General features: G+C 44.1%; 4 long non-coding RNA genes and 1 pseudogene across 6 annotated transcripts; 2 read left to right on the forward strand and 3 right to left on the reverse strand.

The window, feature by feature from the left end:
- Positions 1-2387: 2387 nt before the first annotated feature.
- LOC131396387 (uncharacterized) lies at positions 2388-3108 on the reverse strand. Its single transcript, XR_009216477.1, has 2 exons — positions 3032-3108; positions 2388-2693 (listed from the first exon to the last, which is right to left on the reverse strand). It is a non-coding gene; the product is annotated as an uncharacterized LOC131396387 (long non-coding RNA).
- A 221-nt stretch (positions 3109-3329) lies between these two features.
- On the reverse strand, positions 3330-18082 carry LOC131396334 (uncharacterized). Of its 2 annotated transcripts, none has more exons than XR_009216465.1 (10): positions 16985-18082; positions 15883-16004; positions 8518-8832; positions 8288-8347; positions 7065-7756; positions 6496-6564; positions 4924-6370; positions 4443-4517; positions 3811-3843; positions 3330-3452 (listed from the first exon to the last, which is right to left on the reverse strand). It is a non-coding gene; the product is annotated as an uncharacterized LOC131396334 (long non-coding RNA). The 2 variants fall into 2 exon arrangements; XR_009216464.1 differs by lacking the exon at positions 16985-18082 and adding an exon at positions 16254-16511.
- Positions 18083-31057: 12975 nt separating this feature from the next.
- On the reverse strand, positions 31058-35011 carry LOC131396346 (peroxynitrite isomerase THAP4-like; annotated as a pseudogene).
- Positions 35012-35299: 288 nt separating this feature from the next.
- LOC131396336 (uncharacterized) lies at positions 35300-57221 on the forward strand. Its single transcript, XR_009216468.1, has 3 exons — positions 35300-35332; positions 41421-41567; positions 57160-57221. It is a non-coding gene; the product is annotated as an uncharacterized LOC131396336 (long non-coding RNA).
- On the forward strand, positions 57220-102654 carry LOC131396335 (uncharacterized). Of its 2 annotated transcripts, XR_009216467.1 has the most exons (9): positions 57220-57309; positions 58119-58459; positions 59492-59582; positions 74459-74580; positions 79348-79491; positions 81825-82030; positions 93346-93445; positions 100832-100946; positions 102244-102654. It is a non-coding gene; the product is annotated as an uncharacterized LOC131396335 (long non-coding RNA). The 2 variants fall into 2 exon arrangements; XR_009216466.1 differs by lacking the exon at positions 58119-58459.
- The last annotated feature ends 29225 nt before the right edge of the window (positions 102655-131879 follow it).

Genomic DNA, 131879 nt, shown 5'->3' on the forward strand with positions numbered 1-131879 from the left:
AACAGTAGATTTAAATGAAACACTTAATCAGATGCACTTAAAAGATATATACAGAGCAGTCCATCCAAAAACAGCAGAATACACATTCTTCTCAAGTGCACACGGATCATTCCCAAAGATAGACCATATGTTGGGAAACAAGGGAAACCTCAATAAATTTAAGAAGACTGAAATCATCCCAAGCATCTTTTCTGACCACAGTGCTATGAAACTAGAAATCAACTACAAGAAAAAAAAAAAGCTGGGAAAGTCAGAAATATATGGAGACTAAACATGCTGTTCTCTCATTTTCCTTTACTATATACGTTATTTATTGTACTTTGAAGTCAGCAGAGAGTTATCAACATCACGGGATGATTCAGGTTTTGCCCTCACAGTCACAGTAAAACCTACTTAAAGTAGATTATTCTTTTTATGTAATGTTCCAATAGATTCCAAAATATTATTTCAAAAGTGCTTTTATGTCTGTGTTCTCAAATAAGATATTTACTTCTAGGTCTCCGTTTTTCTGTTCTTCATTGCATGCTAATTCAGAGTTGCATCCAAGGAAATACCAGATTTCCCTCAGTTTTTTAGATCCATATGTGTTGGAAATTTGATTTATGAAGATGGACATGGCAGTTGGGGAATGGTGCTATTATCAAAAGAGACCTTGTCAGCATCAGTAATCTGACAAGAACCTACTGCTTATTGGGATTTAATTGTCTATTTGAGGGATCAAGCTTTCGCTATTGGCACTTCTCTTTCTCTATAGAGGGAAAGTACGGCCTTCCCAGTCTTTCTGTTACCAAATCACTTTCCTGGATGGCTGTGACATGTCAGGAAGGGCCTGGGATGCTGGGAACCAGAATTCATCCTCAGCTTCTGGCTGTCCTGAGAAGGCTTCCCTGGCAGAGTCCAGCCTGTGTGTCTGGGTGACACTTGCAGCCATCAGAAAGGAGGGGATAACTCACAAGTGCAAAGTGATTCATCTAGCCCTTGTCTTAGAGGGTGTTCCCAAGGGGTGAGGTTCAAAATGCCACGTGGTAACGCTTTGAGCGCTCCCAGTCATGGGGTGGGTTCTCGGGGTGAGCTCAGAGCAGTGTCTGTTCACCACCAGATGGGAAGCATTTCAGTATTTTAATTGGTAGGGCTGTGTTCACGCATGTCCATGGATCATCAGTTCTGTGGCATTCCCTGCTGGACCCCCCCCAAACCCCTCTCATGCCTCATCTTTCAAAGCTCCCAACAGGAAAAGTTCACACCCCCAGAGGTGGTTGTGATGTAACCACAGCACGTGACTGGGGAAAAGAACACAGCCACCCAGAGGCGACACACTTTAAGGGCTGAGGCCCAAGTGCCCCATTTGGACGAGCTGGTAACACCAACACTGAGTGTGTAAACTGGAGGATTGTCCAAGACCATGGACCTCAGAATGACATGGGCTCAGAAGTCACCTTGGAAGGCAAGGGACACTCACTGGCCAGGATTATGGTCCCTTATCCTGGCAAAGTAGAGCTCACCCCTGACCTACCAGACCAAGCGAGGGAGGAGGTGCCAGAATGAACCTGAGAGAGAGGCTGGGAGCCTTCTAGGGAATTTCTGCCCTAAAGGGAATTGCATAAGGAAGGCAGGGGTGCTGAGAATCCTAGTTCACAGGGAGCAGTCATGTTTATGGAACGAGGTCCAGCAGTAGCCTTAAAGCTGCATCACAAATCTTTCCCCCCGGATACAAAACAAGCAAGAAAAGGAATTCAGAGTCCTGGATAAGGATCCTAGCAGGATTCTAACCTAGGTCAGGGGTGAACATGGAGCCCAGAAAGGGGTCTCAGGAGGGACAGTCCTGCCTGCCTTTAGTCCATTTGCAAATGAGCTTCCTTGGGCCTTGTCCTCTCCACGTGCACCTTTTGATCTTTTTACATTGTTTTCCCCACTTAGAGCTGATGCAATTCCAGAGATTCAACTAGAAAACTACAAGTTCCTAATATTTGGTCAAAAGAAACCTCAACAAGAGAAGCAGAAAACATTCCCTGTGCCTCCAGAATGTAGAAAGGCAGCACCTGCCTGTGGTATGACATGGTCCTGGGTAGTGCTATTTTAAAGACACCCACATTTCAGTGGTTGTTGATCTGCCTGTGAAAGTATCTTCAACCTTTAAGTCCCAAGAGAAGGGGCGGGGGGCCATGTCTGCTCCTGGAGGAGCTGAATGATACTGAAATGAACTGGTCCTCTGAGTTAGGGGGACTTGGGAGTGTCCCCAATAGCCAGGGAAGGGGCTGGCCCTTCTCCCTTCTCCCACATACAATAAGCTGATGACCTGGAAGAGTTCTTGATTCAGGGAGAAATGTGAGATCCTGTGTCTCTCTTACATGCCTACAGAAAGCGACAGAACCACACCACAACTCCCAGGCTGTAAAAGGAATAGGACTTTAATATAATATTCAAATATGGCATTTACTATTTACAACAAATAACCACTGTCCCTCCCCAATGGGTGACTAGGTGCTGGGGCAAATAAGTCAGGGATCTGGGGTGGGGTCGTCCCCTCTCTCTTGGGCTTCAGGGGGCCCCAGGAATCAGCTTACAATGTTCCCCTTCCCGTCAGGTGGGAGGAGCTGGCCCTGTGCATCGCAAGCCTCCCAGCTGTGCCCTCGCTGCTGAGGATGGGGCTGTGATCGGCCACTGGTACGGGGCTTGGGGTTGGGACCTGGGGGCTGAGTAGAAGAGTTGGGTTACCTTGGGGGGCCTCCCTCAGAATCATGGCCCCCCACCCTGTCACCACTGCACTGGGTGCTCCAGACCCTGTGCTCAGTGCTGTCAGCCATCAGCACCCCATTTGTCCCTGCCAGGAGAGCGATCATTTAGTATCACCTATTTCACAGAGGGGGAAACGGAGTCTCAGGAAGCTGAAGAGAGTCACCCCAGTCACGGGACTGTTCAGTAGTGGAGCTGGGATCCAAGTGCCAGCTATCCGACTCCCCAAGGCCACACTTAGCCTGAAGCCTTACTGAACCCCTAGCAGTCAGTCGCCCCGGCCCAGACACTCACTCACCCCTGACCTTGATGATGGCCGGTTCTTCTTGGCCTTGAGTATTCTGCTGGCCAACTAGGTCTGGGGCTCCAGCTGGCAGGACAAGCTGTAGCTACAGGGCAGAGAGGACTCTGTGAGCCTAGCAGGAGCTACACCTCAGGTGTCCCCCCACTGCCTTCCCAGCAGCTGGAGTCTGGGTGTCCCAGAGGTCGCCATGTAATAAGGCCTGGGGCTGACCGGGGGGCCACGGAGACGGCTCTCTGGGCTGGCCATCAGGGAGAGTCCACCCCTGCCCTCACCCAACTCCTGCCCGGCCTCACCCCTCATTCTCGTTGAGCAGCTCCATGTCCTGGAACCAGGACCCAAATCGCTCCTCAGGCTCTAGGTTGTAATTCTTTGCAGCCACCTGGAGCAGCAGGATCTTACTCATGACTCGGTATTCCTGGGACCAGAGGGAAGGAGAGGATGCAGACAGGGCCTGGGTGGGGGATGCTGCAGGGGCCTTGTTGGAGGTGAGGAGTGGGGCAGGGGACCAGTGCTGGAAACCCTCCTTCACTCCAGTTCCATCCAGGCTCTACCTGTTCTCAGAATGGGAATAATCAGCCCCCCCTCCAGGAAGATTTCCTTGACGCCATCCTCCCCTCAACCCACCCGCCAATTGGATGGGTCTCCCTCTTCTGTTATCAAACTCTTCCACTCAATGTAAGATACAATGGGTGGAGCCAGGGACTGTTTTGCCCAGAGGGTCTCTGATTTCCACCTCCTTCCCCTCCCCTGCAGGGAGTGCCACAGCTGCTCACCTCAGTCCTTTTCTCAAGGTTGATTTCATTCCCCTGGAAGGCAGACAGCCAGAGTCCATCAGACAGAGCCCCCTAGCCTGACTAGCCCCCTAGGCCCACCCCTTCTCATGTTGCACCACTGCCAGGTCTCCAGAGGGGGCCGGGCATGCAGAGAAAACAGGACTTGGACCTAGGCCAGGCTCTGGGCTCCAGAGAAGGAGGACATGGGGGGAGACTGAGGGACCTGGCAGCACAACCCTCTCTGATGACAGACTTGGAGGCTGAGGCCTCAGGCAGAGGGGACTGCTCAGCCACTTATGTGCTGCCTGACTTGGAGGAGCCCGAATTCTCTCTCCCCCATGGGCAGCATGGGACGGAGAGGCTGAGTCCAGCTCAGATAAAACCTCAGGCAGCTGTGCCGTCAGGCAGCTCTGAGCTTCCCCAGCCTGGGGAACAGGAAAGGGCGTCTCAGGCGGAACCTCTGTTCACTCATCCCTAAGATGGGCCTGATGCCCCAGCTCCCAGGGGCGGCTGCGAGGCTCTCAGGAGAGGAGATGTGTCAAGTGCTGAGAACTCAGAGCTCAGATCGGGGGCTCCTGCATCCCCAGGCTCAGGATCCTGGTCCTCCGTGCCTGGTCCTCAGGTTCACCCACCTCGAGATTATCACCCATCACCAGGTGCAGCATCAGCAGGTCACCGAGGAAAGTGCCAAGATTGGGGATGACACCCTGTGACATCGGGATCAGGTGGGATGAGCCCTTGCTCTCAAGTCGACCCCCTGCAGACCCTCCCCTGAAAAGTCCTCACCCTCAGCCTCCTGGCCCACCCCAAGGTTCCCACGAGGAGCAGCCTAGGACCCTCAGCAGCCTCCCCTCAATTCCTCCTCCCTTCACACCCCAAGAACACCACACTCCTCCTCCTCACCTCCCAGGGCTGGCTTCTGGCAAATCACAGGGTATGCGGTCCCTGGCCCTCCCCACAACAACCCACCCTGCACCAGATCTTCCAGGCCCCCCTCCTGGTCACTTCTACTGGGGGATTCAGGCACTGTGGCACCAGGAGGAAGGGCCCTCCTCTCTTGATTTGAGGCCTCCAGCTGGGAGGGCAGAGCCCCTCCCCCACAGGCACACTCACCTGCTGCTGCTGCTGCTTCTCCTGCACTCTCTGGGGGATGATCTCCGGGGGGCAAACGTGGAGGGCCCCTCCTGCCAGGGTCGAGGACCGTGTCAGCGAGGCCATACTCCCCTCACCCCATTTCTCTCCAGCACCACTGGTCTCTGACCCTGGACATCTGACTCGAGGCAACTGGTACCAATGCCACTCCATCCTCTAAGATGTTGTGATTCTAGAACAAGCCCAGCTCCAACTCTCACTCTGGGTGTGAGCTTGGACCTGTGGCCTGGCCTCCCCGAGCCTGTTTCCTCATCTGGAAAGTGTGAGAACTCCAGCTACCTCACAGGTTCTCCTGAGGACTCAGTGTCACATGACTGTCATCATTGTTCTGGCCCTCACCCCTCCAGGTGGAGCAGGCAGAAAGCTCCCACATTCCTTTCCTCCCTCTTACCTCAACTCCACCCTGTGAGGCCTGCACCACAGAATCACCATCCCTCCGTTTCCCTGATGAGGAGACAGAGGCCCAAACAGCGGCAGTGAGTTGCTCAGGGGCCACAGAGAAGAAGCCACTTGCCCCTCCCAGCCAGAGGCCCTGTTTCACCGTCCTCACCTAACCCCCAGCCCCACCACTGACAACAGTTCTGTCCCCTGAGCTCTCAAAGCGTGGTCCTGGGCCGAGCCATGGATGGAGAGGACGGGGTGTCTTGGGAGTCCAGTTGAGTGGCTCTTGCCTACTCCAGTCCCATGGAGTGTCTGGCCCCCAGGCTGGGACAGACAAGCAACTCCTCAGGACATTCCCCTGCATTGAACTCTTTCTGTATCCACTCAGGAACTGGACCCCCAAGGTGCCACCTCTGATCCACAGGGAAGGTGGTGACAGGATGCTTTGCTTCCTCGTTTGCATGAAACTCCTAACGTCCTTTCAGCAGGATCACTAAGAATCCATCAGTTGCTTAGATGCTTCTCATAAGCCACCGGGGGCATATGCCATTGCCAACCAGGCACTCAGGTGAGACTCCTGTGGTTGACTCGAGTGACTGCTCTAGGGGTCCAGTGGGGAGTCCCAGAATGCACACACATCTGTCTCTGGTGCAGCCGTTCAAACCCAAGGATGAGCAGCCTGTTTGTCCACCTGGGCCATGGGAATCCCCTGCCGTGCCCATCCCTGGGGCAGGCAGGGTGCCCCCCTTGAAGACGTGGTGAAGACAGAAGGAACAACAGGGGCCTGGCTTCCTGAGGACAGGTTTAGGCTGAGGGCTAAACCCACCCCAACCACTCAACAGCCTGGAAAAAGCTACATCCAGCAGGATGGACGTGCATGGAAGCCAAAGACCTGCTGATGGCACCAGCTCGGCAACTCGTCCTGGAACAGCCCAGCCAACACCACTGTGTCCCATGACTAGGGCCTCCTGCCCAAAAATGGCACCCCACCTGCCCATGGGCCTAACAGATCCCTCTGCTTGTTAACCTGGACAAGACAGACAGGAATGTTTCAGAGAAAGTTCAAGTGAGAAACTATCAAAACCACAGCCTGCCCAGTCCCCCTCCCCCCCGGCCCCTCCTCTCTTTCCAGACCCCCAGCCTCCACTCTACCTTGGTCATCAGTTCGCTGCTCAAGGACTCGTCTTGGCTATAGAGCTCCTTAAGTTTTCAGAGCTCTCCCTGAGGGGAGGGGAAAGAGGGAAGGATAAATTTAGGAATAATGTGAGGGGTCTGAGTGCAAATCCCTTTTCTTTGCAAACCCGAGAGATTCAACCTGCCTGGAGGAGTGTTCTCACTGGGCTCCTCTGAACACTATGGTCTAGTGGGACCGGGAGGGGGCTCTCCTGTTGGTCACTGGGGTCTCCACTCCCCAGCCCTACAGAGCAGCTCTGTTTTGACCACTTTGAGTTTCATCTGGGCGTAGAGTTCTGTTGCTATAAACATTTGAAAATCTCTAATTTGGCTCAACTCAGTACCTGACACTTAGGGATAACCTAGTCCTGAAGCAGAAGTAGTACACTAAGGAAACCAGGAGGCTTAGAGAGTCCCCGCTGAGGCCCAGGCCCTGTCCCCAGCATTTGCTGCCTCCCAGGAGTTCCCAGGTGACTGAGGGGACAATGGCAGACATATGGGAGATCCCCCACCCACCCTGGTCCTCCTATGGAGAGGGGCCTACCCACCAGGAAACTTCCCCCATGTGTTCTTCAGGTGGCTTGTGGAGGTTTTCCGCAGAGCAGAGATGACAGTGCGGGGCGAGGAGAAGTTCTTCAGGATCTCGCACTCCTGGGGAAGGGAAGAGAATGAGCTGTGAGGTGGGGCGCTGGAGCCCTGCTTGCTCTAGCTTCGGTCCCCTTCTATTTAAATCTCCCCTCCTGGATGAGACAGATGATCAGGGAGCCCCAGAAGGGCTCATTTAGGACCCAGAGAATAACACTCACAGGGAGGAGAATTTTAGCTCAACCCAGGGAAGGAGCCAGATAGGAAGTGAGCATCCTCCCACTGGACCTGGAGTCAAGGTCAGCGGGCCCCTGGCAGGAAGGGCCTAGGGACTGTGCAGGGGCTTAGACCACACACTTCAATCCTGGGAGCTAATAAAGGTGGAGAAGCAGTTCCCAAGGCTCCAGAGAGGGGCTCCACTGGGCCTCCTGCAGCATACCTGGGCCACCTGGACCCAGCGCTCCACAACCCTCGCCCTGTCCTGGGCCACCATGCTCGGGTCCCCGAGGCAGGTGGTGACAACGAGGCTGGCCACCCTTCTGAAGTGGTTGATGGTGGCCTGAACGGTGTGTGCCAGGTGCTCATTGCCGGGCTTGTTCCTCGTGCCCCAGGTGGAGCCCAGGCACTGAGAGGGCACCACCTACTGGAAGAGCTCCTGGGGAACAGAGGGAGTGTCACCCAGCCATGCCACACCCCAGCTCTGTGTCCACAGCCCCCGAAGTCCCACAAGGGGTCACAGTTTAGAGCTGGAGCTCAGGAAGCTCAGGATGTGGCCTGAGCCTTGTGAGAGTCCCTGGGTTTTCTTCTCTGTCCACTGAGGGCACCTAGCACAGGATGACCCAGGACCCAATACGGGCAGGGAAGGGAGAGGGGCATTGCACCAGCCCTGGCTAACTCCAAGCTCCAGACGGTGGCTCAACTCTGCTCATGCCAAGGGGGCATCTTCCACCACCCTGATGCCCGCTCTGGTCTCACTCCCCATTCTGATGCACATTCCCCTGTGGCAGCTACAACCACGGGCCTTGTCTGTCTCCCTTGTAGTTAAGTACACATCAGGTGTCTAATAAGTCCTGAGGCTGTTGAGTCTCCTGAGCAGATGGTTGGGCCACCAGGGACCTGGCTGTACACAGTGAGGTCCCCTCCGCCACGATGGGCCAGGCCTCGCCCAGCTTTCCATCTCTTCTACCTCATGGAGCCGGCACAGCCACTTTGTGCAGCAGGTCCTGTTAGTGTCCACCTCTACGGTCTGCAGGTGGACAGCAAAAGATCAGGTGTTCAGAAAGTTGCCCAGGTCGTACGGTTGGTAAGGGGTGGAGCCGGGATTTGGGCCCAGATCATAGGAGTGCAGATCAGGCCTGGGGCAACGATGGCGGATGGAAGGCCTGCCCCACCCCACCTGAGAGCCCAGCTGCTCACCGCATCCATCACGGTCAACTGCTCCACCACCAGCTTAGGAGGGAAGGCCATGAGGTTAGGCTTCTTCACACTCCTTAACGGCCACAGGTGGAGATGGGCTTCCCACTAGAAATGATGGTCCAGGTGACTCCAGCTCAGCAGCTCCCACTCCTGCTGGAGTCGATGTCGGCCCTTGCTCCAGCTCCAACACTGCTGATGGAGGGAATGCTGGCTCCAGTGCTAGAAGGGGTGATGTCAACAGAGCTGGAGCCAGCTCTACCTCCACCACTGCTCATTGCTCTGCTTCTGCCGCTGGCTGGAGCTCTGCAGCTGGCGCTGGAGCGGGATAAAGAGAAAGGTTCACCCACATAGCTGACTTTCCATGTGTCCTTCTAAACACAGGAAAGATCCCACTCCCTTCCAGGAATAGCCAGCCTGCAGTCCCCTTTACCCTCTGGCTCTGCCTCAGTGGCCTCCAGAAGCTCACACCAGGCAAGGGTAAGAGGGTCACGGCAGCTCAGCTCTGAACCAGGTAAGGAGACCTGCATGTACATCCCCTTTAGCTTGAAAAAGGGACAGCCCCTGTCTGGTCCCGCCCTAGTTCTGGTCCAACCCTGTACTCTCAAGGTCTTGAGTTGGAGACCCTCTGCTCCTGCTCTCATCTCAGAGCAGCACTGGATGGAGTTGGTGGCCTCGTGCACCCGCCCCTTGCCTAGTGAGTTGGTGGAGGTGAAACCATCGGGCAGCTCCTCGAAAACCTCCTGAGTGGAGTTCTGCACAGGCTGCCCGGGAGCTGGGCCAGAAGGAATCAGGGGCTGGCTGCACACTGCCACTGGGGCCAACCCCCAAGAGAAAGTCTGCTCCTCAGTTCAGGCACAGAGGGGCATCCCTGCAAAGAACTGTGGTCAGGGAGGGAAGGAGATGAAACCTCTAGGGCTCGGTAACATACGAGTAGAGGAGCTCACCTTCGTACGCTGCCAGCCATGACCTGGGGTATGAACATGACAGATGCACTAGGCTTCCGACACCTAACAACCAGCTCCTGGCCAGGAATGACCCGCCCCTCATGCCTTGCCTTTCCCCCTCCATGTAGACATATGCACACACACACAAAGAGCGGCAAGGGGTGTGGGGCTGATGAGGTGGGATCACAGTTGTGCCCGGCCTGCACTAGCCTTTCCTGGGCTGCCTCATGTTTCCTTTCGCTGCCTCCTGCCGGACACCCAGAGGCGTTGGGGATGAGGGCTGAGACAACGTCTGGAACGACCAAAAAGATTCTCTTTCTGGGCTTTTTGGAGCCCAGATCCTCCAAAAGTTGGGAAACAACAAAAACACATCTTTGCCTGTTGACTGTCTCCAATCAAGTGAGCTGGATGGGGGGCTGTGGGTGCCTGGTTACCAGAGTTCTAAGATCTGTTGAGGTCTATGACCAAAGCAGTGAGGTCATTTTTCAAGATTACCTGGGCCCCTTCTCTCAATCAGACTTGCCCAGAGCTGCCCCCTGCCCCCAGGCTGCTCACCCTCCTCCCCCATGTCATCTCCTGAACTGTACACAAGGAGCCCACACAGCCCTAGCCACAGCTCCCTGGAAACCTCACTAGGATCCTAGCTTTGAGGAGACAGAGATGAATGCAGACCTCCTTTTTCTTACCAGTTCTGCATCCTGGGAAAGTCCCTGTGCCTCTCAGGTCCTCCCCAGTCTCCAAACCAGCACCATGGGGATCAGGCTAAAATCTACTTCCTACGGGTGTCCCCTGGTGTATATGAGATAATATCTATTACCCTTGGGGGCTGGTGTCACATGTACCTAAGGCAGAAACTTAGAGATAGAAGAATAACAAGGAGGGGTGGGATGTAGCCCAGAACACCACTCAAAACAGGCTTGGGTTCCAGGAATGTGATATTGGAACAGTCACTTCCAACTTGGCCTCATTTTCAGGTCAGCATCATGAGGAGGTTGAAACTAATGGAAATTCAGATATTGCCATCCTGTGGCATAAAATCATTCAATTGTTTGCTGCTTTATGTAGTATGAGACCCAAGTGCCTCATCTTGGCTCATGAGGTGGGCAGCCTCCACAGTGGTACCCAGTAAGCCCCACCCATGGTATAGCCATCCCAGTGGAACTACTAAGTGGTTAGTAACTGGCTTCTGAACATAATAACAGCCAAACTGATGGGATGTCTTCTCTAAATTTTAACTAAAAAAGTCTCTCACTTTCTCTTACTCCCTCTCTCATGTTCCCTCTCTCTCTCTCTCACTCTGTTGAATCCCTGGATCTGAGGAATCAAATACCAGTGTTTTGGAGCCGCCCAATGTGGAGGCCCATCGAGGAGAGAAGCATGGGAGTGCCCAGGCCAACAGACAGAAAGAAACTCAGGCTCTCAGTCCAAACTGAACCCTGAAGGCTGAGAGTGAACTTGGGGGCCAGTCTTCCCCCCGTTGAACCTCAGCTGAGGCCACAGCCCCAACCTGTTAAACTCATTGAGGCAGAGGCACCCAGCTAAAACGTGCCTGATTGCTGATCCACACAAATTGTGAGACAGTCAACATTTGTAGTTTTGAAATGCAAGGTTGGGGCAATGAAGTCAGAGAGGGAAAGGTAGCTGACACAGCCTACCAGGCCCTGGTCCTACCTTCCACTCCAGCTCCTGTTCTCTCCTCCCAGCCTCCCTCCAGCTGCACTGCCCACCGTTCTAACCTCCTCTGGCCAAACTCACTTCTGCCTGTGAGACTCAGGACCAGTGGTGCCATACCCCTGACTCACTGCTCCCAGAGTCGTGCAGGTCTGCCTCCCTCTTGTCATTCTGGTCCCAGCAAATGTCACCCTAGTGAGGCCTTTCAGACCCTCCTATCCAGTGACGCCCAGTCCTCCCTCACAGCCCCCTGCTGTGTTCTCTACAGCACTTGCTCTTTTCTTTCTCATGTCTTTGCTTTTGTCCATTTCCACTCTAGACTGTGAGCTCCTGGAAGTCAGGGACCACTTGGCCATTTTCATCCTGCACTTTGGCCCACCAGGGCACCTGGCACAGGATGAGGGCTCATTGCACAGCTGCTGAATGAGTATATGGGAAGATGTTGCACCCCTCCCCCTGCTTCTGACCAACTTTGATTGTGGAGATGAGCACTAGTAATAGGAGGTACAAGTTGTTTCTGAGGCAGGGGCACAGCCAGAAAGACCTCTGCTTGACTCTTCACTACTCCAGGACATCAAGCACAATTCAGTGGACACCATGTAAATTCTAGGTTCACAGCAGAATGACTTGATATATATATATTATGTAATGGTTACCAAAATAAGTTTAGTTAACATCCATCACCAAACAGAAATAAAAGGATTTTTTCCTGGGGATGAGAAGTTTTAGGATCTACTCTCTTAGCAACTTTCAAATATACCACACAGCCATGTTAACTTGCATAGTGCTGTATTATCAGTTATATCTCAATACAACTGAAAAAAATAAAAACAAAAACACACTGGCCACCACTGACACAAGAGGCTGCCCGCCCCCTGGTGGCCAGCACTAGTGCTGCAGCCCTCGCCAAAACTCCACCAAACAGAAAGGAAACTTTCTTAGGGTGTCCTCAAGGCAGAGGCTCTCCAAGGTCCCAGGAGTAAAGGAGCAGGACCTGCCGGCTTCGAGGGAGTGGGAGGAATCTCGGGAGCCTACCTTTCCCTCCATCTTGCTGTCCTCCACCAGGTGTCCTCTTCAGTCCTGAGGCATCCAACCTCAACCAGGACAATGACTACCCCGCCTCCAGATGAGGACCCCGAGGGTCCCACAAGGATTAGTCTTCTCCCTGGACTCTGGACTTGCTGTCCAGTGCTCTGGAATCTTCTTCCTTATCCTCAGTTCTCATCTACCCAAGTCCCCTAGCCTCCTCAGTTCTAAAGGATCTCCAGGGGCTGGAAAGCATTTTCTCAGCATTTCAGAGCACAGTAGGTCATCAACAGAGAACCTAATCCAACAGACACGTTGTGAGCACATGAAACCTTTGGAATCACCCGCTGGATGCACTCCACTTTATACAGGAGGACCCTCACTGAGGTCTTCTGTCCTGTTCCCAATGCCTACACAAGGGGAGGATGGGCTCATCACAGTTCTGGGTGCCCACAGAGGTGGACTGCAGGACCCCAGTCCTGTGCTCCCCAGGCTGGGCCACGGATGGGTCTGGAACAGGTAGAAACCTAGAAACCTTAGGGATTCCTCTGCCCATCTCTGGGCCCCTGGGCATGTATCTAGGAGAACAGATGCTACTCCCCGTGGGAGAGCTGTCTCTAACCTCTCTCACTCCTGCCTCTTGTCACTTCCTCGGTGTCGGCTCTTTCTCGACTGCACCTCTCTGGTCCCCACATGAGAAGTCAGTGAGAGTGGGGGTGCCTGTGCACATGCGATGATGAGGAGAGGAAAATGACCCCATATGGAAAGGGGTGGGCAGCAATCCTCTAGGATCTTAATGCCTCTCATTGCCAAAGGAAACCTGAGGGAAGGGGCGTAGCCTTGGCCAAGGAAGCTGGCGCTCTCTCTAGTCTTCGAGACACTGACCACCTCCTAGGGTCTGGGATAGTACTTGCCTCTTTCTGGGCCAGTTTCCCAACTGTACAGTGAGGGGTAAGATGTGCAACAGCACAAGCATGTGCTCGGCCAGGACAAGTCATCAGCCCCATCGATACATTAAGTATGCTTTAAGTGTATTGAAGACATTAATATGGCTATGCAATCATCACCACGATCCATCTTCAGAACTCTTCTCATCCCTCAAAACTGAAACTCTATACCCATTCATGAATAACCCCCCATTCCTCCTCCCCCCAGCCTCTGGCAAATACCATTCTACTTTCTGTCTCTCTGAATCTAGCGATTTCAGGAACCTCACAGAAGGGAAATCACACAAGGTTGTATTTTTGTGACTGGCTTATTTCATTTAGAGTAATATCCTGAAGGTTCATTCATGGTGTGCCATATCTTAGAATTTCCTTCCTTTGTTAACAATGAATAATATGCCATTGCATGTATATTCCACACTTTGCTCATCCAAACATCCCTGGACAGATACCATAGCTGGGCCCAAAACCAAGCCCAAAATAAAATGCTGCCCCAGCCAGATTTTTATCAACAGTCCCGTGGAGACTACTTTCTTAAGCTAAGTGATATTTACTAAGGATGTAATCTTAGGCCGTGAGTTGTTTTTCAGAAACTCCGTTTTTCCTCCTTGAGCAAGTTTCAACCGCTTTGAGCCAGTGAGACTACAAGATGGTTGGCAAGACTCAAACCACGAGTGCACAAGTGACTGGAGAATGACCTGGGGGACCAAGAACTCCCCTGCCGATCGTGTTAAGAACACCGTCCTTTGAACATGGGATGTATGACAGAACATGAAAATCTTCTGCACTTGCACAAAATACGTAGGACTGCCCCCAACCTTCCTGCACCTGCTCCTTTGCCCTTAAAAAGCCTTTTTCAACAGCCCACTGGGGAGAACAATTTAACCTTTGTCTCCTGTCTCCTTGCTGGTCAACCTCGTAATAAAGCTTTTTCTCTTCTACAAGAGTGGGTATCCCATGGTTGGCTTAAGAGGTGTTTTGGCAGCGAGCCCTTCCTCGGTTACAATACTTGGGTGGCTTCCATGTTTTAGCTATTATGAATAATGATGCTGTGAATATGGGTGTTGAAATAAGTCTTTGAAAACATGCTTTCTACTCTTTGGTGGGGTATATACCCAGAAGTGGAATTGCTGGGTCGTATATAATTATATTTTTAATTTTTTTTAGGAATTGTTATACAGATTTCTACAGCAACTATATATTATATATTCCCACCACAGTGCACAAGGGTTCCTACTTTTCCACATCTTGGCCAACACTGGTTCTAGTCTTTTTCTTCTTTTTTTTTTTTTGATAGATGCCATCCTAATGAATGTGAGGTGGTCTCTCACTATGTTTCCGATTTACATTTCCCTAATGATTACTGATGTTGAGCATCTTTTTATATGCTTATTGGTCATTTGCAGATCTTCTTTGAGGAAATGTCTATTCACGTACTTGTTCAATTTTGATTTGGGTTGTTTGTTTTTTGTTGTTGAGTTTAGGAGTCCTCTATCTATTCCGGATATTAAACCCTTGTCAGATACATGGTTTGCACATATGATCTCCCATCTTGTGGGCTGTGCTTTTACTCTGTTGATAATGACTTTTGAAGCACAAAACTTTTTAATATTCATGAAGTCCAGCGTGTGTATTTTCTTATATTATTGCCTGCTCCTTGGGTGTCATATCCATGAAATCATTACCAAATCCTATTTTGTCAAGTTTTGTCTTATGTTTTCTTCTAAGAGTATTATAGTGTTAGCTCTTACCTTTAGGTCTTTGATTCACTGGGAATCAAGTTTTGTATACAGTGTTAGGTAAGTGTCCAAGATTATTCTTTTGCATGTAGATATCCACTTTTTCCAGCACAACTTGTTGAAAAGACTTTTCCCCATTGAATAATCTTGGCACCCTTGTCAAACATCATTTGATCACATGGGTGAGGGTTAATTTCTGGGCTCTCAATTCTGTTTCCATTGGTCAATATGTCTGTCTTTATGCCATGACAATGCTGTTTTGATACGGTAGATTTGTAGTAAGTTTTCGATCAGGAAGAATGAGTCCTCTGACTTACTACCTCCTTTCAAGATTGTTTTCTGTATCTGGGCTTCCTTGAGATTCCATAAGAATCTTATGGTGGGTTTCGTTGTTTTTTCAGCACAAAACGTCCTTGGGATTTTGATAAGGACTGCACTGCATTTGTTGATCTCTTTGGATAATGTTGACACTGTCACAATAAGGAGTCTTCCAATCCACGGTGAGGGGATGTCTTTCATTTCTAGTAGTGCCGGGTGGCTGTTCAGGTTGAGGGGGCGGCACTCCTCAAGATAGTTGTGCAGAAACCCACAACTGCTCTTCACTGTGCCTTCACTATTTCCTTAGAACCCATCGACAGTCAACAGAGGGCAAAAGGCATGTAAAATGCACATGGGAAGTTTTCAAGGACTGGGTGTGCATGGAGCACACATTTCTTCCACTCTTCTCCGTTAGCAAGAACCATGGACTGAAGCAGCAGACACTAACACGTGGGGACTGCAGACTCAACCAGCAGACCCCAACAAACGGGGACTGTGGACTAACCAAGGGCCAGGGACTCGGGTTCCTGGTAGAACTATCTGCCAGCTCAAGCTGACCCACCAAGCCTGTGCCTGGCACTGCGGACTAGCCAAGGGCTAAGACTGATGCTCTCTTAGAGCATCCTGTCAGTCTAGACTGACCCACTGACCCTGGACTGGAAAGCCAGTTAGATTGGGAACTCAACGCAAAGAGAGTGGATCTCAGATCCGAGAGGAACTTACCCACGGCCCTCAGAAACGGCAAAAAAGATGGGGAACTCAAAGGTTTTGCGGGTACCAATGCCTGTGTTTCTCATCCCCGAAGCCATCAGATGTCTCCTTTGGATCCCACTGCCGCCACCAAACTGGTACAAAACAAAATAAAACTGAGTAAATTTTAAACATTTTATTGGCTTTATTCAACAATTCATGAAGCAGGCAGCATCCAGTCTAGCAGAGAGAAAAGAGCTCCAAGGAGTTGTACAAAATGAAGGACTTTTATAGGCAGAAGGGAGCAGGAACAAGGAAGTTATACTAGACAAAAAAGCCACTTGGTTACTGCAAGGCTACCTTCCTTTAGGGGATGGCAGGTCTCTATCAGGAAGATGACCTACCTGCTGCTCATCAGGTGATTCTCGATTGACTGGTTTAAGATTCCATTCCTGGCGGGGCCAAAAGTCTAATTAAGTCTTGGCTTGTTGACGTGGGGCTTAGCCTAAGTGGCTCAGCCTAAGTGGCTCCATTTGGGCTTGGTGTCTTGTTTTAAACACATGACTTCTGCTGGTCCCTGCTTTCTCCAGTTACACCCTGGCTGTTCCTTTACTGACCATTGTTGGTCACATACCCACTGCACCTGCCTCCAGTCCTTCCCCCTCAACACCACAATCTCACACACAGCTCCTCCCGACACTATCATGACATCTCCCACCACACGTCCCCTATACTTTCCACACTGCCATCAAGATGATTCACAAACACCACCACCATTTATGTCCAATGGGCTGAGAAGTCTGCCCGTGCACTGGGAATCAAGAGTTGCAGGGTCTGTCACTTGGCCTCCCATCACCTATTGTACCCCAGCTCAAGGATTTACCCTATGGAGACACTCAGTTGTAGCCAACTCCATCGAACAACATCATCTTTGCCCCAGGCTTCCTTCAAAATGCTCCACCCACTTTCTGCCCCAACTGCTCCTTGAGGGGTCATTTTGGCGTAGCCTTCGAGGCCACCTTGGGGATTTTGTGCCCAGGCCCAAACAGCTCTTGGCCCACAAACACTTTAACCATAACCCCTGAAATCATATAGCACAGGTAACCAGTGAATGGATGCAAATTACTGGTCTTACCTCCAAGAGCCCTAACGAATATTTCACACCAGGAGCATCCACTTTCGGCTTTTAGTGTGGCCTGATATCACAAGGCTCACAACCAATGAGCTTCTCTCTCCCCTCTGAGCAGCTTTCTCCAGACTATATTCTGCAATGAATCATTGTCTCTCTCTCAGCCTGCTTCCCTCAGGTCACAGGTCCCCTGAGTTTCCTGCCCTGACTGGCTACCACCAACCCACAGAGACACTGTCAGTGCTATAGCACTGGGTGTTCAGTTCCACTAGGACTGACTGACTGGACTGGGCACAGGCACGGTGGCCCTACCCACACAAAATCAGGTAACTGAGGCAACCAAGAAGTACCAAAAACCTTAACCCAACATGGACAACAACTCCCTAAGACCCCATCCTAGCCCTTGTGCAACAGCCTCATGAGTCTCTTGCCTAAATGGTTTTAGAAAATAGCCTGGCCCTAGACTGTCTATACCGGCCAAGGAAGGAGGGGTTTGTGCCTTTCCTAGAACCACTTGCTGAATGTACATCAACTCACAAGTTCAAACCTACTTCCACCAGATGGCCCAAGAGGTTAAAATATTGCATAATATTACCCAAATCTTTGAACAGATACCCAAGGCCCCCAAGATCACTGACCTACTTTCATGGCTGGTCTCTCCAAGTTGGGGACAATGGAAACGGACTGGATTTTAGACTGTTGCTTGTATAATTATAGGATTTGTTACTATAGCCCTCATCAGGTGTTTACTCTCTTGGCTACAACCTGCCCTACCCCTAATAAATTCATTAATTACCCTTATTAAACATCCCAACTTAAAATTAACTAAATTAAAATTAATCTATACCCTGATTAATTTAAAAAATTCAAAGTTTTTATGGAGGAAAATTTGCTTAACACAAAATACACCATTGTAAGCATTTTAAAGTATACAGTTCAGTGGCTTTTAGTACAATGATTATGTCACCACTATCTAATTCCAGAACATTTTCAACACCCTCAAACAAACCCACACTCATTCACACTCTATTTTCTCCTAAACCAAGCCCATGGAAACAACTCATCTGTTTTCTCCCCCTATGGATTTGTCGATTCTGGACAGTTCATTCAAACAGCATCATGCTATCTGTGGCCTTTGTGGACAGCTCAGTGAGCACACATGTTTCAAGGTTCATCGAAGGCCGAGCATGTAGCCGTAGCTTATTCCTTTTTATGGCTCTATAATGTCCTATATTATGAATAGGGCACATTTGGTTTATGCAGTCATAACTGGATAGAAATTTGGGTTTGTTCCACTTTTGGACCATTGTGAAAAATGTTGCTTTGAATGTCCATGGACAAGTTTTTCTTTGAACATATGTTTCCAGTGCTCTTTTGGACATACCTACCATGTGACTCTCCAGGACAATGGTAATTCTAGGTTTAAGATTTTAAAAAATGCCAAGCTGTTTTCTGCAGTGACTGCATCATTTTACTCTCCCACCAGTAATGTATGTACGTTTCCCTTTCTCCACATCTTTACCAACACTTGTTATTTTCCATTATGTTGAGTATAGCCTTCATTTTGAGCATGAAATAGCATCACACTGTGCTTTGAATTTGTATTTTCTTAATAATTTAAGATACTGAGTATCTGCCTAGTGCTTATTGGCCATCTGTGTTTCTCCTGGAGACATGTCTATTCCAGTTGGTTATCCATTTTCATTGACTTTGTTTTTTATAATTGAGTTCCAAGAGATATTTATATACTCTCAATATTAGAGTCTTCTCAGTTATATAACTTGCCAATAGTAGGAGACTTCTATACCCCACTTTTAACAATGGATAGAGTATCCAGACAGAAAATCAGGAACCAGCAGACATGAAAACATTAATGGACCTATCACACATACACAGAACATTTTACCGAACAGCAACAAAATGCACTCTCTTCTCAAGGGCACATGGACTATTTTCCAGAACAGATCACGTGTTAGGTCACAAAACAAGTCTTAACGAGAAAGATTAAGAAAACTGAAATAATACCAAGTATCTTTTCCAAACAGAATGGCATGAAACAAGAAGTCAATAACAGAAAGAAAACAAGAACATTCATAATACGTGGAAGTTCAACAAAAAACTCTTAAACTTAAAAGTAGATCAAAGAAGAAATCAAAAGGAAAATTAGAAAATAGCTCAAAACATACAAAAAGAAACAATAAACACACCAAAACTTATAGGAGGCAGCAAAAGTAGTACTAAGAGGAAAGTTTATAGTGATAAATTTGTACATTATAAGACAATAAAGATGTCAAAGAAACAACCTGACTTACAATACACAGCATTAGAAAAAGAAAAAATGAAACCCAAAGTTAGCAGAAGGATGGAAGTCACCAAGACGAGAGTGGGAAAAAATGAAAGACGTTATGAAAGATCAATAAAAGAGTTGATTTTTTGAAAAAATAAAATTGACAAACTCTTAGATAGAAAATCGAGGAAAAAAGAGAGAAGACTCAAAGAAAGTAAATCAGAAATGAAAGAGGAGGCATTACAACCGATGCTTCAGAAAGATAAAGATCAGAAGAGACTATTCTGAACTACTGTACACTCACAAATTGGGTAACCTAGACAAAATAGATAAATTCCTAGAAACAACCTATAAAGGCTAAATCAGGAAGAAACAGCAATCTTGAACAGACCAGTAACAAAAAAGCAGACTGAATCAGTAATCAAACACCTCCCAACGAGAGGAGAGTAAAGTGAATGCCCAACTTGAACAAAGGACCCTGAGCCAGCCTGCCCCAGCGCCAGGCTGACTCCCGTGGACCTAGCTGGCTCCCTGCAGGCTTCTGCAAATCCAGGCCCCTGGCTCACCCTGGAGCATGCCAGCTCTGGTGGCCCCAAGCAGCACCCTTGACACCTGGCTCCCGGGAACCCAGCACCCCATCTCAGCCTAGGGGCTGCCATCTTCAACAGCCCAAGGTGGCTCCTGTGACCCCAAGTGGTGTCCTTGGATCCAGGTTCCTGGTGGGCTCTGGTGAATCCAGACCCTGGCTCACCCAAGTTCCTGCCTACTCCAGGCAGCCACAGGCAACACCCACAGCTACAGGCAGCTTCTGTAACAGGGCACCCAGTGGGCTCCCATAAACCCAGGACCCCAGGTCACTTCAGCACTTACCAGCTCCTGCAACCTCAGGCAGATTCCATGGTACCAGGCTCCCTGGGGGCTACTGGGAACTCAGGCCCATGGCTCACCACACCACTTGCCAGTTCCAGCAGCTGTAGACAGCTCTCATGGAACCAGGCTCCTGGCAGGCTCCCAGAAAACCAGGCCCCCTGCTCACCCAGGTGCTTGCTGACTCAGGCGGCCCCAGGCAGCTCCCATGGCACCAGGTACCAGCATGCTCCCATGAACCCAGGCTTCCATCTTGACCCAGTGCCTGCTGGCTCCTGCAGCCTCAGGCAGCTCCTGTGGCCCCAGGCTCCCAGCAGGTTCCCAGGAATCCAGACTCTGGCCTACCCCAGCACAAGCAGCTCTCATGGCACCAGCCTCCTGGCAGGCTCCTGTAAGCCAAGACTCTCAGCTCATCCCAGCGCTGGCCAACTCCCATGGCCCTGGATGACTCCTGTGGTCGCAGGCTCTCAATCAGGACCTGCCAAACCAGGATCCAGTGGAGCTACTCATGAACTCAGGGTCCCAGCTGTGCCCAGGGCCAGACACAATACCATGGACCCAAGCTTTCCACTTACACCAGTACCAGGCTGTCCAAGGACTAGGCTGTCCATCTAGGGCTGTCCAAGCCTTAGATGGGCTGACTGTGAAGGCTTTGGTTTGCTAAAGCCAGTCTGTAAAGAGTGGAAAAGGTGCCTACTTCCTCAAATTTGCAGATACCAATGGAAGGCCACAAGGATCATGAATAATCAAAGACCCATGACACCACCAAAGAAAAAGAATAAAACTCCAATGACTGACCAAGAAATGGAGATTTAGGAACTACGTGACAAAGACTTCAGAACAACGCTCTTAAGAAATTCATAAAACTATGAGGAAACACAGATAGACTAGTAAATGAAATAAGGAAAACTCTGCATGAACAAGTGAGAAGTTCAACATAGAAACAGAAATCATTAAGGAAAAACAAACAGAAATCCTAGAGCTGAAGAACACAATGACTGAACTGAAGAATTCAATAGAGAGCTTTGAAATCAGATTCAACCATGTACAAGAAATAATTAGTGAACTAGAAGATGTGTCATTTGAAATCATCCGGTCAAAGGAGCAAAAAGAAAAAAGAAATGTATAGGAATGGGGAAAGGCAGTGTGAATTATGGGATACCATGAAAAGAAATAGATAAGCATTATTAAAGTACCAGAGGAGAAGACAGCAAGAAAGGAAAAGAAAGTTGACTTAAAAAAAATAGCAGTTAACACTTTCCCAAGTCTGAGGAGAGATTTAGACATCCAGGGTCCTGAAGCCGATCTGTCACCCTAAAATTTCAAACTAAAACTTTCTTCTCCAAGACACATTATAAAAAAACTATCTAAACTCAAAAAAAGGATCAAACAACATGATCAAGTTCAACATGATGCAAATCAATGAATGTGATACACTGCATTAATAGAATGAAAGATAAAAATCATAAAATAATCTCAATCGATGTAGAAAAAGCAGTTTGACAAAATTCAATACCCCTTCATGATAAAAACTGTCAATCAAGGGTTACAGAACATATCTGAACATAATAAAAGGTTTACATGACAAACCCCCGGCTAACATCATATTGAACAGTGAAAGGTTGAAAGCTTTCTTGCTAAGACAAAGAACAAGACAAGGGTGCCCAGTCTCAACACCACTCTTCAACATAGTCCTGCGAGTGTTAACCAGAGACTTTTGGCCAGGGAAAGAAATATAATGCATCCCAAGTGGAAATGAAGAAACAAAGTGGTCTCTGTTTTCAGATGATATGATTTTATATAGAGAAATACCTAAAGACTCCTCCCCAAACTGTTAGGACTAACAAACGAATTCACTCAAGCTGCAGGAGACAAAATCAACATATAGAAATCTGTTGCCTTTCTGTACACTAACAATGAACTATCTAAAAAAGATATATAAAAAAAATCTTATTCACAATAGCATCAAAAACAGTAAAATACTCATGAATAAATTTAACCAAGAAGGTGAAAGATCTAGACACTGACAACTACAAGACGTTGATGAAAGAAATCAAAGACACAAAGAAATGAAAAGATATCTTATGTTCATGGATCAGAAGAATATTGTTAAAATGTCCATGCTACCCAATGCCATCTCAAGATTCAATGCAATTCCTATTAAAATTGCCATGACATTTTTCACAGAAATAGGACAAACAATCCTAATATTCATATGGATCCACAAAAGACCTCCAATAACCAAAGCAACCTTGAGAAAGAAAAAGCTGAAGGCATCACAATTCCTGATTTCAAACTTTATTACAAATCTATAGTAATAAAAATGGTATGATACAGTTATAAAAAGAGACGCCACACCTAGACCAATAGAACAGAACCAAGGGCCCAGAAATAAAACCACACACATACAGTTTGCTAACAGTTGACGAGTCAGCTAAGACGACTCCATGGGGAAAGGATAGCCTCTACAATAAAGGGGGCTGGGAAAACTGGATAACCACATGTAGAAAAACGAAATTGGGCCCCTATTTTACACCACTCTAAAAATGATACCAAACTGAATTAAAGACTTAAATGTAAGACTCCTAATATGTAGAAAGAAAATGTAGAGCAAAAATCCCCATGAAACTGGTCTTGACAATGATTTTTTTTGGATATAACATCAAAAGTGCAAGCAACAAATGCAAAACTTAACAAGTGAGATGGCATCAATCTAAAAAGCCTCTGCACAACAAATGAAACAATCGGAAAACTAAAGGGGTTCATATCCACAATATATACAACTCAACAGCAAAGAAACCAACAAAACAATATGAAAATGGTCAAAGGACCTGAATAGATGCTTTTCCAAAGAAGACATAAAAATGGTCAACAGATACATGAGAAGATGCTCGTAATCACTCATTAGGGAAATGAAATCAAAACTACAATGAGATATCACCTCACACCTGCTAGAATGGTTATTCTCAAAGAGACAACAGACAACAAGTGTTGGCGATGCTGTGTAGAAAAGAGAACCCTGTGCACTGCTGGTAGGAATGTAAATTGGTACAGTCACTATGAAAAAAATATGCAATTTTCTCAAAAAAATAAAAATAGAAATACTACATGAATGAACAATTCCACTTCTGGGTGTATATTCAAAGGAATTGAAATCCCTATTCTGAAGCGATATCTGCATCCCCATGTTCATTTCAGCATTATTCACAAACTGAGGACATGGAAACAATCCATGTGTCCATCAATGGATAAACAGATAAAGAAAATGTGAGATATATGTATACATGAAATATATAATGGAATATTATTTAGCCATGCAAGAGAATGAAATCTTGCATTTTGTAACAACATGGATGGACCTTGAGGCATTACGCTAAGTGATATAAGTCAGACAGAGAAGGACAAATACTATATATTCTCACTCATGTGTGAAATCTAAAAAAGCCCAACTCAAAGGAATAGAGACCAGAATGGTGTTTGCCAGGGTCTCGAGGGTGGTGGAAATGGGGAGATGTGAGTCAAAGTGCACAAATTTCTAGCTGTAAAATGAATAAGTTCTGAGGATCTAATGCACAGCATGCTGACTATAATTAACAATACTATATTATATACTTGAAAGTTGTTATGAGGGTAAATCTTAAAAGTGATCACTAGAAAAAACAAGTTAATTATGTGAGGGAATGGAGGTGCTAACTCACTGTATTGTAGTAATCCTTTCACAAATCATCAACTTGAACACCTAAAACTTACATATGTTATATGTCACTAACATGTCAAGAAATTTAAAAAAAAATCTCTCAACAAAGTAAAACCCAGGACCAGATCACTGTACTGGTGAATTCTACCAAACATATAAAGAAGTATTAAAAACAAGCCTTCTTACACTCTGTCAAATATTGAAAAAGAGGGAACACTTCAAAGCTCATTTTACAAGGCCAGCATTACCCTGATACCAACACTAGATGAGGACACTTTTAGTGTCCTTTATTTTCTTTTAGAAAATAAAATTACAGATCACTACCCCTGATGAACACAGATGCAAAAATCCTCAACAAAATACTAGCAAACTGAATTCAACAGCATATTAAAACAATTATACACTACGACCAAGTGAAATTTATTCCTGGTATACAAGGGGAGTTCAACATTCAAAAATCGATCTACGTAATATGCCACATCAGTAAAATGAAGGGGAAAAAAAATGACCATCTCAATTGATGCAGAAAAACCATTTGATAAAATTCAACACCCTTTCATGATAAAACACTCAACAAACTAGGAATAGAAGGAAAGTGCCTGAACATAACAAAAGCCATATATGAAAAACACACAGCAAACATAATACTCAGTGATGGAAGACTGAAAGCTTTTCCTCTAAGATCAGGAACAAGGCAAGGATGCCCACTTTCACCACTTCTATTCAACACAGTACTGAAGTTCAAGCCAGAACCATGAGGCAATAAAAATAAATAAATAAAGGCATCCAAATTGGAAAGAAAGCAGTAAAATGGTCTCCATTTGAAGATGATATCATCGCATATGTAGAAAATCCAAATGACTCCACAAAAAAGCCGTTTGATCCAACAAATGAATTCAGAAAAGTAGCAGGATACAAAGTCAACACACAAAAATCAGCTGCATTTCTATACACGAACCATGAGCTCTCTGGAAAAGAAATTACAAAAATAATTCATTTATAATAGTATCAGAAAGAATAACATGCTTAGGAATTAACTTAACCAGGGAGGTGAAAGGCACCATAAAAACTACAAAACATTTCAGAAAGAAATTAAAGAAGACATTCATAAATGGACACACATCCCATGTTCATGGATTGGAAGGCTTCCTATTGTTAAAGTGTCAATATTACCCAAAGCAATCTACAGATTTAATGTATTCCCTATCCAAATCCTAATGATGTTTTTCGCAGAAATGGAAAAACCTGTCCTAAAATTCACATGGAATCTCAAGGGACTCAGAATAGCCAAAACAATCCTGAAAGAGAAGAACATAACTGGAGGACTCACACTTCCTGATTTGAAAACTTACTACAAAGCTACAGTAATCAATAGTATGGTATTGTCATAAAGACAGACATAGAGACCAATGGCATAGAATAGCGAGCCCAGAAACAAACCCTCACATATATGGTCAAGTGATTTTTGACAAGGGTGCCAAGACCATGCAATGGAGAAAGGTTTCTTTCCAACAAATGGTGCTGGGAAAACTGGATATCTGCATGCAAAAGCTTGAAGCTGGACCCTCATCCAATACCATATACAAAAATTAACTCAAAATGGGTCAACAATATAAATGTAAGCCCTAAAACAAGAAAACTCTTAGAAAAAAACAGGACAAAATCTTCACGACACCGGGCTTGGCAATGATTTCTTGGATATGACACCAAGGGCACAGGTAACAAAAGAAAAACAATGGACAAATTGGACTCCACGAAAATTTTTTTTTTTTTGGTGAGGAAGATCAGCCCTGAGCTAACATCCATGCTAATCCTCCTCTTTTTGCTGAGGAAGACTGGCTCTGAGCTACTATCTATTGCCAATCCTCCTCCTTTTTTCCCCCCAAAGCTCCAGTAGATAGTTGTATGTTATAGCTGCACATCCTTCTAGTTGCTGTATGTGGGACGCAGCCTCAGCATGGCCTGAGAAGCGGTGCGTTGGTGCGCGCCTGGGATCCGAACCCAGGCTGCCAGCAGCGGAGCGCATGCACTTAACCGCTAAGCCACGGGGCCAGCCCCCTACGAAAATTTTATAAGTTGGTACATCAAGAGGCACTGTACACAGAGTAAAAAGGCAACCCACAGAGTGGGAGAAAATATTTGCAACTCGTATTTCTGACAAGAGACTGATATCCAGAATATACAGAGAAGTCCTAAAACTAAACAACTAAAAAACAAGCCAATTCAAATATGGGCAAAGGACTTGAAGAGACAGTTCTCCAAAGAAGACTTACAAATGGCATATAAGCACATGAAAAGACACTCAACACCACTAATCATTAGCGAAATGCAAATCAAAACCACAATGAGACACCACCTCACACCCACTAAGATGAGTGCTACGGAAAAGACAGAAAACAGCAAGTGTTGGCCAGGATGCGGTGAAATGGGAACCCTTGTACACTGTTGACAGGAACGTAAAATGGTGCAGCTGCTATGAAAAACAGTTATGGATGTTCCTAAAAAAAATGAACATAGAATTATCACGTGATCCAGCAATTCCACTTCTGGATATACACCCAAGAGATCTGAAAGCAGAGCCTTGAAGAGATATTTGCACACCCATGTTCATAGCAGTATTAGTCACAGTAGATAAAACGTGGAAGCAACCCCAGTGTCCATTGACGCATGAATGGATACACAAAATGTAGTATATCCATACAATGGAATATTATTCAGCCTTAAAAAGGAAGCAAATTCTCCAATATGCTACACATGGATGAACCTTGGGGACATTATGCTAACTGAAATAAGCCAGTCACAAGAAGACAAATACTGTATGAACTGAGAGCAGTCATAGAGACGGTAAGTAGAATAGTGGCTGCCAAGGGCTGGGGGGAGGGGAGAAGGGAGAGTTATTGTTTAATAGGTATAGAGTTTCAGATTTACAAGAGTTATGGGGATGAATAGTGGTGATGACTGTACAACAGTGTAAATATATTACCGCCATTGAAGTGTACACTTAAAAATGGTTAAGATGGCACGCTTTTTGTTAGGTATATTTTAACTCAATATACAAAAACGAAACAAAAAAAAAAGAAATGAGCTATCAAGCCACAAAAAGACACAGTGGACCCTTAAATACATATTGCTAAGTGAAAGAAGCCAACAGGAAAAGGCTATATATTCTGTTCCACAGTTTTAATATATTTCAATTACACGACATTCTAGAAAAGGCAAAACTATAGAAACAGTATAAAGATCAGTGTTGCCAGGAGTTGGGGGGCAAGGGATGAAAAGGTAGAGCACAGGGGCTTTTACGGCAATCCAACTCTTCTGTAGGATACTGTTGTGGTGGATACATGAGATTATGCATTTATCAAAATCCAAGTACATGACAGCAAGACAGTGAACCTTGACATAAACTACAGACTTGGTTACGAACACTGTAGCAGCATCAGCTCCTCACTTGTAAGGAAGGAACCGCACTAACACAGGTGGCCATGCAAGATGTTAACAGTAGGGGAAACTGTGGGGGAGGAGGGAGAAATGCTCTGCACTCTCTGTTGAATTTCTCTGTCCAACTAAAACTTTCCTAAAAAACCATGTATTAATTAAAAAATAATCAATGGAAGGTAGGGAGTGGGTAGAAATATGGAGGAAACAAGAACATGAGAATCTTGATAAATGTTGAAGCTGGGTAATAGGGACATGGGGGGCTGTCACACTTTTCTGTTTAATTTGTGTATGTTCAAGGTTTTCCACAATAAAACATTTTTAAAGCTCCAGATTAAATCTAGATTATATGTACAAAGAATCAAAGAATGTGAAGAAAACAGATATTTTTGAAGCAAGTACTGAAGGGGCACACTGAGGGAACATGCAATCACACTGGATAGAGAGTGAACGTCCTGGTTCCATCAGGAAGGTTCGGAGCTCAGTGAGCAAGGCAGGCAACAGCACAGTCAGGGAAGTGACAGAAAATGATCACAGAAAAGTGTTCACCCTCACTGGTTACAGAAATGCCAACGATGGGCCCTGACAGAACTGCCCCAGGATTTACAATGTCTTGACACCCACAGTTAGAGCGGGCTCAGGGACAGAGCACCACGTCCTGTGAGAACGCCAATCAGCACTGGCTTTCTAGAGGCCAAACCTCCCGAACCCTAGAACCTGCAGGCCACTGGCCTGGCTGTTCTGTTGTACGGAATCTGTCCAAAAACAAAGGGATTGGGTACAGATGATGGACTGAATAAACACATGTAGAGCCCCTTTGACATAAAATCCCTAAAAAATGACCCAAAGATTCCTTCATTGATGAACAAATTCATAATAACCCTGGGAACCATCAAGATAGCCAACATTTTGAGGAAGACATCAAAGACAGACAGCAGCTGGTGACCGGGGATCCCAGCGGGGAGTTCCGTGTGGGCCATGGAGACCAAGCCGGGGCACCCTCTCTCTCTCCCCCTCCTCCCCCGCCACTGACCTAACACCTCCTGCATCGCCCCTCCACTTCCAGCTACTGCCCACCTCACGCTCCAGGAGTACAGGAGCAGAGGCGCAGGGCGCCCTTTCCACCAGCACATCTGTCCTCTTGCTCTCTGCAACTCCCAGGCAGCGGGGGCCAGCCCTGCACCTCCTCAGGGCCCAGCACGCTCCTCCTGGGCCCTCAGCCTCCTCCTCTCCATCTGGTCCTACCTGCAGCAACTGTTAGCTCATCTCCACCTTACAAACAAAACTCTCCCTTGGACCCATGCTCCCTTTTGGCTACTGTCCACTTTCCCGACTCCCCTTCATGGCTAAACCTCTTAAGTGCCTCATCCCTACTGCCCTCCCATGGCCCCCCTTCCCCCACTCTAGACCCAGCTGCATTCTCATCCTCTCAAGGAGAATGAGGTCACCCGTGATCCCATGTGGCCGAGTCCAGCCATCTTTTCTCTTTCTCTTCTCTCATCTTTCTGATCAGCGCTGTATCCCACCCAGCTGAGCCCCCCTCCTTTCTGCAATACCCTTTCCCCTCATGGCTCCTGCAACCTCATGCTCCACCATTTCAGTCCCCTTTCCTGGACCCTCTTCAGCTGCACCTCTGCAAACACTGCCCTCTCCTAGTCTGGACCCTGGTCCCTTCCACAGCTGCAGTGTTTCCAGGAAACCTCACTCAATTCCACGGTTTTAAACATCTCTGACCTCATCCTGACTGCAGACACACCGATGCAACTTTAAGAGGTTAGGTGCTAGCTCCCCAGCATCAGCACCTGAGGAGAATCTCAGACTCGATTCCTCTCAAAATTTTACTGTCACATGAGTTCCAAAATAGCATCAAATATTTCCAAAAAGGAGGAAAAATTTGGATACAATAAATAGTGGTGAACAACGTAACCAATAAAACGTGTACTTACATCCAATCACGGTCACTTGATGGGGAAAATAAGAACACAGAACTAAGATCAGACAGTCTCAAGCTGGGGAGTGGAAGGTGAGGAGTTGGGAGTGTAGAACACAGGAATGGATCAACTCTGAGCATTTACAGAAAGAGAGGCAGAAATGGTTGCTCATAAAAGCTGAAAGACACACACTAGAAGAATAGAAAAATCATGAGAAAGCCTAACAAATTAAAAATTAAATTAAACAGTAGAATCAAATTCCAATTTATCAATAATCACAATTGTAAATGGATTAAATTGCTCTATAAAAAGATGAAGGCTCTCAAGTTGAGTTAAAATATAGCTATAAAATAAAAGGATATAATATGGTTGAAAATAAGGAGATAGAGAAATAAGACTTTAAACGGGAAAAAACCGGTTTTCTGTGTTGCTAACTGTCAGGAACACTTATGTACCTAACAATATGGTCTTGAAACATAAAGCAAAACTGGACAAACAAAAAGACACAGGCACCTCCAGAATCACAGGGAAACCTACCTTACTTCTCTTAGAAATCCACAGGTCAAGTGATACAGTCAGTTAGGAAACAGATCTGCTGACAAACACAAAAAAGCTAGATCTAGCCTCAGCCCGAGGGACAACAACGTAAGCAACTAGTGGAGAGGATGCATTCTCCTCAAACCACAATGAAACAGTCACCACAATGGACTGTGTGCTAAGCCACAATGAAATCTCTAGAGTCCAAAAAGCAGAAATCTATAAGTGACCATATTACTGGAACTTAAAGCAATAAAAGTAAAGAATAATCACAAAATATTGGCTCCCCTCCCCCCAACCTATCCACTTCAAAATCTGTCCACATTCTTCTAAATCTCTCAGGTTAAAGAGGGAATCCAGACAGACAGGACAAACTCTTTAGAAATGAACAGCAATGAGAGCAGCGTGAGGCAAATCCATGGCATGGGGACAAGGGGATAGAAGAAGGGGCACAGCCTCCACTGCAGGTATCAGGGAATATCATCTGTACATGAAGAAGCTGAGCACTTCCCTCAGGAGCCACAACAACACCGCAATAAAACCAACAACAGCAGAATGAAGTGAGGATTCACGAGGCGGGAACAACAACGTAGACCTGAGCAATGGAGTCAAGGGCTGGCTGTCTGGAAACACCTGTAACATTGAGAAACCTTCACAGTCTGACCAAGAGGAACAGACAAAGGCACCAAACTGTACCATCAGGTACGACAAACTACAGAAACAGCTTTAACGTGATAGGAGACCATAGCAGATAACTCTGACGAGGACGTCAGCTGTCCTCAACTGGAGCTGTCCTTCCCCCAGGATGCATCTGGAAACAGCAGGGTGGGTTTTGTTTCTTGCTTTGGGTTGTCCTAATGGTTGTTGCCCCGGGTATTCTGAAGGTCCTGAACAGCCTGTCACATAGAGCCGTTTCCCACCTGAAGTGTTACTGACATCTGGGAAGACAAGCACTGATCCAGATTAAATGAACAATGTGGTAGGGAAATGTTCTCCATGGATGTATAACTGGGAAAAGATGGTACCCTCAATATGTAAGGAATATCTAGAAAACAATGTTTACAAGTACTAAACTGTAAAAGAGTGGGAAAATCAGAAACATAGCCAATAAACACACCAAAAACATATCCAACCTATTTGCACAGGTGGAGAAATATGTATGTAAAGCACAGAAAACAGTCGAGGAGATTACACACCAAATTTTACTACCGACAAGGAATAAAAGTTGGGAGATAGGTGAGAAATGGGAGTTTTTTCCTCTTCTTAGTTTATGTATTTCTGTAGTGTTTTAATTTTTGCAAAAGAGAACATATTCTACTCAAACAGATGTTTAAAATTTTAAAGAAATTATTAAAATGCTCAATATGACTTCAGTTCAAGGATATTTATTAAAACCTGAATGGAAAGAACCTCCCCATGACTTTAAGAGTCTCCTATAACTTTTCTAATAGTTTACTATGTCGATTTTATTTCACATTTAGATCCTAACTCAATGGAAGTTACATTTGTGTGAGGGATGCAACAGAAGCTGACTTTCTCCTGTTCAAGCGAAAACCAACCATCCAGGCATCATTCATTGGGTAGGTCTGGCTTTCCCAGCTGACCTGCAATGCCTCCTTTCCCACCTGCTAAACCCTGACAACTACCACTGCCTCTCGAGCGCCCTAGAGCAAGCGGGGTGAGCTCTGCAGCCTGGGCTCCCTGTCTGCAAGGGGCAGCTACCAGCAGAGCCTTCTCCCAAGACAGCAGCAGGCATGCTGCACACAGAAGTGCTCAGGGGCCATCTGCTGTGGAGCAGGAAACCCCTCATGATGAGCAGGCAGTGGGGGAGCCCCGAGCCCCGGGACTGACCTCGGCTGGGGGCAGCAGGCTGCTCAGTTAGGGAGCCCCTCCCTTCAGCTCGTCCAGCTCCTCCTGCAGCGTGTGCACCTGGCTGTCGGCGGCTGCCCCTCTTCAGCTCGCTGTTCTTCTCCACCTGCTCCCGCAGGCAGCACTCGTGCTCCTGTTCCCCCGGGAGCAGAAGCAGTAGGAGTGCAGCGAGTCGAGGAGTTCTTGGGCCCCCAGTGCTGACAGGATGACCCCGCCGAGTGACATGGGGGTGGTGTCGCGGTGCTCGCCCTGCACAGCTTCTGCAGCTGGCTTCGGGGTGACATCTGTTGGAGGGTGGAGGGGCTCTGGCAGGGTTTCTGAGGCATCATTGTGAATGATGAACTTTGGGGCTCTGGGCCAAGTCCTTTTCACGCTCCAGGCTGGTCCAGCTACAGCTGGGCTCCACATCTCTCTTCAGCCTCTTTCGGTCAACAGCCTCTCAAGGGACAGATGGCTTATCTCAAGTGTGCTCTGAGAAGAAACTGTAAGAATGAAACCAGCCAATAAATCTGCACACCTCAGATCCTGGGGGATAAAGTCACCCACGGAAATGCCACTCTTACCCAGCAGGCCCTGGCAGGGAAGAGGGGGTCTCATCACCAGCATCTACAGCAGACGTGTTTGCATCTACCTGGCTGCCTGATGCTGTGGAGGCCACACTGTCTCCTGGAGTTCCTTCCAGAGACTCTGCATCCGCTCCTGACTGGCGGCTTCCTGGGCAGCCCTGGATGCAGGTACACCCTGCAGAGCGGCTCGCTTCAATTTGCGGGACCCTGGCTGGGCCCTCAGGTTTTCCCTCAAGGACCACGACGAACCCGCAGCTCCTTTCCCATTTGCTTCACTCACATGTTCCTCAGGCCCCCGGCGGCCTTCCTGGTGTCATTTCTCCTGGGGCGGCCACGGCCTTCAGCCCCGCTTCTCAGTCAGGTGGAAGATGGAGGGCACGGCCTTGGGCTTGAGCACGTAGTACTGATCCTCCAGCCTTTCCGAAAGCTTTTGTTGGTGAAACGTTCACTACAGACGAAAGAACGCTTAGTGGGTTCCAGTCATCCCTGTGAACAGCTTTTAACAACTGGACCAGACATTTTGAGCCCTTTATGTGGACCCTGTAAGGATAAATGAAAAAGTAAATAGAAAGAAAGAATTAAACGTCTCTCTCTAAAATGATCAACTATAAAAGGAAAACAAGTGTTTCTGTGAACACCCACACCTGTAGTGATTTTGCCCATTTAAACCTTTAGTAAAGATGTAAGGAACACCTTCTGCTTGCAAGTTATTACTGGAATAGAAAGATGAAAGACCCACTGTCTACCTTAAGGAGCTGACCGTCTGTAAGGCAGAGAAGAAAGAAAGGTGAGAACCTCCTCTCAGGCTGTGGTAAGTGCCCTGTAGCGACACAGACGCTCTGGCAGATAACACAGGATGGCATCAAGACAACAGGAAAGGCTTCAGGAAGCCTCGGAAATAGTTCCTAGAAGCTCATGGCTGCCCAACCCTCCTGCTGTCCCTGGGATGCAGGACTTTGGGTGCTAAAACGGGGAGGGTTGGTCCCCCTATTTCAAAGCCAGGCCAGGTGTCAGGCAGCAGAGCCTCCCAGGCACTCAGCAGGGCGCCTGGCCCCAGCTCAGCTCAAGCAGCTGAGGATGCGGGACCGCCACCAAGAGGAGGTCAGCCCCAAGAGCTGTGGTTCTGTGTTCCTCCTGTCTTCCCACTATCAGGAGGAAAACTGCTCCCTGTACAAAGCAACCAACCCCTGCAAGGTACTGACCCAGACATCTCATCATCTCTTCTCCTCATTAAGGTAAAATCTCTATTTAGACCAAACTGTGCACATGGGGGTGGGGGGGCTCTCTCCCGAGGGCTTTCTGCTCCACCTGAGGTCATCTAGCCCCCCTGAGGCCGCTGTGGACCAGAGCAGGTGGGTACTAGCTCCTCAGGGAGTTCCAAGCAACATGACCTTCTAACCTTTCTCAATGCTTTGTAACTAGTTTCCCAAAGACCCCCACCTCCTTTGCCCCCAGACCACGTTAGACCATGACACATGCCAAGAGCCACGTTCTCTGCAGTGCTTTGCCTCATTCTCAAAACCAGTAACAAAACTTTTGGGACACAGGCTGTGAAGGAAACTGTCAAGAAAGCATGGTGGCTGACTTCCAAAACAAGCTCACCTTACTAGTTCTTTGGATAGACTGTAACAACTTCCGACTTAGAACAAACCACTGTGAACTCTCAATAAGACTCTAGACGACAAATGGCATTCAGGTCTTTCAAAATTCAACAACAACCTGCAATGCAAAACAAAAGGATCTGCCAGAAGGTTTTCAAAGTAGAATGTCTTCAGTGCACTGTTCTGGGACCACCAGTGCGGAGTCCGCGGGAAAGGACTCGCTGAACTGGCTGAATTCCAGAAGCCCTCATGAAGGGAGCCAGGCCAGGTGGAAGGCAAACCCCTCACCCCGCTGTGGGAGCCCAAGAAAGAGGTGGAGAGAGGAGCCCCTTCCCTGACTCCCTAGGGTAAGCCTCCTGGTGAGGAGTGGGCCGTGCCCTGCTCACCCAGGATGCTGTCAGATGCAGAGTCCGCCTCCCTGTGAGGACGGGGGCTCACCCTGCTCCACCCAGGATGCTGTCAGATGCCTCTCCAGGACTCACCTCCACGCCCAGAGCCACCTTTCCCTGCACTGCCAGGACCCGTCTAGCAACAGAGCTCTGAGAGGCACGACCATCCAGGAGGTACCAGCAGCATTTGTTCAGCCGCATTCCTGATCGCAAGAGATTAAGGCAGGCTCCCTGCCATCAAAAGAGCAGAAAAATCACAGCGAACACAAGAAAATAGTGACCTAAGGAAGAACGTTTCCAGAATACCCTGTTTCTCAACATTGTTGGCCGCAGCCCGAATCAATGGAGACCAGGGTGGCCGCGAGGCGTGGGTGAGAGGGTGGTGGAGGCCATAAAGTGGGCGCCGGTGGGCGTGCGGTGGCCGCGGTGGCCCGAGGCGCCCAGAGCAGAGACAGTGGCACAGGCCAAGGCCCCACAGCGCCCGGCGCTGACTCACCCGCTAGACCCACCCGAGGCCCCGAAGACAAAGTGCCAACCACCTCTGGCTGGACCGCGGGGGGGGGGGGGGGGGGGGGGGCGTGACCCGGTGGCGGCAGCCGGTTACCTGTGGCGGCCGGTTACCTGTGGAAGGAGACGGCGGTTTCTCCTGTTGCCCGGCGGTGGGAGCAGATAGCGGCCGCGCAGAGATCACCACCCGGGGCCTCAGTCTGTCGCGTCGCCAGCCTCCGGCCCCCTCCTCGCCGCCCCACAGCGGGACCGCTATGAGGGTAGTGCTCCCCGCGACACTCTGTGGGACATGGGAGCTGGTCCCCCCGGCCCGCAGGACGACAAGATGGAGGCGCGCGACCGCCCATCGTCCGTAAAGCAAGATGGCCACGCCCATGGGCCTAGGCAAAATGCCGGCTGACGCGCCCGCCCAGGGTCGCGCTGCACAAACGCGTCTGTTCCGCTGCCCCACGGGTCACTGCTGCAGTGTTCAGAGCGAACGACCCAGCCCGCGGGGAAGCCGAGAGTGTGGCCCGGCCCTCCACGCGGGGCCCTGCCGTACGCCAAGATGGCAACCCACGCACTTCCTCCCGCACTTCCGGCTCCGCCCGCGTTGCTCGGCCGGATTGGCCCGGCGGCTGCCCGTCGTGTGGCGTTCATTCTCTAGAGCAGCCGGAAGAGGAACGCGGGTGAGGGCGTGCCTGCGCCGGGCGGCTTGGGAGGCTGCGCTCGCCTGGGCCCTCGGCTGCTGGGACTGGCCGGCGCGGTTTGGGGCGGGGCCGCGGGGCGGAGCGGGCTCTCGGCCGCAGCGGGCGGGGGTGGCGCCCGTGGTGAGACCGGCGCGTGTGACAGCCCGGTCGCTGCGGGTCTGTATGCTTTTTCTGTTGGGCCGCTGGGGCGGGAGGGCGGCGGCGCGTTGGGGAGGGGAGGGGAGGGGTGGGGCGCCGGCGGGGCTGGGGCGCCGCTTCTGGGGAGGCTTTTTACTTCCCCGCCAGGAGTTAAGGAGTGGAAGCTCTCTAACTCCTGTGAAGTTATGTTGTAGGCTGGAGGGGAGAAAAGTACTCCAATGCTCACAACACACGCATGTTTTTGTTATTATTATTGCAGTGACCGAGAGATCATTCAAGCTTCTTTTTTTGTGATGGAAAAGAGAAACAATCCATCTCCTGGGGCCTTAACTTCTTGAGGTCCTAATACAATGTGTTGGGGGGAGCGGGGATGGGTGTTAGTGCTTTGGCGAATCCTAGCATGCTTCTGCTCCAGAGGGGACAGTTCCTTAATTTTTGCCGGCAAGATAGTTTGGATTTTGGCAAGTAGCCTTGAAAGCATTTGTACACGGGCTCTCTTTTTGTTCTCACAGCAATTTTAGTTCCCTCATTCCTTGTGAGGAGTGATTTGCTTTCAAGTATCCCTGCATCTGTAAAGGAAGACTTTCATTTGGTTTAATTCCACCTGTCATCGTGGAGGGCATTGTTTTTGCTTCCTTTTTCTTTTCCTGGCAGCTACAACATAAGTTTACTGAAATCTCGGTTTGGGAACTGTACGGTAGACATGTAGGCAATATTTCAATGCTTTGTGGCATCTGGTCACTTAAGTGTGTTAGGTGGCTGGAGGAAACAGTAGCCCTGACTTCCAAAGGAGCATGTTCAGCAGATGTATTTCTGGTGAAGTTTGTTTAAAAAACAAAAAGAATCAGACATTGTTGTGCTATTTGCTGGGGGCACAGGGTGAGGGAAGGAATAGAATTATTTACTTCTCCATTTGTTCTCAGGTTATTACTGCTTGCATACCTACGACCATTCACAGGAGAGACTTGGTTAAGGTAGAAGACAGTTTAATGTCAGTTATATTACCTTAGATGTGAAAGTCATCATGTTAAAGTCAGGAGTAGGCATGTGATGAGTGTTAATGGGACACTGAAGGCTGCTTCAAAGTAGAAAAGGTGTTGGCATTTGAAAGTCTCTGTTGATGCTGATAAAAACATGTATGGTATTTGTAGGATGTGGTGGGGAGTTTTCTTTCTAACGTCCTTTTAGGGCTGATTAATGGACCAGCCTCCACTGATCCCTGGAGTTCTGACAGATTCAGCCTTCCTTGCCCAGGGGTTAGGCAGTTCTTGGTTGTTTTTATAGTCATCCATTCATTAAGCTACATTTCTTATTGAGTGCAAGGTTTGTGTCACGCATTGTTCTAGAGCCTGGGGCCACAGAAGTGAACAAAACAGACAAAAACCATGCCCTGGGTGACGTTCTGGATGTGACACCAATGATGTGGCTCATGTGGGAGAGTGATGTGTGCCAGGCTGGAGGGGGGTGGAGTTGTAGCCAGGAGGGCCAGGAAAGATCTCACTGCAGAGGTAGGTTTTGAAAAAGGCCCAAAAGCAGTGCAGGAGGAAGGGCAAGTGGCCTGCTCTGGGAGCAGCAAGGAGGCCAGTGTGGCCAGGGCGCAGCCGGTGAGGGCAGCAGGAGCTGAAGGGAGAGTGGTGACTTGGGCCCAATTGTGGGGCCTTGTTGGTCATAGTGAGGACTCGGGCGTTTATTTATTCTGAATGAGATGGTGACCCTTTGGAAGGTTTTGAGAGGAGGAGTAACATGGCCAGGCATATGTTTAGCAGACTCCATCTGGCTGCTCTGCTGAGAATATACCACAGAGGGGCCGGGGCAGAGGCAAGGAGACCAGTTAGGGGGCTATGCAATAAGCCAGGCAAGAGGCCTTGGAGGGTTAGGTCAGGGTGGGGAGAGGAGGTTGAATTCTGGGTGTGTTTGGAGGTCGAGAGAGTAGGACTGTGTAGAGATGGGAAGTGGTGAGGGGTGGGGTTGGGGAGGCAGGAATTGAAGTCGGTGCTGAGTTTATGGCCTGAGCTAAGAAATAAGAGACTCAGCTGGGGAGACTGGGGGAGGTCCTGCTTGGTGGGGAGCTGTGTTTGGTTTTGGCTAAGTTGACTGTGAGATTTATATTTTGTCTGTGGGGCCGGCCCTGTGGCTTAGCGGTTAAGTGCGCACGCTCCGCTGCTGGCGGCCCGGGTTCGGATCCCGGGCGCGCACTGACGCACCGCTTCTCCGGCCATGCTGAGGCCGCGTCCCACATACAGCAACTAGAAGGATGTGCAACTATGACATACTACTATCCACTGGGGCTTTGGGGATAAAAAGGAGGAAAATTGGCAATAGATGTTAGCTCAGAGCCAGTCTTCCTCAGCAAAAAGAGGAGGATTAGCATGGATGTTAGCTCAGGGCTGATCTTCCTCACAAAAAAAAAAAAAATTATATTTTGTCTGTGGCTCTTTTCCACGAGAGGAGAGCAGAGAATGGCCACCTGGAATCTGTCGTATGAAGTCCCTGTGCCCCTCCCAGGCTCCCTCCTGGCACAGACATCCTACGGGAAGGCCTTGGAGTGGAGGTTCCTCTCTGCAAACTTTCCTGGGTGTTCTGGCCTGTCAGCACTGCCCCTCCCTGGGTTTGTCACCTTGAAAAGATTTACTCACTTAGTGGAGCCTCAGGTTTTTAAAAGTTAAAGTTTATGTAATCAGTGGGCTTGAAAAGCAGTATAAAATATTTCCAAAGAGGCAAGAAATAGGTAAACTTCAGAAAAAATAAAAGATTCTAGTATTACATTGAACGTGTTAAAAATTCTTGTTTCCCTTTCTGCCTCCCCTGACCGTGTGTAGTCATATTGTGAGGTCTGTTCTTTTCTTTGGGATGGTATGTTCCAAATGGAATTCCAGGGCTTATATTTGAACAGCAAAAATGTTAAGTATGGTTAATTGTTTATAAAACAGGGTTATGCCATGGAAATAACAATTAACATTATTTTCTGAAAGTAATAAAAACATGTGGCTTTTCTTGTTGAACTAGAAAAATGCTTTACAACTTTCTTCCCTCCTTTCCATTAAAGTGTAGGTTTGTGTGACTTTGCTGGATTCTTCAAACACTGGGTTTGCCATTTACAAGGTCACTGTGGTCCAAAGCAACGTGACTGGGAGCAGAGGCCTGGGGTCAGGGTCTCTAAGCTAAGCCCCCCTTGAGCCTGCACAGGGAAGTACTTGAGGACCCACACGTTCTTCCTGGGTGTCCTCCCTGCTCATACTCACTGCAGAAGGAGCCTTTCTGCTGAGAGAAGCTGCAGAGCCCTGGAAAGCTGGGAAGGGCACCTGCACAGGGGCTGGGGGTTGCTGTCCTTCCTGAGGTGGTCCCTGTGCTCCCCCTGGGCCTGTGTCTACACGTAGGGTGGAGTTTTGCACCCACAGTGCAGGGGCCCACAGAGTGTAATTTGTGCACCTTGAGAAAGTCTGTGAATGTCAGGAGTTCTGTGTCTGGATTAGGGTTTAGGAATTTAGGGTTTATTTGAGTCACAACCTTAAACTGCATCCTGCTGAGAGTCTCCTCACTTGTGAGAGTGGAAGCTGAGAGATGGAGCCCTTCTTTTCCTCCCCGGGCAGAGGAGGGTGTGTGAGCTCCCAGAGTCCGTTCCTGTGGCTGCTCAGGTATCCCCACCCTTCTGCACCAGGAACTGACCCACTCAGGGCTTCTGTCTCCACCAGGAGAGTTTAGAATGTGTTTAACTTTCTGCATGTGGCTTTCCTTCTGTCCTGTGGGAAGCAGGCTGCTTATCTGTGCTGATCCCAATATTTGTGTTTCTTTCCTTTGGATTCCTGTATCGATTGAACAGTGCAGCCCTGCACCTCTGGTTTCCCTTAGCTCTTTGTAATTTTATTTCCTGTGAGAAATAACATTTCGAGTTTCTTGGGCTTCAAAATGTGAATTGATGGAGAGATCTAATGTCAGTAAGGCAAGAAAATTATGGAACTAAATAGAATTTTTGTTCCTTTTAGGCAAGAGAATCTCAAAATGTGAAATGAATGTGTTGAAGTTTTCAGGTGCATTTTTCATTTTTACATCAGTGTTTGCATGTGCACATCCCTGGAGAGCATTGAGATTTAAAAAGCTAAAGCAATGGAATTTCTATTTTAATTGATGTGAAGAAAACTAATCAAACTAATCCCACTATGTTTAAGGAGCTAAACCCAAACCCCTCTTGCATTATAATGTGCCACTGATTCCTGAAAATCCTGCCTGTGTGAGACGCAGTGGAGGACAAACTAGGATGCAGCTTGTCCTTGTAGGTAGCGAGAGATATGAAAATGTCATTTCCTATGGTTACTCTTTTGTAACCGTTAGTGTGCTAAAGGAATTAAATCTTAGAGTGGTTTCCTATGTACAGAAGTTTAAAGAAAACCTATTAAATGGGAAAACATGGTATGTGTCAATTTCTGTTTATATTAGATAAATCTGTAAGATAGAAAAGTCTAACTTCAGAGGAGTCACTACCAACATTTCTGGGTCCCCTCCAGCGCTGTTACTCCAGCCACCTCCAGTACATAGTTTTGATCATTCTTGAGGTTCCTGTTGGTGTTGCTTTCTATAAAAACAAGCCATTGTGAATGCATATTTTTGTACGCATGTTTGTCCTTGTAATGAGCGGTCAGACTCCACACTTTTTGATGTGTGCTGACAGCTTACGCCTCTCCCTCTTCCCCTCTTGTCCACACCTGGACAAGCTGAGGAACAAGTCCAGAGGCTCCCTTCTCTGGCATTGGCTTCGGATCCAACCACACAGTCCCCTGTCTGTGTGCAGAACTCTCACCTTGGTCTCACCCCTGGAAAAGATTTCTCGCTTTGACCAAACTTTAGTTATGCTCCTGAACCTTCTTGTAGGCCTGTCTGTGCACTTCCTTCTAAAATCCAGTTTTAACAAAAGCCTTGCTAAGTCAGTTTAACCAGAACCCACACCCGTATGTCTGATCACCCTCGAGATCTGCTCAGGCTCCTCCTCCTCCTCCACCATCCCTCAGGTGGGGTCTGATCACTCTGGCCTCTCTTTGGTAAGAATTCTGTTAGGTCAGGTTAGCCAGAAACCCCAACACTTGTTTTTTCTCTTAGTAGTTTTCCATCACCGGACCCCCACTATGCTGCCTGGCTGTGAATTCCCACTTGCCCATGCTGCATTCAGAGTAGAGTCCAATCTGATTTCTCCCCCACTGTGAATCCCATCACGGTGGTCCCTACGTATCACAGTGGTTCTGAATAAAATATGCTTTACCATCTTTGACAAGTGTCATTGAATATTTTTTTTTAAAACCCCCAACCACAATAAAAACCCAGGCCAGGTTTCTTTCCTTGCTCCCTCAAGCCATTTCAGAGCTGCTTGAGATTCTGGCCCTGCTCTCCTCGGAGACTTCTATTATGTGAGTCATAAGACTTTTCCTAACTTCTCTGTGTGTGTGTAGAGGGGGGCACACACCAGCATCAGTCTCTCCATGGGAACCACAGCACTTGCCAGTGAGCAGTCATATTTTGAAAGGAATCTCTCTGAGTGGTAGGTCTCAACAGTGGGCTCAAAGTATTCAGTGAACCATGTTATAAACAGATGTGCTGTCATCCAGGCTTTGTTGTTCCATTTGAGCGTTGACTTTAACTTAAAGTTACCGGATGCATCAACCTTAACAAGAGAGTGAGCCTCTACAAAGGCCCTGGGGTGGATTGGAGGGGGAGGGGAGAGAACAGGATCAGTTAAAGGAACCAGGGGTCAGAGTGTGAGACAGCAGCTGGAGAAGGGGCCAGAGCAGTCGGTAACAGCACAGCAGCCAGGTCAAGGCCCTGTGCACCATGTCTGGGAGTCAGGACCTTCTCCTAATTGCAGTCAGTGGGGGAGCCCCACTTCTGGTTGGATCCCTGGGGGACAAGAAGGCAGTGTCTTACCACGTCTGTCTGTCCACAGCTACCAGACCCTGGCCAGGGAGCGGGAAGCGCTGATGCAGAAGTACCTGCACCTGCTGCAGATCGTGGAGACGAGAAGACAGTGGCCAAGCAGCTACAGCAGCAGATCGAGGATGGGGAGATCAATATCGAGCGGCTGAAGGCAGAGGTGACTGCTGGCTAGGGGTGCAGAGGAGGCTGGCCAGGGGACCCAGGGCACAGGCCAAACACCTCACACTCTGGGCTCCTGCAGGGAGCACCAGGGGGCACATGACGGGCAGGGGGACCAGCTTCCAGACACAGCGAGGCCAGCCTCCAAACTTAAATTTAGTGATGCTGGCAGAGTGGGAAGGGCCTTAGTCAGATCTGAGTTCAGATCCTACCTCTACCACTTGACAGTTGCAACCTGGAATACGTCCCCCCATCCTCTGTGCTTCCATTCATTCATCTATAAAACAGCCTTTCTCTACTTGCCTGACAAGGGTGTGAGGATTGAGTGAGGTTATTTATGGGCGAGTTTTTAGTTACTCTGCTGATGACCACATTGACTAAGCATTCCCACATTATCAGGTGAAGTGTCCGAGGACACCGAGTTCCTGGTAGGTCGTCATAGTGTGGGCTCCTGGCTCAGTTCCAAGCAGTCGTTCTCTCTGCCTGTTGTAAGAGCTCCTACAAGGGCTCACTGGTCATGAGTCTGGAGGCCACGCTGCTCCTAGGTTAAGCCTTTTAGAAATTCACTACTCAAAATGTGGTCCATGAAGCAAGAGCATGTTGGAAATGCAGAATCTCAGGCCCTGCCCAGACCTCCAGAATCAGAATCTGCACTTTCACAACATCCCAGTCGATTGCCATTTACATTAAAGCTTGGGAGGCGCTGGCTCTCTGTCCCTTAGACGCCCCTCACCAGCTGTCTACCCCAGCGCCGAATGATGTGATTGCCTCTCCCCCCTCATCTCACCATGCTCACCAGTTGCTCAGAGCCATCTGGCCACGTCACACAAGGACCATGGACTCTGAGCTGAGGACGGGAAAATGGAAACATAGATTCTAACTTGGGTCAGCTACATGATTTGTAGGGCCTGAGGCAAGGGAAGAATGCAAGGCCCTGGGTGGAGTCGGGAAAGTCGACCTCCCCTTCTCACAGCCCACCAACCCACCCATGGCAGACAGGTGACCCTTCAATTTCAACCTCCAACCTCCTCTAACCTCTGTGCCATGATACACTTGGTACCTAGATGAGGGGTGGGCAAGATGCCCGTGCTGAGTCACCCTCCTGGTGCTCAGGCACTGTTTCCTCGCCCTGCCCTGAGACACCATCGGGTGTGCACTGCACTCACCCTTTCTGCACCTACCCCGAGGCCCCTGCAGAGGGTGGAGGGTGACTCACGGTGGGATGTGAGTCTTCCTGGCTGACTCAACCCATTTGCTCCCAGACAGAGGGTAGAGGAGGTCATGGGTTCTGGGGTGCCGGCGTGTGGGGATCGAGCAGCTGAGAAACCATCCCAGGGAGGCAGCAGGAAGCAGGAACACATGGGGGCTGAGTCCCACTCCCCTGGGGTGTGCTCCCTTGTTCCATCAGATGTTACTCCTGAAACACAAATTCAAAGAGAAATGGTTAAGAACTTCAAGGTGGCAACCGCAGAACTTGAAGCCCCAAGCATGGGGCCTTCTGAGCATAGGACCCCATCACACGCCCTTGAAGCCAGCTCTGCCTGGAATGTTCAAAGATCTGAAGTTTCCAATTCCACCTTATGGTGCCGCTATCAAGCTCTGAACTGATGGTCACGTCAGCTCGGAACTTGAGGTTGAACAAAAGTTTCAGATTCCACACACCTCCTCTACCCTGCACCAGGCTCTGTCAGACATGCTTCCTTAGTCAGTCCCCATAGCCATCCTCATAGAGTGGAACAAGGAAGCAGGCTCAGAGAACTCAAGTCACCTGCCCAAGCTCACACAGCTGGGAGGTGGCAGAGCCAGGACTAGAAGCCAGCTCTGCGTGTCTACTTGTCAGTCTTCCCACTCTACTCATAGCCTCTTCTCACGTGGCTCCTGGGATGGGGGCTTGTCCCGTGTCTAAACCATCTGGTTCATTCTGAGATCTATCCTAGCCCTACACATATCCCAGAAACCAAGCTGAGTCCTTGCTAGGGACCAGGGAATAGGTCTAGGGACCAGCCATGGTCCTAGCCAGTTAGTGGCTTCATGATCAACGGTGTCTGGATATCATTCATTCACTCACTCACTCGTTCACTAACTCTGCCTAAGATCAGCTGACCACTGCCTCATCCTCTTCCCCAGGCTCCTCTTCCCCCATCACTTGGGGCTCCAGCCAGTGTCCCTGGTCATGAGCTGTGCATCTCTTGGCCTTTGCACATGCTGGGGCTTCTGTCTGGAGTGCCCCTGTCACCCCCATGCTTCCCTGCCTGGTGGAATCCTGCCAAGCCCGAATGCCTCCTCCTGGGGACTCTCATCCCAGAATGTGCTCCATGCCTCCTGCTTCCACGTCTTTCCCGCCCTCAGCATACCATGGCAGAGCCAGCTCCTCAGGTGTCTGTCCCCCACCCGGCCTGGTGGGAGCTTCTTGAAGGCAGGGGTGTCCTTTATCACTCTGTCCCTTCTGCCTCACACACAGTAGATACTCTGTAAGTGCTTGATGAATGAATGGACACCAGGCTCTGTGGTAGACAGTAAAGAGATGAAAGTTTCTACCCTTAAGGTCTGATTGTGGTAGAGTGTGATTGGTGCCATAATAGAGCTTGCAGTGTGAACCCAGGTAGAAAATGAGTCATTTTATGCCCAAAGAGGGTATGAGTTCATGTCGCATATGGCCTCGAAAGGTTTGGGGGGTTGGTAGGCCAGAGAAGGGGTGGATGCAAGGGGCAGGGTCCTCTCTGGTGCTGGGGAGGACAAAACTGGTCAATTTTGAGTGAAAGTTCTGCGTGTGTGTGTGTGTGTGTGTGTGTGTGTGTGTGTATGTTTGTCAGTGTGGCAGCAGATGTCTGTTTGGTGGGAATTTGGAGCAACGTTTCCAACTGAGTGCATTACTCTCCAGGTCAAACGATTTTTTTAAAGAAGACTTTGAAAGATAAGCTTGGTAAAGCTTTCTGGCTGTAGTCTCTCTCTCCCTCTCTCCCTCCCTCTCTCCCTTTCTCTCTCTCTGTCTCTCTCTCACACACATTCACACACACACACATCCTGCAGGGCAGAGGGTACCTGTGTGCTCTGGAGGGGCTCCAGGAAGGTGAAACAGAGCCCATTTCCCAGGAAGTAGACCATCAGGTAGGCAGGAGGTGCTGAGGAGCCAAGTAAGTGAGGAGTGATGCCCGTGACAAAGACAGAGGGTCTTAGAATGTCACACCTGGGAGGGATCTGAGAACTCTGAGGTCCACAGAAGAGGGAGGACTTATCCAAGGTCACTCCAAGGTCACTTCCAGTGCTGGAATCCAGGCTTAACCTTGGGTCTCCTGGCTGCAGATCCTTGGCCTGTGCCTGCCCCACAACTTATTCCTTCCTTGCTGGGGAGACGGGCCAGATAAAAGGTGCATGTTCGGGAACCACTGTGTCACCTGGATGGCCTCAATCTCTCATGGTCAGCCTGATAGCCAGAAAAATTCCTCAGGCACCATCCCACATATTCCTGAGGATTTTCAGGGTCTTCCATGTTCCTGGCCACATCTGGCTTCCAATTCTGCTCTCCTGACTTCTTGTATCACTTCTCACAATGGCTGTCTTCATTCAGTCTTGACTGCTCCTTACCCCCGTGTGGTCACTCCATGTGTCCGTGAGGTGGAGCTAGATTCTGCTGCAATTACAAACAGCCCCCAAGTCTCAGTGGTTTAAAACAACAAAGATTGCTTTCTCTCTCACACTGTGTCCATTATGAGCTCTGCTCCACAACATTCTCACTCAGAGTCAGGGACACAGGCTAACGGGGCTCCACCATCAGGAAATTCACCAGTCCCATGGCAGGGGCAGCAACATGGCAAATGGTGCCTGACAGCTCTGCTCACATTTCATTGGACACAGCGAGTCACATGACCACACCCGACCTCAGGGGCCTGGGCAGTACAGTCCTGCCCTGTCCCAGGAGGAGAACCAGAGTATCCAGGAAAGCCCTAATGACACCCAGCTGACTCCTCCTTCAGTCCCCAAGCCCCTGACACCATCCAAGTATGGACCAGACTCTCTGAAAGGCTTAGATACACTCGAGGGGGTTTCCAGTACTGAAACAGAAAACAGCTGAAAGCTGAATAGAAGACATCCTTGCCCTCCTGTCACTCAGCCTTTCCTGCTACAGGGATTCTTGCTGACCTCCTCTCCTCACGCTGGCCTCTCTCCATACTCTCCCAACTGCCATTTTGGTGGTGGTGGGCAGTGTTCATAATCCCTTTATCTGCCAAGACCCTCGTCCCCATCCAGTGATGTGCTGGAGCTGGCTCACACCAACTTGCAAGTCGGTTGTGAAATTTTCAAGAATCTTGCAAGCTTGTTATTCACCCTTTGGTAGCTTAAAATGGGCCAAGGTAGGAATGTTTACACCATGGAAATCGGCCAGTGCTACCAGTCAGAGTTTTTCTTTCAGAGAGCTGGTCGTTAATCTTTTACCAATATACCCTTGTCTACACTTTTTTCAGGACCAGCTAAATACTTTGCTGGGCCCAGTGCAAAATGAAAATGCAGGGCTCTTAAGAATTTCAAGACAGCAACAGCAGAGCCTTAAACCAGGCATTAGGCCCTTCTAAGCGGGCTGTGCACAGGTCACACATCGAGGACACTGGCCCTGTCTCTACTCCCTATATACTCTCCACCCCCAGAGCCCCACCCACAGCCATCTCTCCCTAGAGGTAACAGGAGATCACACCCAAACAAAAGTGCACAAAATTTATGAAGCAAAACTACCCAGCTCTGCTCAGTCTCTTCTCTCCCATCTAAACCACCCTCTTGTGCCTCATCTTTTGTAACCAAAAAGCTCCAAGGACCATCTAAAACAAAGGGAGCATCCTCCTCTGAGAAGAATCCTCCCCTTCTCTAGAATCCTCAGTTTGGCACCATTACATTTTTTTAATAGCTATTTTTCTCCTATTTATGATTGGAAGTAAGTTGGGACGGCTCAGGCAGCCCTAAAGGGCAGGGTAGGAGTTTAGAGATGGTTGTGGTATTTTCCTGGCTTGGGAGCACTCAGAATCCTGGAAGGCTGACTCTGCAAATACCTGCAGAGGTCTTTAGTTCTGGTTTAAGGTAAAACTGTAGCCGTGGAATCAGGTTTGCAAAGCAACTTTGACATGGAGAGGGCCGCCTTGACCCCTCCCCAGGCAGCCCCTCTGCAGGGCCCACTCTATCCTTGAGTCCTGTTTCCCATGTTCCTCCTGCCATCCCCACCCCTGCTGCCCTGCACTCAACACCCTGTCATACTCTGCATCTTTGTTCACACCATCACCTCTGCTCCAATTCCTTCCATCCTATAACACACCTGTGGGATCCTTTTTTTTTGTGAGGAAGATCAGCCCTGAGCTAACATCCATGCCAGATGCCAGTCCTCCTCTTTTTGCTGAGGAAGACTGGCCCTGGGCTAACATCTGCACCAATGTTCCTCCACTTTTATATGGGACATCACCACAGCAAGGCCTGACAAGCGGTGCACCAGTGCAGACTTGGGATCCAAACCTGGGCCGCCAGCAGTGGAGCGCGTGCACTTAACCGCTACACCACGGGGCCAGCCCAATTGGGCTCCTGTTTTATCCTGCAAAACCTCTGGGTAGCGCTTGTGGCTTCCATGGTGAGACCCTCCCACTGCAGTAGGTGCACACCTCTGTTCTGGCCTCACCTTGTTGGACTATAAGTTACCTCTGTGGGTATCTGACCCCCTTCTTAGGCTGGAAGCTTCTCCAGGGAAGGGATCTGACTTATCCACCTCTGGCTGTGTCTCACCCGTGCCCAGCATGGTGCCCACCACAGAGACTCCATCAGGACATGCTGACAGGATTAGCACAAAGGGAGACAGAGATGGGCATCTCTTAGGCTTGGAAGAGGCCAGAGGAAATGGAGAAGGAAGGAGAGAGAACTGAGTTGTGTGGCAGCTGTTTGAAAAGCAAGAAGTACAGAGATCTTTAGCAAAACATTGAGTGCTAACAAAAGAGAGAAAACTCTGGACTAATTCCTCCATCAATGACTGCACTGACTAAATGCATTCTGGATTAAAGACACTGTCTCCAGAGAGGGGACTGAGGTGGGGCAGGAGCCAACGAGCTGTGCCCCTAAGGGGTGTAGCAAATGACGGTTTACCTCTGATGGACCAAGAAGGCCAGACTGTGGGGTGGCAAGTGGGCAGGGCTCAGCTGAGATGCCAGGCATTGAGCCAGGTTGGGCAGCCAGAGCTGGACTCTAGCCGGCGAGTTGGGCTGTAAGCCAAAGTCCCAACTCTCCATGGCCATCGTTGACAAGGGTCAACTGAGCAGGCCTTGGACGTCAGTCAAGTCAACTCAGATCCAAAGCAAATGCATCCCCAGAAGGGACCTGCAGGATAAGGGAAAGGCTGCCTCTGCGAGCTCAGCGGGCCTGGGGCTCCTGCCACCATCCTGACACGCTCGTAGCAGGGGTGGGCCGTGGCCCAAGGCTTCTGTGGGGTCCCCAGGCTCACAGCTTTCCAGAGCTTTGCCCACCAGGCCTGATCCTTAAATCAGACTCCCAGACTCCCGGTGTCGCCTGTACAGGGAGCAGAGCGGCTGACCTGACTGCATCTGATTTTTGCCCTGGTCCCTGGGGACTTGATGCCCTTAGATGTCTCTGAGAAGAGCGACATCGGTTTTACATACAGACTACTTTTACACACACATACACACACCCCCCACCATCCTAAAGAGAAAAGGATACCACGTGCAAATCCCAGAACTGGCAGAGAGCAGACTGGCAGGGGGGTGATGACATAAGGGCAGTGAGGGTGTTGACTGGGCATCCACGTGTCTGAGCTCTCCACAAGCCTGTGTATGTGAGTCCCTTAGCTCTTTAGAGTTCAGATCCAAGAACAGCCATTATCTCATGTGCCAAGGTTCTCAAAGAATCGAAAAAATAGTAAAGCCTTGCATAGGCACTAATATTTCTCCATTAGATATTTTCAGCCACTCTTCAAGCACAGATTTTAGCAACCCAGAAGTGGAGAGCAGATAACTGTCTCATTTTGCTTTCAAAGTGTTCCATTCGCTCAACTGTCAGAGCCCATTCATCCTGCAGTTCAGCAAGTGGCCTTGAGGTGACAAAGCCACGTGCCCTGAAAAGGGAGTGGAGCATATTTGTGGCATATTTGTGATTTCCTGAGCTACTATCTTTGGATGTGTGCCACACAGCTCAGGGGTGTCTCTGTGCCCACTCAGCACCTTCCACCCCCTGCTCTTGTTGTACTGAGTGAGTGAGACCCCAGGGTGGGGTTTTGCCCTCAGAGCACAAACTGCTGGGAGAGGGGACAGCCCCCTGTGACAGCTCCCCGAGGAGGACAACACCAGGGGCCTCCAACAGCCAAAGTGTTGGGTTATCACAGAAGGAGGGAACAGAGAGCACACATGGAGAATGGGACCAGGGAGGGACATCTGATGTGGCAGAGAAAGACAGAGACCACGGCAGGGAGAGGGGGACAGGCTCCTAGGCTGGGGCTGCCCTTACTCCTGGGAACATCACTCTTTCTCTCTGGGCCTCTTTTCCTGTCCACAAATGGGGTGCACGACAGAGTCCCTTTGGCTTCTCCTCTGTCGTTCAGCTCAAACCGCAGACACATTGGGGAAGTTCCCAGGTCTCCAGGGTGGTAGGAGATGGGGGTGATGAGCAGGGGCAGAGGAGGAACAGTTGGGAGAGGAGGGGGCTGCAGGAAGTAGCAGAAGTCTCTCTGGCATCCTTACAGCTCATCCTGGGAGAGGAGACTCGGGCTGTGTTCTGGAGCTGGCTGGCTGGGGAGCCTGGGCGGGGAGGAGAGTGCTGGGAGGGGAGCCATGGAAAATGTGGCTGCCAGGGATGCTCAGGGGCCCATTACCCAGCCTGGTGCTAAGCTGCCAGTGAGAAGGCATGTTCCCCAGGGCTCTTTAGGCAGTGACAGAGCAGGTGCTTGGGAGAATCTGGGTTTTTTTGCTTTTCTAAGTTTTCCCCCAAAAGGGAGTGGTGGAGAGCTAGCACTCTGAGCTCCTCCTCTGCACCAGGCCCTGTTTTGAGAGGTTTGGGGATTCGATCGGAGATGTAAAAGAAACTTACCACTCCAAACAAATGCACTGAAGGTATAGTTTATTATACAGACGAGAGTGAAGACGATAGTCTGCAAACAGATCCAAATAGGACAGATGATAAGAGGGAAAAACACCAGCTCAATTGGAAAGGGAAACATCCACATTGACTGAAGGGAAATGACACAAATCAACCGGAAAGAGAAATACCAGGTTGACCGTAAAGAGTACACATCAGATTGGTTACTCACAACATCCATGCCCCACTGCCGAGAGAGTCCCTTCAATTGACATGGCTGGGTGGGAATCTGATCATCAAAGGTCCTGGGCCAGGTGTCCTCTCCACAGGTGAGACTCTCACCAGGCCTCAGTCTCCAGCAGTTTATATAGCATCGGTAGTTTTCAGAGTAAATAGTTACAGAGTTTACAGAGCAAGCATTCAGTGTTCCCATGCACAAATGGTTATCAGTGGCATACGTGCACTGAGCCTCCTGGCTATCGTCCCAGCCCAGCAGTTGTGTATGTGTATTGTTTCCCTAGTTATCATCCCAGCCCAGCACAGATGGCCAGTCTGTCCCAGGCTAAAATGCCCAAAGGACCTTGAGATGTTACAAATTGCCACTATGTCCTTGGGAGAAAGGCCAGTTTTCACCACACAGAAAGCAGCTTTGTATTTCTTTGTGTGCTGGTGGCTGTAGGTCAATGGAACGGCCAAACATGGCTGCACTCATGTCAAGACAGGCCCTCAAATTGTCCCATTACTTGTAGGAGTGACCTCATTTCGCCTTCATATTTTACAGAAAAGGTTTTCTGAGGTTCAGAGATGTTGGGCATCTTGCTCGAGGTCACACAGCTGAGAAGCAGCTGCAGAAGCAGAAGCAGCAGAGGGCAGATTTGAGCCTGCTCTGTGTGGGTCTCAAGCCCTAGCTCTTTTCACATCATCAGTGGCATTTCCTCTGAATTCTCCAGAGCCGTGAGTTCCTCTAAGATCCCTCAGTGTCACCCCAGCAGGTGGGACTGAGGGTGCCAGGAAAGCTGGCAGCGAGAGCAGCTCCCATCCTCTGCTAGCTTCCGAGGTGTGTGACCATGTTTAGAAAAGCTTGTGTTTGGTTTAGTGCTCTGCTGTAACCATCTTGAAATTTTGTCATTTTTTAACAAGGAGTCCTGTGTATTTGCTCTGCACTGGGCCCCACAAGTTACATAGTGTATCCCACTGATAGGGTTTTCACATAAGGTGTCACTTGAGAAAGGTGTTTGCTGCTAGAGTCCCACGGGTGGTGGCAGCCCCTGCCCTCTCCCTAGTCCCCTCAGCTCTGCTGGATGTGGGCGGGGCCTTGGAGGGGCAGGAACTTCGTGCCCGGAGCTTACCCTGTGGCTCCTCTGTCAGTGAGGCCATCGTGTGTTTGCACCAGATCTTTACCAGGGTCTGAAGGCCTGCATCTCCAGCTGGCCCACTGGGGCCTGGGTGAGCAGGAAGCCCTGGCAGAGGTCCCCAGCCCCTCCTGCCCCCCCTACACCTGAGATATCCCTCTCCAGGGCCCACTCCTCCAGGCTGGTGGCACTTCCATCCTCCCAGGGTGTAACAGCGGCCCCTTAAAAACGCAGAATCCCTCAGAGGGAGCAGAAGAGGAAAGACAAGTCAGCAAAAGCTGTTTTTCTAGGAGGAAGCGATATATTTTTAGTTCCTTATATACTTTTCCCTTTTAAAAATTATATATATGAACCCATTTGAGAAAATTTGACAATCTAGAGAAGCAGAAAATGTTAAAAGCTGTATCAACCATAGTTCTCCTTTCCAAAGATAACCACTGTAAACACTTTGTTGTGTTTTCTTCAAATTTTTTTCTATGCACAGATCTTGGGTTTTTCCCCCCGCTTTATTTACATAATGTCACATATATGAATATTGAATTTGAATCTTGATATGTTTGTTTTTTTACTTAACATTATAGCACAAGTGTTTTCTCATGCTGAAAGTATGCTTTTTGATGGCTGTATGATGCTCCAGTACCTGTGAGCATGCCATCATCCATGCAGCCATCTCCCATCGTAGGCTCTTAATGTTGTTGCAACTTCTTGTTACTAGAAACACTCATCTCTGTATCTGAAATGTTCATATGAGAGAGCATCTCCCTGGGACAGGTTTCCAAAAGTAGAATGACTGAAACAAAAGGTAAAAGCACCTTCAAGGCTCCCACTTCTTCCACCTTGCATCACTGCTCTCCAAGCTGGCTGTACCACCCTGATGGCCCTGAGAGATGCACAGCAGGACCCCTGCATCGCGCCTCTCCCACACTGAGTGTGACCCTTTTGCTGTTCACTTTCCTAAGTCAGAGAACCCTGCTTTTCCCCAAGGTCACAATGGGAAGCGGCCCTAGAAAAACGAGGTCTGCTTCCTGTAGTTGCGTGGTTGAAGGTGCTGTCCCTTGGGTAGTGGAATGCCCTGTGCAGGAGCTCCCACTTAGAGTTTATTGCAAAAGAGGCACGATTTTCTTTTTTAATGGAGTTTATAAGCAGAGGTCTCAGTGGGTCCGTCCCTGCCAATCAAGTACTGAAGGGCAGGTTTGGAGAGACTGGCTGGGCTTTTGGGGGCTGGAAGGCAGGGTATTGTGTATCCAGGAGGTTGGGACAGAGCGGGCCAGCAGCAGACCCATGTTGCTGAACCTGGGGAGGCATGGGAGGATAGGGACACGTGGATAAAGGAACAGACAGCTGAAGGGACTTGACTCGGGAGGCCATGTCATGTGGGGGGAAGCCCTGGAATGGGGGACTCAGGAGACCTGGTTCCAGGCCAGCTACTGACTCACCTTATGACCTCGGATGGGCCACTTCTGTCACTGGTGGGGCACTCTGGGGGGGAGGCCTCTTGGGGGAGCCAGGGCCGAGGGATGTGGAGCTGCAATTCAGTTACCACAGAGGCCTCAGCTGACCCCCCAAAGCTCCGGAGCTGGGTGGCTCTTCAGACCCTTCCGGCAGCAGGGCACACCACAGCACCCATGACAGCCCTCTCTGACCTTCCAATACACAAGTGTCAGACTAGAAGGGGCCCCATCTCTATAAAGATCTGTGACTCTGATGCAGTCCCAATGTCTGGGGCTATCTATCTGGCCCTGGGTAGGGCAGTGGTGCCAGAGTCATCCCCAAAGACAAGGGTGTCTCTGGGTGGGAGGTCTGAGCCTGGCCCTCACCTCCGTGCGTGGGGCCGGGTGACCGAGGGCTTGTGGGGCATCTCCCCGAGTAGACCTGTTGGACATCCTGCTGCCCATGGTCAATTTCTATCAGGAGTTGGTCTCCAGCCACCAGTACAGCCTGCAGGCCCTGGCCCACTGCAAGCAGAACAGTGACTTTGACAAGCTGTTGAAGCACTATGAGACCAAACTGACTGCAAGGAGAGAGTTCTGGAGACCTTCCTCACTGACCCCATGTTCCAGCTGGCACCTAGCCCTGTCTTTGAGGGCGAATGTATGGGGAGCCCCCTGGGGGCAATGGCAGTGAGAGCCCCAGCTGGGAGGAAGCCACACCTGGGGGCACCAGGGGGCCATGGCCAGGAGAGCCCAAGCCCTAACAGACCCCAGCTCTGGGCTGCCTGGAGAATGGGGTTAGAGCCAGCCCCTGACCCAGCGGACCGCAGACCTGTCCAGCTCCGCAGAGCAGGAGGTGTGGGAAGGTGAGGGGGAGCTCCTGGTACTGAGCCCACCTCCAGGCCCTTTCTCCTGCCAGCTTAGAGCCTCAAGATCTGGGCTCTTGCCCTAGACAAGACCCTGGAAGAACCTCCACATTAGAGTCTGAGATCAGAAGTGCTGTGAGTGTCCATCTTCAGCCCTGCTCATGGGAGTGCTGGGAGCTGAGAGAACCATTCTCCGTCTGCTTTGTCTCTCTCTCTTCCTCTCTACATTGCTGCTTTCTCTCTGACTTGCTTCATCACTGTCTCTCTCCTTCCCCATCCTTGCCTCTGTCCTTCTCCACTGCCTCTCCCTGCTGCAGATTCCCAGGCACATTCTGACACTGCATGAGCTCCTGGCCCACTTTTCATGAGCACATAGAGCCAACAGCCTGGATGATGCCAGGGCTAAACTGGAGGAGCTGTCTGGGTGAGCCTGGCTCCCAGGTGCCCCCACCAGTGGACAGGCCAGGGCTGAGGATAGTTCCCAGCGGGAGTTTGCTGAGCCCGATGGTAAAAGCTCATGTTCAGGTTAGGATCCCAAGGTGTGGGCATTGGGGGAGCCCCCAGCCTGCCCCACCTGGAAGCAGGTTCCCCGGAGCAATCTGAGGAGTTCACAGCTCAAGCCCAGGAGGCACTTGGTGGGATGGTGTGGGTGGTGTGCTGTCCCTGGCACAGATGGGCTTTGAGGAAGGGCCCTGGGCACTCACGTGGGCCCATCTTTCAGGACAGGGATCCGCCCGGGGACCTACAGGCACTCTGCCAACTTCCTCTGTTCTCCAGTGTCAGTGTCTCATAACCTGTGGTATAGGAGCCCTAGAGGGGGTCCTGGGTGATGGGCCTTCACGTGCCCAAGGCTGCAGTCACAGCAGGCAGTGTCATGGGTGGACAAGCCCATGACTTGTCCAGTGTCAGAGGCCCCAGCCCTCTGGTCAAGGCCCTTCCACTGCCCCTCATTTAGTCCCCAAAGCCCAGGGGGAATCTTCCTCTGCCGGGGCAGAAGCAGAGGGACCAGGGAGGAGGCGCCTACAACAGCCCAGGCAGCAGTTGACGGGGGCCTGCACCAGGTGGTGGCAGTGGAGGTGAGGAGGAGGTTCAGATTCTGTGTGTGTTTTGAAGATGGAACCAACAGGAGTTTGTGATGCATTAGATGTGAGGAGAGAGAAAACGGGAGTCAAGGGTGATTCCAGAGTTTTTGGCTGAGCAAGCAGAAGGTTGGAGTTGCTGCTAACCGAGATGGAGAAAGGTGCAGGAGGGGCAGGTATGGAGGGGGAGTCTTTCTTGCTTCACTGGAGCTTGACTGGGGGCATGTTGAACTTGAGATGGACAACAGTGCTGGAGAGGACAAGAAGGGAGGAGGGCGTTTGAGTCTGGAGTGTAAGGGAGTGAGTCCTTCAGGAGCCATCAACTCCGATATGGTATTTAAAGTCACAAGACTGGTGAAATCACCAGGGGAGCAAGATGCGCACCAAGAGCTGAGCCCTGGGGTCTCCACCTTGTGGAGGCTGAGATGATGAGCAGCTTTGTCCTCAGTGATGGGCTGCCAGAAGCTGCAAAGGAGGGTCGGTCTGCAGCATGTGGGGTCTAGTCCCCAGCCCGGCCAACCACTCAGTGCCCTAAATGGCTTCCCGAGTCCAGCAAAAGGCAGCCAGTAGGGCCACGGGTCCCAGCTGGGCAGAGGGAGGACCAGGCTGGACCAGGGCAGGGCACAGGCCCTGGAGTAGGGGGTCATTCAGGGAGCAGATGTAATCAGAGCGTGATTGCAGACTAACAAAAACCATGGTGGGGTGGGGACCCCAATCCTCTCGTGCCCCAAGGAGCCAAATCCTGCACACTTCCCCAAGGAGAAGACTTGGGTCTCCAGCGAGGCTCCTCGTCACTGCGGGATGCCCTGTCCCGGTGCTGGCAGGGGTGAGGAAGGCACATGGGTGCCAAGGCATTTGTCACAAGACCCTGATCCCCTTTCCCTCAGCCTACTCATCCTTTGTCCCACCTGATCACCTGCACCTGGCCTGAACCCAGCCCTAGTGGCACAGAAGAGGGTTTTCTTATCGCCCTGATAGCAGCCCTTTCATCCTCCTCTCTCCCTCCCTTGGGGGACTGAGGAAAGCTCCCAGCCCGGCAGGAAGCCATCAGATAAGCTATCCTCCCTGGCTCTGCTCAGAAACACTCCTCCCCTGGGGCTGGCTCTCTCCTACCTCTGGCCTTTGTCCCGCTTTTTCTCCTGAACCTCATCTCTTGCGCTCACTGTAACCCAGGTCGTCACTTGCAGTTCCCCCGGGAGCCTGTGGCCCTGGGAACTCCTCCCCAGCTGCGTGGAGGGTGTGGCTCTCAGCACAAACCCCAGCCCGGGTTCGCACTAGTCCTGAGCAGCTGCAGGTGGCACTTGTCTAACAGTGAAACTAAAGTTGCTACTCTGGGATCGCCCCCTTGTTTGTAGCAAATACAGCCCTCCTCAGCAAAATCCCCACCCTCGTCAAAAGAAATGGTTCTGCTTACCTTTGCTAACTTCCAAAAGTGAATCCATATCTAGGGAACTAGCATATCCTTGAAAAGTGCCTCCCTGTCCCCTGCCTTTCCAAAAGAGGGCTAGGGCATGGGCTGCTGAGAAGAACATTGCTGGGAGGTAGGGACTGAGGCTCCTAAAGAAGAGACCCCATCTCTATGCCCCAGTCTGATAACCAGAAAACAACGGAGAATAATATTTTTATAATAACACCTTTGCAACCAGTGATACTAGCAACAGTGATCACGGCCCTTTACTCAAGCACCTGCCGTGTGCTGGGCCTGAGGTCAGCACGTGAAATGCATTCTCTTCCATCCTCACTCTGACCTTCCACAGGTGAGCAAGCTGAGGGTCAGAGGGGCCCAGTAATTTGCTCATCACGCTGAGTTTGTTAATCACTGATCCAGCCCCACCAGTGTCATCTCTCATTGCTGGGAGGGTTAAATTGGACAATGTCTACTAGAGAACTTCATAAGCCACGCATATTAACCAGCCCTCTTGGTGATCTGGTCATGGTTGTAGAATTTGAGACATCAGCAGACAAATAAGAGGTTTTGTGCTTTTCTTGGAGTAGGTGGGGTACTTTTTCCAGACTCTCCTCCCCCCAAAATTACTAACTTCCTAAGACTCCTGAAAACCCACCAAGGCTCTTAGCAAAGTTGGCAACTCACACGCCTCTTTTCCCACCAGTTATTTTTAAAAAGCAGTTAAATGGCACCACCTTCCGGAGGAGAGGTGTTGCTGCAGTCAGAACAGGACAAATAGGAGAGTTGTCCTTATTCTCAGATTTAGGGGCAAGCTGTGTCCTCCTCCCCCCAGACGTGCTGGAGACTATTGAAGTCAGTCTTTCCGTGAGCCAGCGGGATTGCCAGGTGCTCCAAAACTAAGCTATTCCAGGGCCCAAACATTAAGGAAACAACTGTATAAAGTGCATTGGGGAAGGAGTGAAGACAGCAAGTGCAAAGGCCCTGAGGCAGGATGGGTGGGTGGAGTTCTATGGATGGAGATAAGGCCAGTAGTGGTGTGGAGGGCAGAGTAATGAAGAAAGGTTGTTTCCTGTACTCCCGTCCACCTCCCAGTTTTGCCATCTCTGTTCCATGTGGTTCAGACTTTTAAATCAGACCTGCTTTCAGCTATTAATCTCCATTTCCTTCTCTCTGAAATAAGAACACCTGTCTCCTTGGAGTCTCAGAAGGATGATGTGAGATCATGCCCATAGAGTGCCCAGCACAGCGGGAATTCAATATGCATGCTCTCTCCCCCTTCAGGACCACAGGCTCCACCCGAGAATCCTGGGTGCCAAGCCTTCTTCCTAGCTGGCCAGAAGCCCGGCATTCCCTTCTCCCTGAGAGATGGGGGCAGCCTGACTCTGACTTATTTTCTGTCCCCACAGGATAATGCACAATGAAGTAAACGAGACAGAGAGCATCCAGGAAAACAGAGCCATGGAGTGCACAATCCTCAAAGGCTGTGAGACCCTCCTGGACACCAGCCTGACTTTTGTGAGAAGGGGCACGGCACCCTGCCTCCCCCCAACCTCAAGGTAGGCCCCAGCAGTGGTGGCACTTGGGGACACTATCAGTTGGTTTGGCTGCCATGTGCCAAAACCTGCCAGTGTGATTGCAGAGTATTCTGGGGCTGCTGGAGGAATGTGACAGCTGTATGTAGATGTCAGTGTCTGCACACATGGATGCAGATATTACTGGTTTTCACAGTTCCCTTCTCTCCAGATGTACACATGGTTCTTCCCAGATGCCCTTGATGTGTCTGTGGATGTCATAGTAAACACTGACATGTCCTTCTGGGGAGAGAGGAGTGGAGCAGGAGGACAGATACTGATTGGCCCCGTGTATCACAAGGATGTTGAGCATCCAAGGGTAAGTTGTGTGCATCAGTCCCTCTGTCCCTTGCTCATCATCTTTGGCCCCTTGCGGGTGGCCATGATCACAGCAGCTCTCACGGGTAGGAGGTGTCCTTCACCCTCAGCCTCCACTCTCCTTGGGAGCGGTGTTTGAGAGGCACAGCCCTGTGAGGGGGCAGCCAGAGGCTGTGACTGACTTCCAACTTGGAGACGTTAGAGCCGCAAGGAGTTTGAGGGTCAGCTCTTCAGATTCCACTTGCTGTGGGACCCTCAGCTTCTGCTTGCATGCCCCTGAGGTGACCTCCACCCCAGATGGGCCTCCTGAGTTCCTTCTATCCAGCCCTGGGACTCTCTGAGCAGATGAAAAGCTCGCCAGCACCTCCTATGGCTTGTGCAGCTGCCTTTGGCCCCTGCGGCCCTTAGCAAGGGTATCGTCGACTTGGAGATTTTTTCTGAACCCCTCTGTGTGGCCCCCTGTGACCTTTCCCTAGGCCGACCCTGTCATCTGCTGGGCCCAGAGCCAGCCTCCCTGTGTCCTGGCTCTCCCTGAGCTGCATTGGGCCCAAGCTGGAAGTTGGCCAAAGAATGATCTCTCCTGGGGTGGGCACTGTCACCACAGTCCAGGAATCTGCTCCATTGCCCTGAGCCTAAGCATTTCCTCCCCTCCTGAGGGGCAGGGCTGGATGTGGAGACCAGACAAGGGGGCCCAGCAAGGTTCCAGGCAGTGATGGACGTGGGCAGGAGACAGGCTGGTGGCCCAGAGCAGGCCTGGGAAGATGCAGCATCAGGGAGGGCTTCCCGAGGAGGCATCACTGGAGTCGAGTCTTGAAGGGTAAGTAGGAGTACACAGGGTGGATGGGGTGAAGGAAGGGCCTTCCAGGCCAAAGAACAGCACTCAGGAGCCACAGGTAACTTGCCCTGGAACTAGATTGAGAGCAGAGAGGGGAGACGATGATAAGGAAGGAGAAGTGCTGGAGCAGCCTGCTGGCGGCCCTTGAAGGCCTGAGCCCCGAGGACAGTGAGGAGGTGCTGAAGTAAGTGGGGAGAGGAGGCCTGAAGCACGTCTTAGGGGAGCAGGGACAGCAAATGGGTTCATCACAGTCCCTTGCTCTGCCCAGGAGTGGCTTCGGAGTGCACCTTGTTGAGCACTTGGGGGCTCTCTTGGCTCTGCAGCCAAGCATGTCATGACTGATGGGTGATGTCTGCTGTGGCAGTGTGTGGCAGCAGGTGCCCTGTGTCTCTTGCTCATCCCTCTGGGCCAGAGCCAGCTCCACACTTGTCCAGCCTCCTGCCTCCTCCAGATCCAGCCCTAAAGAGGTACAGCCTTTTAGATACAGGATACAACCTTCCTTAGAGAGGGAGTACAAACAATACCCTAGTTGGCCTAAATTCAGCCACCAATTAAGAAAGCCTTCAGGTTCAACTATATACTTAATTTCAATCACAGAAACTAACTCCTAATCTAATACTGCATTAATCTATTAATTCATAAAAGTACTACTATTACTATGAGGAACAAGAATTATTTCTCCTTGCATAATCTTAGAACACATAATCACCGAAAGTTAACAATAAAATAAATTCAACCCAATAATTATTTGTTATATTAATGGTTAACCCAACACAAGTAGGCATTCAAGGAAAGCTTTAAAAAGTAAAAGAAACTCGGCAAACACAGCCCACATCTGTTTACCTAAAGCATCTCCTCTGGCATTTCTGGTGTTACAGGCACTGCTTGCCCAGTGACATGGTGTAAAGGCCACAGTGACTGGACCCTGCAAAGGCAGCATCATCATTTGTTGTCTAAATGAGAACTTGTTTGAGCGGCCACTCGAGGGTTTTACTCTCTCTTACTTTTAATCAGTGAAATTGACCTTTCCCTGAAGAGGTGGGAATGACAAAATAAGATGAGAAGACCCGATGGAGCTTCAATTAATTAAAAAAAAAAAACAAAGGTAAGCCAAATCAAGGGATAACAAAATTTAAATTGACTAACAATTTTTTGGGGGTGATCTCAGAGAAGAAAATAACCTCTGAGTGATTAAAATCTAGACCAGCTAGTCAAAATATTTTATCCTTTATTGATTCAAAATGTTGATCAACAGAACAAGTTACCCTCAGGATAACAACACAATCCTATTCTAGAGTCCATATCCACAATAGGGTGTATGACCGCGATGTTGGATCAGGAAATCCCAGTGGTGTAGCCGCTATTAATGGCTCATTTGTTGAACAATTCAAGCCCTACATGATCTGAGTTCAGACCAGAGTAATCCAGTCAATTTCTGTCTATTCCATATTTCTCCCAATGTGAAAGGGCAAGAGAAACAAGGCATACTTTACAAAGGCACATTCAAACTAATGGATGATATAATCTTAATCTAATATATATGTGTATATAGCCCTGCCTATGAAAGGGGTTTGTTAGGGTGGCTGATTAATTGCATAAAACGTAAGCCTTTATAGCCAGAGGTTCAATTTTTCTCCCTAACAGCCTGTTCATAATCAATCTTCTTTTATTAATTGTCCCCAATCTACTTTCCATAGCATTCCTTACACTAATTGAATGAAAAGTATTAGGTTATATATGAATCTGTAAAGGACCACACATCATTGGCCCCATGATCTGTGGAGACACCAGTATTTATATCAGTGTCACAAGGCCATCAGCTGGAGTTCACACTGGAAAACGTACCCGGGAAGACACCCTACGAAGGACCAACTAGCACACAACTGGACAAGTCATTTTTACTTTAGTCAATGACCTAGTATTTACAATGGTAGGATAAGGATGCAGGATTCTCAAGTGTTCATGGAAATGCTGAAAGCACAATTCAGAAACAAGGAATAATCGACTAGGTAAACCAACTACAATAGATTTATAATTGCTTACATGTACGCAGTAAGAGCTTTTCCTGAACAATTAAGTATTCATGTATTTGTCTTCATGAAAACATGAAACTTTATGTTGAATAAAAATGGGCCATTTTCCTGTATTAGTACATGACTACTCATCACTTAGCCAATTTCTATAGTTATTGGAGTTATAAACATAATTACAAATGTATGTATCCATCAGAAAATAACTATGAATGAATCTAGAAATTGTAGGGCAAAAAATAATGTTTTCAATATTATGTATTAGGATATGTATATACATAACAAGGATGAAAGAGAACTTTGATTAGAGCACATTAAAATGTAATCTAATCTTTTTTTTTCTTTCTCCCTTTTCTCCCCAAAGCCCCAGTAGATAGTTGTACGTCATACTTGCACATCCCTCTATTTACTGTATGTGGAACGCTGCCTCAGCATGGCCAGACAAGCGGTGCATCAGTGCGCACCTGGGATCCAAACCCGGGCTGACAGCAGCGGAGTGCGTGCACTTAACCGCTAAGCCATGGGGCTGGCCCCCTAATCTAATCTTAAAAGAGTTAAAAGGGTGTCAATCCTGGGAGACTGGGGATAGGCAGTAAAATTTCACAGAATTCTGAGACTGGAAATGGGCCATTCCCTACTTTCATTCTTTTATTGTTGTTGCCAAGGGAATTTGGCCACCAAGAACAGAGAGATGGAGGGGAAAGAGGACATGGAAGGATATTGCAGACATGAGAAGGGTTCCATTTTCACGACAACTTAGAGCAGCCAGGTGTCCATATTCTAGGTCATGTAACCACAAAGAATTTCCCCTGGGAGACGCCTTCTGTAGCTCTTCCCTCCAAATTTCCACTCATTGTTCCTGGTGAGATCATCCTAAATGAGAACAGGCTGGGAGAAACACAGAGCTGCTGGAGAAAAGCCTGTCTTGTAAATTGACCCTGCGCTGGAGCTGGCTGTGCAGAGGGCAGGAGCTGCACGATGGATACCAGCCCCACTTCAGTCCAGGGACTTTCCTGTATTGCCCAAAGCACTGGCTGTAACACTGAGGCTCACTGAAGGCTAATGGGATGAGATGTGAGACTAAGGTGTCGATAAAGCACTCGATGCAACATGTTTTCGTATGTATCAATATGTGCATAACTACAGAGAAGGGCCCTAACGTCTTTATGATCCTTAAGGGAAATTTGACTCACGCTCAATCAGGAACCATTGGCAATAATGTGTCGTGTAGAAGAAGGAACGTCAATCTAAATGAACTTATCCACACACTCAGTGTCCTAGTCAGTATGGGATGCTGTAACAAAAAAGTACCCATAGCCTGGGTACTTTAAATTTTTGCTGAATCAGATTCCCCATGAGGTAACATCCATGCCAGTATTCCTCTATTTTGTATGTGGGTCACCCCCACAACGTGGCTGCTGATGCTGGTATAGGTCTGTGTCCAGGAACTGAACCCAGGCCACCGAAGAGGAGCTCACTGAAGTTAACCAGTAGGCTGTGGGGCAGTTCCCTAGACTGAGCACTTTTGGGGTTTGTTTTTTTTGTGTGAGGAAGATCAGCCCTGAGCTAAGATCTGATGCCAATCCTCCTCTTTTTTACTAAGGAAGATTGGCACTGGGCTAAAATCTGTGCCCATTTTCCTCTACTTTTTATATGGGATTCCACCACAGCATGACTTGACAAGCAGTGCATCAGTGTGCATCCAGGATCTGAACCTGTGAACCCTCTGGCCGCCAAAGTGGAGCATGCCCACTTAGCCACTGAGCCACTGGGCCCTCCCTAGACTGGGCACTTTTAACAACAGAAGTGCATTCCTCACAGTTCTGAAGACTGGGATGTTCAAGATCTGGCTTCCAGTTGATTTATTTTTGGTGAGAGCTCTCTTCCTGTTTTGCAGAAGGACAGCTTCTTGCTCTACCCTCATCTGGCAGAGAGAGCTCTGGCCCTCCATCTCCTTGTAAGGGCACTAATCCCATCATGGGGGCATCACACTCATGGCCTCATCTAAGCTAATTAACTCACAAAGGCCCCACTTCCAAATACCATCACGTCAGGGATTAGGATTTTAACATATGAAATTGGGTTACATAGACATTCAGTCCGTAGCATTCATTAAACCAACAATTAACAAATATTTATAGAAGTCATACAGCCCAAACTGAAGAATGTTCTGGAGATCATGTGGCAAATGATACAATGTCCTTCCCTTCACAGAGTCTTCTAGTGGAGGCAATAAAAATTAACATCCAAACAAATTTTGTGATATTAAAAAGCTAACATAGATCATTTATGACAGATTATACTTACAATTGTTTTCTGGTAAGACAGGTCTGATTACCAGAGTCCAGATTAAGCAAATTCCCCCCGGGTGAGGGCATGTCTGACAATCTCACCTAAAAAGGCTCTTCTCTTTTTAAAATTTCATTTCATCTAGTCCTGTTTGGTTCCACATCCCTTTGGTGTTTTCAAACACACAATATTTATTAAATCAATGTTTAATTGTTGCTCTGCCTTTACCACATCTGACTGGAAGCAGAAGTTACTGGACTTGGCTGGAACCAAATTTCATTTCATTTTTCCTCCTCTTTCTGCTCAGATTGTCTTCTCTCACTGTTGAAATAGCAAATGCCTTAGTGGAGAAGCCGCGTGGAGCTGGTGCTCACAATCTTGTGCTCCCCTCGTCTCAGAGATGGTAGACCCCCAAGTCCTGTCTGCACAGGATGTTCTCTGACCCTTCACACAGCTGTTCTGTGTGCTTTGGCCAGCTTTTATAGCTGCCTAAGGAAAGCTACTCAATAAAAGTGGAACCTGCAGTTATTTTACCCTGAAATGTTTTAAACCAATGAATATTTGTCATTTTTCAATGAGTATTCCTATAATTTTATAAGAAACATTTAAATAGGAATTTTAACAGCAATAATGGCTGTTCTTTGGCCAGAATTCCATGTCACTCATTGTCTGGAATTATACCTAAGCTTTGATGAACTCTCCTCAGTGCCTTTTAAAATATCACTGTTCCTTACATTTCAATATCTTGTGATGGGTTTGTATCAGTCACCTCCTTTGTACCATTTCAGACCCTCTTGGCTCCTCATACCCTTGAGTCATATGTCATTTAGGAACCAGCTTTGCAGGTGTCACATTTGCTTTATGCAAGTGCCTCCTGTCTGCTCCCCCCATGTTCTCCCTCTTCCCTCTGCCTCTCCCTCTCGCCCCGGGGTGTCCATGTTGATGCTGAGGTGTGAAAAAACCCCTGATCAAGCCCACACGTGCACGGTCACGTTCCTGGTTGTGTGGATGTGTGTGTGTTCAGCAATTCTGTATGGTCACAGGGTGCACGGCTATTATGGCATCTATGTGAAGGTGTGTTTTGTTGATGTCTGTGTGTGTTTAGAGAGTTCAAGTCACTGTGAGCTCTGAGACAGTGAGTGGTCTGCATGTGTGTGTTTGTGTGTATGTTCTGAGTATCAGTGTGCATTATCAGGTGTAGTTTACAGTCTGAATGCTGCTGGTCATTTGCAAGTAGTGTATATGTGTTTTCAGCATTTCCAAGTGTTCAGAGGATGTTTTCCATTGTGGGAATGTTGTTAGAGATTAGCATGGGCACCAACACTGTTTGCCTGTTACTAGTTCAACACTCTACACCCCTGAAGAAACACTGAGTCCAGACAGACACAGGCCCCATCAGGCCCACAAAGATCCTACTGAGCTGTTTTCCTTACCATCACAAAAACATGAATGGGTACCCAAGGACCACTTGATATTTGAGGAATTCCTCTAGCATGAAAGATGGAGCAAGAAACACATACACTGAAGTGAGGGACTGAAGGAGCAGCAAGGAAATCCAGAGATCATAGTGAAACTTCAATTGCATATCTTACTAGATATGATTTGAAGATAGTAACATCTTCAAAACAATTAGAGATGGTCCAGTCCTATGGCCTAGTGGTTAAGTTCAAAGATCTCCACTTCAGCAGGCCAGGTGCAGTTCCTGGGCGTGGACCTACACCATTCATTAGTGGCCAGGCTGTGGCGGCAACCCACATACAAAATAGAGGAAGGCTGGCACAGATGTTAGCTCAGGGTGAATCTTCCTCAGCAAAGAAAAAGAAAAAGAAGATAAAACATCCATTAAGTTTATATATATATATTGATGTTACCGCACAATATTGGGGTTCTCTTGCCCAATGCACATTAAAAAAGCCAATTATTCTGGCGTCAGCTTTTGGGAAAAGAATTGTAGCTTTATATTGTGAGATTGATCTGCAAGGCAACAGGGCACATGTGTCTGTCTCAGATCTGTCTCCCCAATCCAGGGCTTGGGACACAATTTATGGGATGAAGGGCAGGGTGGTCTGATGTGTGGAGGTAGATGATTGGAAGTAAGGAGAAGTGAGGTAACTGATTTTTCTTTTTTTACAATGTATTAAGATTTATTATAAAGCAGTTTAATCAAATATTAAGATATTGGCTTAGGGGTAAATGTATTTTTATGTTTGTTTTTTGTTTTTTTTTTTAATTTTTTGTTTATTGCAGTAACATTGGTTTGTAACATTGCATATATTTCAGGTGTACATCATTATACTTCTATGTGTGCATAGACTACATCATGTTCACCACCCAAATACTAATTACAAACCATCGCCACATACATGTGCCTAATCATCCCTTTCATCCTCCTCCCTACCCTCTTCCCCTCTAGTAACCACAAATCTAATCTCTGTCTCTATGTATTTGTTTGTTGTTATTATCTACTACTTAATGAGGGAGATCATACGGTATTTCACCTTTTCCCTCTGACTTATTTCACTTTGCATAATACCCTCAATGTCCATCCATGTTGTCACAAATGGCTGGATTTCATCGTTTCTTATGGCTGAGTAGTATTCCATTTTGTATATATACCACATCTTCTTTATCCATTTGTCCCTTAGTGGGCACTTAGGTTGCTTCCAAGTTTTGGATATTGTGAATAACGCTGCAGTGAACACAGGGGTGCATGTATCTTTACGCATTCGTGTTTTCAAGTTCTTTGGATAAATACCCAGCAGTGGAATAGCTGGATCGTATGGTAGATCTATTCTTAATTTTTTGAGGAATCTCTATACTGTTTGCCATAGTGGCTGCACCAGTTTGCACTCCCATCAGCAGTGTATGAGAGTTCCCTTCTCTCCACATCCTCTCCAACTCTTTTTGTTTCCTGTCTTGTTAATTATAGCCATTCTGATGGGCGTGAGGTGATATCTCATTGTAGTTTTGATTTGCATTTCCCTGATAGTTAATGATGTTGAACATGTTTTCATGTGCCTGTTGGCCATCTGTATATCTTCTTTGGAGAAATGTCTGTTCAGGTCTTTTGCCCATTTTTAAATTGGGTTGTTAGTATTTTTGTTGTTGAGATGCATGAGTTCTTTATATATTTTGGAGATTAACCACTTATCAGATGTATGGTTTGCAAATATCTTCTCCAAATTGTTAGGTTGTCTTTTCATTTTCTGGATTGTTTCCTTTGCTGTGCAAAAATTTTTAGTTTGATGTAGTCCCATTTGTTTATTTTTTCTATTGTTTCTCTTGCCCAGTGAGACATGGTGCTTGAAAATATGTTGCTAAGGCCAATGATGAAGGGCGTACTGCCTATGTTTTCTTCTAGAAGTTTCATAGTTTCAGGTCTTACATTTAAGTCTTTAATCCATTTTGAGTTAATTTTTGTATATGGTGTAAGGTAATGGTCTACTTTCATTTTTTTGCATGTGGCTGTCCAGTTTTCCCAACACCATTTGTTGAAGAGACTTTCTTTTCTCCATTGTATGTTCTTGGGTCCTTTGTCGATGATTAGCTGTCCATAGATGTGTGGGTTTATTTCTGGGCTTTCGATTCTATTCCATTGATCTGTGTGTCTGTTTTTGTGCCAGTACCATGCTGTTTTGGTTACTATAACTTTGTAGTATATTTTGAAATCAGGAAGTGTGATACCAGAAGTGAGGTAACTGATGATCTCGCAACCATAGTCAAGCTTCATGGCTCTTCATCAGATATGTGTTCACAAACTGGCAGTGTTACCATGATCTGAGGATGGAGTTTTTAGCTTCCTGATGTCAAAAAGGTCACTTATCGAGAATTTGCACAGGCCCAGTTGATGGGTTGGTGGTCTCAACGGGCTTGAACTGGATGAGGGGTCTCAGTTCCTGAAAGAAAACTCTTAGCTACTCTGTTGATAAGATCAAGTCAGTTGAACTCGTCCTAGAGGGCACCCGGTTACGTTGGTATATGCCTATATATGCATATGCATGAGATTATCTGTATATGTGTTAACTGTAGAGTATACACAAAGCCAGAGTCTAGTTAAAGTGGTCAGGACAGATTTTAGTCAGTAATATACCACTGCAATAGGGAAGAGGGAACAGGGTGAACTGAACTCAATTTTGTTTGTACAGAGGTGACTGGGCATTTGAAAGGGGGAATGAGGGAGCAAACAGAGGGGTGAGCAGGGGCTCAGTAGAGTCAGGGAGGGAAAAGTTACAGAGTGTTGGTCAGTGCAGTGTGATCTGGCCAGTTATGTCTGCTAGTTGGAAATGATCAAAGTTTCATTTCTCTCCTCTCACAGTGTCTGAGACACAGACACCCTGTCCTCATCTCAAGGAATGGTTCTCAGGACCTTGAGAAATGCACTCCTGAGTTATAGGAGACACATATACAACTCAAAAGGACAGAGAAAAGATTCACAGTTGTAAGCACTTGTGGGTAAATGCTCTAAGAAAGGGATGTCAGGTGCCAATGATCAAGTGTTGGCCAGAACAAACAGAGAATTCCTTTGGCTGCCTTGAGCATTCTCAGGCAGGCATTTTAAGGGGGCAACCGTCAGCCTAGGATGTGGATTTGAGCTGTTAGAAAGTATGTCATTGTTTAAATCTTATAATGTGTGTGGGGGGTGAAATCATTTGTGCTGACAAGTCATAGTTATCATAGGCCAAGATTGAGGCCTAGTCAAGAAGAGGGCTCAAAGGAGCCTTTCTTGAGTTTGGTCAAGTACAGGATCATATGTATAAATAAGATATGTATATTTTTTGAATAATATAAATCATTATATTGAGTAATATAACATATTGAATTAATATAAATATATATTTAATGAATATCTATTGACTGTGTATAAATAACATAAGTATGTGTATATATATTTGAATTTAATATAAATATATATATAATTTAAAGGAATATTCAGACATAATAACAGAAATTTCCAGAATTGATAAAAGATTCCTATTCTAGATTCAGGCAGCTGAATACATCTCAAGCACAATTAAAAAAAAAAAAATCTAGAGTCAGATCCATCCAGGGAAACTAAAGAACACCAAATACAAAGGAAGATATTCAAAGCCCCACAGAGGGACAGAACACTTACGGAGACTTACATTTAGACCCAGGATACATTTCTTAACAATGGAAGGCAAGAGAGAGTTGGATTAAATCTTCAAGGTACAGAGAGAAAATAACTTTCAGTGTATACCCAATCAAACTATAATATCTCAAGAAGTGGGGTGAATTAAAGATATTTTTATGCAAACATTTACTAAGAGTATTACCACCAACAAATGCCCATTAAGGAACATCTAAAGATTGTACTTTAATGGGGCCAGCCGCCCGGTGTAGTGGTTTAAGTTCAGCACGTTGAGCTTCAGAGGCCTGGGTTCCTGGGTTCGGATCCCAGGTGTGGATCTACACCACACATCAGCCATGCCATGGTGGTGACCCACATACAAAATAGAGGAAGACTGGCACAGATGTTAGCCTAGGGCTAATATTCCTCAAGGAAAAAAATTAAAAAGTAAAAAAGAATGTACTTTAAGAAGAAAGAAATTGATAGAAGAAGAAATGCTAAGAGGTAAAAATGGATTGTGAGGATAAAAAAGGGTAAACATCTGAATAAATCATTGAAAGCATGACTTTACCAAACAATAATAATATTGACAATGTATAACTGATGGAGATAGAAACTAATGACAAGGGAACTTCTGTTTTAGAATAGACTAGGACGGGAAAGCACTCTTGGTGCAAAACTGGACAAAGCCAGATAAATTATAGATATATTTTTAGAGCATCAGAGAGCTTCAGAATCAACCAACTAAAATTCCAGAAAGAAGAAAACTCTTTTATGTGAGCAAGGATTTTTACCTTTCTTTCTCCTGCAGGCATTTTCTGAATCTGGGTGCTTGCCCAGGATCTGGCTTGCTCAGTCAGAGCCTTGGCTAAGGAAAAGGGAAACTAGGCAAACTTGTAGTGATTCTGCAGGACTGATGTGGCAGAGGAAACCTGAGGGCTTGCAAACACACAACTGCTCTTCCTTATAGCACCTGTGCTAAGTTTTTGTGCCACACAGAAAACTGGGGAACTAGGCCAAAAGCTTCCACAAAGCAAAGTGAAACCTCCAGAAGTAGTGGAAGTGGCCTAAGTCCAACATACTGCTAGTCTGACCTTCAGGGAATTTGCCATATTGTGAAGCGATGTAAGATAGGAAGCTGGAGAGCTGCGCTGAGATGTCTGAAGGGTGTAGTTGAATTTTCTGTGGGCTCCCAAACCTGAGGAGACAGAGATCTACCAGACTTAGAACCAGACCCCTGTGCGGGGGAGGGGAGCACAGCAAACAGGAACAGGGGAAAGCAGAAGGGCTGGGTTTACTAAAAGTGAGACCCAGCCACAAGTCTGATCAACGGCTGATTGGACTCAGGTGCTCCAACCTCACTCTGTTTCCCAACAAAGGAAGATAATGTCATGTGGAACCGTCTCAGGTTACGTTACACAGACATTCCAAAGACACTGGTGAGAGGATGGAGAAGGCAAGCCACGGGGAGAAGACCTTTGCAAATCGCATATCTGATAGGACTATAAAGAACTCTCAAAACTCGGCAATAAGAAAATCCAAGTTTAAAATGGGCACAGATTTGGACACTTCACCAAAGAAGATACACAGATGGCAAATAAGCACATGAAAAGATGCTCAACGTCTTTAATCGTGAGAAAAATGCACATAAAAACCACATCGAAGTACTGCTACTTACCTATTAGAGTGACTAGAATTAAAGAAGTTGACCATACCAAGTGTTAATGAGGATGGAAAATAACTGGAACACTCCTACACTGCTGGTGGGAACACAAAGTGGTTCAGTCTCTTTGGAAAACAGTTTTATTTATTTATTTATTTTTTGTGAGGAAGATCAGCCGTGAGCTAACATCCATGCTAATCCTCTTCTTTTTTCTGAGGAAGATCATTCACCTGTGTGACTAGGTGCAAGTTTTTGCAATGCTTTGGCAAGAGTGAAAGGACTGACTAGTTGTCCTGCACTGCTGCAGGCCTGGAGTCCTTGTGGTCTCTCGGGCCAGCAGACCTGGTGGGGCTGGTCCAAGTTGTCCTCCCAGAGGCCCGTCACTGCCAGGATGGGATGGGATTCTAGTAACCGGCCTCTTGAATATGTCACTGGACATCCTCAAAGGGATGGAGATGCTTAAACCAGGCTTTGGTTTGGACTGGTTCGCACAGTCACGCTGCTTCCTCTGTGAAGACGTGACTATCATCCTTCTTTTCCTCTTACCCTATAAAAATAAATCATGAAATTTGATCAAATGATAAAGGAAGCCTGCCTTTTTAGGACAATTATCCTGACTGTTTTGTACTTCCACCCTCCCTCTATCCTCTGGGGATAGATCTGACCTGTGTCCTCGGATGCCATCAGGCAGATTTCCATCCAGAACAGAAAGCTCAAGGTCAAAACTCAAGGCTACTCCAGATCATTTCTTTCCCTCCATCCTGTTAACACCCCCTCCTTGTTTGAGTGTGATTCTATTCTCTTCTTGTCCTTGTCACTCTCAACCACACAAGTCCTGGCACTCCCTCGCAGGACAGTGGGTCCCCAGTCTTTTACTAAATCCCAAATCCTACCATTTCTGTATTTTCTGACTACTCATTTGCTTAATCCATTGACCACTCGGTGTTCATAGAAGTTAAATCAACAGTGACATTATCAGCCACCCCCTGTCAGCGACTTACTAACATATCACAGATGTTCACATAATCCAAATGGTTATGTTCAAAAGTAAATAATTCAAAAAACATATTCACCCACCACAAATTCCTGATCTCTAACATTTTTTTAAATTTTATTTATTTATTTTTCCCCCAAAGCCCCAGTAGATAGTTGTATGTCATAGCTGCACATTCTTCTAGTTGCTGTATGCGGGATGTGGCCTCAGCATGGCCGGAGAAGCGGTGTGTCGGTGCGCGCCCAGGATCCGAACCCGGGCCGCCAGCAGCGGAGCGCGCGCACTTAACCGCTAAGCCACGGGGCTGGCCCCTCTAACATTTTTATTCAAACACTCATACAGTAGATACCTGCCCCTCAAGATCAGAAGTAATACCAGATCACCGATCCTCACCTTAATTTCCTCCTACACCTATCAATCCTAGATTCCATGGACTATGATCTCAATAATTTCCTTGGAATAATAAAAAATTCCTTACCACTCATTTATGTTGTAAACCTCCAAACCCAGAAGATCCCAATTATCTGCCATGCCATAGCTACTGCTGGTCTTATAACAAGCTGAAGAAAAAGCATGAAACATGATCTTTTGGTACCAGTGTAAATACAAAACCAAGTGCATCAACTGGGAAACACCCATAATGCCTGGAAATTTTGTTCTCCTTTTTGTGTTGGCTGAATAGGAAAAAGACAAATCAATTTAAAAAATGAGCAAGGGACCAGAATAGACTTTTTCGAATGAAGACATACAAGTGGCCAACAGGTTTATGAAAAGATGTTTGGCATCACTAATCATCAGGGAATGCAAATCAAAACCACAAAGAGCTATCACTTCACATCTGTTAAGATGGCGATTATCAAAAAAACTAAAGATGGCAAATGTTGGTGAGGATGTGGAGAAAGGAACCCTTGCAGGAATTTAAACTAGTACAGCCGTTATGGAAAACAGTATGGAGGTTCCTCCAAAAATTAAAACTAATTTTGACCCAGCATATGACCCAGCAATCCTACTTCTGGTATATACCCACAGGAATTGAAATCAAGGTCTCGAAGAGATACCTGCAATCTAATGTTCATTGCAGCTAATTCACAACAGCCAAGATACGGAAGTAACCTAAATGTCACTAATGGATGAATGGATAAAGAAATGGAATATTAGTCAACCTTGAAAAAAGAAAGAATTCCTGCCATTTTTGACAACATGGATGGACCTAGAAGACATTATTCTAAGTGAAATAAGGCAGACAGAGAAAGGCAAATACTTATATGTGCAATCTAAAATAGTCAAACTCATACAAGCAGACATTAGAATGGTGATTGCCAGGAGCTGGGCGGGGTGAAGAAATGGAGAGCTGATGGTCAAAGGATACAAAGTTTCAGTTATCACGATAGATAAGTTCTGGAGATGTAGGATATGGCATAGTGCCTACAGCTAACAAGACTGTATTGCACACATCACATTTGCTAATAGAGTAGGTATTATGTTAAGAGTTCTCACCACAGAATAAGAAGGATAGTAATAAGTAATAAAGGAGGTGAGAGAAAACTTTGGGAGGTGATGAATATGTTTGTGGCCTTGATGGTGGTGACAGTCTCAAGGGTGTATACTTATGTCCAAATTCATCAAGCTGTGTATGGAAATGTATGACATCATCATTGATTCTTCTGCACCTTGAAATATGCCATGTCCTCATCACGAGAAAAAAATTTGTAACTATGTATGGGGACGGATGTTAACTGGACTTATTGTGGTGATAATTTCAACATATATACAAACATTGAATCTTTATGTTCTACCCCTGAAACTAATTTAATGTTGTATGTCAAATTTACCTCAATAAAAAAAACAACACACAAAACCATTTGAATATTGTAAATGAGTTCAGTGAATCCCTGAAACTGCCCCATTCCCATATGGGAGTTACAGGAAGCAGAGAGGATGAAGTAAGATGGAAGAAAGTTGTACAAAACAGTATTCAAATTAAAATCATTTAAGTTGCTATCAGCTCCTTGTGGCAAAGTTCTGTGAGCACTGATCTTTCGTGTTTTTCCTGGAGAAGCATACGTTCAGATCCAACCCATAATAGTTTCATCATTTGCTCTAATAAGAAAATCTCAACTTAATAAATAAAACCAAAAGCATCTCTTATGTATGAATAAAGTTAGTGAACTTTACAGAAAAAAAGAGCATATTTGCACAATCTCAATAAAGGAAACAGAAGAACAGAATGATGATCAACTCTCATTCAAGCTTATCTTTGAAAGCCAGTAAAACCAGGTTATCTTTTCAAGAATGTGTGTAGAGCTGACAACCTTGGAAGATAGGAATAGTGGCCTCCTCTGGAGCAAAGGACAGGCTTGCTTACTGCCCAGTATAATAAAAATAACAACCCCCGGGCCAAAGGTCAGCAGACTTCCTGCCTGTTATCAAAGATTTGTGTTCCTTAAGCTCTGAGTTCTTGCAACCCTCTGCATGTCACCAGGCCCACTGTGTATCACCCTGTAGGAAGTGGGATTTAGTGAACCGATGCAAATGCTGATACTCTGGCCACTGCTATTGCTGTGCCATCAAGTCCTCTGTCTCTGACCCATGGGTCTCGTGTCTTTTGCCAGCATCTGTAAGACCATGCTAGGCTAACTTATTTGTTTGCAGGTAAGGTAAAATATCAGACCTTTCACAGTTCCTGACAAGCCCTTAAAGTAACTAGTAGTCTTAGGAACAGAGAGCTATCCAGAACATTATGCATGGATGGTCTTCATAAAAGACTTCATAAGTCTCCAAAACTTCAGTAAGTCTCTCTGACCTCTTTTATTTCTATTCCAAGTAGGAAAGGCACAAAGCTATTACAGAACTAGGGCTTGTGCAAGCCACCTGGAGACCTAGTGACCAGAAACTTCCCATGGGGAGCAAAGACAGATGGGCATATTTTCAAAATGGACCCATGTGCCTCCCGATCATCCAAAAGATAGTACATTATCTTAATTTATGATGATTTGATTCATTAAAATCTTGTGATGGGCCAAAGATACACTTGTAAGAGGAATGAGCCACATGGCAGTTGTAAGCAGATTAACACACTTGGTGAATATCAAACTCTGAACTAAATTTAGGGTTCTAATCAATTATAAGGGACAACAAATTTACTTAGGTAGATTAAATGATATTTAATGGTATGCCTGATTATTACTCTGCAATAATGAACAAACAGCTCATGTAGATAACTATAATTGGTCTTACTTTACAATAGTCAAGACTGAGATAAGCTGGAGAGAAGGAAGGGGAGAAATAGATAAAAGTTAGCTGCTCTGAAGCCACTCTCAAGACCCCTGGATCTACATGTAACCCAGGAGATGGAGGCAGATGGCTGTGTGTCTAGATCCTCCTGCACTGTGGTTCTCAGGGGTGTCACTGGGCTGAAGCAGCTTCCTGAATCGTGTTTGCACTTCATGTGTACAATACCCCTGACCATGGGGATGAACCACCATTCAATCATGCCTTACACCCCTCCAAGTAACAATTAGATTTAAAAATCATTGTATCATTACATGATAATTTATTCCTCAAACCTGCAGGATGCCGAGCTATAAGAAAATCAAATTTCAATGGCTGTTTTTCTTTGAAGGACCAAGATGTTCTTTCCCACTTGGAATCCGGATTAGAGGAAAATCCAGCAAATCAATGGAAACAACTTAAGAAATGGACAGAGGAATATTTCATTCACATATACACAGTTTGCACTGTGGCAAAAATAGAGTTATATTTTAAAAAATTAGAATTTTTTGAAATTTTGTAGATATTAAAGACTTTGTTCTGCTTATACTCCCTTAGGTTTACCAAATCAAACTCACTCTTTAGTGGGCATTTCTAGCATTGAGTGCTAATAACAGCAGCTTTTTAAAATTCTTATTTTTCCCAGGTCAAAGACCAAGGGCAGAGGTCTTCCAGAGGTCAAGTCTAATCTATCTATGGATGTGGCAGGCTTAACTATGGATGTTCAAGCCAGACATTGCCAGCAGAACCACATCTCTTCACCCATAGGTGAGTTTTTACTAGTAATCACAGAGACTTGAGGATATCAAAGGAAATTCTTTATTAAGAACCAAAGTTATAGATTCCTACCTTGGGTTCATTACTTTGAATTTTTGACCCAAATCGTATATATCTATTGGACCATATTCAATTCTATGATCTTTAGAAGATGCAGCCTACAGCTGAAGAGAAACAGATACAACACCAATATCTTATCCTCTGTGAAGCCCAACTGAGAGCCCCTGGAGTCAGAAGTTTTCAAGACAAGAAAAAGTCATCCTTCTTCTGAACAGAGAGAGTAGAGGCTAGTCAAACGTTCATCTTTAAATTGTTAACATGACTTGTTAGAATGTGATGGGGCAAGCATAACACCATTTAAGTTTCACGATTTTTCTCCAGAATACTGAGATGGATGACCTTGAAGTCCAGTTTCTCCATAAATGTCTTTATTCAGTGATAAAATTAATTTACCTATAAAATAATTCCCATAAAAATGTTAAAAATATATCATAGTCTCTGACTAAAAGGAAACAAAGCAAATTGAGCAGTTGAATAGCAGTGTAATAAATTCCATACAAGGATCTTACTGCAGCATTATGTATAATAGTGAAACTGGATATAATCCCACCTCTATTGAAGAAGAAATAAACAGATCTTGGTACTCCTGTTCTTTGGAATACCTCTAAAACTTCTAAAAAGCTAAGTCAGAGTGACAAGCACTGATAAGGAGAGACATCTATGATATATGATTTGGGAAACAGCAAATTGCAAAAAGATGTAGTTATGTAATTTATGTTGAAAAAAACTTTATGTGAATTTATAAATTCATAGGAAATGTCCAGAAGGATAAACCCCAACCTCTTAACAATAGTTCCTTCTGAGTAGTGGAGTGAGTTTTCAGGAAAGGGGATGAAAGGGGAAGGTTTCACTTTACTCTACATAGATCTGTGTAATTTGACTTTTTTTACAGTATGTATTTGTTTTGTAATTAGAAAAATGAGTGATGTGATTGTTTGGTGCAGGGCAACAGTATTATGTTCAGCAGTCTCTGTGCTGTATGTTACTGCACAGCACGGACTGTAGGAGAAAGCCCAGAGGAGCAATGAACACAAAGAAGACACGACACCTGCAAAAAGTCAGTGGAGTATTTCTACAAATACTCCAAATACAAATAAACCTTCCAGGTGAGTGACAGTCAGTATCTTCCACTGCTCCAACTCTCACAATAAACCTAGAACCTGCGCAGGGTAAGCCAGAGGACCACACCCCACTAGTCCACTCCCCACCCAGGACCTGTTTGTGCAGGGTGACTGCCAACAAGCAGACAATGGACTCAGGATGGGGCATGTGCCTTTGGGGAGGCTGGCAGAGAGGCACAAAGTGGAACACCAGCTAAGTGCACACACCTGAGAGGCGGAGTTCCAGGTGGAGACTCAAAATGTACCAAGAAACTGTGTGAAGTGAAGGAAGCTACTCGACCTCTCTGAGTGTCAGTGTCCCCCCTGTAAAATGGGGATCACAGGCCTACTTCACAGAGCTGTTGGGGAAGATACATAAAAGTGCCTGTGACAGCCAGTGTCCGCATTATTAACAAAATCATATCCGACTTCAGAATAATCGATGAAAAGAATAATGTTGATGAGACCAAAGACAAGATGCCCAGCTTCGTAAGCAGCCCCAGCAGCATGAGAATGAGAGGAGCTCCGAGTAAGCAGGGTTCTTCACAGCTCCACTGAAGAAGATGAGCACTGGCTACACCAGGATAAGCGGCTGTTGTTCAGTGACTCGTGTAGTGAGGGTGGGTCCCTAAAGACACTGTGAAATACAGTTACACACAGTGGCTCCTAGGAAACAACTACAAAGCAATCAACGCAGCAGATAGGAATGGGAAGGGGGCGAGCAGAGGAGGGTCAGAGCCACAAAATCTGACGAAAGATACTGAACCATGATGAGTGCCCAGCTATGTCAACAGCTGCTGTGGTTGCGCCAGGAGATCAACCGTCTGAGACATCCATTGTGGGGACTGCTGGTAGCACAGTGGTCAACTGCGGCCATACCCCAACAGCAGTGCATCGGAGCACACAGACCCTGAGACTCTCCTCTCCATTAATCCTTGTTTCAAGATGATGAATATCCTCATGTTACAGTGTCTCCTTCCAATCCTTGTGGACAAGTGTCATCAGAACACCCTGAAGAGGGCACAGGCCAGAGTAGGATGGAACACTGGGGGCTGGGGGAGCGGCGCTGCACCTGACCACACGGACTATCACCCAGGCCTATTGAACACGAGAGGAGAACCCGAGGATGTGGTCTAACGAGAATTCCGTCTTGCCACATTCAGCGACACTGCAGAGATTCTCGTCCATTCTTTACAAAAATGTTAAAGAATTCATGTGTCATTAATTCATAAAGAGGCAAATTCTTGACAAAGTGACAGGGTCCAGTTTCCATGACCAGGTTTTTCAGTTGTTTTGATAATATCCCACATTCAGGAATTGGAAATGTAACCTATTGGGATGTGTAAAATAAACAGGACGTTTTTTCATGGAGCTCAATGCCCAGATTTTTAGGGATGACATAAATCATGAAAGCTGCTAACCATTCCTCCACAGGTTTCAATAAAACTTTTAAGTTAATTTACCAATCTCAGGAAAAGAGAATTTGGCAATTCAAGTTTCTTTTTTCTGCATTCAAGCATACAGTACAACCAAGAGAAGGAGCAGAAAAAAAATTAACAGGAAGGTCTTGCTTGCATTTTATCTTTTGAAAATAAGCAGGAATATTTTATGTTCTGTTCCTTTCACTACTCTTATCAATTTTTAAAGAATATGGTACATCTGACTGTCCCTAGGTGTGTTTATCCTGGAATCTTGCTAGAATCCAAAGCAGAGATGTTAAAGCTGATGGGTTTCAAATGCTGCCCAAGTGTTGTCTACCTTGAACTTCCCTCTCTCAAAGCTGGATGACTGGTCTCTTCCTGAGGGATCAGAGTCACTACCCGTGTCCCTGAAAGACTGGCCACTCAGGCCTGAGCTGGGATTAGGTGATCAATCTAAAGGGCAAAATGCTTAAGCTATTCTCATCTTAAGGATGCTGTTTTAGAGGCCTCTGCACTAGAATGGGTTGGTGAAATCGGCCTACTAGATACTTGCCTGGGAATTGGCTTGTTCTCCTCTACTCTTGACGGATCCTGGGGAAACCAATGATTAACTTCACGGATGCCTCAACTTCCAAATCTGCAAAAAAGGCAAGTAATAGCCACTGTTACCACCCTGCACAGCTCTTAAGTTGTGCTTGCAAGAGGGACCACAAGGGCGAATCTCTCCCAAAAACTGATGAAATGATGGCACTTTGGTTGGAGAAGGCAGAGGGCAGCAGGCAAAGTGGAAAGTTTCTGGGATGTCAAACCATTTCCCATAAGCAGTTTAGAGAAGCACCTGGCCCTGGACTAGGTAGGAGGCTGTGGAAAGACCCACAGGCACGCAGGTGGGAGGAGGAATCAAGCAACGGAGGGAGGCGGTGTGGAATAGATGTGAGTCCGGCTTCAATTTTGGACAAAAGCAGTTGCACGATGCAGGCCCGCGGCTGCCCATGCAGCCGCCACACCCTCCTAACTCCCTGGTCCTGCTTGTCCCGTCACATTCCTCCAGGACTCAGTCCACGTGGAGCGGGTGCAGGACCAGAGTCCGCAGCCAAGAGTGGTTTGGACCTCGACCAAGCTCACACCGCCCTGCTCCTCCCCTCAGGGCTAGACATTGCGCCGTGCCCAGAGCGTCCAGGGAGTTGTAGTCTTGCAGTCCTGCAAGCTCCCAGCCGGGAGTGGTTCAGAGACAAAAGATCCCAGCATGCACAGCTAGGGGCCCCAACTCCTGCCTTGTCCCTCCACCCCTGGGCCCCACCTGTCTGCTTCTCCACCCCACCCTGTACCCCGCCTCTTCTCTATACCTCGCCCAGTCTCCATGCCCTGCCCCCCCCCCCCGGAGTATGCACAATGTGGTTGGGCTGCATCCCTTGAGGCCGGTACTCAGGTAGGGGTGGGGCTCACCAGCCTGTCTATTGCTGAGGATGCTTGCAGCCCTAGAGGAAGCTCCCTGGTCAGTATTTGAAATGTAAATTCAATATCTAAAATGGAAATACTGGGTGCCTGGGATCCTGGAACTTGCCTTTTCAAGGCCACCTGTCCTACCATCCCCTCCATCCCTCCAGGCTGCCATGATCCTCCCTCTGGACCCCATGGTCAGCGTCCCTGCAGAGATCCTCCCTTTGGACCCTGCCTGCCTGAAGGGCCCATATCTTGGTGAGGCGTCTTAGAAGGACTGCCCTGCACCATGTCATAAAAAGGAGAAGACATCACACTAGACAGCCCCAATTCCTGCATTATACAGACAGGAAACTCAGGTGCACTGGCAAGTGACCCCTGAGCCACTTCAGGAGACCACACACACGCCCTTCTCCGACACTGCACACAGGCTTGTTCGCTGGACTTCCTTATTCCAGTGTGGACCTCTTGGCCTCATTAACACAGGCAACAACACCGAAACTTCCCGTTGGTCCTTCCCACAATGTTAGGGAACTTTGTGTAGGAAGGTAATATACAATTTCTGCTCTACTATAGGGCTGGCTCCTTGGCAACCAGTTTTAATATCCCTTTTTAAATATACCCTCAGAATCACAAAATAATTAAGCAAAATAATTTGTTGCTGTTGGGGGTTATGGTGATAATTCTCTGAAGTCATTTTTCCATTTAACTTCTCTGATTGACTCCAAATACTACAGAACCACATGCTTCTCAGACTGGTGGATGCACAGCTCCACTTCTTTGCAGGGAGGACGACAACAGCAGAATATCCGTGGCCCGAATTTCTGGAGCATCAGTATTACTACAAGACTTGGAAGAAGCAAAGTTAGGTCATTTCCAAGGTAAGGAATTAAAAACTTAAAACTAAGATGAGATGGGAAAGTCATATGCCATTAATAATTGTCAGTCATCTGTGCCTGAAATGTCAGACTTTGTCTGAGAAAGAACTCTGAGACCCTGTTTCCCATTGTTTTAAATAGTAAAAATTAGAAGGCATAGCAAATTTATCGAAAAACCCTACCAATTTCCTAAGTCATGATATGGCACCTAGACATAAGTTACGATGCTCCTCGTTTTGTTCCTCATTCAACCCAGTCCCATAGGTCTTGAGTGCATGCTGTGAACATGACACTGTGTTAGGTGTCAAGGCCTTGGTAAACATCGTCGTGGGGTGGACCTTGCTGGAAAAAGATTGCATCATAAAAACTCAAATCCATGCCACTTTCAAAATTGAGGCAAAAATGGAAAGACCCAGGGGGCCACGCAAGGGTGAGGACATTAATAGATACTTGGGAGTTTTAAAATCCATCTGATGATGTCATGAGGGAACGTGTTCCACTTTAAAACAAAACACTGCTGTTATTCTGAGATATTGAGTAGGATCTTTGTGCAAATATGCAGGATTTAAAATGTTTATTGATGTGTAACATGCATTCAGAAATATATGCAGAAGTCATCCATGTAAACCTCAAAGAATTATTACAAAGTGAACACACTTGTGTGACCAAGAACTAGCAGCAGCTTCACTCAGGCCCTGACAATCTTTTTTTTTTTTTTTTTATAATTTTATTTGTATTATTTTTTTTTCCCCCAAAGCCCCAGTAGATAGTTCTATGTCATAGCTGCACATCCCTCCAGTTGCTGCATGTGGGACGCGGCCCCAGCGTGGCCGGACAAGCGGCGCGTCAGTGCGCGCCCGGGATCCGACCCCAGGCCGCCAGCAGCAGAGTGCACGCACTCAACCACCAAGCCATGGGGCCGGCCCCCTGACAATCTTTTTCTCCCTCCTTCTTCCCAAAGATAACCAATATCTTACCAGGGAACACTGTATATCGAGTTTGTCTTCTTATACAAGTGTTTTATTACAGAACAATTTAAACAATATACAAAATAAACAAAATAGCATAGTAGGCCCCTCACTGAGCTTCAACAACTACTAATCATCTGCCATTTTTGTTTCATCCACACTGCATCCCATTCCCACCTCACTTTATTATTCTTTTAGTGCTTTGTGCGTGTGTGGTGAGTAAGAGGTATGCACACTGAAAGGCAGAAATCTCAACCGTACAGTTTTGGCAAATAAACATGCCCATATAACCTTCACCCCTTGAAGAATAGAATATTTCCATCACCCCCAGAAAACTCCTTCCTGTTCCTTCCCAGGCAATTTTCTCCTTCCCCCGAGGCAACCACTGCTCTGGTTTTTGCAGCATAGGTTCATCTTTGCTGAAGTAAACCCACGTGTATTGTTTTCTGTCCAGCTTGCCTCCCTCGGCACGAGGTTGATGAGACTCACCCAACGTGTGTGTCAGTGTTTGCTCCTCGGCACGGCTGAGGGCGTGCACTCATCTTCCTCTTGGGGATGTGCAGGTCATCTCCTGTGAACATTCTTGTACAAATGTTTTTTTGTATGCAGTTTAATTCCTTTATTGGCATCCAAGTGACACGCCTTTGCATTTTTTAGTGGTTGGTCCAGATTACAATATGCATCTTTAACATATCACAGCCTACCTAGACTCAATAGTGCACCAGTTTATTCAATGTAAAATATGGAAGACTTGCTACAGAACAGTTCCATTTACCTCTGTCTGTCCTTTGTGCTATGTTGTCATAAATTTTACATCTACCCATGTTATAAATCCCACAATACAGTGTTATAATTTTTGCTTTAAGTAGTCATAGAACTTTTAAAGAAATTAAGAGAAAAAAGTTAAGTATTTGGAGGGAGATGCTTTGAGGCTCTGCAAATGTACTGTTTCTTCTTTAAGTTTCACCCAGTTTTTGCATTCATCAGTCAGTCTTTCTCACAGTAATTATTACTGTAGTGTTCTAGTGGCAATTTTCTATTTTATGCTGTCCCGCCGCATTTATTATTTAGAATTCTGTGAGGAAGATTTCCCCCTCCCTCTCCCTTCCTTCTTCCTTTCTTTCTTTCTTTTTCTCATTCTTTTATTCCCCTTTTTTTCTTTCTTTCTTCTTTTCCTTCCTTTCTTATTTAATCTTTTTTATATCAGTATAGACTCATGGATATTTGTTTTATTTTCTGGGTAATAATCCAATGCTATCATTATTTATTTTGTTGGTCATAGTTTTGCAGCTTGAGCCATTGTGAAGTCTTTCAGATTGATTCCTTTTGACACATCTCATCATTTTCTGTTTTGTTTTTTTTTTTTAGAGCACTTTCCTACTTTCTGGCACTACAAGTTGTTCCAGGCTCATCTTGTGTTTTCCATCTCCAGCCCTAGAATTAAACATTTCTCCAAGAAAACCTGGTTCTTTTTATTGGAGAACGATATTTAGAAACCAAGATCTGGGAGCTAGGTGTGCTCATTGATACTAGGATGTCACTGCTTCTAGACCCTCTCAGCAGAGTTTGGAAATGTATGTATGAATATAAACTCAGTTATCCACATCTATCTATCGATCTATCAATCTATCTATCTGGATAGATATATTAAAAGAGACATGGATTCATACTGGTACTTCCAACTCCAATCCAGCACCACAGAGTTTATTCTAGCATTCTCCTTTTGTTTATATGTAACTTCTTTTACCAACAGTGAGAAACTTAACTCCAGTTATCTACAATATATTTACTAATGTGTCAACTAGTCTCAGAATTGCTAATCCATATCGTTATGAAAAACAAATTTATCACCTAGTGTACAGTGTTTGTGTCCAGTACTTTAGTTTTACAGTATTCCATCAAAACACTGTCTTCCAAAGTTACTTAGGTCAGGACCTTTCATCCCCACCCTTCTGTGTGGTTATGTCACATGCTTGTAATACAGTGACATTCATTTGTCACTGCATTCCATCTGAGTTCCCCAGCATCCTGATGGATTTTTAAAATTGGCAGAGTAAAATTCACTCTTTGCAGTGTACAGTTCTATGGGTTTTGACAACTTTATGGTCGTGTATCCACCTCCACAGTACCATACAGAGCTGTTTTTTTCACCCCTAAAATTCTCTCATACTGTCCCTTTGTAGTCAACTGCTTCCCACACTCCATCCCTTGACAACCACTGATCACTTTCCATCCCTGTAATTCTGCCTTTTCTAGAAAGTCATATAAATGGAATCATATACTATATAGCCTTTTGAATCTGCTTCCTTCACTTAGAGAAATGCATCCAAGATTCATCCATGTTGTTGTGTGAATCAAGAGTTTATCCTTTTTATTGCCAAGTAGTATTCTAAAGTACTGATGCACCACAGTTTCTTTTGCCATTCACCTGATGAAGGACATTTAGTTTATTTCCAGCTTTTGGCAAGTATGAATAAAATGGCTATAAAGATTCACACAAAGATTTTTGTTTAAAGATTAGTTTTCAATTTGCTTCAGTAAATACCTAGGAGTGGGATACCTGAGTCATATAATAAGTGTATGTTTAACTTTATAAGAACCTGCTAAACTCTTTTCCAAATGCAACTATCATGTTGCATTCCCAGTTCTATTTGCTCCTAGTCCTCACCACCACTAGGTATTTGCAATTTTATTTTTCATTTTAGCCACCTAATAGGTGTGCGTTATCTTATTGTGGCTTCTGCTTCCTTTATGAAAGTGAGTTCTGCTAAATATAGATTTCTGTGTTGACTTTTGGGTTTTCTTTCTGCACTTGAAAGATGTCATTTTGTTATTGATTTGTCTCTTTTGTTTTTGATAATGTATCATCCATCATTCACATTATTTCTCCCTGTGTGTAATGTCTTCCCATGTATATATGTATTTCCCTGACTGTTTTCAAGATTTTCCTTTTATCTTTGGATTTTAGCAGCTTGACTATCATGTGCCTAGGTATGGTTTTAATTTGTATTTTATTTTGTGGGTTTCCTGACTTTCTTGGATCTAAAATTTTGGATTTTCCACCAAATTTTGGAAGTTATGCTATTACTTATTGATTTGCCTTTCTGCCTCATTTAATTTTTCTGTCTCTCCCCTCTCTGCTGGGGACTCAATCATCTCACAGGTGGTAAGGCTCTCTTCATTTTTCTTCAAAATTTTTACCTTCTTTTCTTCAGACTGGATAACTTCTAGTGCCCTATCTTCATGTTTCTTCTACTGTTTCTAATCTAATGGTAAACTCAAAGGTATTTTTTTTATTTCATCTATTTATTTGGTTCTCTTTTGTAATTTCCATTTCTCTGCTGAGTTTCCACATCTGTTCATTCATTATGAGAATATTTTTCTTTACTACATCGATCATCTTTATAAAAGCTGCTTTCTTATCTTTGTTTGCTAATTGCAACACCTTGGGGATAGCTTCTACTGCCTGCTTTTGGTCGTGTATGGATTATATTTTCCTATTTCTTCAAATCTCCTGATATTTTAAATTGTGTACTGGAAACCATGAATGATAGTTAAAGAGCCTCTGGATTCTATTTTATTCCTTTGAAGAGTGTTGTTGTTTTTCTAGCAGGGAGTTAACTTGGCCGGACTGAAATTCCAATCCTATCTCCTTTACAGTGAGCATAGCTGAAATCCTCATTCAGTTCTTTCATCTTCCCACTGTTGTTTTTACACTAGGCCCTCTGGGGCCTACCCTGCATGTGTGTTGTTCAAAGATCTGCCAATTTGGAGTGTGGGAGGGGAGACTTTCATACATATTTTGAGATTCTCCTCTTTGTGTGTCCCTCTCTTCCAGAATTTCTCCCCTAACGTTCCATCTACTCTGCCATCCCCAAAATACATCCTCTAACATTACAAGTAAGGCTGTAGTTTTTCCCCTGTCTGGGCCATGTACAGATTTTGGAATGCTTTGAGGCAAAAGACTCAAGCTTGCAAATATCTCCTGGTGCAATTCCCATCATTTAAGGGAAGGCTCCGTCTCAGTTCTGCTTGCTTTTGGAAGAGATTTATACATACACACATATACACATTTATTATATGTGTATTACATATAGATATATGATTCTATATAAATATGTATAATATTTTATGCAGATTTTATCATTGTTATCTGTGAGAGTGTTAGTTCAACAAGCTACTCCACCATTACTGGAAGCTAGACCTCGGTTTTGTTTCTTTTTTGGATTTTATATAAATGGAATTATAAAATATATAGCCTTTTGAATATAATTTCTTTTATGCAGCATTATGGTTGTGATATTTATCCATGCTATTGCATGTAGCTAGGGTTTGTTTATTTGTTGAAAATAATTAATTTTTTTAAATGGTCATAAAATATACATAACATAAAATTCACCATTTAACCATTTTTAAGTGTACAGTTCAGTGATATTCAGTACATTCACATTATTGTGTAGCCATAACCTCCAACCATCCACAGAACTATTTTCACCTTGCACTGAAACTCTGTGCCCATTAAGCAACAACTCCCTGTTGTCTCTCCCTCTTGCCCCTGGGAACCACCATTCTCCTTTCTATTCCTATGAATTTGACTACTCTAAGTACCTTATATGAGTAGCATCATACACTATTTTTCCTTTTGTGGCTGGCTTTATGTCACTTAGCATAAAGTCCTTAAGGTTCATCCATGTCATAGCATGTGTCAGAATTCCTTCCTTTTAAAGGGTGAATGGTAGTCCACTGTGTGTATACACCACATTTTTTTTGTCAATTCATCTGTTGATGGACACCTGGCTAGCTTCCAGCTTCTGGCTATTTTGAATAACACTGTTAATGACACGGGTGTACGTATATGTCTTTATACCTCTGCATTCAGTTCTTTTGGGTGTATACCTATAAATAGTGTTCTGAGATTCATTTTCTCACATGTGGGAGGGTTCCCACACCTCCAACAAGCAATTCTTGGAATGTCAGCTGGTCGTCAGATAATTCAACTCAATTTGATGCTGTCAACCCAGAGATACATCAGATTCCACAGGTTGAGAGCTCAGTCCTATAAGACTGCACACCCACCCAACCTCACCTCAACTTCATATGCCAGTTAGAAGCCCCAGCTGTTACCTGTACTTCTAATTGACTGGCTATAAACCAGAGGTTCCCACAACCTCCTCCTTGAGTTTGATTAATTTTCTAGAGTGGTTCACAAAACTCAGAGAAACATTTACTAGATCACCAGTTTATTATAAAAGGATATAACACAAGAACAGCCTGATGGAAGTGGTGCATAGGGAAAGGTATATGAGAAAGGGCACAGAGCTTTTATGCCATCTCCAGGTGCACCACTCTCCAGGCACTCCTTGTCATTGCCAACCTGGAAGCTCTCTGAACCTCCTTCTATTGGGATTTTTATGGAGGCTCCCTCATGTAGGCATGATCAATTATTAACTCAGTTTCCAGCCCCTCTCCCCTGTCTGGAGGATAAGAGGTAGGGCTAAATATTCCAAGCTTCTAATCAGGGCTTGGTCTGTCTGGTGACCAGTCCCCATCCAGGAGCCATCCAGGAGCCATCCAGGATCCCACCCAGAGTTGCCGCAATAGAACAAAAGATTCTCCTAGTGTTCTTATCACTTAGGAAGTTATAAGGGTTTTAGGAGCTCTGTGTCAGGGATGGAGTCAAAGACAAATATTAGAACAAGAGATGATCCTAGTGTTCTTATCATTTAGGAAATTACAAGGGTTTTAGGAGCTCTGTGCCAGGAACTGGAGGCAGAGACCAATAAATATATTTTCTATTATTTCAGAACCTATAAGTGGAATTGCTAGATCATATGGTAATTATATTTTTAATTTTTGAAGGAACTACCATACTGTTTTCCACAGTTTTATATTTTAACCCTCAAAGCACAAGGGTTCCAATTTCTCAACATTCTTGCCATCATGTTATTTTCTGATTTTGTGATAGTAACTATCCTAATGGGTGTGAAGATGTATCTCATTGTGGTTTTATTTTGCATTTTCCTGATACTTAGTGATGTTGAGCATCTTTTCATGTGTGTACTGGCCATTTTATATCTTCTTTGGAGAAATGTCTATTCAAGTCCTTTGTGCATTTTTTTATTGATGTTTTAATGGTTTTTAACATTGTGAAATTTTGGGTTGTGCATTTTTGTTTGTCCATCACCATATATATGACTCCCTTCACCCCTTGTGCCCACCCCCACCCCCACTGCCCCTGGTAACCACAGTACAGTTTTCTCTGTCCACGTGTTGGTTTATATTCCACATATGAGTGAGATCATACAGTGTTTGTCTTTCTCTTTCTGGCTTATTTCACTTAACATAATACGTTCCAGGCCCATCCATGTTGTTGCAAATGGGACGATTTTGTCTTTTTTATGGCTGAGTAGTATTCCATTGTGTATATATATCACATTTTCTTAATCCAATCGTCAGTCGAGGGACACTTATGTTGCTTCCACTTCTTGGCTATGGTGAATAATGCTGCAGTGAACATAGAGGTGCATAAGCCTCTTTGGATTGTTGATTTCAGGTTCGTTGGATAGATTCCCAGTAATGGGATGGCTGGGTCATAGGGCATCTCTATTTTTAAGTCTTTGAGGAATCTCCATACCGTTTTCCATAGAGGCTGCACCAGTTTGCATTCCCACCAGCTGTGTATGAAGGTTCCTGTTTCTCCACATCTTCTCCAACACTTGTTGTTTTTTGTCTTGGTGATTATAGCCATTCTAACGGGCGTGAGGTGGTATCTTAGTGTTGTTTTGATTTGCATTTCCCTGATGATTAGTGATGTTGAACATCTTTTCATGTGCCTATTGGCCATCTGTATATCTTCTTTGGAGAAGTGTCTGTTCATTTCCTCTGCCCATTTTTTGATCGGGTTGTTTGTTTTTTTTGTTGTTCAGTTGTGTGTGTTCTTTATATATTATGGAGATCAAACCCTTGTCAGATGTATGTTTTGAAAATATTCTCTCCCAGCTGGTGGGTTGTCTGTTCATCTTGATTCTGGTTTCGTTTGTCTTATAGAAGCTCTTTAATCTGATAAAGTCCCACTTGTTTATTTTTTCTTTAGTTTCCCTAGTCTGGGTAGGCATGTCATCCGAAAATTTTCCTTTATAACCAATGTCAAATAGTGTGTTGCCTATATTTTCTTCTATGAGTTTTATAGTTTCAAGTCACACCTTCAGATCTTTGATCCATTTTGAGTTAATTTTTGTGAATGGCGATAGCAGATGGTCCGCTTTCATTCTTTTGCATGTGGCTGTCCAGTTTTCCCAACACCATTTATTGAAGATACTTTCCTTTCTCCATTGTATGTTCTTAGCACCTTTGTCGAAAATCAGCTGTCCGTATATGTAGGGTTTTATTTCTGGGCTTTCAATTCTGTTCCATTGATCTGTGTGTCTGTTTTTGTACCAGTACCATGCTGTTTTGATTACTATTGCTTTGTAGTATCTTTTGAAGTCAGGGATTGTGATGCCTCCTGCTTTGTTCTTTTTTCTTAGGATTTCCTTAGCTATTCGGGGTCTTTTGTTGCCCCATATAAATTTTAGTTTTCTTTTTCTATTTCTGTGAAGAATGTCATTGGGATTCTGATTGGAATTGCATTGAATCTGTAGATTGCTTTAGGTAATATAGACATTTTAACTATGTTTATTCTTCCAATCCACGTGCATGGGATGTCTTTCCATTTCTTTATGTCATCTTGGATTTCTTTCAATAATGTCTTGTAGTTCTCATTGTGTAGGTCCTTCACCTCCTTGGTAAGATTTATTCCTAGGTATTTTATTCTTTTTGATGCAATTGTAAATGGTATTATCTTTTTGAGCTCTCTTTCTGTTAGTTCATTATTAGCATATAGAAATGCAACTGATTTTTGTAGATTGATTTTGTACCCTGCAACTTTGCTGTAGTTGTTGATTGTTTCTAATAGTTTTCCAACAGATTCTTTAGGATTTTCTATATATACAATCATGTCATCTGCAAATAGTGAGAGTTTCACTTCTTTGTTACCTATTTGGATTCCTTTTATTCCTTTTTCTTGCCTAATTGCTCTGGCCAAAACCTCCAGTACTATGTTGAACAGGAGTGGTGAGAGTGGGCAGCCCTGCCTCGTTCCTGTTCTCAGAGGAATGGCTTTCAGTCTTTCCCCGTTGAGTATGATGTTGGCTGTGGGTTTGTCATAAATAGACTTTATTATGTTGAGGTACTTTCCTTCTATTCCCATTTTGTTGAGAGTTTTTATCATAAATGGATGTTGTATCTTGTCAAATGCCTTCTCTGCATCTATTGAGATGGTCATGCGGTTTTTATTCTTTGTTTTGTTGATGTGATGTATCATGTTGATTGATTTGCGGATGTTGAACCATCCCTGCGTCCCTGGTATAAATCTCACTTGATCATGGTGTATGATCTTTTTAATGTATTGCTATATTCGGTTTGCCAATATTTTGTTGAGGATTTTTGCATCAATGTTCATAAGTGATATTGGCCTGTAATTTTCTTTCTTTGTATTGTCTTTGTCTGGCTTTGGTATCAGGGTGATGTTGGCCTCGTAGAATGATTTAGGAAGTGTTCCATCTTCCTCTATTTTTTGGAATAGTTTGAGAAAGATGGGTATTAAATCTTCTTTGAATGTCTGGTAAAATTCACTGGAGAAGCCATCTGGTCCTGGACTTTTATTTTTTGGGAGGTTTTTGATTACTATTTCAATCTCTTTACTTGTGATTGGTCTATTCAGATTCTCCATTTCTTCTTGGTTCAGTTTTGGGAGGTTGTATGAGTCTAAGAATTTATCCATTTCTTCTAGATTGTCCAATTTGTTGGCATATAATTTCTCACAGTATTCTCTTATAATCCTCTGTATTTCCGTGGTATCTGTTGTAATTTCTCCTCTTTCATTTCTAATTTTATTTACTTGAGCTTTTTCTCATTTTTTCTTAGTAAGCCTGGCTAGGGTTTGTCGATTTTGTTTATCTTCTCAAAGAACCAACTCTTTGTTTCATTAATCCTTTCTACTGTTTTTTTGTTCTCAATTTCATTTATTTCTGCTCTGATTTTTATTATTTCTCTCCTTTTGCTGACTTTGGGCTTTTCTGTTCTTCTTTTACTAGTTCTGTTAGGTGTAATTTAAGGTTGCCTATTTGGGCTTTTTCTTGTTTGTTAAGGTGGACTTGTATCGCTATGAGTTTCCCTCTCAGGACCTCTTTTGCTACATCCCATATGGTTTGATATGGGATGATATTATCCCAAATGATATTATCATTTTCATTTGTTTCCAAATAGTTTTTGATTTCTCCTTTAACTTCATCAGTGATCCATTGGTTGTTCAGTAGCATGTTGTTTAATCTCCACATTTTTGTCACTTTCCCAGTTTTTTTTCATGGCTCATTTCCAGTTTCATAACCTTATGACCTGAAAAGATGCTTGTTATGATTTCAATCTTCTTAAATTTATTGAGGCTTGCTTTGTTTCCCAACATATGGTCTATCCTAGAGAATGTTCCATGTGTGCTTGAGAAGAATGTGTAGTCAGCTGTTTTTGGATGGAGTGCTCTATATATGTCTACTAGGTCCATCTCGTCCAGTTTTTCATTTAAGTCTGCTATTTCTTTATTGACTTTTTGTCTGGATGATCTATCCATTGCTGTAAGTGGGGTGTTAAGATCCCCTACTATTATTGTGTTGTTGTTAATGTCTCCTTTTAGGTTTGTTAATAGTAGCTTTATGTACATTGGTGCTCCTATGTTGGGTGCATATATATTTATAAGTGATATGTCTTCTTGGTGGAGTGTCCCTTTTATCATTATATATTTCCCTTCTTTGTCTTTCTTAACCTGTTTTATCTTAAAGTCTATTTTGTCTGATATGAGTATGGCAACACCTGCTTTCTTTTGTTTGCCATTAGCTTGGAGTATTGTCTTCCATCCTTTCACTCTGAGCCTGTGCTTGTCTTTAGTGCTGAGATGTGTTTCCTGAAGGTAGCATATTGTTGGGTCTTGCTTTTTAATCCATCCTGCCACTCTGTGTCTTTTGATTGGAGAGTTCAATCCATTTACATTTAGGGTAATTATTGATATATGAGGGCTTGATGTTGCTGTTTTGTCACTTATTTTCTGGTTCTTTTGCATTTCCTTTGTTTCTTGTCCCATTTGTTTCGGACTGCCAATTCAGTTTGGTTGTTCTGTCTTATGAATCTTCTAGTTTTCTCTTTGTTTATCATATGTGGTTTTGTTTTGATTATTTGTTTAGTGGTTACCTTGAGGTTTGGGTAAAAAAATCTTGTGTATGAGATAGTCCATTATCTGATGGCCTCCTATTTCCTTATACTAAGTCAATTCAATCACTTTCCTCTTCCCCTTCTAAGTCGTTCTTGTTATACCTTATTCTATCTTGTGTTGTGGCTGTGTGTTTACAGTGATGAGGTTAAATTTATTTTGGTGAGTTCCTTCCTTTGATCTTTGATTTTAGTATTTAAGTGGTTGCTAACCTATTCCAGTAAAGATCTACTACTTTTCTGAGTTTATCTACCTATTTTTCTCCTTGCTCCAAGCTTGGTAGTCCCTTTCTCTTCTTTTTTTCAGGCCTGAGGGCCTTCTTGAGTATTTCTTGTAGTGAAGGTCTCGTGGCCATGAACTCCCTTAGCTTTTGTTTATCTGGGAGAGTTACTATTTCTCCATCATATTTGAAGGATATTTTTGCTGGATAGAGTATTCTTGGCTGAAAGTTTTTGTCTTTCAGTATTTTGAATATATCATTCTAGTCTCTCCTAGCCTGTAAAGTTTCTGTTGAGAAATCTGCTGAGAGCCTGATGGGAGTTCCTTTGTACGTGATTTTTTTTTTTTGTCTAGCTGCCCTTAATATTGTTTCTTTGTCATTGACTCTGGCTAGCCTTACCACTAGGTGTCATGGAGAGGGCCTTTGTCTGTTAATATATTTAGGTGATCTGTTGGCTTCGCTTACTGGTATTTCCTGCTCCTTCCCCAGATTTGGGAAATTCTCAGCTATTATTTCCTTGAATAGGCTCTCTGTTCCTCTTTCCCTCTTTTCTCCCTCAGGAATACCTATAATTCTTATGTTACATTTCCTAATAGAGTCAGATATTTCTTGGAGTCTTTCTTCATTTCTTTTTAGTCTTAGTTCTTTCTCCTCTTCCATCTGGATCATATCTGTATTCCTAGCCTCTAAAATGTTAACTCTTTCCTCCATATTGTCAGCTCTGTTCTTTAAAGATTCCAGATTCTCCTTTATCTCCTCCATTGTGTTCTTCATCTCCATCAGCACTGATTGGTTTTTCTTTATGATTTCAATCTCTTTGTGAAGAAACTCCTAATCTCATTGAATTGTTTGTCCGTGTTGTCTCGTATTTCGTTGAGTGTTTTTATGACAGCTATTTTGAAATCTCTGTCATTTAGATTATGGATTTCTGTGTCTTTGGGGCTGGTTTCTGGGTGCTTGTCATTTTGCTTCTGGTCTGGTGATTTCATATATCCTTGCATTGTGGTTCCTGTGTTGGTTTTGTTTTTCCTCATCCTAGAAATCTCTGGTTGCAATTTCCACCCGCCGCCACTGTGTGGTGGTAAAGGGCTGTGTAGTCTAAGCCCCCTGTGCTCTGCTGCAGGTTTTCTGCTGCGATCCGCAGTTGTTGTTTTTTTTTTTTTTCCCCGCTGCGATCTGCGGGATGGGTCACTTGATCTGGTCTGCTGCGGATCACTTGGTCTGGTCTGCCGCTGATCACTTGGTCTGGTCTGGTCGGTTGAGCTGCAGGGTCCGGTTTGCAGGGAGAGGGGGCTCTATCTTTTGCCCTCTGGGTCCCTAGCATGGGGGGCTTCTCGTTCGCCCCTCGTTATGTGCTCTCTGGAGTGCTCAGAGGTTGATGGTAGCCCTGTGGCTCTTCTGAGTCCTCTGTGCAGGAGTTTCCCACTGGCTGAGAGAGCCCGGAGAGCTATGGTTTCTCCGCTGAGGGCTGCCCCTCCCCCCTCTCTGGGAGCTCCACAGACCGGGATCGCTTATCTGATGGGGAGGGAGAGGAGTTCTCCTTACCTCTCCCCACTTCCTCCGGGGGCCCAGCATGTTCCACTCTCAGATGTGCGGCAGTGTGGATCTTTCCGATCTAGCTTTTCACTGTCTGGGATTCCGTTGTTGGTCTGTGACTGTTCCTTTTCTTGTATCTTATCGGGGGAAGAGTTCATGGGAAAGCTCACTCCGCCATGACACTGACATCACTCAGCCCCTTTGTGCATTTTTAAATTGGGTTGTTTTTTTATTGTTGTGTTGTAGGAGTTCTTTATATTTTCTAGATATTAATCCCTTATCAGATATGTGATTTGCAAATATTTTCAACCATTCTGTGGGTGGCCTTTTTACTCTGTTGATAGCATCTTGTGATACAGAAAACTTTAGCATTTTGATGAAGTCCAATTTGTTATTTTTTTTGTTGCTTATGTCTTTGGTGTCATATTAAAGAAATCATTGTTGGCAATGGCATTTGGACCCAATGACACACAGCTTTTACCCTGTGTTTTCTTCTAATGATTCTATAGCTTCAACTCTAACATTTAAATGTTTGATCTATTTTGACTTAATTTTTTTATATGGTGTAAGGTAAGCATCCAACCTCATTCTGTTGCATGTAGGTATCCAGTTTTCCCAGCACCATTTGTTGCAAAACTTATCCCTTCTCCAATGAATGGTCTGTGCACCCTTGTCAAAAATCATTTGACTGTATATGCAAAGGTTGATTTCTGGGCTCTCTATACTATTTCATTAGTATATTGTGTGTATTTATGCCAGTACCACACTGTTTTGATTACTTTGTAGTAAGTTTTGAAATCAGGAAGTATGAGTTCTCTTTGTTCTTCTTCTTCTAGATTGTTTTGGCTATTCAGGGTCCCTTGAGAGTCCATATGCATTTTAGGATAGATTTTTCTATTTTTGCAAAAAACATCATTGGAACTTTTACCTCTTTGAGTAAGTTGATTCTTAAGTATTTTACTCTTTTTGATGATATTGTAAGTAAAAATATAAAGGTTGTAAATTTCTTTTTCAGATTATTTATAATTAATGTATAGAAGAACAACTAATTTTTGCATGTTGATTTTGTGTCCCACTACTCTGCAGAATTTATTAGTTCTAAAAATTTTTTTCTGGAAGTTTTAGGGGTTTCAACATACAAGATAATATTTGTAAACAAATATAGTATTACTTCTTCCTTTCCAATTTGGATGCTATTTCTTTCTTTTACTTGCCTAATTGCTTTGTCTAGAACTTCTAATACCATGTTGAATAGAAGTGGTGAATGTGGGCCTTCTTGCCGTGTTCCTGATCTTAGAGGAAAAGCTTTCAGTCTTTCACCCTTGAATATGATGCTCTGTGTGAATTCCTATATATGGCTTTTATTTTGTTGAAGTAGCTTCCTTTAACTCTGAGGGTTTTTTAGTGTTTTTAACATGAAAGCATGTTTAGTTCTGTGAAACGCTTTTTCTGCATCCATCGAGATGATCTCTTTTTTTCCCTTCATTTTGTTAATGTGGTTTATTACATTGATTCATTTTCATATATTGAAACATCCTTGCATTCCAGGAGTAAATCCCACTTAAAAATGATGTATAATCCTTTTAATATGCTGCTGAATTTGGTTTGTTACTATTTTATTGAGGATTTTTGTACCAATATTCATCAAAGATATTGTAGTTTTCTACAACAGAAATTGTACTTTTCTATTCTATTCTATTCTATTCTATTCTATTCTATTCTATTCTATTCTATTCTATTGTAGTTTTCTATTTCTGTAGTTTCAAAGACCTGTCATTTTCTTTTCTCTTAGTGTCTTTGGCTCTGATATCAAGATAGTGGTAACCCCACAGGATGACTTTAGAAGTATTCTCTCCTCTTCAACTTTTTGAAAGAGTTTGAAAAGAGTTGGTGTTATTTAATTTAAAAAAAGGCTTTGTGCCAGGAATAAATTCAGCATAAAATAAATACAAATAAATATTTTTTAAAAATGTGAAAAAGTTGTTTTCCTAAAAAAAATTAAAAATTAAGCAAGTACATCACTTACCCCTTTATTTATTAATTTTTTTAACCTAATAATAGGCATGAACAAATTGTTAGAATTAAAATGACTCAAGTGTGAATTTTCTTCATTGCAAATTTTCTGACAGAAGTATATGATGCCATCATGTATGATATCTTTTATGAAAAAATGGTCAATTTTTGTAGTATTTGAGAACATTATGAATTTTCCCAGTGGCCTCTGACAAAGATAACTCTGACAAAGTTATCTTTTCAACATACATGTCTTATTATCATCCTTACCAAATTAACAAACTCTGTCAGGTGCTAATTAATCAACTACTTTTCATATGATTCAGGTTCTCCACCATTAATTTCCCTAACCATCAGGAAATTCTACAACTTCTGCAAGATTAAAAATTTTACCTTACACTGTATTTCTCTCATGTGGTTTAAAACATCCAAAAATCATTGATAAACTGACCCTGCCCAAACTAAAGCATGGTGAATTATAAAAGATGGTCTCTGTTAATTGGGGAGGGATTTCAGGTTGAACTTAATTTTACAGGTGGTCAATTTTTTGTCAGTGTATTGTTCTGTTATGTATTTCACTTCTTTTTTTAAAAAAAGTGATAGTTGAGGGCACTTAAATAATAAAAAGTTGAGAAAATAAGGAACTGATATACATTGTAAGCTTCAAATGTTTTCAAGCATAAGATACAATAAGAACTAAAACTAAGAAATGGCAGAGGAAATAGAGATAAGAGGATGAAATTGCAAAACTGAATCTATAATAATATCTCAATGGCTAGCGTTGTGGTGCCAAGAAGGTGGTGAAGTCAAAGAATTCGTAAAGATGATAATAAACAGACTGCAAAGAAAAAAGATTGAAATTTTTATAGAGAGAATTTTTACAGCGATATTACAGATAGAGAACAGGGAAGAGAAGTTGGAGTGAGAGACTATCTGCTACTTAAATTACTCCCACTGTAGAGAACAAAAAACCAATTTGCTGAAATCTTTGTTTCCCTCTATGACCCTATCTTTATCTGCAAAATCTCAGCTCTGAATCAATTTCACAATCCAGCTTTTCCATCCCTGGGGAACAGAGCATTTAAGCTCATCTGAAACCTCAACTGCCCAGCCTGTGAAATAAGGCCGGCCATCCATTCTCACAGAGGAGCCAACTGGAGGTAGGATTTTTGGTTCTGAATTCAGCTAAACATCTTCAAAGAATTGTATCTGGCTTTCCTCATCCAAGGCTATCAGTGAAGGGCTGGCTGGCTTTCAGAGAAGACCAAGTCACAGTCAGCTGAGACATTTTCTGTTGAGCTTTGTAGAGAGGGCTGTAGGGCTTGTCAGTAAGAGTTGATTTCTGTACGGATTATATTTTTTTATTTTATTCAGAGATTTATAAGGAAATTTACATGGTAAGTATTACTTATTATCAAGAAAAAAGGTTGCCTATTCTCTGGTCATTTAAGCAAAATCCTCCTCTGAGGGTCCACCCGTGGACAAAGCCTAGATTTAATCTCCAAGAGTCTGCCAGGCACATTGTGGTCAGTGGGAAGACCTCAAGTTGGGAGCCTGTTCACTTGTGTCCTGTGCTGGTACTTAATCTTCCATCTCTTCATTGTACAACTAGACAGAGGCTCAAAGGACTTGGCATTGGAGAAATGTACTTTTCATTGTCTTTAGACTTCTACACTTTTCAAAAATACTCTCAACATTTCCAGTAATTGTGCAGCAGTTTACCCAACACTAAGGTTCTCACTATTAAAAATTAAAATAAATAAACTTTGAAAAGGAAAAAAGTGATCTTTGCAAGTTTGTACAGAATCTATATAATGGGTGCATCCATATAAATGGAGGAAAGATAACAAATTTAGCTCTTTTGGTTAGTTAACACAGTAAGTAATATATTTTATATATTACCAATTTTGAGATTATTTGTATTTAAAAATACTGCTTCAAACCCCTAAATCATTGTAAGTGGTAGAGTCTGCCATCTGCTTTGGCTGAACAATTATACACAAGTCAGCCAAAATTCTTCCATTCCTGTATAATCTTATATGTGGGTGGTAATGGTTGGTTCTTATAGATTGTTTGAACACGTGCATGTCACAAAATACAAGTGGCCATTAAAAATTAAAATGTTCACCAAATACAAGATTATCTGATTCCTAGAAAAAGAAAACAATACTGTAAATTTAAGGCTAAAACTGTCAAAAAGGAAGCCAAGATACACTCAAGTAAATCTTTTGCTGAAAAGTTAATTGGCTCATCTTTGAAACTTTATCATGTTTATTATGTAAGCAAGATACTTTCCGAGCCTAGAATATGGAAAGTGCTTATTAGTAAGTTAACATTGTGATCATTTATTTTGTAAATGTTAATATGAGAGAAGTAATTCGCTTTCTACTATATTAGAATTTTCAAGTTCTGCTAAATCTAAGGCCACATTACTGGCAAGTTGGGATACCTCTAGACATCTGAAAAATAAGAGTCCTACGCAGAAGCATATAAATTTTCTATTCATCAGGTTCTAAATTCTAAAACATTCTAAGGTTTTGGAACAAACCATTGACATTCTAAATTGACAGTAAGACTGCATGTGCTGTACATGACCCTATAGGAAGAGAAATCCCAATTTTAAATACAGGAGATTGTGCACAAAAATAAAGTACATTTTCACATCTGAAAGGGGATTTCAAGAAATAAGGGACTCTCAGAACATGTGGTAAGTGGTAAATAACTTACCAAGGGCTCTCTAAAGGTGAACATATTGTGGAAAAAAGAGCTTAAACACAGAGAGCTAAAATGACATCTCTGGAATCCTTATGATGAAACAGACACTGAACTACTTTTTCCTAAAATTTAAAATGCATCTTATCCTCCAAACAAATACCACATCCCTGCCTTGTGGCTTACCTGGGCATGGTGACGTGTTGGAATCATTTTTCTAATTCATTGTCTCTTAAACTTGATGGGCACCAGAAGCACCTGGAGGCCTTGTTGAAACCCAGATTGCCAGGCCCCACCCCCGAGTTTCCAGTTCAGCAGGTCTGCAGCAGCACCTGAGAATTTGCATTCCTACCCAGTTCCCAGGTGATGCTGATGCTACTGGTCCAGGGACCCCACTTTGAGAACCACAGCTTAACTTACACCCTATATATTGTTACCAAATCCATTATTTCATCATTTGGCTACTACTTTTCTTTGATCACATCAGCACCTTAGCTCCGAATCTCCTCATCTAGCAATGGCAATACATGGAGAGTTTAACAGCTGGTCCTCCTTTCAGGCTCAGTTCTCCCTCTTCCTCTTGATACTACATTCTCTAGCCAGGTAATTCTTCCTTAAACATCAGTTCATCATAGATCTTCCTTGCTCAAAATCTCATGGCTCTTATGCTGAGCACAAGACATTTTAAATTCTCTACTTGGTTCATAAGGTCTGGAATAGCCTATAGAATGTGGACACCCTGTTCCCTACACTGCCTACTATAAAGGAGTATGTGAGGATTACACAAGATACGCACAGTGATGCTCGTTATGCACAGTGTGACATTCTATCAAGTCACTGTGAACACTGAATCGGTGAATATGACCCACTGCTCCCATGGGAAATGCAGGGTTAGGTTGCTGCAAGCCTTAGTCACATTTTCTTCAACTGATCAATACAAAACCTTGTTCTCTGTGTGTTTCTCTTTAAAATCACCTTATTTAAGATATATTGTTGATATATTAACATTGAACTCACACTAGCAGCACTGTACCTCATGTCTGAGAGAAGCTTGTCAAACACACATACTTTCTCTGTAAAGGCACGTCACAGCCTCTTGCCCTGAGGAACACCAGGCAGCATTGCAGCACTACACATGGGGGACATATTAAACAGCAAAGTCACCAACACAAGGCAAAAAGATGAGAAATGAGGCACTAAATAGACTGCAAGAAGGACACTTGTTTACAGTATGTGCTGAAACAAGAGGGCAGAGCATCACCTTGTTCCCCCTCAGCTGGGAACGTGAACGTTGAATGGCTCAAATGTTTCACCACTTTGTGCATATCTGCAAATGGACTTGAAAGCCCTGTGAGTGTTTATTGGAGGCTGCCAGTACGTTTTAGCTAGTGGGCAAGTGTGCAAACACGGAATCCACAAATAATGAGGATCAACTATATTATGGAAGCATCTTTTCAAAACCAGAGTACTGCTCAGATATAAGAGCAAAAATGATAACATAGCTAACATTTTAGTGCCTACTATGTGTCAAGAGCTCTTCTAAGTACTTTACATAAGTTAATGCATTTAAGTCTCACTGAAACCCTATGAGACAGGAGTTCTCAGTAGCCTCATTTTATAGATGAGGAAACTAAGGCTCAGAGAGTAAATACTTTGCACAGGTTCCCCAGTTAAAAGTGGCATAATGGGATTGGTGCTCAGACAAACTGGTCCAAAGCACACAGCCTCAACCACTATGGTAGGAATGTGAGCGAATTTTCTAGCACACCCTGAAAAGCCCCTTCTGCTCCAGACAGTGTGGTCTCCCACATATGTATTCACACATAAAACATTTTCTGAGTGCCCCAAAGGTGTCAGGTACTGTGTTTAGATACTGGAGGGACAAATAGAATGTTAACACAAATAATCCACGACCAATCTTTAAATCAAAATGGGGGTGAGTTTATGATGAGCCAACAATTGAAGGTCGTATAGCCCGGGAGAGTCCTTTCATGAAGAAATGGAGCACTCCAAAGAAGTGGGGTGTACAGAGTGGTTATATACCATCAGAGAGCATGTACCACATGTGATTGCAGTGTTCCTTTTACAATAGCCACGACATTGACCTGTCGGCACGTCGATTGATGGACACAGTGGGTACCAGGTCTGCTGTCTCCATGGGCGTGGCTGTTGTCTCGAGTTGGGTCGTCACAGGATGAGTGCAGCAATCAAATCCTAGCCTAGGGAGAAATGCTTATCCTTAAGGAAATGCCAATGTGGGGGAAGTTGCATTTACATCTTAAGGGCATTGTTTTTGTCTTTGGGACATGTTAATTGCTTAAAGCGATATACAATGGATGAGCAGAGGCTACAGGCCCCTTTTGGAAAAAAAAAAAAAAAAGGTCAGGCCCAGTTAGTTTTACACCAAATGGCTTCCTCATGTGCTCCAATATATCCTATCACTCACCATTTATTTATCAAGAAGAAGGATAGTCTCAGCTTTAAGAAGCTACTGTCTATGAGACATGAATAAATCAACAGTTCTGGAAAAGTAGATAAGTACAGGGTCCCAGAGTGGCGACATCAAAAGGGGTCTCTAGATGGAGATCTCTCAGGAAAAGTGTCCAAGAGGAAGAAACTTTTGACATGAGATTAGATTAAGAAATAGGAATTAAGTTGATTAAAAAAAGGGGGTAGGAAGACAGAAGAAACACATATAAAAAGACAGATATAAAGGATGCTAAGGATATCAGAATATGGGGGTATTTTTAAGGCTGGAACAAAGCAAACATATAGGAAACAGTGGGTGATGAGGCTAAAGATGAGGACAGGAAGGGAAAGCCTGCGTGTCCAGCTCAGGAGTCTGAATGTTCTCTCGGATGCTCTGAGCAGTCATTGAAGGAGTCTAAGCAGATGTCAGATTTAAACAAATTTGGATTCTTGAAGGTAACTCTGGAGGCATTGTGGAGGAAAGATTAGAAGAAATTAAGACTGGAAGTAAAGGGACCTGTTGGGAGATTAGGCAGCGATCCAGATAAGATAGGCCTTGGCTCAGGCGGGGGGTCTGCAGGTGGAGGAGGCCAGGAGGTGGGAAGCAGTGCTGGGCTCCTGGAGGAGGAAACTGAGCCACTTCTCAGTCACGGGAAGATTGTGCCTGTCATGGCCTCCCCACCCCCATGCCCAAATGCCATGTTCCTTTCTACGTCTGTACCTTTCCTCTCTTCCCCCATCTGAAATCCTCACTCTTTCTTCCCTCCACCTGCCCAAAAGTGGTCCCTTTGAGGATTTGAGCTAGTTCACCTCTCCTAAGAAGCTGTCCTTAATTACAATTTCTCAATAACATTCCCATTTTTTTTAGGTTCTGTAATACAACATACACTAAATACCTTGTCAGAATTAAATTACATCTTGCAAACCATTTCATGTATGTGGAGGAGCTTGGAATCTTATAATTCTTTGTGTTTCCTTCAATACCTACCACAAATATCTTGCACATATAGGTCAATGGATGTCCAGTAAAGTTCAATAGAGAAGAAGCACACTTTATAAGCTAAGAACTTTTATGAGCTCAGTTATTCCTTTAGATCAGCTGCTTGAATCATTTGTCTTTCTCCACAGGTCAACAGTGTTGCCCAGCACAAAGGAATTTTCCACCTTCTCAAACTCAGTAGAGCAAAGATGAAACTTCATTCCCCCTGCAAGCCCTACTGCCCCAGAGAAAAGCAAAAACAATGTGCGACGTCTAATTCTTTCTTCACATTCTCATCTCAAATTGCAACTGTTTTCCAGATGCTAACTGGTTTTCATTCTTAAAACTGACAGAAAAGTTTCTCATTATTTCCTTTTCTTTCTTTTTTTGTGAGGAAGATCAGCCCCGAGCTAACTTCTGATGCCAATCTTCCTCTTTTCACTGAGGAAGATTGGCCCTGGGCTAACATCTGTGCCCATCTTCTTCTACTTTATATGGGATGCCGCCACAGCATGGTTTGACAAGCGGTGCATCGGTGTGCGCCCAGGATCCAAACCTGTGAAACCGGGGCTGCCGCAACTGAGTGCGCGCACTTAACCGCTGCACCACAGGGCCGGCCCCTCTCTTTATTTCTAAAGCTGAAATGTCTAAATCATTCTCTGGGCTAGTTGGAGTTTACATAAAATGAAAATGTACATTCCAGAAAAATCCTTAACTTTCCAGAATAATCCTTAATATATTATGGTAAACACCTTGGCAAAATGTCACTGATTTTCAATGTCAGTGCCTCCACCAGGGTATCCTTGCATTGTCTCCCCTCCCAACCACCTCTCACTTTGCCCCTCCCCAGGCTCATGGGCTCAAAGTGTTTACTGAGCACTAAGAATGATCAGAGTCTGAGGGAGACTTCAAGGATGACTAAGCCATGTTTTCTGACCCCAACCAGCTCTCTCCATCTCTCCTTTAACCTCTATTTTTCTTACTCTGGTTTCTACTTTAGTTGTTTACTTGTCTTGTGAATTGTTGTTTTGTGGTTTATAATTACCATGTAAATTCATATTACTTTTTGCCTTAGAGTTTAGAAAGAACTTACATTAAACAAGGTTTTTCCCAGCCCTTTGATGTGTCTAATACCTTCCAACGCAATTCAAGTGGCTTCTTGTTCTTACATCTCCATCATTATTCCTTCAGAATTATGCTCACCCCACACTTTTGATCTGACCAATGCTGCTTTACTCTTTGAACTTTTCTATGCCAAGACTTACATGAGGAATCCCTCAAGCACCATCAGCTAGGCGACCCCACATTCCTCACATCTGTTTCTGATACCGGCCCTGATAGCTGTTCCCCAGCAATGAACCCAGCATATATGGGGTTAAACCAAAAAGCACTCATTCCCCCTTCTCTGCTTCTCTAAGTTATATTCACATGTAGATATGGGTTGTTTTACCCTTTGTGTCCCTGAATTCCACAAGACAAATGGAGGTAATAAATTGTTAAAAACCCAGGTGGCTACAAACTGAAACTATGGCTAATGACCAGTTCTTGTGGTTTGTTACAGGGAGACTGAGATCTCAAAATTATCAAGAGGCTGAAGCTCCCCAACTCCCGCTTCCTGGAGCCGAATCCACCATTCATCACAGGGACAGACAGAGGACACCTGCATCTCCCCTAACTCAGCTAAACGCAGGCTGATGGGAGGACGCCGAACTGCAAAGCTGCAGCTCCCCTCCCCCACCTAAAACCTTGTAAACTGTAATCGTTAATTGGCAGCAGTTGCCGTCCTCTCCCCAAGGCCAAATTTCAGGTGATGAGAGAAGAGTGGTGGTTGATGGAGCCTTAAATCTCCTGCTGTAGATAGAGATGACAGCCGGCTTGGCGCCAGAAGACTGGGATCCCTCCTCCAACAAATAATCAGTCACCAAGGATATATTCTTTCCCACAGACTTTCCTTTAAAAACCTCAACTCCTAAGGCCTCAGGAGGACTGTGGGTTTGGGGGCATGAGCCCACTACTGCCTCATTTTGCTGGCAAAATTAAACCATTTTTCTTTTCCTCAGTCCCTGGTCATTGTGTTCATTGATTCGGCTATGGTGACAGTGTCCCGGGTTTTTCTGGCTACATTTCCTTGATTTGTTCCCAAATAAAGTTGTTTCTGAAACTAATAATAAATTGTACCAACTGGTCATTGTATAAAAATCACTATCACACATATCTTAAAGAGAACAAATGGAAAAGAATATTAAATTCTTCAGATAAGTTTGCAATAAAATGAGGCATTGAGGGGACCAGGGGGCACTGATCAGAGCAGGATCCTAAGAGAAGAGTTTTAAGTCAATTTCAAATGAGGTTAAAACTGGAATGAGATAGTATTTTACCAGTTAGCTGAAATCATAAGCATTTTTCTGACCTTTGAGAATTTATTTGCATATAAACTGTACCACATGTGGGGTAAGAGAGTGCTGATATTGTTTAATTTCTTTTTATTATTCAGCACTTTGTAATAGATGTGGCTATTAACGATTAACAAATATCATAATGGGGAGAGACTAAACTTTCAACTGCCTGATATTATCAATTCTTACACAAAGCTAGAGTTTTAAAGATCAAATTTCCTTCTAGTTACCTTTCAACTAGTCCATTTATGTCAGAAAGATGTTGAGTTTTAGGAAAATACTTCAAAACACAAATTTTATATGTAATTTCAAAAGCAAAAAATTGGTTACAAACTGGGTGGTTACCAGTTTTGCTACCATATATTAATCTTTAACATGGGAGCAAACATTTTTAGAGAATATAATTGATATTTGCCTATTTATTTATATACTGTAGAATGTTAAAGGATTTGCAGTTTTAATAGTATTTCCAATACCAGAGAATAAAAAACAGAATTGTTTCAGTTTTATGAAATAGTTTCTTACACATAGCAGATTTTCAGGGCACATTACTTGAAAATAAAACAATCAATTAGTGAGGTTTATGCAATGTGGTTTTATTTTAAACTTGCTCATTCCATAGGAGCATCAATAAAAGCCCTCCAGGAGTAGCTGACGCTCTTTCCCTCCACACGAGCACCAGCTGTATTTTCTTTAAGCATCAGACTCTCGGGCAACACCATAGCCCTTAACTCTGTTGAGCAAAGGCTTTATGAGTCATGTGCTTTTTCTAGGGCTATGGAGCTCCCAGACTTATCAACTACAGGGAGAGAGTAAGAGTCTGAACACGTTTAATAAACTCCAGTGTGCTCAGGTGAGAGGGTAAGTGCCTGAACTCACATCTGAAGAAGAATTTAGAGGATGCTTTCTGACTCTGCTTCGTGCCCCTGACTAAGCAGTCCTGGACATCCCCGTTACGGCCACAGAATAACACAGGCAGCCTTGATGGACCAGAAATCCTCCTATGTCCATCATTTGTACAGAGCAAACTGGCTTAAGACCTCTCGTTTCCTGCTGCAGTGGTAATTTACAGACATACAAAACTGCCATCTAGTGACTAAGAAGAAAACAGCAAGGTGCTTTACATGGAAAATAAAATTGTAAGTTTTTTAGAAAAGAACAGTGAAGCACTAAAGTTGGTAAAGTTGACACAATGTGGAAAGTTATAATGAACCTGAAAAATGTGTAGGTGAAGTAATCAGTTCTCTCTGCCTCTAAAACATGACTTGACATCTGACGCATAAATAGTATAGTTTAAATATGATACAATAACTTTGGAAATAAACTTCTCATCTCATTTCATCCAATAATGTTTGCAGGAGCTGGTATTAAATAGCTAGATGGTGAGTACCCATGTTGAAGTACAATTTTTATCACAGTGGAGAGAATATGAGGCATATAACCCAACATACTGATGTTCAGATCTTCCCTCTCACCCTTGATCAATTTTGTAAACATGGTCTTTTTTTATTTTGGGGGGGGAGGAAGGTCAGCCCTGTGCTAACATCTGCCAATCCTCATCTTTTTTTGCTGAGGAAGACCGACCCTGGGCTAATATCCGTGCCCATCTTCCTCCACTTTATACAGGATGCCACCACAGCATGGCTTGCCAAGCAGTGCGGCGGCTCGCGCCCAGGATCCGAACCTGCGAACCCCAGGCCACCGCAGCAGAGCGCACGCACTTAACTGCTTGCGCCACTGGGCAGGCCCCTAAACATGGTTTTCTTTATCAGTTAAATATGAATTATAATAGTTACTTTAAAGGATTACTGTAAGAATTGCATGAGGTAATACAGTAAAGGAACCGGTGTGGAGTGATAGTTAATTCTCCTGCCCTGTCTCTCTTCTATGAAACATACACAAATCATCTAAGAAGAGAACTCATCTATACCATAAACTTATGACAAAGAGTCAATGGCTCCAGAAGTAAGGGCCACCATTGTTGAGGGCTTAACCTCTACTGCTTCCAAATACTGTTAACTCTCAATTAATTTTATGTGTTCTCAGTCTTCCAGACACTTCGCTGGCTACAAGGAAAGGAGAAGGTGTGAAATTTAAATTGATCTATTTCACCTTTGAATGGCCAAGCTGTAACATCAGGTGTTTTAAATCACCTAGTTCATCAGGTTTTTGGCTTATTACTATATATTTTACCATGGTTCACGGTAAAGAGAAAAATAGAAAATCATTATGATTTTACACACGTGAATATATATCTTGACTATTACAGCTGGAATCTTAATATATAGAGCAATGTTGTACATGTTTTGTCCTTGTTGATTGTACAGAATACTTTTGTCCAGGCTTTCTTTGGCATTATCACATATAATGAAGAACTCAGTAATATATGCCCTGGAGATAAGGATTTAGAAAGATCTAACATACTATCCTAGTCATGCCTCAAAAAATAATGTTATAAAAATAATGAGAGGATATTTTGAAGGCACTATTTTTCTTAATTATTTCCAACTTTATGTCCCTTTACCTCTTTTGAATCATTCTGCATCATTCTGCATCAGCAGCAGTCCCCCTTTTGACTGCTATATCTGTTTCTCTTCTTCCGTGGCGATTTCTTTCAAGCCTGTGGAAAGAAGTCTTTTATTGGGTTAGCAGAGTTAATAGGAATTAGCAGGTGTGGGGGATCAAGATTTGGCCACCCTGAAATATATCTCTTTACTTCGATTGTTTTCTCTGACTGACATTTGACCTCCCCCACTAACTGCCGAAAGAATTTGACATAGTAACTCCTTCCTGCAACAGATCTTCTATCCGATGGCTGTAATATAATGTAAAATAGATGTTACAATAGGAAATGCACCAACAAGCCCATCTTATCAGAAGTTCTGTCTCTCTGGCCACATTCTCTGGATGGCCCTGTGAGGAGTTGGCAGACAAACATTTACATTTAAAAGGGAAATCTCCATTTGTAAAGGTATCTCCCTCTCTGTATTGGGAAGAGGGGGGATGACCTCATTTCTAGAAACTTATCAACGTGGAAGGTGAGACCTTAAGTCTGCATAATAACCTTACTCTTGTTTACAGTGCTTTAGTGGTAATCTCCTGTAACTGACACCTTCCACCCCCAACATCCCCCTCTGTCTTTAGGTGATGACGGTATTTAAGATGAGAATTTCTGCTATTGTGTTGAGAAATACAGTGTCCCTGGTTTCTCCCATGTATACATGTTATTATACTTGGTATTATTTTCTCCTGCTAACCTGTCTTGTTAATTATTTGGCCAACCATAGGAACCTTAAGGGGAAGGGCAGAGGGGGATTCTCCCTCTTCCCCCACACACGCATTCCCAAGGCTGGACAGCATATCCAGCTTGGTAATATCTTGCTTATCATTTAAGTAAGACCCATCTGTAAACCAAATTAAATAGAATACAGTCGTGGTCCTTCCTCTTGTATGTTGGAAGCAAGACAGCAGGGTTAAAATAGTGAGTAATATTTACCTACTCAGTATAACCTAAGAAGTTTTGTCATTCACTTGACAATGCTTCCCGTGCAATTTAGCATACCAAACAAGCCTACTTAGTTTAGTATCTCTCTCTTTATAGGAAGAGATCAAATTTCCTTGAGAATTGCCAGGGACCTTTGAAAATTCTCAAAGAAAAAAGTTATAAGAAAGACTTTATTTAGGGTATGAGTTTTGGGGAGATTGTCAAAAATATACAAGAGTTTTAAACCCTTGGTCAGACAAGGTCAGGGACTTGCTGCTCTTGTCGCAGTGAAACATGCTTCCTTAACAAACAGCATTTAAAAAGTCAAAAAGACCTTAATAGAGAGACCTCAGTCTTTTGAACATAGGAAATTACCTTAACAAAACAGATCTCTGTTCTTGAGATAAACTGAACTCAAAGGTAAAGAAAAACTTTTTTACATAATAACCTCTATCAAGAGTAGATTAAGAGTAGAATAAAATTATACTTTTAAAAGCAAGAAGACCAAATTTAAATTTTGTCCTAGCTTACTTTTGATATTAAAAATCATTTACTTAATTGGATTTAGTTTAATCTTAGCCAACTCGACCATGTATAAAACTCCTCAGGGTTTCTCTTCAACAAACCTTCTATAACTTTTTGTTTACATTCAGAATTTGTGCCATGCCTTCCTTTTTTTTTCCTTCTAGTACTTTTTAGGGCAAATTTATCTTTCCTAACCAAACAAAAATATTTCCATTTTTCATATCTTCTTAATGAAAACACACATCTTACTCTCCTTGAATACAAACATAGTTTTCTTAAGTTTTTAGTAGCTTAATCACATCTTAGAAATTTTTAACCCTTAGAAACCTTCATTTTTAAGTAAAAACTAAGTAAGAAATTATAAAGTTTCTTTTACAATAGCATTTCATGTCTTGACAAACTTATATGGACACTTTTTATAAATTTTGGAAACGTTACTTTATAGTACAATCTTTCAAATAAAACACAAGACATGTTTACCAATAGACCCAAAATGCCTTTTAGTTTTTCTGTAATAAGCCAAAAGTAGATAAACCTATATTTAGCAATCAATGTCTAATATCTTATCTTATTTGGAAATGATCTAGATACTCAATGAATTTTTTTTTTTCCCTGAGGAAGATCAGCCCTGAGCTAACCTCCATGCTAATCCTCCTCTTTTTGCTGAGGAAGACTGGCCCTGGGCTAACATCTGTGCCCATCTTCCTCTACTTTATATGGGATGCCGCCACACCATGGCCTGACGAGCAGTGCATCCGTGCGCTCCCGGGATCCGAACTCGGGCTGCAAGCAGCGGAGCGTGCGCACTTAACTGCTACGCCATTGGGCTGGCCCCTCAATGAATTTTTATCATAAAATTTGGCAAAACCCTAAAGTTTTAAGTCACCAAAAAGACTTTAGAAGCTATATACACTATAACACATGATTATTGTTTAAAGTTCACTTAATACTCATTTTTTTCACATCTATTTAGTTATCTGTTCTCAAAAATTATTTAGATTGCCTACAAGACTTTATGAGACATTAGATAATATTAGTCATTGATGGTGCTCAGGTCAAGCTACCCCAGGAGACACCACTCTGGTATGCAGATTGTTTTGAGCTGAGGACCATAAGGACTCAGAGAACTCAGGAAGAATATTTGAGTTTCCCCTCCCAAACTGCCTAAAGAATTTGAAACAAAAGATCTGTTTCATGAAGGAGTTATTATCCTGATGGCTGTAAAGATAAGGTAGGATAGAGGTTACAATAGGAAAGGCACCAAGCCCTTTTTATCAAAAACTCTATCTCTCCCTGACCATGTTATCTATAGATGACCCTGAGAAGAGTTGTCAGGCGAACATTTGCATTTCTATCTCCATGTGAGTTGTCTTCTTGCCCTCTGAGGTTCCAGACCACTACCCAACCCCAACACTTTCCTCGACTTTAGCTGCAATACTTAAGCAAGCAGCTTAGACAGAGGGACGAGTTGCTCATTTCTGAGTTTCTCCCATGTATATATGTTATTAAACTTGGTATTATTTTCTCCTGCTAACATGTCTTGTTGATTATTTGGTCAGCCAGAAGAACCTTAAGGGAAAGGGCAGAGGGAGATTCTCCCTCTCTCCTGACACCATCATTTATTATTTTTGAGACCAGTTTTGTAATAGAAATAACATCAGTTTATTTGACGAATAAAGGCTGCATATCTGCATTATATCCAATGCTGAAAACTAACACGCTTAAATAAGCTTTTATTTACCAAAGATTATTTCATATCACGTTAACTGGAAAAACATTTGGATTTAGAAACAACTTTTTTAAGTGCTTACTTCAAGTTAATTGAATAGACCTCTGGATTTTGACCATAACCTCTGGAGGTAAGATATCACGCACATATAACATACATGTAGAGACACACACATAAAGAACAGACAGATGCAACAAAGATTTTATAGCCGTTGTTTTAGAAAACTTAGCAGTTTCTATCTGCAGAAAGCTTCTTAACCATTTTGTTTTCTTTCAGTCTTAGGCCCCCTGCTGTCTTAACACTTGCACAAGTCTCCTGGGTTCAGAGGCCAGGGGGCCCAGCCAGGAATGGTCCAGCAAACTCAATTTCCCGCTTTTCTTTTATTTTCTTTTGCTACAAAGTCTGAACAATTTCTAGGGACTGTGTAGCGGGTCAGGAGTGTACGGCTTGTGAGTGTTACTCACTAAAGAAAGGTCGTAATCACTCTCTTACGTGCCTCGGTTTCTCCCGCCCGCAGTCTAGGTACTGCTGTGGGGGTTTGGAGCTCGGGTGACCAACCCTCCTGTGTGCATCCCCGGATGAACCTGTGATTAATTAACATGAATGATAGTGGAGCTCCCTATAGGAAGGACAGTTACACGTCGTGGGGTTCCCCTCTGACACCCCCGATGAGATCTCTGTTGCCTGAGAATGCCTGAAAGGCCGGGAGGAGCAATGTCCCTTTTCTACGGAGCTGAACAGATTCAGTCTCTCATTTTTCTATCAAGCAGTTTTGTTCATACTTTATAAACATAATTCTTCCCAATGTTAAACCATATTAATAAGTCACCCTGCCCCATTCACTCCAAAACTTCCCACTAGGCTCCCCAGGCCTATGAAATTCCCTTTACATTTCTCTTTCCTAGGAATTCCTCCTTAGGTTCATCTGACCTAGGGAATGTGCCAGTACCCCCTTAAGACACCTAGCCTTAAGCCTTGAAAACAGCTCAAATAAACTCTGGACCGTCGACTTAAAATAAAGTGGTCTAGGTTTCAGAAGAACTCACTGGGGTCACCTGAAGAATGCAGTGATCTGGAGGGCACAATGGGCCCCTATTGGTACCCAATGCCAGTTCAGTGTAGATTCCAGGTGGTCTCTGGTGGGTTTCTCTGAAATCCTGCCATGACTACACCAAGAAATGTTTACGTAAATAATCTGTAACCAATGTATAAATCAAACTTGGGGTGAATTTATTATGAGCCAACTTTTGAGGACCATGGCCCTGGGCCTCCCTTCCATAAGGAAGGAAGAGCACTGAAGTAGTGGGGTGTACAGAGCGGTTATATACCATCAAAGAGCATGTATCACATAGGATTGTAATGTACCTTGTACAATAGCCACAAGATCGCCCTGCCAGGTTGCCCTGCCAGAATAGCTATTGATGGACACAGCAGGCAGCAGGTCTGCTGTCTCGATGGGTGTGGCTGGTGTCAGGTCTGGTGTCTGGAGTGGGGGGGTCACAGGATGACTGCAGCAGTAAAATCCCAGCCTGGGGAGAAATGCTTATCCTTAAGGCAATACCAATGAGGGGGAAGCTGTATTCTTATCTTAAGGGCATTTACTCTTCTCTTTGAGACATGGAAAAACAGATACACAATGCAGGCGACAAGACCTTTTGGAAAAGCAAACTCCGGCCGAATTAGATTTACCCCAAATGGCTTCCTCATATGCTCCAATATATCCTATTGCTTGCCATTTATTTATCAAGCTCAGGGCGTGTCTTTCAAACAGAAATCATCGAGAATAGCATGAAGTAGTCACTTACCTACAGATGTCACTGTGGCAACAGAATATTAACAAGTAGCCTTCAAATATAACCATTTTCCCAAATATTGTATTTCACTGAGTTAATCAAAAAGGGATTCTTCTTTCTTATACTGACAAATCTCAACTCTGAACTTAACACTAGAGGTAGCCAATTTTGAATAAAGACCTTTAACATCAAAGCCAGCCAATAGATCTTGTTAAAGCAAATCCAAACTTGGGAACACTTTTGTTTTCAGTCACATGCAAATCCTCTCAAACTCAAGATAAGGTCCCGGCTTTGTGCAGATGGAGAAAAGCTTCTCTTCCTCTTTTTCTATTCAGATAGTGCAGGGAAGAGCCCAAAAGGTCTCCTGGTGGAACACGAACAGTTCTTTACATTAGAAACGCAGGCAGTGTTTCCTAGCTTCTTTTCTATAGGCTGAGACCTGCTGACCTGCCCAGAGGGGCAAACTTCTGGGCTCCAACAGTAAATAAGACCATGTGCAGTTTACCACAACAATGAACTACAAAGATGTATCAGGAAATATTTTGAACACCCACACCTAAGCTCTCAGTTTCCCTCTGTCTAATTCCATGGTTACCTGAACTGAATTCATTCTCCATCCCCATCCCTTTCATGATAGTTTTTATCTTCTTGAATCAGCATGTTATAATATCTAAGAGAAATTTATCAAAACACTTTCTTCAAAATAGCTAGCTGAAGTATAAGAGTTGTAGAGGGTCAAGATTTTAAGATGAACGTGATGTACAGAGTAACTGTACTACAAAATAAAAAGAAAATAAATGAGAACAATAAGAGAAGGAAGAAAAAAATGCTAAGGAGAAGGAATATAATAGAGAGTAAAAGTAAGAAAGAGAGAAAAAAGAAGAAAGAAGGTGTAGGAAAGAGAAAGAGTCAGGAGAAGCATGAGAAATGGCAAAAAGGGGCAGGAGCAGAGGGAAGACACCATGTTCAGAGGGAATGACAAGTCAACTGGCTTCCGAGCCGGGCTCAGGTCTAGAGTCACTGGCCTGCATTTGAGAGCTCCACTCAGTTCTAACATCCACAGAATGACCACGCCTCATCCAAACTCTGATGACACTGATTACCAGCGCTGTCTTCTCCCGGGACCTGCTGGAGCTTTGGGAACTGCCTCTGTCAGCAGCTCTGGGACTGACAGAGTCCCCATTAAATACTCATCAACTAGGATGGTGGTTTTTTTTTTGAATTACTTTTTTTTTTAATTTTATTTATTTTTTCCCCCAAAGCCCCAGTAGATAGTTGTATGTCATAGCTGCACATCCTTCTAGTTGCTGTATGTGGGACGCGGCCTCAGCATGGCCAGAGAAGAGGTGGGTCGGTTCACGCCTGGGATCCGAACCAGGGCCGCCAGCAGCGGAGCGCATGCACCTAACTGTTAAGCCATGGGGTCAGCCCACGATGGTTGTTTTGAAAGAGTAACCCAGAAAGAGCTCTCTCAAGGGTACATTTAATCCTCCCAACTCCTTCACTCACCCATCTGAAGAATTAAGAAACTAAACTTTTTTTTTTTTAATTACTGTGAAGAAAAGTAAGAGAAAACTTTTCTGGCAAAATTTTAAATATTCCATCTTCTTTGAAGTTACCTCACAAAATTCTGAGCATAATCTAAAATTCTGGGCTCCCTGCAGTTCCAAACATGTTTCAGAAATGATCTCTTTATCATGACAACGTAAGCCTATGCCTTATAAAACAAAATAAACTTGGATGAGTTTTATCTTGTAGAGAGAAGGCAGCAAGAAAAAGAGTAGGATGTGCCTTTCTACTATGAAGGAAAATAAATAAAATCATCAAAATATACAAAATATGCCTCTAAAACTGAATGAAACAGTCTCTAAAGAGTTTTACATTTTAAGTAAGAATGCACCTATATGAAATTATACATCAGTTTGTGTAAAATATAATCCACTTAATAGAAGAAGAATTCATTCAGTTTCATTTAAATAGCATGACTTATGATTAGCTGTATAATAAGTGGTAGATATTTTAATTCAGGTATACCATGTCCTTCCACCAATGAAGGTTGGCTTAAACCTGTAATTTTCCTAAAAGGGCCAACCGGATGTTCTGCTTATTTGATTACTTAATAGTATGGATCTGCTCCTCACTGCCAAGGAAGGATGTCTACACACAGGCTTCAGCTTGCATATGTAATGGGAAATGCAGACTGAGTTTACAAAAAGAAAAATTGAAAATGGAGCATTGTCTTTAGGAGATGTGGTCAATCTGTTCAAGAACATTTTCTCCCTTGGTCAAGTGAGAAGCTGAGAGAGAATGCTGTCGGCCTCTTCCTTGGCCCCTTATAGAATTCTGCATTACCTCAATTGAATGTGTCCTAAAGTGTTTGAACTAAACTTGGAAATGAGTTGATGATACTGTATTTGCATTATGTCACACAGAATCTCTTTCATTAGGCACCATTCAAAACACTTTTTGGGACGTTGGAGGCCAGAAAAGTTTTCCTTCTTTGAGAGACTGTTGCTTTTCATCTCCTGGACATGAGATGATAGAGAATTGTTCCCATTTCCCTTTCTACTTGAAACCTGAGGGATACATTTCCAACTACCTTTAAAAACTGCAGGTCCTTCTGAAACACATTTCAATGTGCTGGCTTACTTCAGCTTCATTTCATTTTTCCATCCTAAATTCCTTTCAGTTTGATCTATTTTCCTTTGTAATCCTTTTGTATACATAGATATTTGAAAGCTGCTCAAATCTATATTGGAGAAAAGTTGGGTTACAATTCTTTCAGCCAGCATGTAAACCCAATTTTTAGGGTTTCTACACAAAAAGTTTCTGCTGTGTTTCTACCAGCTCTCCTTCCATATATTTTCCTCCAGGATTTCCTGTGACAAAATTGCCTTTCTAAAAACCAGTCCTCTGTTCATTCTCTTGACCAGTCACATTTTCATAGAAAGATAAAGGACTGGATTTTCCAAAGATGCAACAAGAATGATCAAGTCCTGATCCACACCTAGATATGCTGTTCCTGTTCTCCAAGAATTTTAAAACTAAAGTTAATTATCTCTTTCATTTTATCTAAATCTATTAAGTAACCTTGGCACTGAGCCCCTAAACTGGTCCACAGGCTGCTTCAGGAGACACAAAACTCTCTCTCATATGCTTGCATTCATGTGCTTAGTAAGTATTTTATTTATTTAGATCTTATTCCACAAAAGAGCTTCATTTATTCACTCAAATACTTAAGTATACACTATGTGCCCAAAGGTCTTGAAATGTTGGCAGTCTGCAAGTAAAACAGATATATATGAACAGATAAATTACACTACAGAAATAATTTGAATGAAAGAGATATGAATAAACTGCCGTGGGACTCCAGGAAAAGAACCACCATGGGAGGTGGAAAGGGTTTGTAGCATCTAAGTAAAGGGAAATGAAGATAGAGAACATAAAAAGAAAACAAGATAAATGGAAAGATTTTCTTCTTATTAGTGTTTCTGCCACCAACATTTGGAGCACACTGCTTGTTGATGTCCTTTCTAGCCAATGTTATCTTTCAGCAGGCTTCTATAGACTTCAAAAATTCGATTGTACCAAGCTGGACTTCTCCGTGGAGTCAATGCCAACTATGTAGGGAGTCAGGAGGGGAGCAAAAGATTCACAGGACTCTGCAGCCCTTCTGCAGCTCACCGGTGGGGAGGGGCACCGAGGCTTCACCTTGGCCTCTGTCTCCAAGTTCACATAAAGGAAGGTCCGTTCCTTCCTTGATATATGAAGGTGGAGATAAGCATCTTTCTCAGACGGGATTATAGAAAAATTAAAGTGAGAACCATGAAAAAGGCAGAAGAGGTAGCACCATGAATCTGAAGAAACTGGACATGTGAATTAGTAACCAGTAGGAAGAAGAGCTGAAGACAAAAAAAAGGCAAAAAGCAAGTTCTCAATTTTCTAAGATGGAAATGCAAGTCTTTCTTCTTCAAAAAGAAAAAAGTCATTGAACCCTTTCCTTTAAAATGAAATTGAAAGGGGTCACATGTTGCAAATAATGGTTTTAACCATGATGTCACTACACAATAACGTGTAGCAATCAGTTGTTAAGTGCACTGCAAATAGTTCATTACTTAATAATTATGTTATCAAAGTTTGCAATTGATATATATATTTTAGTAAATAGTAGACTGTGTGCAAAGTTGTCACTATATTATTGATAGTGTCACTCTTACAACTAAAAACATGACTAGGAGGGAAAAGATGGTGTGACCTCAGATTGCTAGAGTCACAGCAAGAAAAGTCAAGAAAGTGCCATCAGGTCATTTGGACAAAATGACGCTATATAGCTGTTGGGTTTATAACAGATCAGCTTGAGAAAAATGTCACTACATTAAATTATTTTCTACTTACCTGCATCACCCTCTCCAAGAACACATATTCTAAAATGAGACAATATATTACATGAAAAATTACTGGCTCTCTCATTTTGAAAACTACATCAAATAATGAAGAAAAAACTAGGTTACAAACATCCTGGTATCAATTCCAACTACCATCTTTCACCAAACTAAAACTCTAATTATCACTAATTAACTTTCAATCTATAGCTCCTCCAGTATACAAAATCAATAACTTAAAATGTTTGATAACTTTTTTTAAATTGCCCTAAAATTTTAGAGGATAATATAAATATATCTCTTGGAAAAGTTGAGAAAGATAAAGACACCAGGAAAGGAAATGATGAAAATATTACCCTAATCAATGATGTAAAACACAAGATATGAACAACTGTTAAAAAGAATTCTCTATGAAATTGATCAATTCTACTATCTCTACATCTGGCTATTTCCTATCAGTAATTCGATGCATAAACAAATAGAATAGTGTATTTAATGGGATCAATTCTTTTAGTTGTGTGCTTTTCCTTTTAAAACTTCATATGCTTTTATGTGCTTGCTTTATTTTCAGGTGGTGTCACATTAGAACACCCTCATCTCTGAATATCTTTGCATTATGGAACTCTACCTTTGCCCTTGATCAACCGTACTCAGAGTTATGATAAACTCAGAGACCTACATGGAACAATGTTTCCTACGTCTTATCTCCCATGAGTTGTTCATGTCAGGGAGTATAGTCCACCAAGTAAACACTAAGCAGTGTCTGAAAAGCATCGGATACTAAAAGGAGGACATGCATGGTTGGGTGTGGGCCCCCATTCAGTGCCTTAGTGCAAAGAAGAAAGAGGTAAATGCATCCCTCCAGAGACTGGGATAAAAACAGGAGGTTATGAGAACGAGGCTCCCTCTGAATGCCTTTAAGCAGGGACCTGGAATAAAACTGTTGACACTGTGGAACATTGTTGGTTTTACAGGGAACTCATGAGGAAGACAGGACATGAAATAATGATAATTATAATAACAGCAGCAAACACTTTTACTGAACCAGGCACTGCACTCTGAATGTTAATTTTGTGCTTGAACATACATGAACTCCCATAACCCTCAAAATATCCCTACGTAGTAGATGTTGTTCTTCTCATCATTTTATAGATGAACAGACTGGGTACAGTGGCTGGAAAACTCACCCAGGTTACAAAGCTGATACATGGCCGAGCCCAAGCTCAGTGCTCTTATGTTATGCTCTTTCACTACAACTCCAAGTGAAGTCTCTAACGACTATCTTTCTCTCTATAATCCAATGGGGGAAAAATCAAAATTCTTAACTCTAACACCCATGCTATCATTTAGGAAAAGTTAGTGAGGAAGAAATTTGTGAATAGTAACAATGCCCTTCTATTTACTCTTCACTTATAGATCAGACATCAATATTCCTGATCAGTCCACCAAGAAGAAACTGGGACTTTATTATGCCAGAAAGAAGAATAAATAAGGAATAAAACAACGAAATTCCTTTGAACATCATTACACAAATGTGATTCTTAATTCCGTACGACAAATATAGAGTGCTTTCCTGGTTTGGGGCTCAATATAAAGCTGATGTTAATCTCATGCTATCTTCCCAGCCAATAACACAAAATACTTTAAGACAACAAAAGGGAGAAAGACAAAATACAACCCAACAGAAAAATAAATATTACATCTGCACGCTGTATAATTTTTTTAAAGATTACTTAAATGTTAGATTTAGTAAAATTTGTATCTCTATCTTGCCTCTCCCAGTTATCTCTGAAGGTAAAGAAAAGGACTAAGAAAGGCACAAGGAAGCCAGTTGGGGAAGCGAGTCAGCGGGAAGAGGTAAGGTGGCCGCCCCTCTGCAGACGACAGACAGAAATCTCCCCTGGGAGCCGTCTCAGGCCTCACAAGATGTGGAGCTTGGACCTCGGGCAGTGGCTACAGCTGGACGCCAGCAGCAGTGCTTCTCAGACCTCAGTCTACACGATAATAACTGGACAAGTCCAGTGTCCCTTCCCCGGAATTCTAACTCAGCAGCTTTGAAGTTGGGAGACGAGAATTTTCCATTTAACAAGCCTAAGAGTGATTTTCCTTGAGTTATTGGCAGATTATGACCAAAGGCACACCTTGAAGAGAAGCACAAACTCACTACCCAGTATGCACTGCACAGATACTTTGTGTCACACACTCTCAGAACATTCCCTGCTCCAGGGGTCCCACCTGCTTCAGCATCCTAGGGCCTGTGTTCTTCATCAGGAGGTTCCGAGGGTGGCAAAACAGACAGGACTCACCTGGGAAACTGCCCTTCTGTGTAATTCAGTGAGCGCGTGGGCTGCCTGCAGCCCAGGTGTAAAATGGGTCTTGCTATATTTAAAAATAAATTTCTTTCTAATTTTATTGAGGTCATATGGCTTATAAATGTGTAAATTTCAGGTGTACATTACTATATTTCAGTTCTGTATAGACTGGATCATGTTCACTACCAACAGTCTTGTTTTCATCTGTCACCATACATATGTGCCCCTTTACACCTTTCCCTCTTTCCCTCTGGTAACTACAATCTGTACTCCTTATCTATGTGTTTGTTTATTTTCCAAATATGAGGGAAATCAATCAGTATTTTTCTTTGTCTATCTGACTTGTTTCACTTAGTATAATACCGTCAATGTCCATCTATACTGTCACAAATGGCATGAGGTTGTCTTCTTTATGACTGAGTAGTATTCCATGGTATATATGTATATATATCACATCTTTATTCATTCATCCATTGATAAGTACTTGAGTTGCTTCCCAGTGTTGGCTATTGTGAATAATGCTGTGAAGAACATAGAGGCGCATAAATTCTTTTGAATTACTGACTTCACATTCTTTGATTAAATATCCAGAGGTAGAATAGCTGGATCTTTGGTATTTTTATTTTTAATTTTTTGAATAATCTCCATCCTTTTTTCCATTGTGGCTTCAGCAGTTTGCATTCCCACCAGCAATGTATGAGGGTTCCCTTTTCTCCACATCCTTTCCAACACTTATTATTTCTTGCCTTTTTAATAATAGCCATTCTGATGGGTGTGAGGTGACATCTCATTGTAGTTTTGATTTGCATTTCCCTAATAATTAGTGATGTTGAACATCTTTCATGTGCCTGTTGGCCATCTGTATAACTTCTTTGGAAAAGTGTCTTTTCATATCCTCTGCTCATGTTTTGATCAGGTCGTTCATTTTTTTGTTGTGGAGTTGCATGTGTTCTTTATATATTTTGGAAATTAACCCCTTGTCAGATATATGATTTGCAAATATTTTCTCCCAGCTGGTAGGTTGTCTTTTCATTTTGTTGACAGTTTCCTTTGCTGTGCAGAAACTTTTTAGTCTGATGTAGTCCCACTTCTTTATTTTTTCTTTTGTTTCCCTTGCCTGACAAGAGACAAAGACAGACATTATATAAGGATAAAAGGGGCATTCCACCAAGAAGACATAATACATTAATATACATGCACCTAACACAGGAGCAACAAACTATATAAAGCAACTATTATCAGACTTGAAGGGAGAAATTGACAGCAACACAATAAGTGTAAGGGACTTCAACACCCCACCCACATCAATGGATTGATCATCCACACAGAAAGTCAACAAGGAAACAGTAGCCTTATATGAAACATCAGACCAGATGGTCTTAATAGATATATATAGAACATTTCATCCTAAAACAGCAGAATACACATTCTTCTCAAGTTCACATGGAACATTCTCAAAGATAGACATATGTTGGGAAACAAAGCAAGCCTCAATAATTCTAAGAAGACTGAAATCATATCACACATTTTTCTGACCACAAGTGTATGAAACTAGAAATCAACTACAAGAAAAAATTGGAAAAGTCACAAATATTTGGACAGTAAACAACATGCTACTGAACAACTATTGGATCAATGAATAAGTCAAAGGAGAAATCAAAATATACCTAGAGACAAATGAAAATGAAAAACAATACATGAAAACGTATGGGATGCAGCAAAAATAATACTAAGAGTGAAATTTATGGCAATACAAGCCTACCTCAAGGAATGAGAAAAAGCCCAAATAAACAATCTAACACTGTATCTAAAAGAACTAGAAAAAGAAGAATAAACAAAGCCTAAAGTCAGTAGAAGGACAGAAATAAAAATCAGAGCAGAAATAGATGAAAGAGAGGCTAGAAAAAGAATAGAAACGTTCGATGAAACTAAGAGCTGATTCTTTGAGACGATAAGTCTCTTTCTTTAAAGGTAGAGATGGCAGGTGGGCCGAGATTATAAGATCAGAAAATCCAGACACTCAGTCGGAGAACTCCCTGAACTTTAAGCATCTTTTAAGCAATTTCTTAGTATCTTTAATACATTCAAATATGCTGTCCCTTTAACATCTGTTTGAATACGTGTGGCAAAGTCAAAGGACAGCGTATACTAGGCACCACAGGATGATAACAGCTTCCCTGCCTTGAACAACACAAAGTCCAGGAAACTGACTTATCTTGGGTCCAAGTTGGGAACTGTTTTAGAGAAATATAGTGAAAAAGTAAATAAACCAGACAAGAATAAAAGAATTGGACAGGGATCTGCTGGCAAAGAAAACTTTTCCCAGCTACAGGCCAATAGAATCTGGACAGAATGAGAAGGCTCACAACTACACCTGGCACCAGGGAGTAAAGTGGAAATCTCACAAAGGAGGCCACTTTGAGGCCTATAAACACCTTGCAAAGCTACTCATTAGGGTTTCAGAACAACAACATGTTTAGGGTGTGTGTGCTCAATATCCGCACGTCCCGGGTTCTCCTCGTGATATTTGCCTTACCTATATGTAGATTCCGCTAAACCTTTGTTGATTATAAAGCAAAGCGAAGAGAGTAAGAGTGTGGCAGAGGTAAAGAGCAAATTAAAAACAAAAAACATACTGTAGTCATCATGTTGAGACTATAAAGTAAACTGAATTAACTGATGGACAGGAGATGCTCTTTCTGTAATTTTTTTAACAAATTAAGAGATCCATAAAATATTCTTCAGCATTGACGGTAATACACAACGCATAGATGAGTTAGTTCAAGCTTTACCTTCAGGGACAGTCATTGACCCTAATAGAGAATTCGGATTCCAGGGGTCAGCTAGTCTTGTATCAGAAAGTGTCACATTTCAGACCTGGCTGTGCGTTTCAGCTATTCACGTCTCTTTAAGCTAGTCATATCTTGATAAGCACCACTGGCTTTGCTACTTAGCTTACTGAATATCAGAAATAGCTTTTCATTGGTGAAATGAGTGGTTCGTTTAATTAGCATGAATTTAGAAATGAGCTCTCATTGGTGAAACTGAAGGGATTCTGTATATGTGCATTGGCCAAAACATCAGAGAATATCCTCATACTTAGAGGAAGAAGGTAAGAGTCGGGCAAGCGAGGATGTCAGGTGTGATGTCCTGACAGTGCTGCACCAGCTGCTGGTTTAGGAAAATGTCTCCCTGCCTGTTGCCAGCCATTAGGCACAGGACCCTGCCTCCTTCCTATCTGTATCATGTGAACCTTTCATGGAAGGTGTAGCTGGGCATCTATCCGGGTAGCAAGCGGCACATCCCCTGATGAAGGGACTCTTGCCTAGAGCGCTTCCTCATCCTAATACAATGCCACTCAGTCTTGGACTTCACTGGCTCCATCTAAAAGAGGCGGCACCAACAGCCAAAGTGATAAATGGTTTCACTTAGGATTCCACGTTCACCCCAATACAATGTATGCTATAAGCACTCTATACAACCCCATATAAACTATATATATATGGAAAGTTCAGTTGGTCCTCCAGGCTTTCAGCCACACCCCAGGACTCTCACACATTACAGCGCTGTGATGTAATCTCAAAACCTCTCCTTCACCGCATGGCTCCAGTAGCAGAAAATAAGGAAAACACAATTTCTTTCATGGCTTTTTAGTGTCTACAGATGCCATCTCTTCAAGCAGACTATCACTTATATTTTTCTACATGCCTCCCGTCCACCCCCCAAATTCGTCTCTCCCTGTTTCCTGAGTCAAGCTCCACTCCACTAGAAGGCCCTCCCTGGTCGTCCCCTCACAGAGTCTCATCAATCAGTAAAGTCGGGTTGAAGCCCCAGCTCACCTGGACCCCTCTGGAATCAACACACAGACACGGCACACCTACACCCCTCGTTTTGACAATAATGTTGTGCTGTCTGGAAGGGTAGCGGCTTAACACTTTCCTGAGTGTATCTCATCTTCCCTCAAATGCACTGAAAGTCTCTTCAGCATGAGAAGTGTGCACACTTGTTCTGTCAATCCCCCCACTTTTGACAATTTCATGATGACTGCATAACAGCCACTTAATGTCTATTGAATGAACACGCTTGTCAGGTAGAAAAATAAAGGAGATGGCTTGTCAATATGAGCAGCAGCTGTAGCTGGTAATCTCATTTTCCTCATTTGCTTAACAAGGTACCAAAAGATACCCACAAACTTTGTGGGTTTCATTTGAAAAACCAAGGTAGCAAGTTATCAATTATATCGAAATCTAATGGCAATTACAGAAGATAAAGAAAAATACTGAGTAGATAAAAATCCTAGGATATCATCAATACCGGCGCCCAGACAGATCTCCTAACTTTACAAGGCCTCAGCGTTCTCATCAGGAAATCATGAATGATACCCGCCCTGACCCTGTTCATAGGGCTGGTGTGAGGCAGGAGCAAACACTATGCGGATAAGAGCTAAGACAATGACAGCTGTTATTCAGAAATAACACACCAGGTGTACCACTCGTTTTGACATTTTAAAAACCTATGTTTAGGGCCAGCCCCGTGGCTTAGCGGTTAGGTGTGCGGGCTCCACTGTTGGCTGCCTGGGTTTGGATCCCGGGCGCGTACTGACGCACCGCTTCTCCGGCCATGCTGAGGCCAGGTCCCACATACAGCAACTAGAAGGATGTGCAGCTATGACATACAACTATCTACTGGGGCTTTGGGGGAAAAATAAATAAATAAAACTTAAAAAAAAATCTATGTTTAGTTAGAATAATCACACATTATTTCCTGTGTTTAAAAAATTCTCTTCAGAGGGGCCGGCCCGGTGGCGCAAGCGGTTAGGTGCGCGCGCTCCATTGCGGCGGCCCGGGGTTTGCTGGTTCGGATCCCGGGCGCGCACCGACGCACTGCTTGGTAAGCCATGCTGTGGTGGCGTCCCATGTAGAGTGGAGGAAGATGGGCACCGATGTTAGCCCAGGGCCGTCTTCCTCAGCAAAAAAAAGAGGAGGATTGGCGGATGTTAGATCAGGGCTGATCTCCTCACAAAAAAAAAAAAAAAAATTCTCTTCAGAGGAATTCAAAGTCATCACCATATGTCCACATCAAGGTCTCTCCAGAACCAGTGCTGAATCTTTGCTTTATTGTGAGAAGCTAGTTGAGCAAACTTGAGTCTCCAGAGCTTTCTTGGCATTTGTGCTGATTGTCGCTGTTTTGCATTCAATTAATAAATTTGCTGTGACATTTCCTCGACCATCGAGGCATATCTTTTTCTCTACTGTGTTTCTGTTTAGCATTTCGGAAATGTAGTTATTGGGGCCGGCCCTGTGGCTTGGCGGTTGGGTGCGCACGCTCCGCTGCTGACGGCCCCAATTCGGATCCCAGGCGCACACGGACGCACCGCTTCTCCGGCCACGCAGAGGCCACGTCCCACATACAGCAACTAGAAGGATGTGCAACTATGATATACAACTATCTGTTGGGGTTTTGGGGGGAAAAAAAAGGAAGAGGATTGGCAATAGATGTTAGCTCAGGGCTTATCTTCCTCACAAAAAAAAAAAGAAACAAATGTAGTTATTTTCCAAGTAGGGTAATAAGCTTCTTGTCTGCAGACACTATATCCTATAACCCCAGTTTTCCCCAGGATATTACATATTCTGTATACATAACAGACACACAATGAGTACTAAGGAACTGATAAATAAATGGCAAGCAATAGGATATATTGGAGCACATGAGGAAGCCATTTGGGGTAAAACTAATTTGGCCAGAGTTTGTTTTTCCAAAAGGGCCTGTCGCCTGTATTGTGTATCTGCTTTCTCATGTCCCAAAGAGAAGAGAATATGCCCTTAAGATAAAGATGCCCTCATTAGCAGTACCTTAAGGATGAGCATTTCTCCCTAAGCTAGGACTTGGTTGCTGCAGTCATCCTGTGACCACCCAGTTTGAGACAACAGACCTGACACCAGCCAAGCCCATCAAGACAGCAGACCTGCTCCCTGCTGTGTCCATCAATAGCTATTCTGGCAGGGCAATCTGACAGGGCGATCTTGTTGCTGTAGTAAAAGGGACATTACAATCCTATGTGATACATGCTCTTTGACAGCATATAACTGCTCTGTACACCCCACTTCTTTGGTGCCATTCCTTCTTTAGGGAAGGAAGGCCCTGGGCCATGGTCCTCAAAAGTTGGCTCATAATAAACTCACTCCAATTTCGATTTATACATTGATTATGGATTATTTATGTAGACGTTTGTTGGTGTAGTCATGGCAGGATTTCAGAGAAACCCACCAGAGACCACCTGGAATCTACACTGAACTGGCATTGGGTACCAATAGGGGCCCATTGTGCCCTCCAGATCACTGCATTCTTCAGGTGACCCCAGTGAGTTCTCCTGAAACCTGGACCTCCTTATTGTAAGTCAACAGTTCAGAGTTTATTTGAGCTGTTTTCAAGGCTTAAGGCTAGGTGTCTTAAGGGGGTACTGGTACATTCCCTAGGTCAGAGGAACCTAGGGCAGAATTCCTGGGAACGAGAAACCCAGGGGGAATTTCCTTGAGCAGGGGAGCCTAGGGGGCACTTTTGGAGTGAATGGGGGAGGCTGACCTTTTTAATTTGGCTTAAAATTGGAAAGAATTATGTTTATAAAGTATGAACAAAACTGCTTGATAGAGAAATGAGAGACTGAATCTGTTCAGCTCCGAAAAAAAGGGACATTGCTCCTCCCGGCCTTTTGGGCATTCTCAGACCTGAAGCTGTAAAACTGCTAGAAGAAAACATAGGGAAGAGGCTCCTCCACATTGGTCTTGGCAATGACTTTGTGGATATCCCACGAAAACTGCAAACAGCAAAAGAAAAAATCAACAAATGGGACTACATCAAACTTAAAAGCTTCTGCCCAGCAAAAGAAACAACCAACAAAATCAAAAGGCTGGGAGAAAAGTTTTACAAACCATGTATCAGATAAAGAGTTAAATATCTAAAATTTATAAAAAATTTATACAACCCATAACAAAATTTATAAAGAACTCATACAACCCAATAACAAAAAAGCAATCCAATTGAAAAATGGGCAAAGGACTAAGTAGACATTTGTCCCAAGAAGACATCCAAATGGTCAACACGTACATTAGAAGGAGCTCAATGTCACTAATCATCAGGGAAATGCAAACCCAAAGCACAAAGAGCTATCACCTCACACCTGTAAGGGTGGCGATCATCAAAGAGACAAGAGATAATAAGTGTTGGCAAGGATGTGAAGAAAAGGAAACCCTTGTGTGCTGCTCATGGGAATTTAAATTGGTGCAGCCACTATGGAAAAGACAGTGGAGTTCCTGAAAAAATTAAAAATAGATACACTTCAGTGTATTTATCCGAAGAAAATGAAAACACTAACTTGAAAAGATATATGCAACCTTGTGATTATTACAGCATTATTTATAATAGCTAAGAAATGGAACCAAATAAATGTCCATCAATAGATGAGTGGATAAAGAAAACGTAGTATGGGCCAGCCTGGTGGCATAGTGGTTAAGCGTGTGTGCTCTGCTGTGGCAGCCCGGGGTTCAGATGCCGGGCGCGCACTGCCTCACCGCTTGTCAGGCCATGTTGTGATGGAGTCCCATATAAAGTGGAGGAATGTGGGCACGGATGTTAGCCCAGGGCCAGTCTTCCTCGGCAAAAAGCGGAGGGTTGGCACATGTTAGCTTAAGGCTCATCTTCCTCACAAAAAAAAAGAAAAGAAAATGTGGTATATGTTTACAATGGAATATTATTCAGCCATAAAAATGAAAAAATCTTGCCATTTGCAATGTCATGGATGGACCTTGAGGTCATTGTGGTAAGTGATATAACTGAGACAGAGAAAGACAAATACCATTTGATCTCAGTTATACATACAATCTGGTTCTGCAGTTGCTCATCAAACTGCCACTGGCAGGCCGAGTCAAGTACCGATTTTCTTTAGTGAATCCAAGGGAATGCCTCTCAGAAAAGGCTTTTAACTGCAGTGTCTTGGAATTTATGTGTGAGACAGTCTTAATTCCTAGAGCTGAGGGAGGTTCTGCACAGCCTCAGATCCAGAAATGGAAGACAGAGATAGTTTGGCTCAGCTCTAGGGACAAGCCTCTAAAGTCTCTGCAGTTTCTTGCCAAACTGCCACTGGCAGGCCGAGTTGAGAACTGGCTTTCTTTAGTGAATCTGAGGGAATGACTCTCAGAAAAAGCTTGTAAGTGCAGTGTGTCTGGGAAGTTATGTGCGAGAGAGCCTTAAGACCTAGAGCTGAGGGAGGTTCTGCACAGACTCAGTTTCAACAATGGAAGACAGGGAGAGTTTGCCTCAGCTCTAGGAATAAGCCTGTAAGGGCTCTGCAGTCTTCTTGCCAAACTGCCACTGCCAGGCCGAGTGGAAAACAGGCATTCTTTAATGAATCCGAGGGCACGTCTCTTGGAAAAGGCTTGTAACTGCAGTGTTAGTGGTGGCTGTGTGCCTTGGCAGTTTTGGTGAATGGCTGAAATTCAGTGTTCAGATTATTCAATGTCATGATTTGGGATGTTCAAACAGAAATGGAGCCCCCTGTTCTGTGCCCAGATGGGAATTTATAGAGATATCACAAAGAGAATTTCAAATTCAACATACAAAATTCAGTTGATTTTCTATATACCAACAAATAATTGGAATATGAAACAATACCATTAACAATACACACACATACACAAAGAAATCCTCAAGTGTAAATCCAATAAAATATTTACAGATATCTATGGAAAAAAATATGAGACACTCTTAAAAACAATAAAAGAAAAAATAAATCGATTGAGATATACTCCTTGCTCATGATCAAAAGTCACAATATTATTAAGATGTCAATTCTTCTTAAATTGATCTAAAGGTCCAGTGCAATTCCAATAAAAATCTCACCAAGCTATTTTGTAGACATTGACCAACTCATTTGAAACCTTGAGTAGTCTAGACAATCCTGATGAAGAACAAATTGATGAACTCACACTTCTCAATGTCAAGATTAATTACAAAGTCAGGAGACTGTGATATTTTACAATACTACAATAATCAAAAGACCGTGATTTTTTTTTAATAATTTTATTTATTTATTGTTTTCCCCCAAAGGCCCAGTAGATAGTTCTATGTCATAGCTGCACATTCTTCTAGTTGCTGTATGTGGGATGCAGCCTCAGCATGGCCGGAGAAGCCGTGCATCGGTGCACGCCCAGGAACCAAACCGTGATATTTTAAAATGAATAAGGCCGGCCCCATGGCTTGGCGGTTGGGTGCACGCGCTCCGCTGCTGGCGGCCCGGGTTCGGATCCCAGGCGCACACCGAAGCAGTGCTTCTCTGGCCATGCTGGGGCCGCGTCCCACGTGCAGCAGCTGGAAGGATGTGCAGCTGTGACATACAGATATCTACTGGGGCTTTGGGGGAAAAATAAATAAATAAAAATTAAAAAATAAAAAATAAATAAAATGCATAGACACAGAGGTAAATGAAAAAGCATGGAAAGTCCACACATAGACCTCTGCAAATACAGGCAACTTGATCTTGGTCAAGAAAATAAATGCACTCCAACATAAAAAATAATAGTCTTTCAGGTCTTTAGTCTTTTAGTCTCTAGTCATCATCAACCATGGTGATGATAAAAAAGGACGACCCTATGGAAATAAATGAACAAAGACACCAACTTTGCACCTTAGACATAAATTTACTCAAAATCACTCATCAACTTAAATATAAAATGCAAAACTGTAAAAATCATACTGGGAAACAGGAGAAAATCTTCATGATTTATAGTTTGATGATTAGTTTTCATATACAACACAAAAAGCACAATCCATGAAGAAACTAATTGATCATGTGGACTTGGTTAAATTTAAACTCTCCAATCTGGGAAAGACGGCATTCACAGAGTGGAAATACAAACTCCTGAATAGGATAATACGTTTGTAAAACACATATCTGCAGAAAGACCTGCATGCAAAATATTCAAAGAACCAATCAAATGCTGCAACAAGAAAACAAACTCCCCAAATTAAAATAAATAGACCAAAATATGAATAGACAAGTTACCAAAAATATATATATACATGGGAAATAAGCAAATATAAATTGCTCAACAATAAGAAATTATTGGAAAATAAAATCCATTGTGCATTAAGAAAAAGCAAATTGAAACACCAATGAGATACTCTACTCTTCTAGTAGAATAGCTAAAAACCAAAAACTGACAATACCAATTACTGGTGAGGATGTAGGACAATAGGAAATCTCATTCACTGCTGATGGGAATACACACAGTACAACCTCTTAAGAAGACATCTTGCTAATTCTTGTGAAGCTAAATATAGTGTCACTATATGGTGCACCAATTGTGCAGCAGTGTATTTCTCCAACTACCGTGAAAATATACATCCACACACAAACCCCTAAGAACATCTAAAATGCAGCTTTATTCACAATGGCCAAAACCTAGAAGGAACCAATATGTCCTTTAACAAGTGAATGACACCCAAGCGTGGGACACTGAGTAAAGACACTTGAGGCACACATGGGTTACAGGCACAGGGTAAGGAAACACAAGTGTTCAGACAGGGGCTAGAGGAACAGTAAATGAAAACACTGGTTGTCTAGATAGGCTGGAGGCACAGAGAATGTAGACAAACACGAGCTGGCATGGGCTGAAGCACAGCGGACAGGCACACTCAGGGATGGAAAGGGATGCAGACACATGGAGTGAGAGAGACATGTGAGGTCTGGTATAAAATGTGGGCACAGGAGATAGAGACACTCGAGGAAATGTATGTGTTGCAGGTACATGAGAGAATTACATTAGTTGTCTGACATGGGTTTTAGAGAGAGGGGATGGAGACTCATATGGGTTGGCAAGGGCTACAGGAACAAGGAATGGAGACTTTTGAGAGGTGGTATGGACAGAGGGGAGAGAAAATCTTGACAACATAAAAGGGCAGACATGGGCCGCAGTCATATGAGATGGTGACACTCGACACAAGATATGAGCTTCAGGTAGAGGGACGGAGACACACAAAGGCTGGCATGGTTGTAGGCTCATGGGCTGGAGACGCTATGGGGCAGACATGGCTTGCAGCACAGAATTTAGAAATACACTAGGGAAGACAAGAGATACCAGCTACATCTGTGTGTAGCCTTAAATGAATGTATGAGTATGGAAGAAAGACAGGAAATCCACAATCTCAACTTCTGTCTCAAGAATTAAAAGAGAATAACACTGGAAAAAATACAGAATGGAAACAATAATAAAGATAAGAATCAATGAAATAGAAAAATACTAAAGAAATAAATCAGTCTAAAAGTTATTTTTAAAATATTAATAATGTTAATAAACCACTAGCAAAACTGATTAAGGAAAAGAAAAAGAAATGAAACACAAATGTCCAGTATCAGAAATCAAATAAGGAGTATTCTCTACAGAGTGCTTAGATCTTAACGAGATACACCATTTTGTGAAATACTTAGCACTACGAATTAGACGGCAAAGGTCAAAATTCACTTTATAAAAAACCCATATACTGAAACTGACACACGAAAAAACATAAAATAGGAAAACTGACATATCTACTAAATAAATTGAATTGTTAGAACGTCAAGCCAACTAACCAACAAGAACAAGAAACACTTTCCACAAGCAAAACTCTAGGTCTGGGATTATTAACTATTCCAGACAATAGAGGGAGGATGGAAGGAAAGGTTCAGATTCCAGATTAGACTGAACACAAAACTAATATAGATTTTATTCACATTGAATACAGTACAAAGATGATTCTTTACCACACAGGACCTCTGAAGTCATCTTTCCACTATACTACCCAATAAATTGAACCTAGAGAAGAACTAGAGAAAAAAAGTACAACACTTATTAAATATTTTTAATACAGTAAAGAAACTGAGGTTATCTAAACAGAAGAGGAAAATGTTAATAGGTGACAATTACCATCTTCAATGTATGAGGAAGTCCAGAGAAGCCTAAATTTAAAAAGTGGATATAAAGTGAAAATTATTTAAATAACACGAAGAAAAATTTTATCATATGGCAAAGTAATATAGCAATCAACCAATCAATAAAAAACCAATTAATTACTATATATCATTGATTAGAGATATTAATAATCAACAGAACTAGTTTCTGGAGGTTGTGGAGTTTTTGTCCCTGGAAACTTCTCAGAAACAAACATTAAGCCATTTGTCCTGGATAGACTTTAGACCTTCTCCCGCTGGGGTTCAAGACTCCTTCAAGTTTCTTCTGTAATTTTAATCTACTGCTAAATTAAATGAGAGAAGGCATGGTGAAGTCAAATATAAGTGTGGTCTGGGGGTTCATTAGAGGAGTGGTGGAGAAACAGTGAACACACCTGGGATGCCCGTAGGGTTCTGAGAAGCAGAGCAATAAAAGTATGTAAAGGGCTTGAGACATATTAGGTCCTCAGTAAATAACCATTGTTATCACTAATAATTCGTTTCCAATAGTGTAGATAAAAGAAAGTTGGCTATTCTGTCAAAAAAATCTTACTCAAAAATGTCTTAATTGACTGAAGATTAAATAATCAAAGCTGGCTTTGTTTTTAATATTCTTTTCTAGCCAGGTAGGGGTTGACGGAGGCAAGCAAAGGAATTGGGTGACACTTAGGAGAGTCACAAACCTTGAAATCAGCGTAATCTTTGCTTTAGTCTCTTACAATTCAGAAGCCTCTAGATCCAAATGCCAACACATTGAAGTTGTTGGTGAATCTTGATTAAGATTTTGATAGTTTTGGCTGTCTGCTCTAGCAAAGCATCCTTTGAAACCTAGGGTTTCTAAGCCGGTGGTTCTCAATGTGTGGCTGGTTCAGGAGCATCACCTAGGAAATGGTCAGAGACGTAAATTCTCAGGTCCGCCATCCTACTGGATCACAAACTCTGGGATGGGCTCAGCACTCTGTGTTGTAGGGGACCTCCACACAGTTCTAATGCACACTGGAGTTCGAGAACCACTGTCTTAGGAGAAGCCAGTCCTAGGTACAACATAGGGTTAGCAAGGATTCCTCTCTCACGAGGGCTTCTCCTGAGGCCCCATGGACAAAATAAGGATTCTTTGTTATGGCTCTTTTTATAGGAAGAGATATCGGCTCAACTCCAGGCAGCCTTCTTCAGGAATTTTTCCAATACAACCAGGAGCTCTGAAATTTGGATTCAAAAAAGAAAAAAATATAAAAAATTGGTTCAACGTTCAAGAAATTTTCCTGCTTCAGATTGAGGGTGGAGAAATAGCTGAAATAGAGAAATTTTTCCCAGAACACTGATCTATCAGTTCTTGATGGAAACCACTGAGTTCTTTCAGTGGAAGTAAACAATGACCAGGAAAGTTATGGTTAGTCTGATTTGTTAGAGGAGAAAGCACAAAGAGAAAAAAAAAAAAAGGAGAGAGGAAGAGTAAGGAAGGGATATAGACACAGCGACCATCAGTCAGAGGTAGTGAGAGGAGGGGAAAGGAATAGAAGATGCAGAGGGAGAGAAGCAGGTGCCGCTCGGTAGGAAACATACCTGTTGACACTGTGCACATGTGGCTTTCATAGAAAGGTGTAAGGTTTCTAAAAAGCAAAGAAAATAAAAACAAATCCATCCAATTTAGTAATTTGTCCTAATATTAATTGATCAGGTCTGATCACGCTGATGTCTTCCTTCTCCTTTATTTCATCCATGTCTCAAATTCTATGTCCTGCCCTTGTCTAAGGCTTCAGAAACACACCGCAATTCAAATTCTCACAAGGTGAACTGTTTAAATCATATCACCTTCTTCTTTCCTTGCCCTTCTGCACAAAATAGATGCCCTACAGTGTTAAATTACCTTTCAGTGCCTTTCAAAAAAACTTTAAAAAATTTGATTCTTAAAAGTACAGTTTTAGATTTATAGATAATTGAACAGAGAGTACATAACGTTCCATACACCCACCGCACTGCCCCTCTCCTCTCCCCCAAGCCCCATCTCCCCTATTATTAACACTTTGCATTAGTGTGATACATTTGTTATAATTAATGAACAATATTGATACGTTGTTATGAACTACAGTCCCTAGTTTGAGGGTCACTCTTTGTGTTGTACAGTTCCATGAGTTTTGACACACATATAGTGACATGTAGCCACCATTATGTACAGAACAGTCTCACTACCCTAAAAATCCTCTGAGCATCAGATTAGCTGTTAATGGCTTTTTAAAATATTAACAGTCGTCAGAATAACGTAAATTTTTTTTTGTTTTATTTATTTATTTATTTATTTTTTTATTGATGTTTTAATGGTTTCTAACATTGTGAAATTTTGGGTTGTACATTTTTGTTTGTCCATCACCATATATATGACTCCCTTCACCCCTTGTGCCCACCCCCCACCCCCACTGCCCCTGGTAACCACTGTCCAGTTTTCTCTGTCCATGTGTTGGTTTATATTCCACATATGAGTGAGATCATATAGTGTTTGTCTTTCTCTTTCTGGCTTAGAATAACGTAAATTTTTACAATGAAAAATGTTCCACAGGTGCTAAGTTTTGTTAGTCTCACTATTATGATCACTATTAGA

This window comes from Diceros bicornis, chromosome 32 (assembly GCF_020826845.1).
Source record: "Diceros bicornis minor isolate mBicDic1 chromosome 32, mDicBic1.mat.cur, whole genome shotgun sequence".
NCBI lineage: Eukaryota > Metazoa > Chordata > Mammalia > Perissodactyla > Rhinocerotidae > Diceros > Diceros bicornis.